Source organism: Corvus hawaiiensis, chromosome 5, assembly GCF_020740725.1.
Source record: "Corvus hawaiiensis isolate bCorHaw1 chromosome 5, bCorHaw1.pri.cur, whole genome shotgun sequence".
In the NCBI taxonomy this organism is placed as follows: domain Eukaryota; kingdom Metazoa; phylum Chordata; class Aves; order Passeriformes; family Corvidae; genus Corvus; species Corvus hawaiiensis.
This window is the reverse complement of record NC_063217.1, coordinates 71127311-71250288: the sequence shown is the minus strand read 5'-3', so window position 1 is coordinate 71250288 and position 122978 is coordinate 71127311. Positions and strand designations below refer to the sequence as shown.

Below are 122978 nucleotides of genomic sequence, written 5' to 3'. Positions count from 1 at the left end.
GCTTGTATAAAGCATCTGGTACTCTGTTAAGGTCTGATTTCCAGCTCTCAATGCATTATTGAAATGCCCTGTATAAAATATTCTGGCAGTTTCTGAAGCCTGAAGATGCTAAGGTGCATGATTTTTTGCTGGAGCACATCTGTCTTCACAGCTCACCATCAATACCAAACCCAAGAGATCTTGTACCCTCAGTGCAGTGAATCTGCAGAAGTGCAGGTCTCTGGCAGAAATGGATAATGAAAGCTCTTCTCTGCCTCTGCTATTTTTCCACATTAAGCAGAGAGTGACTTCTACAAATCAGCAGTTTCCTAAGGAAATGTTATGCCAGTGCCCTGTTTTCAATACCCCTCTCTGTTGGGAAAAGCATGACAAACTGTGACTATTTACAAAATTTGCTGTTGGGAGATTTATGAGTTTATCCAACACTTAACTAAAACCTTTTTCAGTTCTACTCAGTAGAGATCCATAAAATAGAATATCCATTTAGCTTTATCAAGTTCTATCAAGTATATTACATGGAGGAAACTAAATTACATATCTTCATAAAGCCAGATGACAAAAGTGAGTCAACAGCTGAATTTGGCTTCATGCAGAAATGCATCAGTTCACTCTATTTTCCAGCTCCGTAGATTTTTTTTCTCCTCATCTGTGCATAATAGTGGTGCCATTAAAATGATAGATAAGATGACAAAACTTTAAATCTCCTGTACATCCAGTCAGAATTCCCACATGGCATACGACCATTAGCACCCCATGAGTCATCAGTTGACACTTCTGCAGCTTTCTGAGCATTTTGTTGATTTAACAACAGTGATCCCAGAAAAGGGGGAACTCTCACTGACTTGCTGTGTTGAACCTGGACGAATACTTACACTTTTGTTTCCATTTTCATTGCCCCAAAAATGACAAAATTCAGTCTTTTGAAAGGCTCCCTCACGGGTCAAGGAGATGGATAAAGAACGTCTTTGTTGCTAATTCCAGTTTTGGTGGGAGATAGAGAGAGTTGAGCTCAGAAAACACCAGTCAGTCATTCTTAGGCAGACACAGAAAAAACGTAAGTGCTGCAAACCTACAGTGAAGCTGCTTAAACGTTTAATGTCTGGTTTGGGGCGTGCCCAGAAGTGCACCAATCCTATGGGAGCTCAGTCAGCTCTCCCAAATGGAACTTGCAACAAAAGCTTTAGTAACATCCTGTTCTGAAGTTGGCAGTGCATCTCTAAAGCAGGTGTGACTACAGCTATTAAAAGTTCTGTTAACTATGCACCATGTTATCAGTAAAATGGTAACAGGTTCTCAGTGCAAAAGGCTCTGTTAGGTTCTGTTTTCCAGATACTAAACCAAACCAGTAAACCAATACATTTCTGAATAATTGGCAGCTCAGGATAGATGTTGTTTCTCCCTGTTCTCTTCCACGAGTTTCAATGACACACCTTCTGTTACTGTAACACTTGCTAGAAAAATGATGAGGAAAAAGAGAAGCTTACACAGTCTGGGACTGAAAGCAATTTTTCAGGCCAGCCATGGTGTTTTGCGAGGTTTTCATTATGTGAGCATCAAATGAGACTCAAAGGCAGTCAAAAATTGTTCTGAAATGGCCATAAAGTCTTGATTTCTTCCCTTCACTCAGTTCTCAAGAAACTTGCCCACATTGCAGCTTTTAGTGGTTGTGACTTGACACCATTTAACCCTAATCACAGCTCTCTCCCTATAACCCCTTTGCCACACACTGCTTTCTCCAGGACTGACAGCACGTTTATGGAATCAAAACCATCCCTCCTCATCTGTCCCAGTTCTCTGTGCAAGCCAGCAACAAATGAACACACTGCTCCTAGGAGCAAAGAGACATCAGGGAAGGAATGAAAATATCACCAGGTCAGTGTTTCCCAGGATAACTTCAGAGCAACATAATATCCCAAAGACCCTAACCGCTGTGATCTAAGGCCAAAATCAAATTGTGCTTCCAGAATTTAGAGAGGACTAATCCTTTGCTCTATATTGCTCTGTTCATTCCACTTCTCTGTAATAGTGGACTGAGCACTGACAGTGTAGGAAATTACATTCTTTTTATAGACAAAACCCCATAATCTTGAAAGAAATTTTAGGGGAAAGAAGAGTGCAGTTAAGCACATTCAGAAGTCCTTTTATGGACGAAGGCCAGTTTTGAACTTGCAGAAAAGGTTTAGACTTTACCAGAGAAGCAAAAAACAAAACTTCTGACCAGAAAATTGGCAAGGTCACTTCTTTTCCAACTTGCCTCTTGAACCGCTGCTGTGAAAGCCTGTTACACTTGCACTCAGAGAATGCTGAGATTACAGCTCCCACAGAAAAAATGTCCAGATCTTTTCAGATGGAAAAAATGTAACCATTACAGACAGACTCTGCAGAAGTTGTCAATTGATTGCAAATGCACTCAACCGTGGAGTCCTCAGAGCCCCTCTGGTAGAGTGCTCTAACCAAAGCTCAAACTTTAATCCCATATCTTTAATGCATGTTGCAGCCTGACTGCTATTTCCAATATGGGACTCTCTAACAAGTGCCTTAAAGCCTAAACTGCATCCAAGTCTTCCAATGGAGCTCTTGTGTGCTTAAATCCACAAGGACTACAAGACAGTGTAAGGACAGGTTTTGTGAAAGCTTCTCCATCGTTTCAATCAACATAGACAAGATTCTCAGTAATTTCATGTAACTGATCCAAGCCCATGCATGCCCTCCCTGTGTCACTGGCCCAAGACACTCGGGCAGGCAGCCCCTTCCTGCCTCTTGCTTGCCAGGGGCACAGGACTGCCAAGAATGTATCAGCCATTATTGGAATAGATCCTTTGAAAAGATTGGTTTCCCACCACTGGGAACAGAAATGACCTTCAAAACGTCTACCAAGAGATATCAGGGCAGTCCCAGTCTGCAGAGCCTTGTTGGTGAAACACATCTGTTGAAGTGGTCATATCATACAGCAAGCCCCACTGCTCCCGGGAGCAGGTTTTGTACTGCAACACAATATTTTATAGAGCAGAACATTGCAGCTGGAGGGCAATCACTGTCAGAACAACACTGGACTTTCAGTCCAGCAGAGAAAGATTGGGCTCTACAACACAATCATGCCTCTGTCTTTTCTAACCACTATTTCAAACTGAAAACATAGACTGTATGTTCAAAACAGTGGTTACAGAGTGAAAAAAAACCCACCAACTTTGATGTGGTGAAGCATAAGCTCAACTGTATTACACCAACCTGCTGCAATGACAACTGTAACGTTACCAATACCATAAAAAATATCCTAAAGCCAATCCAGCCAATGCTGAACTAAGACATTTCTGTCTACAGAAGCCCCACATCTATGAGTTTAATGTTTGCATTTTAAAAATAAGAAGTCCCTTGCCTCAGGATGCTTGAAAAGCTTCGTGCTATTGACTATTTGACCTTTCCCTTGCTGTTACTGGCAAAGCTGACTTGACCAAGTTGAGGAAGGGACTTCAAAACCCGAACTGTCCAATTGTCAGGCCTTCAAAAGTAAATTTGTCCTGAGCAAGCAGCCTGTGCAGAAAGAAGGGAATGCATCTGGAGAGGAACAGTGGCAACTTTTAGCACGTGTGGACAAACATAAACATGGCTGTTCCCACTGGTGGTCATAAGTAAAATTCAGTCTGTTCATTTATACCTGGTGTGGTTGTTACAGGCCAGCCCATTCGATGCTGGGCAGGTTCAGGGTCCTGCACTGAGAGCTGTGGGCACCCTGAAATGTACAAACAAGAAGAAAGACAGACCCACTTCTGTTGGTGTCAGATCCTTGCTGTCCATCAGTCTGGCACTGCTGCAGGTAAGCACAACCCGGAGTGCAGTGAGGTGGGACAGCTCTCCTCATCCACTGTTTCCAAGACTAGGGACTGGCAGAAGTCTGCTTAAAACAAAACTCCTTGAGCACATAGCCTTACACACCACTGCAAATGTTTACTAGAAAGGTCTTATTCACCTACACACACACACAAATCCTGTGCAAATGAATAAAGAGGGGGAGAAACAGATGCATGTTCCAAGTTTTCCTTGATTTTCACTGATTTTTTTGTTTTTCGAAAATGTTTAGGTGAGTCTTCAACTCAAACAGGTTGAAAAACACTGCCCCATCTTCTCCCCTCCCCAAGGCAGGGCCAGCCATATCTACAACACTCCTGCCAGACTGTTCTCCACTGAATGGCTTAAGCTCATCTCAGCTGAGGTCAAACTCACCAAGGTCAGTCCCAAGAGGCCATTAATTAACAGCCTCCTAACTAATGGCAGTACTTTCTTGTGTAGAGAAAGTCTTACAGGAGTATTTTGCAGGCAGGCATGGAGAAGACAAACTAACCTGCTGGTAATGGGGGGGTGTGGGGGGGTGGGGAATAAAACCTGGCCCCCGGGTTGGGGATGGGCAATTTAATCCAGTAACTGGCTGCCAGCAGCCAGCCGAGACAGTCACAAAATCCATCCCAAACAGGGCTTGCTGCTGGCTCCCAGAAAAAGCAGCTGGGAACAGCATGAGCTACATTCTGCATCTGGTTTTAAACTTACCCATGGACCTCTGCATGAACTTGTTACCTTCTAAGTGTAATTTGTAGTCATGGTCTCCACAGTGCTGCCTAACAGCAAGTTCTGTAACTTAATCACGTCATGACACATTCTTCCTTTCATTTTGTTTCTAAACTTCCTACCTAGCAATATTGCTGGGGTCCCCTGGTTCTTCTAGTCTGAGAACAGTAAATAATGATGAATCCTCCTGGTCATTAATCAGTTCACAGTCTTCTCTCACCCCTCCTTTCCAGTCTTCCCTTATTTTCAGTCTCTAGGCAGCATATACAGCTTATAGGCCACCATAACATCAAGGCTCTACCTGCATACAACTGAAGCAAAGTGTGACAAGTGATCTTTTGTTTAAATGCAGTGTTAACTCGAGCCATGCCTGCTGTGAGGGCTGCTTGGATCCTCATCTGCAACACAAGAGCCGGATAAGACAGATGAGACAAACATCCAAATAAATACAGATGATGATACGTCAGCCTGGAGTGAAGGTGGGACAATAGGTGCTGAGCCAAGGCAAAACACAACATAAACAGGTTAAATAATTAGGCAATCATTTTAACTGGGTTTTGTTTCCTCTAGCCAGGGGATGCCTTTGATGGATCACAGTATATTTTTAGTCACTGTAAATGGCATTAAGAGGTGGTTGCTGTTATGCCCTTAAGGTTAACAGATGCTTTATACCCAGCTGCATGGGAGAATCACTATGTATGCTCCTCATGAAGCAGCAAGTCAGATTACCTACAGATAACAGCATCTACAAAATGTTTTAACATCTAAACATAAAGCAGGAAAGAAAAGGGGAGGGGGTATAGGAAAAAAACCCCAAAACAAACTAAAAAACTGCAGCCTCATTCTTCCCTTCACAGGTCATGTCAGCTACGTCTGTATCATTGCTAAGGAAAATTTTGGCTGTGTCACTAAAGAGCAACCTGAGAGACCATTTCAAGTGAGGCCCATACGTGGGACTGCCCATGCTGCAAGCAGAGCCGCTGAGAGGGTGAACATGATAAAGTGCAAGCAGTGACAAAGCACTGCCTGACTGAATGTATTTGTTATGAGCAGTGAATGGCCATGGTGTAAAGTCAGTTCTCTTGCTAAGCTGCCACTGCTAAAACACATCAAAAATGAATGGGCCTTTTTTTTTTTTTTCTTATTTTATCATTCATAATCACTCTGTGGTGCCAGCACAGTCAGGATCTATAAACTTCATTTCTTCCAGTTGCCCTTATCACCAGAAGATTGTTTTCTGAAAGTAAACATAAAATGGCAGAAGGGTGAGCAGAGATAAATAGGTAAAGTAGTTAACGAAGCTTTAGGCGCATCCACAGAGTAACTTCCCTGATTTAATATTTCTGCATACAAAGACAAAACAATCAGTGTGAAAGAACAGAACATGTGATGAATACTTGGCAACTGATACAGAGCAAGACTTCCAATGACATTTTCACTGGATTTCAGAGATACTACCCTGCCTTTTAAGCCTCATATATGCAGTCTGTAGCCTCTTACTATTCAAGGAGGCTTTGAGAACAAGAAGGGTAACAGGAAAGTACCTTTACTGTAAAGCATGTGGAAATAATCACCTACACGAGTTGGCTTTTATCCATTGTTCCTTCCTTCAGGTTCCCTCACTGTCATGACATTTCATAGATGCATGTAAGAATGACCAAGACTCAGACCTTTTGTTCTACCATTCTGCTACCTATGAAAATCAAGGCTAGAAGTAGCCAAAAAGTTAAAGCTATCAGATTATTCTGTGGATGAAAATCTATCTGCATATGCTCTAGAGATCCAGGAGGATTTATGAGCCCATTTCCCACACATATCAATAGAAAATTACTTTGGCCATTTTTTCTTGTGGTAGCAGACCAGATTAGTTTGTATCTTAAAACATCCTTCCCCTCTCCTGCTCTAAGAGTTTGTCATGGCATCCTACAAATGCCACCTCTGTTGCCACAACTGTTTGAAAGTAAAATAAAAAATTTCAAAACATCATTTTTCCTGTCCTTTCCACTCCACGAGTTTTTCCTGCTAATTACAGTTACTTTATTAAATATCAGATCCTCCACAGCCTTTCAGTTTCTTTGGAGAGTGAAGGCCAATTATGCTGGTGCTTGAATAATATGAAGCAACACCCCAGGCTTACTAAGCCATGGCAGTAATTCAGGGACTGCAGGTCAGAAATCTCTGTACATCAAATAATACTGCACAGCAAAACCTGTTCCACTAAACTCCCCATTTGTAAATGCGTGAGCTGAACAAAAACGTATTTTCTCATTTCCCATAACTGTGACTAGGAAGAGTGGATGTTGTCTATGCTCAGACTGCAGCAGCTAAATGCTTAACATTAATAAAAATGTCATGTGTATAAACCCAGCTTCTATTTCCAATGAAGTATTTTGTTCACTGTTCTCTCATTTCATAGAGGGCACAAGATTACATTAAAATATTCTGAAAATATAACAAAAAATTCCGTTGTCTGACTCATGCTTTAGGTCAAGGAAATCTGATAAAGCAATCTGGAAAAGGGACAAAAAAAAAAAATTAAGGAAGTGATTCAAGAGAGAATGGGAGAATTTGAGCACAACCACGGCCTGCATGAGATTACTTGGAACAACAGCACCATCCCCTGCCCACACGGCAAATGGCACAGGCCTGGAGAAAATGACACTCCTGTCCCATTCAGGAAACAGGAATTCAACTCACTCCATCAACACCCAGAGGAACTGGAGCTAAACTACAGGCACTAGAAAAGGAAACAAGGCTTTCCACTTAACTCTTTTTGGTAAATAGAGCAACACTTCTTGAAGGCACAGCTAGAAAAAGCCTTGTGTGGTTTATCTGCAGCTACTCCATGAGGTTTCAATGTTTCTGCAGATGCTTTGTTGAACAGGGGCAAAATAAGCACATGATAAAAGCTTTTCTGAGACAAAGAGATGAAGCCTTTTCATTTTCAAGTCAGAAATGCAATGTCAAGATGAACTACAGATACTGGACAGGTGAGTTACAGAATTTACAGAATTCTGTTACCTACAAAGTGCTGTTTAATCACACTCCACGTACCTATTCCAGGCAAGCTATCAAGTGGCATTTCCAGAAGACACCAGAAATACCCACAGAACACAAAAGCTGTGACCCACCACTCCTCACTGTAATGACTCACCAGTTCTCCAACTCCTAGATATATTCTACACTAAACCAAAAAGAAGAGTTATTGCTTAGGCTTTTCATGCATAACCTTGCTTTGTTCATAAATTACTGCTTCCAGCATGAATTTGAGTAATTGGATGCCCAGAGCAATTCCAACTGTCAGGGAGTTGAAATGGGAAAAAGAAACAATATGAATAGCATTTACCATGAATCTAAATCAAGCAAAATCATAACTTTATATGCTTCAATATCAAAATTGAGAGAAATCATGTAAAGAAGCTAGTAATCTTTTTTTCCCCCCATCAGTACAATGCTGCAAAGACAAATTCATTATGATGAAGACTATCATACTTCTATTAGTAAAATAGGAACCCCTAAAACACTTTCCTGTGGGGGGAAGAGAAACAAAGCAAGAGGGACCGTAGCTCTTCAGTGAAAACCAACAATATTGTACTTACTGAAGGTTGCTTTAAAACATATTCTTCACAGGTAAAGAGGGCTGATTTTAGTGCTCATGCTCAGATCTTTGCAGACTGACTTTGCAAAGAGATTGATAGGATTTCTAAGCACTTCTGAATTGAAAATGAACAGAACACAAACTTTCATGACTCAAAATCAGAAGGAGGAGAGAAAAAACCAAACACACTAATGATTAACTACTGCCACAGATGAAGTTATTAAATTCATTGGCAGCTGCAATTTAAAGCTCTCTTAGGAATGCACTGTACTGAAGATTCCGAATTTTGTATTTCTAAAGGGATGTCACACAGTAAATACTAGAAATATTGCAATTCTATGAACTTCTTAAAGTAAGAAAGGTTCTCAGACTTTGTTTTCTCTGTTCAATTACTTCAGTAGGGAAATTCAAACTCTTCTGCCCATTTGCATCTTAAAACTTTCTGTAGATGACTGATACTATACTGACCCCTAACAACTCCTGGTCAGAGTCATTACTTACAAATTCTGGCACTAATTTAGATCATTCCATTTCAGTCATAAACATCAGGCTTGTGACAAGGGTCAGACTCTACTGGAATAGCTTCACATGTCAACCAAAAATCTACCAAAGAACTGAAAACAGATCATGAAAATCAGATGGTACTTTCCTAAGAATTCTAAAGAAACTGAAGGAAGCTGAAAAATTAAATATAGTGTCTAATCTCTAAAGCAGTAGAAAGCAGTGCCTTAAAGATTTTTGTGCATGATTTTGCCTTGGCAAATATTAAATCGCTTATAAAGATAAAAACCAAAACCAGAAAAAGCCCCCGAAACCTCCTGTTATCCCAAGATATTTCCAGGCCAGTGGTCATGCCAAGTTTGCAGTGTATGCAGCTGGCCATGTCATTCCAGGACGAGTAGCTGTAAATGAACAGTCCTTGCTAACACATTTATAAAAGCTCCACAAAAAGCAGAACTGACAAACCATTTCAAGAAAAGGAAGAAAACAAAATATGAACACAATACAGTTTTTTCTTCTGCATATTTTACACTGAAAACAAAACACTCAGCAGCTAGAGATCATGACAGTACTAATTCAGAATTATAATGAAAAAATTAAAATGTCACATTTATTCAATATGAAAGTTTTAAAGCTCCTAATAACCTGTGAAGAATCAGTTCCAGGAGGACTATTAAAATGTGCAGTTTCTGCAGCTGATGTATGTGACTGACTGATAAGCCAAGTTCAGAACCATGGTGTTCAGACCTTACAAGGCATGGAAGAGAAGCCTCTTTATTCTCCTTCACACACATCAATTTAATTTTCAGAGCTAGTCATAAATACTGAATTAAAGCAGAGAATTTAAGGCAGCCCATGAAACAGGCTGGTGCTTCTCTCACCCTGTGCTCTGCTCCCTCCTAACCTGAGGGGAGGGATGCTGCAACCATCTTCTTTTCTCCCAAGATCCCTGAAGAACAGATCCCTGTCTTTCCATCTCTTCTTCACCTGCTTCCACCTCAGACACCCTTGACTGGCCCTAGAGTGCAGCATGTCTCTGCTCTACTTTGGCCCTGCACAGCAACTCTCCTTCCTTCCTTGCCCCAGGCTTTAGAGGGGAAGAAAAAGACAAAGCAGCACAAAATGAAAATGCAATGCCCAGCAAGCACCAATACTTTGGTTTTCCAACTATACTGAACAGCAGCATCACCACAACACCCATATCCTAGGCTAGACATGAAGATGGAGAGCTGCAAAACACCATAGATACTTAAACACTTCAATAATGGGAGGAAATACAGACCAGCAGTCAGAGGCAGTGGAATCATATCAAAGGGAAAATCGATTAAAACCCATTGAATTAGATTAAAAACCATGTACAACTGTGATGAGAGGGGAAAAAATTTATTGGTCCTTTAGATTTCCAATGATTGCTTGTAATATGTTCAGCAAGTTCATTAAAATATTACATACAAAGGATTTGTTTGCTTGCCATGTTAGAACTAGCTTAACATTCAGTGGAAATGTAAGGAATAAAAGCAAAAAAGGATAATCTTCAATTTATTGTGAAATACATGATTATATTTTCCTATTTCAGCAAAACACCTGTAAAGAACTGGGTTCTGTGCTCAGCACCCACCTTCCACGAAGGTGACTCTCTCAGACCACAGAAGGCACTTGAAATTCCTGGAATTTGGGATGTCACAAGAGGAGGGATAACAACGCGCTCATTTTTACTAAGTGCAATCCTAGTATAAATTCAAGCAGCCACAAAGCATTAAAGCATAAGACCTCAGGCAGACATGCTAATGAAGGGCTGCAAAGCTGGAGTACAACAAACGCTGTGTGTCCCTTCCCCATCAGTCATCGTCTCCGCCACAGAGGAGCAGCAGCGCTTTCCTGTAGTCCCCAGACGTGTCTTTCTGTTAACACAGCAGAGCAGCAAAGTGAGTCACCAGAGCAGCTGCCAAGGAGGGCCCCAGCACATTACTCGTTCATCCCACCCACAGGAAATCCACTCGGATGACTTGCCACTCAGGAATGATGCAAGGAAATTCTCTGCCTCTTCTATGAGAGTTATATTTACACAGACAGACTGCCAGAGACAAAAAACCTCCAAAAGCTTTACTAGAAAACAGAGCTGCCCATTGCACATTTGATGCATTTGTCTGCAAGGGGAAAGTCCAAAGGAGAAGCCCAAAGCAACACCAAAAGCAACACCCTATAAATGAGCAAAGTGCACCTGCCACTGCCTAGAAAGGTGCCGGCCCTGCTCCCTGTAATCAGCGGGAAGCTTTGATACAAAATCCATAGATCAGTTGTACGGGCCTGACAGGCAGTGCCAAAAAGTACCTCCACCCAGCCTAGTTAAGGGAGCATAATGTCAGGAATGACAATAGAAAATCATAAAAAGTAGCATTTCAAAATAAAACAAGAAAAAAAAAAATCCAAGGAAAAAAAAAGCCTTTTGGCTTAACTTTGCAGCAACAGCTGTCTCTGGATTCCTTGCTGGCTCCTTCCCATCCACTCAAAAGAAATTATGACTCAGACTGGTTCCACAGTGAAATTCTTTCCACTTGGAAATGCTGCAAAGGGTTCCTCACCATAACCCAAGATCTAAATTTCAACCTCATGATAATTCAGACTCCCAACCCCAGTTTTATTACTCTGGAGCCTGCACCCTCTCTGAAGCACCGGACAATAAGGAACCCAGAAAAGAACAAGGAAATGATGCAGTAGCTTAAAATGGTGTATGAGTAATTGTAATTTCAGAAAACCACATCATCTCCCCTGGTGAACACTGGAAGGAAACCTTGAGCTTTGCTTAGGAAGTGTCCCCCACTTAAACAATGCAATGTCAAAACTGAAGACAAGCCACTATCCATCTCAGAGCACAGTGTCACATCCACTCTCTCCCAAAAAAATAAGCAGTGAAAACAGTGACATCTGTCACCCCTGTGTTCCCTGAGAACAGAACAGTATTTTACCTGAATCATTTGATACAACGATTTAGCAAAATTCTTTCTGAATTCTCGTCTAATATCCAACAGATCAATTTCACTTCTTGAAACCATGACTCTGATCAGGGTGTCATCATCAGTACCAGCCCCCTAAAAACGAAAGATCAAATCACATTAAAATATGAGCTTATTCTGGACAGATGCTACAACAAAACATGAAATACAAACAACCATGGTAGAACATGAAAGCAACAAGTGGCAGCTCAAACCACTCCTGCATTACAGTTCAGCTCCAAACCAGAATATTCAGGACAGTATCACAAGACATTCACACTGAAACGTGGAGAACAGAGGGCTGACCATGCCTACTATCAGGTGCCATATGCTCAGACCTCTTATTTCCCATTTCATCTCAGGCTTCAACTGTGAATGCCCATATAAATTTAAAACAATCCAGTTCCAAGCTTACCCAGCAGTATAGCTGCTCATCACCACAATCAGAATCACATGTAAATCCCCCTTGAAGTGTACTCTGAGGCTGCAGAACTGTAGTCAGTTCTGGAACTGGGTACCTCAATCCTAGCAGTGACCAGTACAAAGGAATATCATACAGCAAGACACAGGCAGAGCAACTCATTCCATGAACTCTCCAGCTGTTTATTATGAGGGCAAACTTCACAAACCTTTTCCAACCACACAAACATGCCCCACTCTGTCATCTTTAGTGCTTGAAACATTTCATGTTCCTGAGCAGACCAAGGCCCTGACCCCTGTGCCCAGACAAGGCAGACTCCACACAAGCTGAAGCCATACAAACTTTCACGTGCTGACCTGCGGATGCACCTCAGGGAAGGACTTGGCAGAGCCCCCACGATCATCTTCAGCCTAACGTCCAGGGTCACTCAATCCTTCTGGGTGCAATATTCTTGGATTACACCTAAAAATGCCCTAAAGCTGCTCAAAAGTTATGCCATGAGTCCGGTGGTTTCTGAGGGATAAAAGCCAAGCTCTGCTCCACCTAATCATGAAAGCAAACTCTGCTCAGTGCAGAACCTTGTCATGCCAAACTGATAAATTAGAAGTACAAACTCCTCTGTCAAAATAATAATTGACAAAAAGCTTTCTTATCTGAAGTGTTTAATGATTTTTTATTTATATTCTAAAAAAAAAATTTGGGGATCTCACCAGCAGACATTGGTCAGGCTCCTCATAATAGAAGTGTATAAGAATCTAAAGCCTACAGGAGAATTGCATTCTTAAAAACATAAGAATTAATAAATAAGAAAAAAGTAATCCTCCTCAGGCAGCTCAACCTACTGGTACAATATTTTGTTTTTTCACCTTAGCCTTATTCTACATTGTTATCTATAAAAGCAGTAAAGAACTTTTAAAAATTAAGCTATCATTTTGTGTTTCATCTCTAATTCTCAAGCTGTCACCTTGGAAGCTTTAGAATGCTGGCAACAAACATACTTCAGGGCTTTCCAGCAAGGGAAGGGAGGAACTCTTCAGGGAAGCTGATAACTTGCTTGAAAACAACAGACTACCTACCTCTGGTTTAATTAATATTACCCACTCGGAGTTAAAAACTACAGTTTTGCCTGCTTATCTGTTCCCATCCAAGAGAAGGTGAAGCCAACAGAAACACAGATGCACTGCATAATGCAATTCCCTTGCACAATTTTTTGCAGCTGTTAAAGCCTTTCCTTTTCTCTGCTGAGTTTCTTTCGCTTCTCAAAACAGGATGGATAGTAACCAAAATGTGTTTCAAAGCTACCTAATGCCCTTGGTCTGTGAATACTCACACCCAAATCAAACAGCACTAAAATTTGCACACTTTACAGTTCTTTCCTTCCTCAGTACATCCAGCACCTAAAGACACTGGAGTCTATGCGGCTGAAAGTGCTCAGTAGATCTTGCCAGACATGTTCCAGTGTAGCAACATCAAGTCAAAAAATAGCTGATGAGACTAAAAGACCTGTGTTCTGACAAACCTACAGAGAACTCCAAGGAAACCTTATGAATTGTTTACATCCTCTCCCAGACCTTTGTTCCCTGAACCTTTTGCAGATACTTAGTGATACAGTAACCTGTGAGCATTTACAGTGGCAGAAGAAACTAAGAATAAGCTAATGGAGAGGAATTGTAGCTGGAGGAGATGGAAACTGACACAAGGAAAACAATTACATACCTTCATGGAATAATACAGGGTCTCAGCAAAATAGGCAGGCACACTACGGATGCATTTCACTGAAAAAAGGCAAATGATTGAATTATTGACCGCTATTAAATACAGGGCAATCTTTGATTGCCAAGACAAGGTGTGTGTCACTGGGTCATTCTCTCCAGGGCTGTCACCTGGTCTGTTCCTCTGCTACAACTCTGTGGGTTCTGGGATTTAGAACAAACCATTTACTTTGAATAGCAGAAAGACTTTATTAGTCGAACTCTAAAACAGTCCTGGATGAACGGCCAGGAATACAGGTGAAGGCAGAGTTCGGTCTCACCTCTGGCAGAGGTGCACATGACCCAACAGAAGCAGTTCACCACCTCTTCTCTAGATATAAAAATAGATCCCAGGTGATTACCTTCCTAAAGGAACCCTGTTTTCATGCCAGTGTCTGTGACAACTGCAATTTAAGGAGGCCTGAGAGTAAGCAAAGGCAGCCAGTTCTAGATGTTAAGCCTTAATTACCCACTGCCAGAAGCAGCTTCTCCAAATCACCAGAGGTTTCCCGGTCAATGGTCTCTTCAATCTGGAAGCCAGAAATGGTCATGTACTTGTCAAACACTGCAAAACAAAGTGTACTTGGTCAGTGAACAGCCCACATTCCTGCCAGTCCCCCCCTCAGTTCAGGACAATGCCACCTGTGTGTCATTATCCACAGTTCAGGTGCTACTGGCCACTCACTGTCCTATTCTGAGCACCAATTTCCCATCAGATGCCCACTGTTCAACCCCTCCCTGCACCTGGAAGCAACAGCCCCATGCATTATTCCCAGTGGCCTAAACAGCTTGGTAAAAGAGACTTATGGATGGGCAAAGAGCAGGGGGAAAAGGGATTGTCTCTCTATTAGCAGCTCAAAGTATGCACCTGAAAATGGGCTGAGGTTTTCCAGGCTGGATTTCAGGCAGAAGCTTTTAGGCCCTCATTAACCACACTACCTACCCCTTCTCAAGTGGGAAACACTGCGGGTTCCCAAGATGGTGATGAACTTTTCTTCATCTGTTCCCCATTTCAGCTCCCCAGCTCTGAACAAAACCTGTTATGAATTCAAGAGATGAAAACATCAGCATTTGTTTTGCATCCTGTTGAAAAGCTCTGCTTGTCTCACTCTAAGGAGCATTAAATTTACTAACAAGCTATAGCTGGAGGGAAAAAACCAAAATAAAATTGCCAAGTACTGAACTCATCTTAGAAATAAACGAAAAAAATCTGAAATTGAGTGTGACGGCATTTCCATGAGTAATGCATCTTTGGGCCCTGAAACTGACTGTGCGTAGTCCTTTTCATAAGCCTGGAGTTTTCTGAAGCTGTGATAATACAGCAAATAAAATCTATTCACAATACTGCCTTTTCTGCCCTTTTTTCCCTTCCCTTTTCCAAATCAGAGTAGCAAAACTTTGTTACATGACAGCTCTACAACAGCACAACCACGTCAGCTTGGCCCAGGAGGAAGTTTTCCAGGGAGGAGGGGAAGATGGATCTAGAAGCTCTCAGAAGCAGGATTTGTGGGCTGATAAATTCTTAGTTGTTTGAAACCAGATTTTAATCACTGTTTTAGCACATTCACAGCTTTTTCAGGCAAGTCTGTCCTTGATGCAGACAAAGACCTGGGTGCATTTTCAGCACCAGGAAAGCAAAGTACTTCAAAAAGTTGGAATGAGCAAGAGAAGGGAGAAAATGAGAAGGAAAAAGAAATTTGGAAAACGAAACAAGTTCTTTTTCCTGCCGGTCAGAAAACTTGGCCTTTTTCCAAATTGTGTGCTAAACACTCTAAGGAGAAAGGTTGTACGTATTGTAGTATATATGCTCTTTTTAATATTAATGGTACAGAGTAAAAGAAGGTGCAGAGGAAAAAGCTATCAAGGAACTCACTGCAAGGATATTTAGTACAAATAATATATGCTAAGCCCTCCAAATGAATAGCAGCACTCTCCATCCAGTAGCAAATGAGAAGTCCCAGTACAACATTTAGAAATACCAGCAAAGAATTTATTTAGAGATACTAGAAGTTGTAAATAGCACTTTATGCCAGCTTTAAGTTTTTACCTGCCCTGCCACTGGGCAATACATAAAATATACCTCAACTGCACAACTTTAAAAAAATGATATTCACAAAATCTTTTCCAAAAAGTTTCCAAAAGAATGCCTTCAGGCATTCTCAGAAAAGTCTCACAATTGCTTTGAATTAATATTTAGTAATCATATACACAAAAAATTTTAAAATCACCACTGAGCAAAAAGTTTGCCTTCTAATGTATCAAGTCCTTTCCAGAATATCGTATGACTCGAGAAAAACGTTAGGAAGCCAAAAATCCTCCTACATTTGCCCAGTCATGTACCTCAGTTCTGACCATCTGTACCAGGCAAGAGCAATTAGAAAATGACTGAATCTGTTGAATGGAAAGTCCATTGACTCAAGGTCCCAGCTCAAGCTAAATATATGCAGCAAACCACAGACTATTTAGAAAACCAGGACCTTTTCAACAGCTGGGTTTGGTGCCTCCTCAATTTAGCTGCTCATTTAAACACAATTAAAGGGGCCAAAAGGAATCAATCTACCTACCAGGGTCTGTACTTCATGGGTTTCCTCAATTACACAGGCCCAGCTAAAAGCAAGACCGAAAATTTCATGGAACAGTCTAGTTCATGATTCAAATGTTTGCCCCTCTAATTTTCCAGCTGGAATTGTCCCAGGAAATTAACTTCAACAGTAGAACAACAATACTTTCTAAATTTAAGTGACAAAGGATAGGCCTGTGCCAGTAAAATATATTCTGCCAGTCTGTCTCTCCATCTTGCTGTGCTATCAGGAGAATGTTTCCTTGATCTGATATTCCATGTTTACTCCATGTCACCTTGAACAATCCCTGTATTTCTTTAATCTCAACAGACAATTTATGAGAGAAACATCTTATGCAGAGTTATCTGAAATAACTAAGAAGAAACATGTATTAAATGAGTGGTAATCAAACTGCTGAAATTCTGACCATCATTACAACAAAGCAAATGGCACCCAGCAAGAGACTGGCAAGGACGCCAATTAACTGCTGGCATTCCCTTCCACTCAGAGCACAGGTCTAGGGAACAGTCATGGACAAGAGATTAAATTCAGAGAGAAGTCAGATATTAAGGAATGACCTGTTAACATCTGCATTTTCCAGCAGTGGGTCCCTCAGCACCACCAAGCCTCAGCAATAACACTCTCTCTCACTGTTTCATTCAGGCCCCTCAGTAAATAATAAACAAAACAAGACACACTTTACACAGAAATGTCCAAGTGCCAAAAACTTTGATCTCAGTGTTTCAAGTTTTGGCAATTCTTTTGTCCAGAACATACAAAAGTACATGAAAACATATTAAAAACCACAGAGAACCTGAACTATCACTCTTCCACATTTCAATTCTAGCTGTATACCATCTTTGTGACATAACTTGTAGAAATGGCCCAAACCCCAAGTCGTTCACCCACCTGAGCATCCTGCTCAACAAGAGCCTCATCAACTCCAACATCAGGATCTCTGTTTGCCTAAAAAGAAATTCAGAAGTTGTTAAACTGAAGAATTGGAAGGTAAGTCCAAAAATACTTGTGTTATACTGAGCCTGTAAGTTACTGTGAGAAGTCACCCCCTAATGCATCTTCTCCAAAACCACCTTGTTTTTCCCTTTTGCTTGCACGTGTCTGTATGAAATAAGTGTTCTCTTCCCATTTTGCCATCAAAACCCCATGCAACAGCACCTGCTGCACCCACAGGCATCACAGAAGTTTTTTGCTTCAGTGGTATGGAAATGACTCAGAAGAGAGCCCAAGGCTCACCCTGCACATCAGCAGAAGTGACTCAGCTCCAGAGCCAATCCTGCCCAGCACCGGGCCCCATCCAGAAGCCAGCTTAGTAAGCAGAAAGTGTTAAGTGCACCTAGAAGTGAGGATCATCACACAACAGGACACTGACCTGCAGGAGCACCACCAGCAGCCTCTGGAAGTGGCCTGATGTCTCTCCTGTGATCTTATCCTCCAGGTTAGCTTCATACTCTGCAAAAGAGGAATGCCCACTCACCACCTTACAGGCTCCCTCGCTATTTGATGGGAAAGCAAGGAAAAGCAAACACTTCACTTGACTCACAATTTGTAAAATCATCTACCAGAAACATCTGTAACACTCAGGACATATTCTGCTCTCACTTATAACCTAACACTACTGTAAGAGAGATGAAAATACAGCACCTCACACCATGTCAGGGGCAGATTACTCAAAATATTTTTAAGTACAAGGTGACATGCATAGATTTAGCTCCTTAAGGACCTAAGGAGGATACAGACATGAAGTCATGCTAAAATATGGCAGTCTCAACTGTACAGAAACCATGAGCCCAGACATGTCTACTACTTATACATTTTGCCCTTGGAGACTCTGGTTTTGGGCTCAAAATTTGTTAAGACATGAGACTTTCTTGTGTGGCAGGAATCTGCATAGAAGTCAAAGACATTTGTTGAATAAAACACTGCTCTAAAAAACAACCCCACAATCACAGGGTAAAAGCACCAACTCCTGTAGACAGCCAAAAGCTGCACCTGCTTTAACACAAGTGCACTTAAACAGAACATAGAGCAAAAGGCAAAAAAAATAATCAGGTCTGGGTTTTTTATGTGATACTAGTTTTCTTGTTTCCAGTTACTAAAAATTGCCTTTCAGTCAAAGGAATGAAAATAATGGGTGGAAGAAAGAAATGCATTTGAAAGAATTCTTACTGTAAAGCACAGAACACCGTAACCTGCAGTCATAACCCTGAAATAAAAACTATTTAAGTTTCCAATGCAAATACTAGTTCCTTTCAATATGAAATCTTGCAACACAGCAGAAAAAACTCCCTCTTATTGGACACATCCATCAGTTCAGAGACAGACCTTACCTGAAAGATGAGCTAAAATCATATTAAGGGAACTGAACAGAGACCCTTATTTTATATAAAAAATTACCTTGCAGATAAACCTGTTTAATATTCTGCACTTCCGCAGGTGTTCTGGAGGCAAGAATTTCAGTCAACACTTTCTCATTGGTTCCTGCTCCCTGCAGGGGTGCAAGTATGAATCAGTTGATGGAATAACAAAAGGAAAACAAGAATTCTCTTTGATAATCAAAACCAAGCATAAACTTATACATTTGGACCAAACAAAAAATATTTTCTTCTTTCTGGTATACTGTGGGGGTTTTGATGAGAATTTCTTCCAGTTCTGTCTTGATTGTTTTCAAAACCAACTCAACAATTTATAAAAGCCCAGTGCTGCAGGCTTCAGATGGGCCCTTCCATGCCCAAGCACAGCCAGGTGTGCCTCAGTTCTTTGCTATTACAGCCAATGACATCAAGAGAAGTGAATGAAGAGAGGAAGTTTCCATCTTAGCTCTAATTCATAGTGTCTGTCACCAGCCAGGACACAGATAAACATAGAGCCACCCAGCACAGATCTGCACCCTGCTGTGAACTGTGCTGTTAAACAAACCCCATCTTCCACTGCAAACACACTTCACAGAATTGCTAACCCAGACAGTTTCAGGAATTCTGCTGCTCTTAACAGCAGGCACAATAGCCACTCTTTCACTTTCACAAGGATAAAACTTAAAAAGCCAAGCCAATATCTTGCTTCCACAAGTCTGAGCCTACTTTGTTTGCAGGAATAATCCATTGCTCTTTACACATACAAAGGAGTTGTTTCACAAATGCAACACTGAAATGCAATACTGAGCATTTTTTACTTTTATTTACAACTTTTCCTGTAAGGAAAACATTGAATACTAAACTCATACAAAGATATGCAACTGCACACAGAGCTATCCAGAATACAAGTCTGCCAGGTTACAGGCAATCATTTCCAAAATACAGATGGTTTAATGAACATCCCTACTCAACAAGGGAGGCAGGCACAGTTAAACTCACTCTGATCCAAGTAGCAGCAGTGAAAATTGATAGGACAGCCTTCAGCACAGAGTTAGTGCTCTTAGCTGAGTTATCTTGCACTGAAGTCCCTGCTATCACATCTGCTTTACTGTTATCCCCTTAGCTGAAGTGCAGCCAGTATTGACATACTGTGCAGACACATTTTCTGAAATTCTATGGTCTTGGGTTTAATACCTTTTTTAAGTGACTAAAACAAAACCACCCTTGTTTCACTATCTCTCCCTCCTACACCCATCTGTTCTGTCATTTCCCTGTCAGTCCTTGACTCCTAAATCAATAAGAGGAGCTTGGGAATACAATTTTTTTTATTCATCGACAAGGCCTTTATCAGTTTCTTTGTCAGGTACCATCTCCCCTTCCCCCAATGCACATAAAGACATTACAGAAAACCTCCAGGAACGAAGTTTCTGTTGTCTGAGGGACTATTTGCTGGGTCACAGGTGCATGAGCACTTGCTGGCACAGTTGACTAAAGCCTACATATTAACCAGCTGCTCATCCAGGATCTTGGGAGTTTACACAGAAGTGTCATTCCATAAAGCACTACCTCACACTAGTCAAGTTCAATGTCCTCTACTTCAATCAATACTGTAAATAATCCAGGGACATCCAATTCCTGAAATTCCACGGGCTGATGATATCAGACAGGTGTGACAGAGGGGGGGAAAAAAAGAGCACATGGAAGAAACATTTCTACACATCCACATTGTAAATTGTTTGTTTACCTGGCCTGCCCAGAAAGGCACTAAATGCATTCACTAAAGAGAAATGTTAGAAGGGTAACACTGACAGGGCCATCAATTATTCCCTCTGCGTTGCTGAAGGCAGATTTTAGAACACATTCCATGCTACGAACAATACCAGCTCAATTTTGGTGGACACCAGTTTACATGAGCTTGTCAATTTTGGACTTGCACTGCAATCCATCGGGGCACAACACTCTGTATCTTAAACAGGAGTCAAGAAGAAACAAAGAGCACCAGACTTCCATTAAATCCTCTGAACTAATTTTCATACATCTGTGTAGCTATAACACCTAGGCTGCTCACAGCACAAAAATCCAGAACCCACTGGAGTTCAGCACTGCACTTGGAACAGCAAAAAGAATGTGAAAGCAAATGCACATCTACTCGTATTTAACCCACGAGGAACAATTCTTATGCTGTGTAGGTTTCTAAACTGCCTCTGAATTAATAGGATGAAAAAGAAATCAGGCAAAACCATGGAATTGGCAGATGTTAGCACAACTTTGCTCATTTTTATTTTAAAGCCTACTTCTATTAGCATTCCCCTTGGCAACCAAAGTTCATTCCTAGGGGAAAAAAAAAATTAACCAAAGAGCAGCAATCATTTAATGGAACACATGAATTCTCCCCTCCTCTTACCTTGATAGCATGCTTCAGTGCATGAGCATCAAAAATATACGCTGGTCTCATCAGAGACACCATCAAGGTTTCAAATTTGCCAGTAAGTTCTGATTTCAGGTCATCCACAAGATCCTAGTGCAGAACAAACACTGCTGTAATCAACAAGGACTAACCATTTTACAGGGATGCACATGAGTCTGCAAGCTGAAAGACCCCAGAGACACAGCAAAAAAACCAAGGGCTGCCTCTCTTTGTTTTAATTGGTACCTCAGCTGAAACAAATAAGGCAGAAGAAAAGGATAAACAGGCATTTGGAAAACCTGACACTCATTGTGACTTTTTTTTTAGGATAAGGTAGAGGAGAGTGGAAGACAAAAGCAAAAGTAGATCTTCTTGCAAGGAATGTTTTACAGGGAACATAGTGAATGTGCCTCGTAGTTTTGAGTAATCATTGTAAGCCAGAACGAGCTCATTTCCAGAAGTATTTTTTTTTTCTTCTTCTTACCCTGCCAAATAAGGTTTTAAAGGCAGAAGCAATTTCTTGACGCTGAGCATTGTTTCTGGTGGTGAGGATATTCAGCACAGTTTCTTCATCAGTCCCTGAAGTTAGAAAGAACAAGGAGTTACAAACACACTCTGACAAACAGACTGCAGTGGCCCAAACGCAAAAGGCAGTGAAAGATGCTTTGACAACAACAGCCTACTGGCAAACAGCAGAAGCATTTAAAATAACAAATGTTACCATAACCCAAGCTGAGCCACCAAGTTTGGTGCAGAAACATTACTGGAGGACTTAACATGTTGTTTGTTCTCCATCAGTGCTCTGACCCAGACTCTGCTCCAAGCACCAGCTATAACATTTAGTCACAGTCTGTATTCCACAGAAAGGCCTTGCCTTTGGGCTCACCAACAAACTACCAACTCCCAGCAAAACTCAGTCCAGCAATCCCAAACACTCCAGAGGGCAACAGCATGGAACTATTATCCATTTGATAGACAATAGCTTGCAAGGTAAGTCCTCCCAGCACAGCATCTTCCCAGCCCTACTGAATTTGCCCACAGGCTGAGGTGTATCACACATCCCTCCTTCCCTTCCTTCTGCTCCCTTCCACAGGTGGCTTCAGAGAAAGCAGCAAATCAGGGTTTGTTCTCCCAGGGAAGTTCTGGGGCAGAAAGCTACAGTGTGAGTTTACAGAACACTTCTTAGTCTGCACTCACACTGTGTGCTCGTATTCCTTGTCCCAGTAACTGCACTGTGCTCACACACTTCCAGGCCAAGGGGGCTGTAGTGGATTTTCCACGCAGAGTTCCTATCATGCTGCTGTAATTCTCCACAGCTGTCCCTGTAAATCCACAGTTGAGCTGCTGTGCTGTAAAACTTCTGTGCCCCCAGAACAGAGTGTGGAGCATCCATTTCTTAATGGGGAATGTGAAAACCCCCTTTTTTTTTCTCTTATGCTAACCCAAAAATAAACATCCTTGAGAGCTGCGCAGTCACAACCAGGACACGCCCAGACCAGTGCGGTCCTGGGGCTGTCTGTCATTCCATGCCTTGTAGACACACGCCCTACTCTCATTTACTAAAACAAAAAAAATAGATCAGAAAGGATGTTTGCAAAGGAGGGGGAGCCCTTTCTTTCCTGTAAAATAAAAATTATCCTTACCCAGTCCCTTCATGGCCTTACGAAGGGCTTCTGCATCAGCTCTGGCATCAAAAGGAGCGAAGGCTGTCACAGTGCCTCTCGTGTACTGGAGGAGGGAAAAAGCCATTAAATAGAATATTGCACTTTTCAGTTCTCCATAGAGGAGCTCAGGCTAAATTTGAATTCACAATCCAAAAGCTGAGAACATTTTTCTTGCAATTGTCTGGCTAAAGAGCAGTCTGTGGGTGTTTAAACACAGCTCACTCCAGAGGTACCACTATGTTTTTCTTTAGCAGTGCACCAGCTGAATTTGGGTATATTTATGTAACAGTTCTGCAAACTACTGTTATCTTCAACACTGGAACCTGAATGCAGGGAAATGACTTAAGAATTTATCATTTGCTAAAGTAATTTGAAAAATTGCACAAATCATGTATGCCAGACAAATGGCACAAAGACACACTTGGAAGTAAAAACTACTTCCCCTCAAGAAAACCCTACTGGAACTTTCAAGAAGTATCACACTGATTTTTTCCACCACCTTGCAAATGGTGAACTGAACTCTGCAATGGCTTTCAATTTTTCATCGTGCTGCTTTTTTCACACAAGCAACTCCTTATACAAAAGTGATTCAGCCACATTAGCTTACAGCTAAAAAAAAAAAAAAAACAAACCACACTTCAAACATAAGGATAAAAGATCAGCTTGTCCAACCACAAAAATAATTCCACTAGGTTTCCATGGAACATGGCTCTTGAGGGAACTTCTCTTTGGATCAAACACAACACTACATTCATCATCATGATGGAAAAGTTTTGCCTTTGTTTAAACAGGATAGTTCAAGAACTTATATGTGTTCAGCACAGCAGTTAATTCATAAACTACAGAAGTTGCCAAAAGGAGAAACAGCTGGGTTTGGGGAACAGGAAGGTGTTTCCAACAGCTGAAGAGGGGAAATTTCCTGTAAGCACTGCTGTAAAAATATAGCAATCAGTACAGGCAGGGCATTTTTCCACTCTCAAGAAAGAGAATGACAGCAAGTGCCAAGACACCTACTGAGACTGGCACCAGTCGACTCCAGAGGCAGCACAGCCATCTGGCCTTCCCCAGAGTTTGGAATTTCAGCTTTGGTCTCCAGTCAATGCACTCAGAGACAGGTCAGCCAGAAGGGCAGGGAGAGAAGAGCAGTAACCAGAAACTGCTCTGGGGCACCCGTGTGCTCCTGCCAGCAGAGACTCCCCACGCCTCCCACTGCAGCAGCAGCAGCCAAGAGTCAGGCTCATTTCTCAAATATTCTGACAGATCAGAACACAAAGTATCACGATGTTTAATGGCAACAACAAATTTCTCTTTGGGGGATGATTTCCAATAGCCAGCATAACTCAGAGGTGTGACAATCCCACTGGAACACTCCGCTTTTCTCATTATAAGCAAGTTGTTTAGGTAGTACTTCAAATGTATTTATTGTCATCTTCCTAGCTAATTCCAAAAGCTACCACGAAAAAAATCTCAAGGATTTGGGACTCACTTCTATAAACTGAACTTAATTTGGTAAAATGGATAAAGACTGAAAAACCTTTCCCCCCTCCTCCTCCCTTACTACCACTCCAACCAGAGTGCAGTTATTTATTTCCATATCATCTCAACATAATTAACATTACAGAAGTACCACAATTCTCCTTTGGAAATGACCAATGTCAACAACTCTAAGAGGAAGCCAATATTGATCTTAAAGCTTTCTTTTGCTTTGCTTGTTATAAGCAAGTGGAATTCTCCTTCACAATTCCTAAGTCTTGTGACAACAGCCCAACATTCCTGTGTGGCTGTTACAAAGTATGTGTGAACACTAAATGCCAGATGAAATCTCTCTCTGCATCACCCTTCTCATTTTTGTTAACTGACAGGAATCCTTCATCACTCTTTTCCAAAGCACCGCATAGAAAGCCTGAACATGCACTAAGCTTGCTGAACAGTTCCTGAAAGATCTTCTGGTGCAGCTGAAGTCAAAAAGACTTTTCTTGATGTCTGAGCACTGTTTGCATTCCCGTGTGGCACACAGCACTCAGTGGATTTTGGCTCCCCACCTGCCACAGCCACCCTCCATCAGAACCCAAGCAGCACCTGCCTTTAAGAGCCACGTGTAGCCAGATGTGGCACTCCCAATAGCTGGCCCAGTACTGGGAAAGGGTCAAGCCATCCCCTAACTTCCACATCAGAACCCTACTCAACCTGACTGCTTTTTAGAGCACTGCAGTATGGCTTGACAATTGGGGTACAGCAGGGAATACTCAGACACATCATGTTTAACAACCACAAATCCATCTAAAACACTCCACTATCCACAAGTGCCCTTTTAGTAATTCCAGTTCAGATTTCTCATTTGTGAAATCAATGGTCAAGGGCAGAAAGTTCTGCAGGAGTAAGATACTCAGTCCATGGAGGGAAGAGCTGTCTCCTCCTTCCCAAACACGGCACATTTTGGCCACAAAGAGAGGGCAGCGCGTCTTCTGAACCACTATCACAGCTTGAACCAAACCTGCTGTCACAGCAAATCTGAAACAGGAGCTATGAACCAGACAAACTTCATTATCTACTCACCTCTATAAAAAGATATCTTATCTTTAGTATCACTAGAAACATTTCTTGCCGTTTAAGTAAGCAGATACACTATAACACTACAGCCTCCTAAGTCCTTTTTTCTTTGAATACTAAGCTTCCCATCCAGTAGCACCCAAAACACATCAATGAAAAAGACAAATAGTCTTTGATATAAATCCTTTTGTAATCTGGAGTGATCCTTTACTCAATTGCCACACCTTATCCTGAGCAGTAAAATATAAAGAGAAGTACAACACACAAAATCTCAACACAAAGTGTATCACAAGATTGTAACACCCCAAACCTACACACATTTTTTTTTCTACGTTCTCCAATGCAGCGATTGTTGTTAAGAGGTCATGTGTAGTGCAAATGAAATTTGTGATTACACACTAGAAATAAACAGCAGCTTTCATTTTCTCCAGACACATCCCAATGAGACCAATGAAGCTTCTAGAAACACAAAAATAGCATGAAAAGGAAAGGCAGAGGGGTAAAAAAAAAAAAAAAAAAGACAAAAAAAAGACTTCAATGTAAGAGATAATACTGTTTTAGAATTTAGAATTTATTCCCCTTCTAATGAGGAAATTCACAGTTGCTGGTATTTTTGACCAATTCTATGCTAGCAAAGGTTTCCAGAAGAAGATAAAACCTCATCAGGTAAAATGTTTCTAACCAGCACCTCAAAGTGATCATCTCCCAAGAGACAATTTAGCTTCACAAATTAATACAGCCACATATCCTGGCAACAGTAACAATAGCCACTTAACAAGGTTCCTTTTCATTTTCCTCACCAAGCACACAAAACATTTTCCACCCACAAGGCCCTGTGTTTAGCCACTGTTAAATACAAAGCATTCCTATCAGCAAAAAACAGACCATACTTGAACTGATTGAGACTCCTTCCCGGCTACCATGGCTCTGTACCACGTACAGCAACTTCTTGTCAGTCAGTTTCACAGATGAAGAGCCACCCCTGTTCTCTGCAGCAACAGAAGTAGTGTCTCAAAAATTTGCTGCTGGAAAACCCAGTATTTAGTGCAGAGCAGGTGCTATGAGACTTTTTCTTTAAGCAACCACTTGTTGACAAGATGACACAGGAAAACTGTAGCATGGTAAGATTGGAAATGGAGAATATTTACCAGTAAAGAGAGAAGGTATGCTATTTCCAGCAGACAGAAGAGAGCCCAGAAGGTCATGTGCTAGAATAAATGATAGACTGCTGTAAGACGTCTTACATAAGAACCATCTTGCAGATAAACACAACACAGTGTTCACTGCTGACCTGAAAGCCTTCACGGCCATTGAAGGCCACACAAAGATGCCAGTTCAAACTGTGCTCTAAAACCAACATGACACACGAAATATGCAATTATTTCCTGCCACTCTCACCAAAATTTCAAGGGCAGTACAATGCTAATGACATTGAGTAGACAGATACCGGCAAAGAGTTGATGCAAATGCAGAACTACAAAGACATGTCTGCAAAACACCTCTCTAAGTTTGACAGCGCTTCAGATTGTCTGCCTAAACAGGAGGAGTAAGCTCAGGTCAGCAGACTATATTCACATCTGCCCCACTAAATTTAAACTCTTGAGAAAAACCATAATTACACAACATCTGTGGTGAACTCTGAGTCAGTACACCACGGAGATATCAAAGATAGGGAGGAGGGATGGAAAAGAAAAAAAAAAGGAAGAGAGGGGGTGGGAGAGAAGGAGAAGAGCAAGCAGCAGCCACACAGGAACCAACACCCATCCTCACAAGTAACCTCAACAGAGCCAGAGGGGGCTGCTTAGCCCAATTCTGAAGGTGTTTGTACTCTGGAATGTGAGACAATCCTCTGGAGCACTATGGAGCTGGCAATACTACTGCTGTGCTCCGAGCCACACGTGCACATTGGCAGAACAGGAACTCCAGATATAGCACAGAGTGGCCACACCTTCACCAGCAGCAACAATCCTTTCCTGGCAGGTTACAACTGGACACACAAAATACTCCAAAGTTTTATTCAGGGAAAAAAATTGGGAGTAGCAGACCAAAACAGATCAGTCCACAGCACTTGCTGCTTTCTCTCCAGATTTCTGAACCAGCAAACACAGGGCAGCAGTTCCCAGCCTGTTCATTGAGCAGAAAGAGATGGTGCCCTGTGGATCTCTGCAGTAACAAAGACCACTACACACACAGCTGGGAGAGAAAGGGCAGCTTGTTAGGGCAGCAGTGCTCCCTCAAAGAAAGCAGATAAACACAGGCAGGGAGAGACCAGCCTGTGCAGCACACCACAGCATGCTGTAGTTTTCCTACAAAAATCAATGAACCTTTCTTTTCTGGACAGGGAACACACAAAATTCCTCAAGCCTTTGGGCAAAGGAAAAAAAAATATCTTCACAGAACTGGGCAAGGACAGGTACTTCAGTGACCAAGACTCCAACTATAACTTGCCTTCTTCAAAGGTTTTATTCTTCAGTGATGTACCTAGGCTAAATTGGACTCCAGTGCACTGTGCTGTGCCTTGGTGAACTCTGAAGCTTTAGTTGCACACAAGAAGCTTCTGTCAATTTCATGGGCATTTTCACCCTTACCGCCACTTCGTGATGCAACATTTAGAACAGATGCTTGTCATGAGAAGTAGAGTTTCTTCTTCAGCTTTGCTTTAATTTTTATAAAATGAGTTACAGGCTACAAAGCTTTAACACTCCCAATCTTTCATGGCTGCCTAACTGCACAGGCAAGGAATACTACTACTTACATGGAAAGCAGCCCTCTGAATGTGGAAATTGGAGAACAAGGCCTACCTAATAAAAACCCTCATTGTTTCCATTACTTCAATCTACCACCATTCACCACTGTTAAAAAACCATCCCCAAGTGTCACCTTAGGCAGTAGAAAATTTACTACCTGAAGCCAAGAGTAACTGGTTTGCACTAGTGAAGAATGAAATATTCCTGTTAAGAAGTTAATTAAAGTTTGTCTCTATAGAAGAGACAAGAATATTGTAAATTTCCATGCTTTTACTAAAATGAAGTTACCCTTAAACCTGTAAGCAATGGTACATATTCTGTAATGAAAGTCTTAGTGTCCAAGAATATCCCTCTGGCTAGGTGCCCTGCCCTGGCATGGGTAAGGGTTCCTGTTCTCCTAACATGCATCCTACAACCCAGGCCTGATGTTTAAAGAAGGGATTTTCCTTTGTCCCTCAAAGGAAAAACCCAAAACAAAACACAACTTCAAGAGTTTAGAGAAATACTATTAAAACCCTTTTTTCTTTAGAAGAAGTGCCCTTTCTTTATTTTAAAACTATATCCACACATAATATGAGTAAATATTCACAAGGGTATTAAAACACTACTAATCACTCCACTCATTAAGCGCAATTACACTCTGACCTTTGTGAAAGCCCTAATAGACCTTGATTGCTTTCACTTCCTACAGCGGTACAAACCCCATAAATAAGCCATTAAACTCCTATTTTACTTTTCAGAGGGTAAGCATTTGATGCAACTACAGAAACAAATGCTGGAGTCCTCCCCATTTTCCTTGCCTTCATCCAGGTTCAAACCGCAGCAACCAAAGGGCTGCAAAGGAAAAATCACCGAACGAAGAACTGCACGACAGCTCCACGGCTCCCAGAAAAATCCATGTTCGCTATGGGAAAACTGGGAACGGGCCCCGAGCCTCCAGTACGCACTGCCACGGTGCTGGTTTTTTTTTCTCCTTCCTTTCAGTGGAAGGAGTCTCCACCCATGCACAATATAAACACAGGGCACCGAAAACTTGGCCAAATTAGTAGAAACTGGGGAAAAAAAAAAGTTGTGCCTGACGCGCCCCTCACATGATCCCCGTCCCCCTCCCGAACGCGTCCGCCCGGGCTTGGGAAGGGGTTGGTTTAAGGGAGCCCCAAAAGAAATTGGTGAGAAGTAAAAGTAAGGAGAGGAATAATACGAGGCTGTCCCGGGAGCGGCCGGGCAGGGGCCGCGTCCGCCCGAGGCCACCGCTCTCCTCACCTTCGCCATCTCTGGGATCCGCCGGGTGGGGCCGAGTCCGAGTCTGCAAAGAGAGATGCGACAGTGAGGGACAGCGAGGGACAGCGAGGAGCAGGAAGCGGCAGAGCCCGCCCGCGCCCCTCACCTCCCGCCGCGCTGCCCTGAGGCACCAGGAGCACCGAGCGAGGCACCGAGAGAGGCAGGAGCGAGGAGGAAGGAGGTCCCGCTGCGGCGCCGCCGGCTCTTGCCTCACCCAGGGGCCGGGCCAGCCCCACCCCAGGCGGGCGGCGAGGCTCGGCCGCCTCCCGGGGCCGCCTGCAGGCCGGGCACTGCCGGCTGCGTCCCGGCTGTCTCCTCCGTGCCTGCGAGGATGCCCTGGAAGGGTGGCATTGGTGCTTCTTAGCAATCGTAAACCTTTTAAAAGAAAAACTACATTTGCCGAATAGACAGCCTCCAGCAGGTGCTCAAGTCCTCTCCCCATGAAGTCTATATAAAATCAGTTCCCGTGTATCTGGAGGGGATCCTATCCCAGCGCTAAAGGGCAAGTCTGAACTGAATTCGGTAAAAAGCAGGCATTTTATTAGCTGACCTAGGTTGGCTTCCAAGTAAGCCAGGTGAGCACAACAAGCACAGCGCTGAACAGAATGTAAGGGCTATAAGTTCTGGACTATCAGAAATTACAAGCATTTCAGGCAATGACACTTCTCACTTCACATCTTCCAGAAGGACCATTTCCCTGCCCCAGGAATAGAGAAGACATATCTAGTTTGGGAGAGCAAGGAGGATGCAGTCTGCATGGCTCCTCAAGGAGCTGCTCCATCTAAGCTGCAGACAGACTCACTCCCTCAGCCACACAGCCTTGAATCAGACAAAAGGAGGAAAAGTAATTGCAATGTGAATGGAATTCACTGTCTCCGCCAAAATAAAACATGAACATAATCCCGCTGTGTAAGCATTTTAACATGAAACAGTCACTTCTGTCTGAAAGTAAGTTGCCTTTACTTCACAAACAGCAAGAGAAACATAGATCATGATGTAAATTTAAATATTTGGTCCAGCATTTCTTGTTGCCCCAGCAGTGCACATACAGTTCAGCAAAAACATGGGATCCACCCATCTGGCTTCCTCTGCAGGACTGAGGACCAAACGATTTGCCAAAATGTCCTTATTTACTTATTAAAGCCTCATTTGAATCTAATCCATTGAAGCGGCATTCCACATATGCCCAAAGATGCATGAAGGGAATAGAGAGCTGCTCAGCATGCATGTGGAAAAGCACATATGGATGAGATTTAGAATAATAATATTAAAGAAAACATTACAGATCACAAAATAGTTTTCTTAAAAAAGAGCAGTTGATATTCAAATATCACTTATTTGAACATTACTTTAAGCACAATCTTGCTTAGACACATCCACCCCTTTCTGCAAAATTAAGTCTTTTTCTCCTTACACATCATATCCAGGGCAGACACACGCCACATTGGATCATGTTTCAAGCTTTACCATGTAGAGAGTGCAGACATAAGGAAATGCAGTGGGAGCCAAAGCCACCCTGTTTAACACACTCCAAGATTCTGTCGATCATAATGAGGCACATGAACACAGCAGTAAAAGCTCATTTAATGCCAAATGGAAGTCAAACCTCAACAGTGAATCAGATGTGTGATAAATAAAAAACTATTCGGTGATGTGGAAATTTTAAAAAAGCTGTATCAGTATCATGTGAACAATTAATGAGACTCTAGAAACCAGTAAATCTGTAATCGTCATCACTTTGAAATATGTTAATAGACTATCTGCTACAGTAAATACACAAAGGTCAGTAAGTTACTTGTCCTGACATCTAAAAAATATCTATTAAACTTCACAAATAAAACAAACCCTTGTGTAATTTGGGAAAAGGTGTCTGTTTGTCCAACAAATTATTTAGCAATTAGCATGGGACTGCCTGGAATGCATCTGCACTACCTCCCTCTCCTTGCTCCAGCAAGCCCATCCCAGCTCCCAGCACTGCAATCCAAGGTTTGAATCCTGGGCTCCCTGCAATGGTGAGTATAGTTTAAACCAGGCACAGTGACACACAATTTCTGCTATCCTAAAGAATCTGTTCCAAGCGTGTCATGCATATAGTAGCACAATTAGAGGCAAGAGGGGAAAGCTTGGCTTTTTACTTTCCAATTTAGGAGAATGGATTTTTCTGGATTATAGGATTTTTGTTTCCTATGCCTTATTTAGTATCCTTACGACTGCATAGCAACTCTTAAGGAAATGATCCAACAGATGTATGGAATTCCATTTTCCCCTTTAAACTTTTTGTTGGGGGCTGTGGATTTGGAATCAAATTAGCACATGCTTTTTGTTCTGCAGTGTCTCTGTGAACACTTTGCTTCTCATTTCCAGTGGTAGAAGTCTATTCTATTCAAAACCAAAATATTTGGAATGGTTTTCCACTCTTCTACCTTCAACCAGCTCATTATTCTCTAACAAACATGAGGTAACATTCAGTCAATGGGAGGCAACCTCTGGATTTCTAATCAGTGAAGGAAAAGGAAAAGAATCTTGGGAATGAGAACACAGAATATTTTCCTGCTCTGGAAGGGGTCTGAAATGCATGATCCAGATGAATTGCAAAGGCAGGAAAAGGTTAAACAGAGAAGGATCTTCTTGCCAACAAATGACATTGAGGGTTAAACCTACTCCAATCAATCAAAAATGTTATCAATGTGTGTTTAAGCAAGGGAATATTTACATAACTTCATAAAGCAAAGAGGCCTGGGGGAGCAGGGGGAAATGTTAGAGTAAAACCATGGGAAAGACTCACCAGACCATGTGGCAAGAGCACATGTTTGAAAAGGAAATAAATCTGATTATCACCGAATTTCAGCCTTTGCATCAATTTGAACGCAAAGGGAAGAGGCAGGAGCAGCTCTGTTAGCAAATCCAGGATGGACCTGAAGACATGAACATATACCTGGAGAGAAGTGCATTTTGCACTGACTGCCTTCAGGAGAAACAATTCAAGTAAGGCTAAAACAGTTGGAGATGGTGACTCACAAGCACCAGATGCAGGATCTTCATGGTCACCACGAGCAAGTATTTCACCTGACAGCAGCTCTAACAGTCAATAGTGCTCACTCAAGTCACAAATAAGTCTCCTAGATTTAGTATAATTCTTTTTCTCATTTTTTTAAAAATGAAGACAAATTTTCACGCAAGTTAAACTACATGAGGTCATAGCAATCTTTTCACCTTCCAAGCCCCTCCGTGCCCTTTGCATCTTCAGTCACTACTAAAATCATACCAGGATGTAACAGTCTGCTTCCCAGGGCTGCTGCTGGCACAGTGCACTTCCAATTCTTCCTTAACACAGAGCTGCAAACACCTGGAATGAAAAACAGCAATAAAGTATCAGAAAAAGAGTGGCAGTGCCTTAATTTAGCTCTGGCACACATTGCAACTTTGGAAGCAGGGCCCTGTCAGTTCCCAATCCACTTCAAGGCACAAGTCTTGTCCACATAGAGTGAAATTCTGGGGTTGTAGCTGCACAGGAAGGCCAAGAGGGCATTCAGGAATCATCAGATATGTGAAATAATTAGCTTGATATGGGGTTTCTAACAAGGGCCTGGAAAATGTTTTCAAAGTCTGGTTGCAGCACTAAAACATATCTGTGTGTTTTTCCAGAAACAATGGGAAAAGTCTGGGGGATGAAGAGTTAGCACAAAAGCAGTTAATTTCAGAAGCACAGCCCCTTGCAGCTGCCTTGAGGAGTTTTTAAAAAATAAATAAATAGGAAGATGGATGGTTTGCTGTATCAAGGCAGCCTTCCAGCAGGTCCTTACCTCCTGCCCAAAAGCATCATGCCTCATTTTGCTACCAATGCTATTCATGAGCTGTTATCTGACCCTACATAACTACCTTTAAATGCATCACAGAAGAGAATAAAAGAGCAAGGCCCTCCTTGAAGCCAAGTTTACTCTGCTATGTATCCAGCAGCTGCTGAAAATGGAAAGGTCCTTCAATTTATCAAACAGAGTTGGAGCACAGGAATCACATTAGAGCACTTCTCACATGAGATAGAAGGGCCGAGGCCTGTTATTGTCCTAGTTAAAATATATCCTCCTAAAAGTAAAATCCCATTGCAAAATATTTTAAAAGCCTATTGTAGAGGCACTGAAGGGCAATAGGCTTACCAAGGGAGATTTTCAAGCTTGGGAAATTTCATGGAGCAGACCATTTCCTTATGGAATTATAATGAAAGATCAACCCTTAATGCTTTTCCACACTTTAATGTCTCTTTGGAAGTGAAACAGTCCAAACTCCTTGATGAACCACAGTCAGAAGCAAAGGTGAGGGCAGGAAAAATAGAGCAGTTTCAAGTTCATGCTTTAACATTGACAGAGAAGAAATCTGTTTTGTTCCAGACTCGGTGCCAGAGGATAGAAATTTCTCAGTGCCTCATTTCCCTGAGCTCCTACACGAGGATAGCTCAGCACAAATGGCCAGAGCTTTGTGCTGCACTCCATCACCTTGTGGGTGGAAGATGTGAGGTGAGGCAAACACTAAGCAGTAACACCATTAAAGTCAGGGACAATACAGGCAGGGAAAAAACTTCAGAGTTTAACACTGACAGAAAGTTTATAAAATTCCTTCTCTGCTGCGTGTGCTGGCATCAGGGGGCTGATGAAAGACAGGCTAAGAGTACAAAGTAGAAGATTTTGTTCTTTCTTAAAGCACTTTGAGAGTTGCTTTGGAGACTAAATGTTGTCTTGTATTCCAGCAAAGACAACTTCCTGTAAGTGATTCACTACTTCTAATCCACAACCCATTATAGAGCAGCACTCTGTCAGATTCTTGATTTCTCTGGGGACACCAGTACAATGTGAAAAGGTTAATGGGAGGTACAGGCATTCATACCAATCACAGCAGCAGGCAGCTGAATTCATCTTACTGGAAAACTATGTTATTTTCATTTACTCAGAGGAGGTGCAGGTTTCTTTGAGATTGTCTTCAGAGTAAGACACATCGCAAGGATGCCATGAAGGCTATAATCTCGATTCAAGCAAAGATAAATCACTTGAGCCACATTCTAGTCCTTGTCTCAGGCCCCTGATGCTACTCTTGGTTACTAGAACAGCTCTGCAGCACTATACTAAGGCAGGGCTTGATTTCCAGGCTAATTCTTCCTGAGGAAAACAATTTCTACCCCTAATGACTAGGGATATGGACTCCTCCTCTGGGGAAAGGAGAGGGAAAAGGGGTCAGGTGCTCAGGCTATATTCCTGCAATTCAGATGTTCTGCACTACAGCTTACCTTGAGCATATCACTTGGCTTTGTACTCTACACTTCCACGCAGAGATGGTGTATGAGGGCACAGCCCATCAATAATAGCAAACACTTGTCTTGTCCCCCATCCAGGAACTTGAAGCACTGTGTGAAGAACTTAAGAGCCATTGCAAACCTTTGGGACAGCACTAAGTAACCACCCAGAGCAACCAATGCAAGTTCAGAAAGGTATTTCCCTTAACCATTAGGCCATTAGTTCTACTTAGGAGAGAGGAGCAGAGAGAAAAATAATTGAGTTCTGTTAGCTTAATGGAAATTCAAAACATCTGAGGCAAGAAAATAAAAATCATCCATAAGTGGTTGTTTCCCTCTTTGTAGAAGAGGAGAAATAAGAAGTGTAGCTGAAATGAATTGGAATAAGATCACTAAAAAAGTGTGGGCTTTGCATTTACTGTTTCCTAAAACACTTCTAAGTGAGGTCCTGTAACAAGATCTCTTTCTCACCAAGGGGCCTCCCATTAGAACCCACACAAGAGTCCTGGGATACAGGAACAGCATCATCTTCATTTTCAAATGGAGAATAAAGGCAAGCTCAGGCTCAGTGGTGTCCCCAAGGTCACTGCTGGGGACTGATAACTGAGCCCAGGTTTCAAGTCACAAGCTACTGAGTTTGCACTGCTTTTGTTCTTCCTCACTCTACTTTGCCAAAAGCCCTGTGTCACTGAGAACTGCCTCCTTGGTTTACCTATTGACTCATGAAGAAGAAAAGAATCCATAAATTATTCTGAAGGTGACAGGATAAGAAGCACCCTCCCACCTCCATGTGGCTGTTCTCACCTGACACAGCACATGCCTTGGCTCCCATAAGGAACAGCAAAACCAGGCTCACAAAAATCTGGTTAGATTATGAGGAAGTAAGCCTGGAGACAACACCAAAGCCTACATCAACTTCTTTTCAGCCTTTCATTAAGCTTCTAAAACATGTTGATCTCAACCTTCCAAACGACTTTATCAAAACCCTGACTAACAGACTGCTTTGATTGCATACTGCATGGAACCACATCATACCCAGATAACCCAACAGTTTTATCAGGAGGCACTTGTGTCCTACAGAGCTTTAATGATTTGTCTGGAACTTAATTCCATTCTTTGTCCATAACTTTCCATATAATCCACCACACTGGATGTTTAGTAGTCTAAAACACAAGAAATATTTTTAGCACTTAGCTCAAGACCTCTAAAGCCATTTTCCTGGTTTCCACACACATTCTCATACCTGAACTAGGACAAATCTGCCTAAACTGCCAGCACATAAGTAAAGTGTGTTTTAATTGCTCATTGCAGACACACACCCAGACACAGACACTCTAGAGTAAAATGCTCCATTTCTTAATTTTTAAACTTTAAAGGGTGAGCAGGCCACTCAAAGGTTTATGCATGAACAAAGCCATGCAAACATGAGGCTTTGGGCATCATTGTGGATAGGACAAAATTCCATAAACTTTCTCTTGCTTACTGTCATACACAATCAAACAGATACACAATATTCTGAGTTGGAAAGGACCCACAAAGATCAAGGCTGGAGGGCCTACCACTGTCTAAACTGCAACCTTTGTCTTGAGGAAATATTCAAACACAGTTTTAAATAGCATTTCTTAGCATTCTACTTTTCCCACCCTGATCATTGCCAGGCACAAGAGGGTTTTTTCCTCCATGGATTACTGGCCCTACTGTTAAAAGATAGGACACTGCCAGTAGTTTAAACTTCTCACCTCCATCAGATTTTTGAAGAGTTGGCTATATGACAGAATATTTTTATTCTTCCTAACCTAGCTGTTTGCCTGGGAATAAACTATAACTTCAGGAGAAATGTCCACGGTATTGTTCCTCTAAAAAACCTCTGTGCCTCTGCATCTTCCATTTGGTGGAGTTTTTGTCCACATTTTCAAGATTAAAACAATTAATATAGCACACCAACAGTTTCCAGTGGTGGCAATGACAGCAGAGCTGTAGGTAAACCAGAGCCAGGTTAGGGTCCAGGAACACAGGAACAAGTGACATCCTGATGCAAACTGCACTTCTGTTTACTGAAAGGTGTTCCCCCTCCCCAGTAATAACTTTCATGTAGTTATTATTCAGGTGTTCACAAAGGAAAACCTGGTTTTCTTGACCCTATCGACAGCATTTTTAATGCTAATTTTTTCAGATTAGAGGATGAATTCAAAGTCAGGGGCTGTGAGTCCTTTTCAAGATTCACTATTAGGCTACTATGAAACCTCAAGCCTCTTTTTCCAGGAGTGATATGGTTAGAACAGAATTTATTCTTCATAAAAGTGCCTTGATGCAAATCCCTACCCAAGAACTAATAGTAAGCACTAAACCCTAAACTATAGATCAGAATTGGTTTTGCTGGGTTCATGTAACTCCTGCCACGTATCCTGATCCCTCACCAGACCAAAAACCAGAGTGGTTTTTTGGCATTTAGATGTTACTGGATAATCCCATTTGCAGGGGGAACCACAGACTGCCTGATGTTAAATTTCATTCCCTGCCTCCTCCTTGTATATCCTGAGCTCCTCATTTTGTTGTATCTATTTCCAGTCAGTGGTCTGACTGACTTTTCTGAGCTTTCTGCAACACCACTTGCTTGACCATATCCCAGGTAAACAAACTCCTAAAAATAAAATTGCTATTCCATTCCAGGTCTGGAGACCATTGGTCAGAACAGCCAACACCCAAATGCAAGCATGGAGTTAAGAAGGAATGAGATATCACAACTGAGCCAGTCAAATCATCTTCCTGGAAGGAGAAAAGAGAAATATCCAGAACTCAATATCCCCTTGGATGGGTGAAACTGAGGTTAGAGAACGTTAAAGTTTAGTCACACAACTTGTCCAAACAGGGCAAATCTTGCTCCTGTCTAACTGCACAACTCCTAGCTCTGGACTGGTAAGAGGGAGGAAAAGGGGAGAAATTCCTGCCCTGATCCTTCCAACACCTTTAAAGCCCTAAGGCACTACAGTGGCAGGACTTGCAGCACCTGTGAGCTGCAGGAAAAGGTGGTGCCATCCCATCTGTGCCATGGCACTCGGCAAATCAGCACGTTTAACTTGGCATCCAAACTACCAAACAGCAGCAGATGCATTTTATTCTGTTAATGGCTAACCTGTTTCCTTCCTGGTGTTCTATTATTTGCTGAAGACAGCTGCAGACACAAATTGCCTTTTTGCCTTCAGCCAAAATCAGTAAATATTTATGGCTAATGAGGACTTTTCTCTCGGGGTTGTGAGCGTTCACCTGGCTGAACAAGAGGCAACGCCATAGATCCCAGGAACAGGGAGCAGCTGCTGCGCCTCTAACCAGAGGGGGAAACCAGGAAACACCAACTTCACAGCAACCCCAGCCTCCACCTGCACCAGGATGTATATCCCAGCATAGCAGGGATATAGAGAACTGCTGTACAGCAGCTTAATATCAACTCACCACAAGTTATCCTGCTGAGTGCAGTGGCAGAGAAAGATGAATGCCTGCTTTTTGTCAGGCCCCCAGCCTCAGCCACTGGAGGAATTTTAGCTAAACCACGTTACACCACGCTCAGTAGCAAATTTTCCAAAAATAGCCATAGTAGTAGTCAAAGGGGAAGTGAAAAGACGAATAATGTAAACGCTGACTTGCTGAAATCCCTTCCTATAGTTCCAGTAGTCCCAGGGATTTTGAAAGCAGGATGAACCTTACGGAAAGCGGGCCATCTAGTGGCACTGCTCGGGGATTGCGGCACAGGGAGAGGCCTCCACAGACGCTCCTCCATCAGGACTGTGACGAATCAGAGGAACAAAAATAACTGCGCATGAGAGTCCTCCAAAATCCTGACACGGGATACAATTTTACCACAGGATCTCACGCAACGATTTCCCTCTCTAAATAACTAAAACAACTAATACCACCACGTGATCAGACAGGTGTTCCACCTGATGGGTTTCTCTTTTCTAACACTCTTGTTCTTTGCTTCCCTTTCTCTCTCAAAACCAGTCAAAAATTATGCATTATGCATCCTGCTGCACCTGAATTACGGATTCACACTTGAAAAAAATGATGGTTTTGCCATTTTCTTTAATAAGTTAAAGGGGAGAGCTCTAGTACTGGGGAAAAGAGAAAGGTTTGTTTACCTACACATCCTAATATTTGATCCCAGAATAGTTTTGCTTACTAAGCAGCTCCCCCACCAAGCTCTGCTTTCTGCAGCATCACACTGTGAGCAGGTTTCTGTAAGTAAAATTTTCCATAGTAATAGATAATCACATGCCAAGAGTTTGTCTTTAACACAGGAAAGCTCAGTGCTGAGCTGGAAATGAATCCAGTACAGATGCAGTAGGACCAATAGGGGAAAAAAATTAAAAGGTCCTGGTTTGGGTTTTTTAAGATTTTTTTTTTTTTCCCCATCAAACCTTATGAAGCCTTTGCACTTGATTTTGGGTTATGTGTTACACATTAAGGAAATAGTTCATGCCCCAAAAACTGCATATTAATCCTACAGTTGTAAGGAGAAAATAGTAAAGCCTGTCAATTACTCAGTAGAGACTGCAACCAAAACCATCACAATTCATAAAAGCATTTCATGCCCTCCTCTGTACTAGCACTGAATAACACTTCATTGCTTTTTAGTGTTCAAATAATTCCCCTCAAAGGAAAGCTGAAAGGGGAAAGATTTGACAACAGTGAGATGTCTCTACAGTCAAGGCAGATTTTGGTCAAGCAAACTGGTTTTTTTAAAATTTGATATTCATAAATGACATCAAGCAAATAGCTTTCAAATGGTGAATGAGAAATCCAGCCATGCCTTTACTATGCTCAAAGGACCAGACTAAAGTGGAAGTACCAGATTAAAAAAAAAAAAAAAAGGGGTTTTAATTTAATTTCTGTTTAAATTAATATTGCACAGTTCCACAACTATGCATTTCTTTTAAAAGTTAAATTATTTCTACAGAAGCTCCCAGGTGATACTTGGTTTCTCAGAGCTGCAGGCTGAGACAAGCAAGCAGATGAGTTGGTTACACCTCTTCTCACATCAGAGGTCAGCCCTGTCACAAGCATTTGTTGATGCTTGATGTCTTTTATTCCTAAAATGTTGTCACCTTTGTATTTTCCATTGAGCCTGCTGTTACTTACGGAACTGGTGGCAGAAACAGGAATTTGAAAAGGAAACTTGTTTGGGGGCTTAGGGCTACAAGTAAAGGCCACCAACTTGCCATCACAAAGGGACCTTTGTGGGTTCATTGAGCAAGTTTCCTCACGGCACTCCCAGTAACCAGCCACCCACAGGGCAAAATAAACTCATTTTCCATAAGCAGATTCACCTGCCTTCCATGCCACAACAGGACAAGAGAGATAAGTGCTCTTTTCCCTGAGCTGAAGGGCAAATTGCAAGCTTTATTAGCTGGCACTGTAACACCCTTTCTAGCAGTTTGGGGTTCTAACCTGCACTAAAGTGGCAGGTAAGAGTACATGCAGGAGTAGCTTTGAGTCCATTTGTATTCAGCTCCAGGAACCCAAAATTTTGGCTTCAGCCACCAAGGGCCTTGAGGCAGGTTTTGAGAGGCACATAAACTCCCCACAGGTGGTCCCCACCAGAGGCTTGCATTGTATCCCTGCTCAGGACCACTTCATGCCTCTGTTTCCCCACCCGAGGAATTAGGGTGACATGGCTTTGCCAAAAACCAGCAGCCAGGAGAGGACAAGCAGTGCACAGGCAGGCCAGGTGCAGCACATGTCCCTCCCAGGTTTTTTGAGCCATGGACAAGTTGATTGAATTCAGTCAAGTTTGAATGAGTTATGTGAATACAGGGCTGGGATAGAACAGCAATGAATCATTTTTTCCTCCATGCTTATTCTTTACACAATAAAGTATTGCAGACCTCTAATTCCTCTGCTAAACATCCATAATTTTCTGACAGCTGACGAGTCTTCAGGGGTTTCATAAGTGAATCAGGGCAACAGACACAGACAAGTCCATTAAAGCAGGCTTCACTAAAGCAGAGTTGTAAAATTTATAGACTTCTATTTTAACACAGAAGTGGTTTACACCACTTCAAGTACTGGCAACTTACCATGTCACTCTTAACAAAATCATTTCATTAGGGGCTTATGAAAAGACCACAAAGATATACTGTCTATTTTTCACGATTTTAAAGTGAAAGAGGGCACATCACCCCAAGAAAAGGTACACCTCCATCCAGCAAAAGAGTGCTAAGCTGTGTTCACAGGACAGAGAAAAACCCCTATGGAGACACCAAAACCCCTATGGAAGTGCTGGGGAGATTTGACAAAGCAGGAGAGGCCTCATCAAGTACTGCTTTGTAAAATCTCACTATTTTTCTAGGAACTATTCGGCTGAAGAAGACGAAAAAAAGCCCCTCATGCACATTTCCCTTCCCTCTCTAAGGAGGGCCATACTCTGCTCTTTCCTACGCAACAACCCAAGCGTAGCAGAACACATAAACATGTCACCTGCTGCTCCTGGATCTCCTCTGCCCTGGGCCCCTCCATCCTTACCTGCTTCTCTTCACAGACACCCACCAAGTTGCTCCAGAAGGCATCACTACTGCCCAGGTCAGCAGCCAAGACCTGGGATATCGCTTCCCAGCCCTCCCCCCTCTCCAGAAAACCCACAGCTCCCTCTGCCAGTGCTCTTAACCTCTCTGTTTCCACCCTCACCTGCAAGTAAACGAGCCGGATCCCCTCTCTATAGGCCACACCTGTGTTTTGTTCTGCTCCTCCTCCACCTCCAGCCCATCCTCACTCCCCACAGGGCTCCCTCTGGCCGTCAGAATCTCCCAGGGCTCACAGAAGCAGCCCTAGGCTATCCCAAAGAGCCAGCGCCACTGCCATAACGTGAAGATCTGAGAGTTTTCGGGAGGGTTTTCTCAATTTCAGGACGGGAATATCAAGTTTACATGCCACGTCTGATGTTACCTGGCATTCACGTCGTGTAGAAAGGACTGCTTTGAGTACATCAATCACTCCAAAGGAAAACAACTGAGGGAAAGTATACACCAGTGGTCCTTTCTCCAAGCAGAGTAGTTAAACTTGTCTGCAGCAATCAATCAAGGCTCCAGCAAAACCTGTTCTACCAAAGACAGGTGATCTTTTCGAAAGAACAGATTCCTCTGAAAACTTCATTAACATGCGTGAAGACGGAGAGTTGCCTCTTGACTGTCAAATCCTTAATGCAGCATACATTTTAATAAGCCAGCACACACCACTTCCCAGGTGTTAAATAGGTGTGAGTGTGCGCTGGTGATTGCAGCAGACTTGCAGTGAATTCAGCTTTTAAAGATATTAAATCTTACTGGGAAAGCAGAAGGACCATTTCCTACCACAGAGATTAAGTAAAGCCTTGTGTACAAAGGCTGGAATGAAAATTAATTTTTCTCTATCAACTGCTTTCTTCAGCAAGCAGGGACTTGTCCTTTAGCCATTTTTGCAGAGTGCTGTTTCTGTCAACACAGAATCAGAAAAAGTACAAAATTAAATTCTAAAAAAAGCACCCATAAAGACAGAACTAATAAACTAAGCAGACTGAGGATGTACATTTTATCCCTGATCATTAAAAAAAATGATCCAGGAGATGTAAAATATCATTTTAAGACCATTGCTATTGACATGATCTGTTCTGAAGATGTTTATTTTTCTGAAATCAAAAACAGGATATGCATTTTCAGAGAGAAGTCACCTGAAGCACATGCTGCTGAATTTCACTGGAAGTCACACTGAAAACATGTAACATTCGGATTTGTGAGGCTTTCCATAAACAATTCCTCCAATAATTATCTAGATTTCTCACGGAACTGATGAATACTCCAATTTTTGTAACTACATTAAGTAATATATTCCCCATTCTCTAAATTTTCAGCCATTACCATGTGGTAAAATACCAAAGTAGTAGTAGTAGTAATAATAGTAATAATTTTATTCTGCAAGTCCAAACCAGATGGACCATCATCTTCCATACTGAAAGCTTTGTCAGCTGAGATGTGCCCATACACCTGAATAGAAAACCTGTTTGACTGAAGTCCCCTCAAGGCACCTCAAAACAGATCTTAAATGACTGTCAGAATTTTGACAGCCCTTCACAGAGGTGGATTTTCAAAGTGAAATTTGAGACAGGTAGCAACATTTGAAAGAAAGCAGAACAATAGAGAGGTTCTCAGGAATGCCAAAAAATTAAAGGTACTGAGCAGGTCCTGCACAGCTGTGGCTGTGAGTGGAGCTCTGCTACCTGTCACTGTGAAAATACACCAGATTAATCATCAGAAAAAGAAACAGATTGCTGTGTTTGGTTTAGAGTATTTGTAAATACCCAAATTAGGACATTTCTGGAATAATGCTTCAATCCTCACTGGGAACTATTCTGGTCCACTGAGCCTTTGTGTCTTTTAATCTACAGATGGCAAAAGAGGTGACAGCTTGGTTAGTGCCTCTTCATAAGAGCACAGCATTATTCCCTCTAGTGCACGGTCTAATTTTCAACATACAGAGATGGAGGTTTGTGTGTCTTCTCTGGGAGATAATTTCTTGTGTTAACACACCTTGTTGTCAAGTACTATGTCCTGCTTTTATTGTTACTAATCCCTATCTGTACTCTCTTATGCCCAGTTACAGATCATGCTAAATAAATCATCTTTTTCCTCAGAGTTAATATCTCTCAAGTATTTGCAGATGATTTAGTTACCCTATAGCTGCCAGCTAACAAAAGCATACATATTTAGCTGTTTCATGCTTTCCTTCTGGATTTCCCAAAAGCTTTTCGCGGCTCTTATCGGAATTCCCTCTGGTGTTGCCGACAATGGACCAGTAATGAGGTGTCCCAGCACCTCAGCTCTGAACAGAAGGGACACCTTGCCCCCTCCCAGGACAGGATACCTGTGCCTGTGCACTTCAGCAACCCGCAGGGCTCAGGAATAATTTACTACTAATGATTCCATCTTGTATTTCTCTCACCCTGCAGCTTGTTTATATCTTCCCAGGATGATTCATCTGGCTAATCTTTTAGAGCCTTTGGCTTACTTCTGCCTCTCATCACTGATTAAACAAAATGATATACACCTTCTGTTGAGAGGCTGGACACTGGGAATTTAGAAACTTCCTAGAAGATCTCTGGATAGTGGACAGGCTCTTTGCACAAGGGGTAGCCTGCCCTCCTTCCTGAGCAAAAGGATCAATCAAAGGATTGGCAGCAACCATCTCTGGGAAAACAAAGCACCTATAACACCAGCACAGAAGAGCTGGATGGATATCCATCCACCTTCCTGCCCTGTGACCATACCAGCAGAGGAGAAAGTGCTGCCTCCACAGCTGTGCCCTAAAACACTTATCAAGAAATGGAAAATTGTTTGAATGCAGCAGATGTTTGATACCACTTGGGTATGTGATGCCAAACAACTCCCCTGCTTGTCCTTCCAAATTACACTGCAGATGACAGCACTGAAACACGGAGCTTACTTAGAAGGAGCACTTGTCTTGGGAGTCTGGCGTATTTATTCCTACACTGCAAGTATTTGTGAAATGAGAACATTTGAGATGCAGTACTCGTACCAGAACAAGACAAAGCAAAGAGATTATAATCCTCCAACCTCCAAATGTTTCACTGAATAGCCCCTACAAACTTTTCTGCTGCAGTGTTGGTGTAAAATGCTTATATGTCAGAGAAAAAAGGTAACTCAGCCTGTGCTCTGTCAGTCATGCTTGTAAAGAGTCATTTCAAAAATCAGATTCTCTCTGCTCCATGCAATACAATAAGCATGAAGGGCTTCTGCAAATCAAGTTATTAGAAGTGCCCCAAACATTCCCAAGATTTTAAACACTTCAGGGCTACTTATCTGTGAAGTCACCTGGATCTAAAGGTAATCTCTTGGTGCTCATACAGAATATGCGTCACAGTTTTATGGCTATTTATATTAATTGGGCAAAACCATTAGTCACCTCCTTCCTAATCACTGATGTGAGGCCGAAATCATTCCCAACACTTTCACAGAGGAAGAACAAGAAAACCATATAGATGAGAGTGCACAACAATTTCAAAAGCTTGCAATAAAAAGCCGTAGTGAGACAGCTGGAAGAAGGGCCAGAGCAGTGCCAACCCCTCTGGAGGAGGGCCTCTCCTACTTGATTTTAACCTTACCCCTGCACCATTAGCAGATTCTTCCCCCATGCCAAGTCACCCAGCAGTGAGCAGAAGAGAGCTCAGATGACTGCAGCAAGAGCTGGAGAGCTGGAACATCCTATGCTCCCTCTAACAGTGCCCTCGTGCTCACAGCACGCTGCCTTCTAACGGAGCAAGGCACAGCAGGAGTGAAGAAGGCAGACCGTGTATTGAGAGGCACTTGTTGAATTAGCAGCAACCTGCCCTGTAAAAATACACCCTCCAGCAACACTGGAAGCCTGGCAGCATGCAGCCACACTGCCCCAACAGCTGCCATCTAAATGTGGCCTAAAGAAGAACCCCTAAACGCCACGCTTTTAAACAAGAAAGTATTAAAATAACAACTTCTTGCCGAGCTCACTGCACAGCTTTTAGCACTTATTCTTAGCATCTTCACAAGTCCATCTTCTGAGGACAAACCCGTGTCTGTCTGTCTTCTGCCATGGTGCAGAAACTCAACAGAGTGAGCACAGGTCAGAACTTGTGCTTGCTTAAGCTCACTCTCTGAAAGACACCCTGGTTCCAGAGAGCTATCAAAAAAACCTGCTGTGAAAGGTCTGAAGCCAAAGGTCTGCCTCAAGCACGAATTTCCTAAAGGCCCAGCGGTCGAGCTGCTTCCTCTGTGCCACCCCTGATGCCCAGCACAGGATGGGGGCAGTCAGCACGAGGGTGCTCTATGCTCCGGGGCTCCACATGGATACCAGCCCCAAACAGTACCTGGGGAGCAGCAGCTGCTCTGCTGGGGCCAAAGTGGTCCCTGGGGGACATCAGAGATGGGGAAAGGTCAGCCATGGGCTGTTGCCAGGTCTGTTCCCACCCCACAGGGAGTGAAGCTTACTTAACATTTTAGCTATATGATTGAATAACTCCTGTGGAGTAAAAGAAGGAAAACTGAGTTAGATGTGGTTAAAGTTGGGGGGGCGGGGGAGGAGGGTGGAAATAGTTCTTTTAAAAGGTGCGTGTCTTCTGCACTGGAAAACGCTACATTTAAAAATTCTCCGATCGGGTCAAATTCAGATCTCTACATGCCAAAGGAAAGCCAACATAATCTCCTTCGCAAAGAGAGCCTGAGGGGAGTTTTATAATACTTTCTTACACAGCAAAAGGTGCACGGTGAGAGCACCTTCAAATTTCCCCTGAATTTTACATGGCAAGCGTAGCTACTCTAGAGAGAGCGGGGAACCGGAGGGCGGTCGGGGGCAGGGGATGCCGGTGGAGCAGCACCCGGCCCGCGCCTTCCCGGGGGACGCGGAGAGGCGGAGGCGGCCCCGGGGGCGGCCCCCAGCCCTCCCCGCGTGTCGCGGACTCACCTGGGGGCGGCCCGAGGCGGCGGCGGCGGGCGGCTCCCAGCTCCCGGCTCCCGGCACTCAGCCCAGGGCTGCCGGGGCGGCGGGAGGCGGCGCGGGGCTGCTCCCGCCGAGCCCCGCAGCTGCCGGAGCAGCAGGCACAGCAAGAGCAGCAGCAGCAGGAGCAGGAGCAGGAAGAGCGCCAGGTAGAGAAGCAGGTTGAGCTCCCACTCCATGCCGCCCGCGGCGCAGCTCGGCTCCCCGCGGACCGCTCGGTGCCGGTGCCGGTGGCGGCCGAGCCTCCTCCCCTGCGGCAGGAGAGGGGCACGGGCGCGGAGGGGCCGCGGAGCCCGTCCTGCCTTCACCCCCCGCCTCTGCGGCACCTCCCGCCGGGGCAGCCCCGCGGCAGGGGGGCACCGGGGCACGGGGCGATGCGTGCAGGGGGCACCGGGGCTGCACCGCGCCCGTGCTCCGAGCTGGGGCGTGTTGTCCCTGCTCCTTAGGCACAGGTCCCCTGTCACAGAAACGATGTTCCTAGACCACCTGTCACCAGCAGGAGAAGCTCTTGGGGTGGCTGACTTCGAGTCTGAGCCTCCCATCCAGACTGAAATGCCCACATGTGCACCCATCCTCCCTGCGTCCCCACTCCGCATTTCACACACCCCTCCGTCAGCACAGGCCAAACACCTCCGAACTCCAGCGGTACCAGAAAATGTCCCTCTCCTTGAAGACGTTTGAGAATGACCCCCTTGGCCCGAAGCACAAACACTTATCAGGTATTGCCACGGCAGTAGGAAAGTTACAACGATTTCTGGCCGCTTGACTCAGATTTTGGTGAACGATACGATTGTGATGGACACACCATGAATTCTGCTTTTCATGGTACCATCTGTCCACTTGCCTGCATGATTTGTCTTGACTCAAGTCATATTCCCAAAGCTTCCCAAAGCTTATGGATCTATAAGCCAGAGAAGTGAAATTTCACAGAGGGAACATTAGCACTGCTGCATATACTGCACAAATTTTGTGAGGGCCAGAGAAAGTGTATTACTTACTGAACAAATATATCGCAAAAAAAGGCACATAAATCCTACTTCATCGAGCCTCCCAAATTCTTAGCATAAGTATAGCATCACCCCAAGTCTGAGCTAAGGAGACAAATACGCATTGAGTTATCATTTTACACCAAATCCTCTATCCTTATTGGACCTCTGAATAATACTTTACAATAAAGCTCAATATAACAATCTGAGGCAATTTGGGGGAAATGATCATTCACCTTTTCCTGAAGTAACAAAACATCATTTGGACAACTTCATCAATACTGTAGCAAATATTACCTGGTGTAAAAAGGCAAGGCTAGCATCCATCATTCTCCAGTGGTCACACATCCCATCCTGGCTCTGTGTTCTCTGGCACAATAGTTGGCACTTTCCCATTTTGCTTTTATTATTACTATGAGGAATTCAACTACTCACTACAGAGTTTTCTTGTAAGCATTTCTTTGCAGGGAATTAAGAATTGGGATCTTTAGGAAATCTGGAGAGATTAAGACTTGCATGTGGTGCACAGAGAATGCTTCTTCATGTGAGACAGTCTGCTCTTGTGCATGAGACACTGGTGAGTGGCTATTCTACACAACAGGAGGCACTTCTCAACCACACTTTCATCTTTTAACAACACCTGTGTTCTAAGATACAACTGTAAAAGTGAAATTTCATTTAAAATCAGTTGAATCAGCAAAAAGATGCATCTCCTGTTTTAAAAAGAGCATTTTAGTATCAAGATTTTGGGAGAAGTTGTCCATGCAGAACAACAAAAATACTTGATTGAGAAAGATTATGACTTTCAGCATTTCAAGGCAGTCAAGATTAATTTCTGGTCTGTAACAGATACTTGGAAGCTGAATAAGCAGGAGAAATAATTGGAAAAAAGCCATTTTGATTTAATGGTTTAACATGATTATCTGATTATCCCCTAATTTTATTAAATGGGCTGTCATCTCTTATGGATCAGATGTGACCTATCAGCTTGTCAGTACTCTGGATTTCCTCTGTGTTGTTGGGGTATCGATATGTGGTATCGGCAAACATTTTCCATCACCTTTCCAACAGGAAAAAAAACCAGCTTCCAAACAGAAATTCACTTCATTTTCACACTCCTGAGTTCTTGTATCAAGCCAGTATTTAACCTGTTTGTCAAGTAGTATTTAAGATCAGGATAAGAGAATGTGCGTTTTTTGGCAACAATTTTGGTTAATTTTTGCCGATTCTCCATGAAAGGAAACTATAGTTTTTACTTTAACATGGACATTTGTTGCTTCTTAAGAGAATTTGAAGATGCTTCTAAAAGGTTGGAGAATCTTAAACAACACTAAAATCTGCACTCGGACATTGGTTTTGTATGTTCAGAGCCTTCTAGCGGTAATGATTCTGGCTTAGCATGACACTTAAGTCAGCAACTGGTTTCACTTGAATCCATAGAAATCATGGACACAGTTTGCCTGGAGACATGGAAATTGCAGGGTGTGGAGACAAAAAAAGAAGGGGTGTCATTTCTTCTCCTCTGACTTTGTTGCTTGCCTGGCATTCAGCCTTACAAACACTTCTCACTTTCCCAAAAGGATTGCTGAGAGCTGGGAAGTGCTGAATGCAGCACTGTCTAGAGGATCAGAATTTCTGGCAGGACCCTTTGGTGCAAAAAACTTCTTTCATGAGAGCAGTAAACCCCAGGAGATGATGTGAAGGCTTTGTGGAGGTGGAAACAGCAAGAATATTTTGGGGTTTACTGTGAAATCTAGTCTGTGGAAGATGATCAAGGAGGCATCCAGCAAGCAGATGAAGATGTTACTGCCAACTTGCCTTAAGCTGGTGTTTGGATGATTTGCTGGCAGTTCTGGGTCCCTTTTTTTGAACAAAATTACTTGAGCATATATACCAGGCAATCACTTTTCTAAATGTTAGCCTTGGAAGCTGTGTCACATTCCTTCTAATTCGTAAGGAAAAAAGGTACTTATCTGTGCTTCAGATAAAGAGCTTGTTTGAGTGCTTCCCTGGATCCTGGCCAGAATATCCCGTGCCTCATCACAGCAGGAGGTAGTGTTCATGCCTCACTTCTGCCAGCAGCATTGCTTGCAAGGATTGCCCATCCTCCCACCCCCCGGTGGAACAGTTAATCATAAAAACAAATTATAAATTACATGTAATTTATACAGGCTCTATGCAGAGCCTTTCTTCCCAAATAATCTTATAAACCGGAATACTGCATGTTGTGCATGGATGTGTAAATGAGCAGGACTTGCAGCTAAGCAGCAAAGGCACATTGCAGTTAAGGCTGCCATGAAAAGATAAGGTCAATTTCTTATTTATTTTGATTAGGCCATAAAACGTGGTTGCTGGCAGCTTGCTGTCAAGATGCTGAGATTCTGATGCAGTTTGGTTTTCTTCTCCAGTCCTCAAATGAGATTTTCCCTCAAGGCTTGGTTCAGTAAGATAATCCAATTCAAGCATTTCAGCCCACAGAGCATTCAGCTCAAATGAAGAAACGCTTCCATGTGGGCACAGTAGATCATCAGGATCTTCTTTCTAAAAATTTCTGCTTCAGCCTAAGTGCCCGTGATTTATTCACTCATTTATTCACTCTGCAGGGTATGACACTCACTCCTTCCAAACACCCGGAGTATTTCCATTATTTCATTACAGTTGTAACTCTGCCCTTCACTGTACAGAAATGCAGAAATTCCTCAGCTTCTATTTCCTTAACCATTTATACTGACCTTATTTTCTATGTACCCTCCTCCTACAGATTGCCAGTGCTGTGGGTTTATGCATCCTTAATTTGTCCGTTAAATTTTTTACCCTTCCAGCACATGTGCAAGCGTTTGTGTGAAGATGACATGGGTCCAAGGACAAAGCTGATTTCCAGGTCCAATACATGACTTGTTTCCCCTGGAATTACACCCAGCTCCTCCTGAAGTTCACCATCACTCCTCTATTTTGGAAAGGGTATTTTGCCAACAGCCTGATGGATTGAGGCACATAACAGTTCACTGGGAGAGCTGGAACAGGAATTTTTCCCACTCTACCTCAAGCAGAAATTTCAACATATGCTCAAGTTTGTAATTGATGAAGAGTAACACAGTTTGGAAGGCTCCCACACACAATAAAAACCTTTCCTAATTTGCTGATAGTAAATTGAAGAGTTAGAGAATTTAACCCCAAGTCTTCACTAATGAATATTGTCACCAAATTCACACAACAAAAAAGTAAAATCAGACAGAATTTCCACATAAAGATTGCCAGTAAAACTCCAAGGACTATTTGCTTATTTTTATCCTTGGAGAAAGAGTGTCCTCCTATAATCTCATCAATATTGTTGTACGCCAAATATTTGTGACGATATTCATTTATTCTAAACTGAAAATATAAAACCAGCCTGGGAAAATCAGACAGCACTTGTCCTCACTAGCACAAACTTGGGAGTTTAAGAAACATGACTTACATCATAGTTTGCACTAGAACTGCAGTGTGTTTACAAGGTTTGAACAGACAGCATAACTGAGATATTTCAACACTTGTTTGGAAAATGTCAGTGTCTGGGGTTTAATGTCGGTGGGAAGACAATCGATTTTCTCGTTTTAGCTCAAACTGAGCATAAAAGCCACTTGGAAAGGCCTTTTTACTTACGGGCAATGTTTCAGAACACCAGGGAGGGATGTTGTTCTGCCAGACTGGATGTCTTGGCTGCATTTTTGCCCGCAGCACTGATCGCCTTGTTCGTGCTACCAGCTCGGCTGTTTCCTGGGGGCTGCAGGGCATCCGCACCTTGAGGGCTGGGCACCACAATAAAGTTAACTACTCGAAATGTCAGGCATGCATGTTTTTTTGTTCGTTTTAAATTCCAGATGGCTTTCCCGACGACTGGCACTCCGGCATCAGCCCTCGCAGCCTCTGTCCCTTATGTGCCGCCTCACGGCTGAGGTGCACACCCTGCAGTGGTGCGGCTTCTCCTCGGGTGCTGTGTGCAGTTTTGGGCACCACAATATGGAAAAGACACTAAGCTATTGGAGAGCGCGAGGATGGTGAAGGGTCTGGAGGGGAAGCCGTGTGGGGAGCGGCTGAGGGCACTTGGTGTGTCCAGCTGGAGGAGACTGAGGGGAGACCTCGGCATCCTCAGGGCAGGGGAGCCGAGGGGCAGGTGCCGATCTCTGCACTCTGGTGACCAGGGACAGGACTCGAGGAAACAGCATGAAGCTGAGACGGGGCAGGTTTGGGTCGGATAGCAGGAACAGAGTTTTCCAAACGCTGTTTGGGCCCTGGAACACGCTCACCATGGAAGCGGCCGCCCCGAGGGGACACGCCCGAGGGCGGGAGCGCGGCGCGTGCGGGCTGGGCACGCGCGGCGCGCGGCGATGACGCGCGCGCTCCCCGTCCCCGCGCGCTGCCCCCTCACGGCGCGGCCATGAAGGCGACGCCGCTCTCCAACTGCGAGCGGCGCTTCCTCCTGCGCGCCATCCAGGAGAAGAAGGTGCGGCGCCGGCATCCCCCCTCCCTGCCCCTTTCCCTTTCCCGATCCCCTTCCCCGCCGTCCGGGGAGCGCGGCTGTCCCCGGGTCCGCCCCTCCCCGTCCCATCGCATGCCGGGCATGGCGCACTGACCCGCTCCATGTGTGTGTCCTTGTCTGCGTGTTCCCGCAGCGCCTGGACGGGAGGCAATGCTACGACTATCGGAACATCCGCGTCTCCTTCGGCGCCGACCGCGGCTGCTGCATCGTGGAGCTGGGCAGGACCAGGTGAGCGCGGGGGCTCGCTCGGCCGCGGGCCCCGGGTTGAATAAAACCTGAGGTTCCCAAACCTGCAGAGATCACTGTAAACAGATTGTAACCTTTCAAACCTTAAAGTCGTAGTAATTCAAGGGTAGGAGCAAAGAGGAGACGATGGAAAGGAAGGAAGTGGGAAAGGGATGGGTTTTCCGTGATGATTTTAATTACAAATAATTTATAAAATGCAAAATTATTCCCAAGTTTTCATCCCTTTATTCACTGACCTCGCATTTTGCATTCTTCCACTAACCAAACGACCCTTTATTCGCTGTGGAAAAGTGAAATACATGCACTTATAAAAATATTTCATCACAGTTTCTCACATGTTCCGAGTCAGTTTTTAGGCTTAAAAGACAGGAGTGTGTTCTAATTCCTACATTTGGTTCTTTCAATGTTGACCAGAGTTTAAATGTGTATGACAGGCATTGAACAAGAGACTGTCGGGAGTGAGAATTACAAACGAAAACCCTAAACACACGCTTTTTTTCCCACATGTGTGTTTCGTCTCTAGATTCTTCCTGATGCGTTCTGTGACTTGGTGCTTTATTTACCTTGGCAGGGTTCTTGCACAGGTCTCCTGTGAACTCGTTGCCCCCAAGCCCAATCGGCCCACGGAAGGTGTGCTCTTCTTTAATCTGGAGCTCTCACCCATGGCTGCACCTGGGCTGGAGCCTGGCAGGTAAAGTAGCTGTCTTAAAAGGACTAAACAAGGATGGCACAAAAGCGACGGTAACCATGTTAAGTTCGGGTTGATTTCGTTCCAACAGACAATCGGAGTTATTGGTGTCACTGAACAGACTATTGGAGCGATGCTTCAGAGATTCCAAATGCATTGACACTGAATCTCTCTGCGTTGTTGCTGGTGAAAAGGTAGGAAAACCTCCTAGTTCCTGGTAAAAGATTCGTGTAGTCCAATTTTAACTTGGTCTGTTTCTTGTGTTGGAAAGAAGTGCTGATTTTAGGTTAAAGATCCACACATCTGCCTTGACGGGTATTTTTAACTTGCATGACTACGTAGGCTTTCTGAAGTACCCGGGACCCTGCAGAATGATGCTTAAATTGTGCTGAAGCGCTACATATTTTGTCATAATTAAATCTGGCACAGTGGGTGTCTTGGAATATGCCGAGATCTCTCATCTTCTTAAGCAAAGACCTAAAGAATATATGCTGCTTCTTTTTATGGCTCAAAAAAAAATGAACTAGTTTTGAAAAAAAATTAACTTCTGTAGAATCAAGCAGTTTTGTATTTTTTGTATTTTTCTCAGGTTTGGCAAGTTCGGCTGGACATGCACCTGTTAAACCATGATGGCAACATCACTGATGCTGCCAGCATAGCAGGGATTGTAGCTCTGTGTCATTTTCGCAGACCAGATGTGTCTGTGCAAGGAGAGGAAGTAACTGTGGTGAGTTGGTTTGGTTTTTTTTTAATTTCCTTAAATTTCTTTGTCATTTTGAAATTGAGTTTCATAAATAACTGTATTCTGGGCCAATTCCTTTCCAAGTACACTCCTGAGGAACGTGATCCTGTCCCCTTGAGTATCCACCACATGCCCATTTGTGTCAGTTTTGCCTTCTTCCATCAAGGGTAAGATTTCGAGGTCTTATGTACTCATATAAGGGGTATAAGTCTTGTATACCCATAGTTACTAATATGCAAACCAACTCCTTTGTTTAATTAAGGGTAGTAAGTTGCCTCGAATTTCTACTGTTGCCTATATTTCAAAACTTGATTCTAGGACCTATTTATTGGTGGATCCAACTGAACGTGAGGAGCGGGTGATGGATGGGCTCCTTGTAATTGCCATGAATAAACACCATGAAATTTGTACCATCCAGTCCAGTGGAGTGGTTATGCTGGTGCAGGATCAGGTAAACCTTTGCCTTGACCAGTCCTTCTGTGGTATATAAACTGGTTCCTGTGCTGCAGTCTTGATATGGAAATATCCATGGCATTTGGAAGCTAAGAAACCAATTAACTGTCTGATTTTATCGGAAAAGATGGTGTAGTTTTAGTCCTAGTAGAAGAGCATAGTACTGTGTACCATGCTGCAGAAGGGATGTAGAAAATGCATAGTTTTTGGTATTTTTATTTTTTCCCTGTGATTTGGCTGAGAAAGCCTGCAAATTATTTCCACTTGTACTCTGAGGGAGAGCTAGAGGCTTGTATTAAGCTTTTGCATAACTCTAAGTGAATCCAGTCCCTCATAGTAAGGTGCCATACTTCGAGAGATTCCCGTGATTTAAAGGTTTGTGATTCTTATGATGCTCTACAGTTTCAGTTAAAAACTTCTTGCTTTCCTGGTTGTAAACTGTTTTTTGTATGTGTAACAAACAGATTCTGAGATGCAGTAAAATAACAGCTGTTAAGGTCGCAGAAATAACAGAACTGATTCAGAAAGCCTTGGAAAATGACCAAAAAGCCAGGTGAGTGCTTTGGGAGGGGACGGAAATGGGTGCTTTTAAGAAATGTAGTAAAAACTAATGTCAGCTTGTGGTTTCAACAGCAAATTGTCTTCACTTGTATTTGTTTTGAATAGCAAGCATTTAAATTTGAACTCGAAAAGAGAAACCATTTTTGGGTTATTCTGAAATAGTGTCTGTCACTGAATGACCAGGAAAGAAGGCGGGAAGTTCGGCTTCGCAGAATCGATACCCAACCAAAGGATCACTGCCTTCAAAATGGAGAGTGCTGCTGTGGACACCAATGACGTGGAAGAGCAAGCTGGAGAAATCATTGCTAAAGCTGACCCTCCTGCTGAAGTGTATCTTTTCCCGGGTATTACTCAGGAGAAAACCAGGCTAAACATACATCTAGGATTCCTCATACTTTAGGTAGCCATATATCCTTCCGAGGAAACATCATCATTATCATACTGGTTTTGGTTCTCTGTGCTTTTAATTCCTTGCCTGGTTTGCTCAGAATACGAAGAATTTTACCAGCAAACACCAAGATTTTTCTTAACTCCTGCAGTTTTGCCAATCCAGTATTGCACACTCCTGGGACAGCCCAAATTGGGGAAGGAATAGAGAGCTCCTGGGGGGACCTTGAAGAATCTGAGAAGGAAGAAGCAGCAGAAGAGGAAGGTGACAGTGAGGCAGCTGCTTTTGAATGTGAGAAAGTGGAAACTGAGGATACAAGTACAAGGAGGGAAACTAAGAATGGTAAGTATTTGTTTTTCTTAATATTAGATCTTGTTACATCACTTCAATAACAGTTTAGAATTAGAATGTGAAAGGTCCTGAGGAAGTAAAACGATTGTAGCCACTTTGCACATTTGCTAATTCACTTGACCTGGTAATTATCTTAAAAACTTGATTTCTGTAGTATAGGGAGGGCTACAAATGAATCAGAAACCCCCCGGAATGTTTCTTTTAAAATACTGTGGTTATTAATTACAGGAGTCATTTGTACAAAACTGATCACTGTTTTGGGGATGGTGGGGTTTGTGTGTTTTTTAGATGAACCCATTGTACTGTCTGACAGCGAGGAGGAAGAAGTTGTCATTCTGGAACCACAGGAGCTACCAAGGAAGACAAGGTAACCAGCAAGTGGAATTAGGGGGGGAAAGGAGTTTGTAAGGAGTATTTCCAGGAAGGACAGGATATTGGCAAGGCCAGGAAAGGTTTCAGTTGATCAAAGGGAGTACAGATATAGCTGAGACCAAGGAAGTTTAAATCTAGGCTAAATCTCTGGCCTTCTGTCCTGGGAGGCCAGAGCCTGGCTCGTCTGCAGCTGTCTGAAATGGTTATGGGTATTTGACTCATTCTAGTCCTTCCAAAGGGAGTGAGAACATAAAAGTGGATCTCAATCAGTGGCTCCTTAGAGCTGCTGCAGAGATTCAATGTGCTGCACTAGAGCTGATGTTGAGTTCTCGCTCCAAGAAGCGAGATCTGCTGTATCCCTGCACGAGCCATGGAAACGCTTGGCACCAAGTGCAGTGGGAGGTTGCCAAGTTATGGATAATCAGTCTGTGTTCTTATGAAATAGTAAAGCTATTCAGTAAGTTTTTCTGATACAACTGTTGTTTACTGACAGAACACAGACCAGCTCCAAACAAGAAAATTCAAGTAAGAAAGCATTTAACAAAAGGAGAAGAAAGAAGAGAACATCTCGTTAAAGCAGTCATCCCTCCTGCAGGAATGCTGTATCATACGGATTTTGGTGTATTATTACTGAGCTTATTTTTGTAGATAATTTTATTTCTTCCCCTTCCAATATCTGGTTCTGCTTTTATATATATGTTAAAACTATTGTACACAGATTTAAATAAAAAATGGTGCCTGTAACTGAAATCCCAGCAGAACTGCAGAGAAACTCACCTAGTTCAGCTTTCTTTACAGGGGAAAATCAAATGTGCTGTGATTAAAACCATCTTGCCCCTGTTACTCCACACCTAACCTTGTACTCAAACTGCTTCGTGCAAAAATCACCAGAAATGCATGGACTTCACAAACTAGCACAGAACTTCAGTGGGGTTTCTTAAAAAGTTTAATTAAATATTACATGCAACAGACAGGAATGCTTCTTGAACTATATGCAAAGAGTTATGCTCTGAATTTAGGATCAGGCAAAACAAAGAGACAAGGAGGATTCCAAAATACCTGATCTGGGCGCTTTGTTTGCAAACAAGTGACACTGGAAACACACACATATTTACAGAGTGAAGCAGGGCTATTTTACAGGTGACCTCAGTGTTACATGAGCTGTGAACAGGAGAGAAGTTACTGTTGCAGATTTTACGTTCCCCAAACCAGGTTAAGAACTTAATGTAAGAAAAAAACCCCATATATAATCAAATTGCTCCCAGCCAGGCAAAGCTTGAATCAAGTTGTGCTCTTTCAGAAAGGGACCAACACACAAAACCTCTTTTCTCCAGGAGCTAAACCAGTGCATTTTCTTAGTGTCAAGTTCTTCCAACCCAAAGTCACTGTCCTGAGTACAAAAATGGGTGAAGATGCAGCTCCTTCTTAATTCTGTAGTACCACAAGACTGTAAACTTCTTCAGAAAATAGAACAGTATTTTTTTTGTACTGCTCTTTCCCTCTTCCCACATAACATCTCATCCCTACATTCTTTAGAGCCTTTAGTTGGAAAAGCCTAGGAGTTAACCTGGATAGGCTTAACAGTAGTACAGTACAACCTGGGATATTTTGTTCAAAGCTTAGAAGGAAAAGCTGGAATTGTCCCATATTAACTTCGGAAAATGAGAAGGTGGAAAAAGACAGTACTTATGAGCACAAGCAAGAGCTGCCCTGAGAAAGGAGGAACTTGTCATGCTGGGCAGAAATGCCACCTCCTGACTGAAGATTTTTTGTTAGGCTGCAGAGGAAGTCATATTGATAATGGTGAATATAAAGCTCAGGGAGCGTGGAAGAATTTTTCTCTGTGCTATGGGAACAGTAAGGGAACAACCTCCATTGAAACTTGAGCACAGCTCTTTGATTAAGCACCAAGTTAATACTAAAACCCACTGAAGTCCTTTCACCTAAGTATTGCTACTTTTTTTCCTGGAGAAAATAATTAATAAGCTTGCTTTAAATTACCCTCTAATGTTCATATTTCTCAGTGGTCTTGGAATACACCACAGAAAGGAAGGGGAAGGCAGAACCCAGTTTCCCAGGAAGAGCACTGTGGCCTGTTATCTTCAAGTAATCGCTGCCCGTCAGCACTGCCAGTTACCCTTCCAAGGTCAGAAACGGTGAAAAACACATTCCTCCTTGTATAAACTCCATCTCCTGCAAGGTTAAAGTGTTTCCAACCCCAAGCACCAGACATGATACACTGCACAGGCTGTCCCAAGTTCATTTTAACATTTCAGTGGCAGCCTACTGAAATTAATCTAAATAAAGGCTGTTGGCCAATGAAATATGGTTCCTCATTAGCCATCAGACAATGCATAAAAGTCCAAGTGCATCCTAAGAAGCTCAGATTGGCCAAAAAGGCCACTTCTGCTGCATATTTTGACCAGATTTTTGATCACCAATCGGCTCCATTGGTTTTGTAATTGAGGTGGTTCAGGGAAGGCTCCGGCAGCAGCACGAGGGTGGGGGCGCTGTAGTAACTTTGTAGTTGCTGCGGTGAAACAGAGTTGTGTCTTAGTAACACCTGCTTCTCAGCCTGACAGATGAGGATTTTAAAGAAATTATTTCAAATAGCCCACACCCTAAGAGCTGTTGGACATGTGTGAGCTTACACTGCTGGGTGCCCAGATAACCAGAGACAGCCTTGACTCAACTTCAAGTCGGAGGCACAGGTTTCACAGGGCAGCCCTTGCCAAAAGGCTTTAGAAATGAAGGCCAGTTGAAGATGGCAGTACTGCACCTCAGTGATTTTAAGCCATTGGCAAAACCACTAACATCATCAGATAAAAAACTGTTTATTAGCCAACCTGGAAATGGCTTAATTCAGCCCACTTCCGTGCACTCGCTGCTTTACACACAAACAACAGCAGGTACAGGGCAGCATCACTCCATTTGCACAGGCTGAAGGTAAACATTCACTTGATCTAATGCTGATTAAATGCCAGTTTGCTCATGTAACAGTTCCACAACTAAGGAAAAATATGGCACATTTTTGTTGTGTGCCACAAGCTCCTCCCAAGCATGAGGGGTGTACAGAATTCATGCTGCTCTGCACACAGCCCATCCCTGCCAGAAGACATTCCGTGCCCTTGAGGGCAGAGCAGCAGTTCACCCCCCTGAAGTTTAATCCCTCCACCACCCCTAAAGAGGTATGAGGCAAGCAGACTGAGGACTCATTTTCTCAGTAGGCATCAATGGACTTTTGGGACAGCCAACACATCAGTGGGAACTCTCCATGGGTTTTAGATTAGTAGCAGTTTTACACTTGGACTAGAAAATACCGACAGCAAGACCATTTTCTGCGTAGCGGAAGCGTGAGGTATGAACTGGTGCAGGAGTTTCAACTGTGCAGTTCCTGCAGCAGAGCATTCAGCCTTTCCCTGATGAAGAGCTGGCACTACATTATATAGCAATTGGGGCATGTCCTAAAGAGCCTCATGAGTCGGTTCCAGCAAGGAGTTCTCATGGCCATAGCTTCTTCCAGTTTTGTAGCCATTAAGGCACGTTTTGGATCTATGCTAAGTCTCAGTTTAAACTTAGACAGTATAAAAATGCTACTGGATACTCTGTGGAGTCCAAGTATTTCTTACCCAGAAGGAGAAAAAGCCCTACTATAATAATGCACTGCTAATATTAACGTTTAGTCTATAATTAGATAAGCAGTCTCAGACTTCATGTGGCCTGCATGGTTAATTCTGTGCCTGAAGAGAACATTTTGATAAAAACACAGCTAAAACTCTTAACAAGATTGCATGTACAAAAGATTTACATTAAAACCACATGAAACTAAACTTCATAATTGAAGTCATCAAAGTCTGTATTCATATTCTGAGTGATCATATCTAGAATCCTAAACCATGTTTAAAACTGTACATCATTTCCTGGTAATATACATCTGTTAAAAAGATCAGTCTCTTGATTATTACAATAAGTTTAGTGTGTCTGGTGGGTCAATGAGCGATACTCCGTGGTACCTAGAGAGGGAAAAAGAGAGGCAGGATGTCATCTTGCTCAAGTGCTCCCTGCCACGAAGAGCAGCATAACTCACTGCAGCAAAACACATTTCCCACCAGGCAGGAAACATCCTGGGGCTTGTGGGCTGCCATGCCCCACACAGATTTTTAGGGGCATTAGGTATCACCAACTGTAGGAATGTCAAGACAATTCCTCCAGTTTCTACCCGACAGTTCAGACAGCAACAGAACACCAAGTAATTGCTTTACAAACCACCGTGAAGAAACCCAGGGAGTCTTGTCCCCATTTCACTGAGGAGGTGGATTTGGTTAGTTAAGTCTGCCTGAAGACTCAAAAGATACACCCACACCCCACCAGGCAGTTACCTGTATGGACAACTCAGATGTTAGCATCTCCACAGATACTCACTTGGTACTCTTGTACTTTTCCCGTATGGACTGTTGTGTGTGCTGGGCTGCTCTGAGGTAGGTGTTGTGTAGGTCTATGAGGCAAGGCTTGATGTCTTCAAGGGTGTAGCCAGTTACTTTGCACAAGGATTCAGGCTGAGGGGAAAAAAGAAAGGGAGAGGGACATTTGAATGTTGCTGTCTGTTTATGCTGACAACCAGCGGTGGAGTTTTTAGCTTACTGTTGGAAACATATTACCCACCCATCCCATTTTTCAAATACCTCGGGGAGCAACCCCTAATTAACAGGCTAGAAGCACAGAGGGGCTGCAATTCCTGCAGCCCAGACCCAGCATTCAGGACTGTGTATGAGTACACTGAACACACAGGGAGGCCTGTGAAGGCTCACACCAGAGTGCTACATACCCAGGTTTGTCCAGTGAGTGTGTAGTCTGCCAGATGGAATGCTGCAGCAGCAATAACTGATGGCAAGTATTTCAGGTAAGGATCAGCATCAATTAGGCTCAGCTCTCCCAGGTACTGCAAGGGAAACGAGACATGGAATAATCTTCTACAAAAGTTAACAGTTGCATTAGAACCCCAACTTAAGCTTCCAATCCTGCCATCAGTTGGAAGGACAGCTTTTATTAGTGTACACTTAGTTTCTCTTTAAGCATCTCCTGCTGTCAAACAGCATTCCACCACATGCTTTACCAGCACATTTTATGTTTAGGGACATGTAAGAGCTAAAGGAAAGAGTGTGGTCAGGTCTGACCTTTGCACAGTGAGACAAAGGCTTCTGTTTAGGACCTCTGGTACCTACCATACAGATAGGATCTATTATAACTTAAGATGAAATGTTATCTGTGCTCTGCTCTAGAAATTAGCCTCTGGATTTAGAACTTGCTGCTTGTTGAGGGGAAAACCAAAACAAAAGTCCTTTTTTGCCAAAGTGTGTGGGAGGGTAGGTGTGGCAGCTGTAGCTAAGAGAAAGGGAAGCCCCTATCTAGCAGTGTAACAACCCCGAATTTACAGTTCATTATCTCTGCCTGCTCTGACTAAGGATGCATGCTTTAGCCAGGCAGAAGTGCCAGCCTCTGATAAGAATAGAGTATGTCAAGCAGAAAGTGGCAATAGGAGTATTAATTTCCAGCAGTGGGGCACTACTTCTGGAGAAGCACAATTCAAAAGGTGTATATATGTTATACATATATATATATATATGTGTGTGTGTGTGTGTGTGTGCAATAAATCTCTGCAATAGAACTCTCTAATTACATGGGCTGAGCTAATAATTCTTACATACCATTGACAGGCTCTCCACTTTAGCATCTGTCTGCTGGTGTAGGAAGTACTGGGTGAGGAACTGGTTGATTGTTGGAGCCGCCAAGTCAAATGACAAAACCTTCAGAATTAAGTGCTCCATCCTTAGGACCTGCTTCTTCGTGTAGGTGTCATCTGTGATGTAGACAAACTCAGCTACTTCAGGAGGGTAGATCTCTTCAAATTTTCTGCCAGGAGAAAGGTTTATGAGTAAATAATTGAGTACTAGAAAAGCAGATAACCACCAACACTTAATGAAACACTCATTTAAATTCTGATTTTGGAAGGAGCTGGGCACTGGTGCCAAACAAGTTTGCTGCAGTTGGTTCAGTAGCTCTTGAATCAGCAGAATTTGAATTTAGAGAGCTATAACAGCATGATAATTTAGGACTAAGGAATTTGGGACTTGGAGTTACTGAAACCCCAGAATAAGCCACTAACGTAGTAACTGGGGCAAGCACAACTTTCTTTTCACATGCCTTATGCATATTCCCTCAAATACTCTTTAGATGCCAGCTGCTGCATCTGGAAATAGCGGATCCTCACTTTAGGGGCAATCTACAAAGATAAGTGCCAAGCTTTTAGGTGGGTAACTCCTGATTTTTATCCCAGTATGAAGCCCTCCTGAGTCAGTCCTGCTCTAGGCAACAGAACAGCAACAGCCACAAGATTTTCATCTGTATGAAACCAGCGGGTAGAACTTGAAATGAAGCAATTTCACTTACGATGCGAGCAGCATAGCTGCAGTACCCACAAGCTGAAGTTTTCCTCTCAAAACAGACATGGAAGAAAGAAACCTATCAATGTAATTTACAGCTAAGTGCAGAGTTTCATTCTGTAATTTGTATTCTTCTCCAACTTCCACCAGCCAGTCCACAAGAATAGCCCGCATGTTGTTTGTGATATCAGGTTGCTTCTTCATGTAACCTATTTTAGGCTTGCATTTCACCTGTAGGTTTAAATGACAGATAAAGTTGAGTTTGGATCACATGCTGGTAGAAAAGCAACTGTTTAAACTCCATTTATCACAGCTTAACAAATCAGAAGTAAACACTGGTGAATTTAGGATCAGTAAGTTCTATTTCTGTAATCTTGCTTTCCAGCTTGCACATGGCACAATCAACTTTATCACAATAAACCAGTCCTGTGCTCTTATTTCTCCCTTTCTAGCAAGCTCTAATTTAGTCACTGTCATGGTAACTCATGTTCAGATGCATTTCTCCACCCCAAACTCTTCCCCCATGAGCCCATGCAAATAAGAAGAGAGAAAGCAGCTCACCTCCATTTCCCTCAGGTACGTATGGATTTCGCTGATATAATCTGGCACGTTATTAACGTTTGGTGCTTTCTCTTCTGTTTCTGAGGTTATTGAAATATCCATAATACTTGGAGAATCTAAGCAGAGCATAACAGCCATGTTAAAATGGGCACCATCACACCACTCCCTCACAGCACAGGGAACCTTGTGCAGGCTCAGTCAGCTGGACTAGGAGTTGAGGAGGCTCTACAGAAGCCAAATGTTACAGCAACAGGGAAGTTTCCCCTTCCCCCTTTCTCTTCTTCCCGCCAAGAATAAAGGGATGGAAAACTCTCTTGCAATTATGTAGTGCTCAGTAGACCCTGTGTTACCTTGTTACATAGATGTGGGTCCCATAAGCTTAGACTGTGGTTTAAAGCAAGGCTGGAATGCCAGAATTTTTTGTAGATCCTGCAGAAGTGGATCACAGTAAAATCACCCCTCAGACATTTACATGCATTGCAGAAGATGGATCTGGCAGTTCTCATTTTTCACATATTGGGAAGAGCTCAAAACACTTGCAACCACTACAGAGTATAACCCGGGAGAAAAACCTATTACATCTTGGGATCTGCCTGGGTAAAGTCCCCTTCTAACTCTGTAATGGTAGCAAAGGGCGAGGCTTTATGGGTTGCTGTTGTCTGTAATCTGGCTTCTCTCATGAGGTACTGATAGTTAAAGTTATAAAGAATAAAACTGCCTAAAAGAGCAGGGGATAAGAACACAGCAGCTCAGCTGGATTGAAGAGCTGTTGTATCCTGGTGGTAGGCTCAAAGGAACCAAACCAGCCCGTGTCCCAAACCACAGCCCTCCAGCTGCCTCTGGAAATCTGAAATTCCCTGGGTGAATTCCTCCACGCTTCCCGGGGGCAGGGCCCTGCGGGGGGAGCAGGTGGGACGCGGCCTACATGGCGCTCAGGGCCGGGCAGCGCTGCCCGGGTGTCACGTACCGAAGCTCAGCTCCATGGCGTTGCCCAGGGGGGCCAGGGGCCGCCGCTCCCCCAGGGCACACACGGCCGCACGCAGCCCCAGCGCCGCCTCCTCCTTCTGCCCCGCCGGGACGCCCCGCTGCCGCCGCGGCTCCCGCTGCCCCTCGGGCTCGTCCACATGGATGGAGAAGGGCTGATGCTGCTGCAGCCCCGCCGCCGCTCCATGGCCCTCGCAGCCGCCCCGCGCCGCCTGTGGGGAGAGCGGCCGTCAGCGCCCGGCCCCTGACAGCTCCCGCCGCGCCGAACCAGCGCTGCCCCTTCCACATCCCCCCGCGTCCCGCCGCTCCCCCCTCACCTGCAGCGGGATCCCGGCGCGGTGCTGCGCCCCCCGCAGCAGCCCCAGCGCCACGCGGGTGCCGGCGGCGGGCAGCGCCGCCGCGGCTTTGCCGGCCGCCGGCGGGGGCACGTTCTCCTGGTTCTCCTGCTCCGCCAGCATGGCTGCAGGAGGAGCGGGGGGCACAGCGGAGGGGACAGCGGGGCGACCGCGGGGCCGGAGCGGCGGGGCCGGGGACGGGCGCGCCTGGAGCCGCCCGCGCCGTTCAAGTAGCCCGCGACTCTTGAACCGCCCAATGGGCGCGCGCTGCGTCACGGCCGCGCCGGATGGGGCGGGCGCGGCCCGGACGGGCGGACGGAGGGACGGACAGACAGACAGACACGGGCGGACACGGAGGGCGGGGAACTTATGGGGAGGGAAGGCGGCTGCCTGGGACACCAGGCCCCGCGCCCGCCCAAGGGAGGGAGAGAAGCGCCTCAGGCCTTCCCGCCGGGAAACGTGTGTGGGAAGCGTGCTGGAGCTTGCCCAGCCGGGCTCGTGAACGCGTCCCGGCAGGAGCGGCTGAGGGAGAGGGGGGAGTTACTCGGGAGAAAAGCTGGCTCGGCGGGGAGACCTCATCACTCTCTACGGCTCTCTAAAAGGAGGGTGTAGTGAGGTGCCCGCAGTGAGGGGACAAGAGGAAATGGCCTCCAGCTGAGACGGGAGATTCAGATTATCAAGGAATCACAGACCACAAAGCTAATCTTGTTCCAACCATCCTGCCATGGGCAGGGACACCTTCCACTAGACCAGGTTGCTTGGAGCCCCATCCAACCTGACCTTTAACAGTTCTAGGGATGGGGCATTCACAGCTTCTTCGGGCAACCTGTGCCAGGGCCTCACCACCCTCAGATTAGACAATTAGGAAAAAAATTGTCACTGTTAGGGTGGAAGAAGTTGCCCAGGGAGGTGGTGGAGTCACCATCCCGGGAGGGGTTTAAGAGGTGTCTGGATCTGGTGCTGGGGGATGTGGTTTAGGGGTTACGGTGATGACAAGTTGATGGTGGAACTTGATGATCTCAAAGGTCTCTTCCACCCTGGCGGATGGTTCTATGCCACTTCAGTGGAGTTGGTCTTTTTTCCTTGTGAACAGATCTCTGTCTCCCCAAGCTGCTTCATCTCTTTTAAATAAAACCAAGTGAGAAGGTAGGTGGAGTTTTGAAATGAAGCACAAGGACGCTAGGGAAGCATGGAGGAAGTTTAATGCCATCCATCCCTAAACAAGAGTTTAAATGCAGCTGTCTTCAGTCTAAATTTTAGAGTTCTTCTCCCTCTCTTCATACACCAGCTACATCAAGTCTGGTGACATTCTCATACCACATTCTCAACACAACAGGCAAAACTAAGTTAGGTACAGCTTAAACACACAGACGTCTCCCAAATCCATCCAAGTCTCTGGAAACCAGTTTCTTCATCCATTCTTGCAGCTGGGGGACAGGCTACTCCATGTAATCTTAAACAGTAGTGAAAACATTTTTGCCAAAAGGATATTTGGTATTTACATCTGATTGTTCTTGAGCTATTATATTAACACTGTACATAAAACCTCTGCACACAGTTAACATACACAACAGTTTATATGAAGTTTACTACTGTATCCAATATGGTAATAAATATGAATAAAACCTAAGAGCTGACAGTACAACAAAAGACTAAAAGTGTTTTTCTTAAAAAGTGTTTTGGACTTGATACTGAAATGCCTTGGTTAAAACCAGAAAAATTACTCTGCTTTTTCCTTGTCAGGCAGCATCAAAAAAAGCAATCAATCCATCTTGATCACAGCCATCCAGAATTTCCAGAAGGAGAGGAACTTTGGTTTTCACATTGGTGCCTTTAAATTTAAATTTATCTATGAAGAGATCTGTGATCATACCTGCAAAGGTAAAATACCAAAAATTATAATTTGCCTTATTTTCAGTAGGAGGTATCTACTTTTAGCTCATGATTATGTACCAACTATTCCAGTTGTTAGAAGACTTTTTTAACCTCATGTTTTAAACAATGGTTTAATTGTAAACAAATCCAAACCATTTAACTTTTATACATTTTTAAATGCCATCCTGAATTTGAACACTATCTTTAACCATGTCCATAAAGACAAGAATCATCTAAATATAAGCAGCTGTCTATTTCAGCCATGTCTCTGGACATGAAGCCCCATTTAAATAAAGCTGAATTATCAACAAACCATAAAGTCTCTCAAGATGTGCAGGTTGTCTCTTGTATTCCTCCAGCAGCTGATCTGCCTCTTCCAAAATGCTGCGGTATTTTGGGAGCAGGAAGTCCACGTTCCCTTCATGAACTTGTAATTCCTCAAAGACAGTTTAAAATGGTAAGAACTAACAGCAGGTAGGTCTCATAAGAGCAGGTAAGTGAGAAGAAATTAAGCTTAGATATGTCAGAAGGAAGTACTTCAAAGGGAAGACAATCCCCTTCTAAACTATAAGAGTTATTTTCAGAGTGCCTCATTTTCTAGTCTTCTAATGAAATGCCAGATGTCACTTGTCACTTCATAGACTGGATTCTCAAAATCCTGTGAATCCTGTGTATTACAGCTTTCAGCTCTGAGCCAGAACAGGATCACACTGTACAGACTCAAGCCCTTGACCATACTTAGTCTAAAAATGAAGGTAAATTCCTAAAAAAGTGTAGCACACGCTGAAGTCTGAAGGTAAAAGTAAACTCTGAAAGTATCACTCAATTTGTGACAGCAAGAAGTTTTGAAGGCCTCTTCTAAAATGCCAGCAGACCAATGTGGGATGGTCGATAGTAGAGATCTTTTTATCCTCCACAGAAAGACACTTCTGTTCTAGACAAGAGGTAATTATGTTGTGCACTGTGAGTCTGCTGGGATAACAGCTTTCATCAATCATTAGATTATTTTACTCCCGATCAATAAGTTATCATCCAAAAACTGAGTGACAAAATAATTTGTTGAAGATTTGCTCTCTAAAAAAAGCCTAAAACAAGCAAAATGTACAACACCATTATTATTGCACAAACACAGTATGCATTAAGAATAAATTCTCTAATAGTGTTTACATCCCTGGTTTGCCAAACCAAGCCCAAGTAAAAACCTTTTAGTGATAATAAAGATTCACACCGTTCTCCTTAGTAGCCAGCTTTTCTACTATCTAAATAATTCTGACAAGTATTTGCTGACCCCAAAAGGACAAGAGATAACTGGTTGTCCATTTTCACCTCCCCTCCCATTAAATAAAAAATACCAACTTGATGATGGTGAGTTTTTAACAGCAAAATTCTGGTTGTTGGCAAAGAAGTCCAAGAACTGAGGCAAGCTGCCTAACTGGTACCTCCCAAAGACTGCTGAGGAGGGTATTAAGCAAAAGATGGAAAAGCAGATGATTCAGAAATTATGAGAGAATGGTATTAAGTTCCAAAGCAAAGGAGTTGCATCTGGCCTGGATGATCTAAAAAACTATACATGTTAGTGGAAAGAGAGACAGAAGGAGCTGTAAAATAACAGCGGGCTAGAAGAGAACATTAGATGATAAAGCTGGCTGCCCTTCTGCTCTCCAATTTAAGCATCTTCAGTAATCCCACATGTTATTCACTAGTTATATAGCAAAAAAGAATTTTCCTTCAAGAAATCTGTCTCCTGGACACTTAAAACACATGCTTTAATTTCATTTAAGGGAACAGAAAGGGAACAGATCCCCACACAACACACACCTGACTCGAGCCATGGTTTGGTACCTGACAGCATAATCCCCCATAAAAATCAAACCCCAGGAGTCCAGATACTTACTCTCAAAGCATCTATTAAGTGAACCTTCTTGGCCAGCAGCTGCTGATACTCTAATTTAGGGTGGATAAGCTTTAATGTGTGCCTCACAGATTCTTCATTTACATCTAGCAGGGAGTAAAAAAGAATCCCAACAAGCAAATGAGTACTACATACTCCATTTATGGGAATATCAAATGAACTGAAGAACAACAAAATAGAGAAGAAATTTTTACCATATGATATCTTGAGATTAATCTTCCTTTTAGTAGCCTCTTTGGAAAGCACATCTTTGAGGATAGATATTGTAGAGATGTTGTCAGATTTAAAATATCCCTCACCTTTTCTATAAAGGAAGAAAAATTTTAAATGAACAAACTTAAACACATATGCATGCATTAAGTTTAGTAATTGTATTTTACCTGTAGGTAGTTTCAAGCTGTGTTCCCAGGAAGGTGTTCTGAAAATAAAAGGTGATGCACTCTCCAGCAGGAGTCTTTTCAGGCACCTCAGGCAAGCAAAACACAATCCAGGAGTGAATTTCAGCAAAACTGAACTGGCCTTTGAGCATCAGTGTATTCATGGGCCTGTGACATTGTGAAATTAAAAGAAGAAAAAAAGATAGTTAAGAAGGAGGGACACTGTCCATGTAAAAAGCTTAGTTCCACATGGTGGTTTCCTTTTAATCAGCAGCCTGTAAAAAGCCAGGTCTCTCCCTAAGTACAGATACATATTGCAGATTACAGCTATTTTTCTGTACTGCAAGATGCAAAGCTACATGCTCATTCAAGTTTTACCTCCCACTAGGCATGTCAGATCTGGAAAAAAAAACAAGTTGGAAGTTTTTGATATCCTGTTGCAAGTTGTTAAACCCGAAATTTAGGACAAAGGTGAGTAACTGACAACAGCAAATATGGCTAAGACAGATCCTCAAAAGCCTCCCGTGCTGTAAACCTCAGATATCGCATTTTTATCAAGAACAAGGCACAGTGGAGCTCATTTGCATACTGAAGCTGTTGGTATCATCCCTTCAGTCTTTCAGTTTTGGTTGGAACAAGCATATCCTTGGAGACAATACAAGATATTAGCTGAGGGTGGGCAAAAATCCACTAGAAATTGTGTAAAATACTAAATTCCTATAACACAGAGATAAAGGTAAAAAAAGTCTTGGCTCAGTTTTGGGGCCAAATTAGCTGTGAGAAAAAAGTTAGAGGAAAAGGGTGCAGCACAGAATGAGGCTGAAACTGAAAAGACACAGTTACCTCCACAGGAGAGTTTCCTTTCTACCACACCCTCAGCTCTACACATGGGGCCGGACTATAATCCAGGGCAGTAAAATGAAAAATAACCCTAAAACAAGAATAAAGAATGGCAAAGAACCTATTTAATCCGTAATTTCTATTAAGAAACCCACAAAATGGAACTACAGGCTCAAAAGTGTAGTTTAGGGCTTAGAAATTCCATACTGAAGTTTACAGAGCAAATGCTTCAGCTGGACTGTGTCATTTTTTCCAAGCAAAAAAAGGCATTGATTTTTCTTTGCAAATACCTGTCCTGGTCAATAGAATGAGTTCTCTGGTGGAGTGAAAGTGGCTTAATTTGATATTGATGAACTTGACAGGTTTTTGGTTGAATTCTGGGAGTTACATACGCCTGGAGTGTCCCGTACTGTCCTTCAATCGAGCGAACCTGCAGAGAAAAGAAGGACCCACAGAAAAGAAGAAAAAGAAAAATATTATTTTATCACCGTTTGGAAATTTGGTGAATATTCAAAGTATGTTAAAGAAATACTGTAGCACTTCAAGAATATTTAGAGTATTATATTTACTTGGTAGTGTCAATATAAATAAAGGAGATGAGTCTTAAGATGAAGCAGTGTCCAATGAAGTGCTGCTGGATTAGATGAATCAAATACTAATAAAATAACACCCACTAACTAATTTTATGATATTCTAAAATAAAAAGCCTCAAAATTGAGAGTTTTACATAAACATGTATCAGATTAGCAGGCTGCAGTAAAAAAGAGAAAACCTCATGCCTGTGTGCACATTGAGGATTTTCTAGTCAGGATTTCCTTCATTACTTTCCCTGCTGGTTGCCATAAAATGTGTGAATTTGGTGGATCCTTAAAAATAAACTCCAAAACACCAACATGCCTTTAGTGTAATAAGCATGGAATGACACGATTTTCTTCCTCTCCAAAATACAAATTGAGTCTATATTCCCTTGTTAGTTCCCAATGTAACTTCCTTCAAACACTTCAAAGGATAAACAGTGCCAGAGCTTTCTCTCCCACACCTCCCTCTGCTTTAAGTTCCACACATTGCTTTCAGTATTTTCCCAATCTGTGATGTCCCCACTGCTTTCATCTTAGGGACACTCAAAAGGACCCCGGGCTCCCCTCTGACATATTTTTAGAAGCCTTTAGAAACTCTAGGACAAATAAAAAAGGAACACAAGCCCCAGGTTAGAAGGTTCTCAGGAAAGAACCAGAAGTAAAGACTGGACTGATCCAGGTAGAGAACTCTCCATTCCAGAGCAGGAATAACCATTAATTTATTGTGGAAGATATTTTTGAGCATTTTACCTTAAGTTCAAGTCTTGTTGTATTTGCTTGGCATCTGTAAGTTGCAAGAAGAAAGTTGCTATTTGGCTGTAAACAGGAAAAAAAAACCAAACAAACAGGAAAATAATACAAAATAGGCCTGTGGATTCACAAAATTTCTACTGGTCTGTTTTAACTGTAGACATGTTACAGTAAAGTTTTTGCTATGCATGTACAGCTATTTACAAGGGTTAAATACAAAAAAGCAATCCTTTGTTCCTCTGAATGTTCCAATTAGTTTTAATTATGGTAGAGTTTAAAAAAATTAAATCTCTCTATAAGGAGAATACAACCAAAGCCTCTTACACTCTTTAGTATCTCCATGAAGATTACATAGATACCTACTTCTCATCTGAAAAATGCATGTCAGCCTGCCCCACTCATCTGCAAAATTAGTTCAACATTCAAAAACTAAAGCAGGATCAGTAAGAAAATACACCAGAAAAAGTGTTAAATTAATCATCATAAATGGCAAGAAACCTAAAATAAAAAGCTGATTTCTGGGAGCTCCAGGGCAGAACAACGATGTGGAAATTCAGTTCTTAAAACTAAAATAAAGGACTGTTAGAAGGAAAAAGATTTTACAGAAGATTTTCATAAACTGCAAGGTAGTTTCTGGATTTTCCCCCCAGGCCCTCAGTGTCAATAGTAATTCCATAGCTATTCAAGTCTGCAGTTATTATATACTAAAAAAAGCATACAAACATTTGACTTCCCACACAGCAGAATTGTCACATTCTAAAGATGTTTTTAGAAATTAACTAAGTAACACTCTTCACCTAAATTGCTTGGAAGTAAATGTACGTGATCCTATGATACACAGAGAAGAGAGCAATACTGAATGTGTCTCTCACAATCCTCCTCAGGAACAAAAAAAAAAGGAAGAGAGCTGATATTTTTGCACATACTTAGGTTTTCCTTACATCAGGATGTGCTACTAACTCCTAATTCTGCAGTATCTCTAATGCAGCTGTGCTCTCCACAATTACCAGATGAGTAGTTTAACTGAATATTAAACTACTCATCTACTAAATGTCCTCCAAGTTCTACTTTTACTACACAGTACTCAGTGTCTTCACCATGTAATCTCTACAAACATCATCTCTGTTTCACTCACCTCAGAATCACAGCTGCTAAAACTAACGACGGCAGAATTTTTATCCACATCCAGCAAGTCTAGTGGGGCATCACTCTGCAGCACACAGGAGGAAGGAAAAATAAAGAGCTTACGTTTCTGAGTAGCTCCAAGTGCATTTATCCTCTAACTGTCATCAATGTTTTTAATAAGGGAGAGGCAAGAAGATTGCTTCATCTGAGAGGCAAAAGCCTAACAGACATGCAGCTTACTACTTAATCCTGGAGTAACATGATGATCTTTCTCTTATTCCCTTACAGAGTCCTGAACTCCTGGGGGGCTGGCTTACCACAACTTCAGTGTAAAATCTGTAACTATCTTTCAGACATGAAAGGTAGATTAAACAATTTCATTATTCCCCATTTAGCTATAGAAACATCAGATATTATAGAGTGGCAAATTAGCTGTAGCTTAGCATTGCTCTGTAACATCCTTAATAAAAAAAGGATTTTTATTAAGAAGTGAAAAATAAAATCCTACAGTAGTTCTTTCCCATTTGTTGTAGCCAGCTCGCCTCATAAATTCCTCCTTGTCACATTTTTCTCCTCATGCATTTCCCAAAAGAAGGTAATTCAGTACCGCTACTCTTTCTGACTACCGAAGATGACGTTAATTTCAGCTGATACAGTAGGAGGAATAATTAACCAAGGTTGCTGTGATGGGCAGGAATATTTCTCCCCAGCTGCACACAAATCAGATGCTGTTCCACACTGAAAGTGCACAGGTGGCCCATAAGACTCTGAAATTAATTTTCCACTACAGAGTACTTACCTGGCAAGTGAGAATGTGCACCTCATTTAATTGGTGTTTAAATAAGGACATGCAAAAGCAAACACAAAGTTACAAAGAAATCTTCTGTTACAGCAGGCACTGTGGTTTATTTTGGTAATGTAACATTGCTCTGCTCAGTAAAAGTTTGTTGTATTTGTTCCCTAACAAGCATTTACAGCAGTTAGTTCAATACTGCAACATTGAACACTTCAGCTCCCGCTTGCAACAATTCAGACTTTCAAAAAACCAAGTACTTAAGGTGCTATAACTTGGCTTTTTGAACTAGAAAGTGTCTGAGTGTTTTATTTATGCATCAAGAAAGCCAACAAGAACAAAGCCCCACTGACCTGCACCAGGACATTATCTATGGCTGTCTGCACCTCCAAGATGAGGCTGTAGCTGGCATCATCCTTGTTCAACGTGAACTTGTCATTCACACTGAATGCAGGTACTGAGGAAACTGCAGTGCTGGACTGAGAGGACTGCTGGTATTTCTCCCGTTCCTGAAGTACTTTTATCTGCAGTTGTTCCAATTCATTCCTAGAAAAGGGAAACCACTCTAACGTCTTTAAAAAAGGCAACTATAAAAGCTACCCTAGAAATTAGGTAAACTTGCAAGACAATCATGTTTATCTCCTGTCCTCAATTTTCCAGCCAGAAGTGACTGATGACTCCCCTTCCACATACTTTGCAAAGATAAAATATAAACTCTATCACATGGACATGTAGATTTTACATGCTCCTTGCCTAAAAAGCTTTCCTGAGACACAGGAAAGGACAATCTTTTTCCTTCAAGAATGCAATGCATTTTGAATAATTTGATAGTGACTTCTTTCCTGCCATCATTTAGAAGCTATAGAGCAGCACAGAAGAAAGGAATCTTGCTGATACTGAGGCAGAAAGTATTAAAGATACCATCATGTGAAGGCAAGATAGGAAAAGACCGTGAAAGGAGGCTGCTATTCATTTCTGCTTTGAAAAGGTTTGATTCTACTTCTAGATATATTAATGACAAAGAAAATCCAGTGAGATAGGAAGGAGAGATGACATTTCAACTTTTAACATTTAAATTCTTCCATTTAAATTTCTTTCTAGTGGAATTACCTTAAGGATGAAATCTTGCTCTGCATTTCTTGACTTAATTTTAGTTCTTCCCCTGATCCACCTTCTCTATGGACAGGTTCTGTAGTCAGTCCTGTCAGCCAGCCTAAACCAATATATGAAGTTTATATTCCTTATAAGCTAAAAAGAAAAGTCTACACTCAGCTGTTGTATGCATGGAGGGATGTTTTTTCCACACACTGGGTAGAGAGAATTGAGCCTAATTTAATCCTTTTTAGTAGGATTAATCCTAGACTCTGAGCATAATTTTCTATGGGTTTCATTCTTAAACTGGAAAACATTAGTTATTCTTTTTCATTAAGTACTTTGAGCAATAAATCCCTCTACGACAGTTTTTAACTGAGCACTTTGATTTTTTCTCACCTCTCTTTTTCTGACAAAACCTTGCATTATTGGCAGTACTATAGCTGGAAACAAAACAAAAGCTGTGCAATGTGTTTATAGCAAACTGTATGCTGCTCAGTGAGCTTAGAGATTGAATGCTGCTGCTTGAAAAAAGTTATACTTTTGCTTACTAAATTACATTCATTTATAAAAGTAAATATTAGTTGATTACATTCTGATACCTCAGGCATGATATGCAGACATGCCAAAATCAGTCTAGTGCACATCCTACCAGAATTCACCTTTGAAAGCTCACAGGGGAACACAGGCTTTCACTTTTTCCCTTTCTTCTATGATCCATGGATCTTTACAACGTTCTCACTAAAAGCCACAAAGGACTTAGGCTGCAACAGTACTGTGGCCAATCACACCAAAACAATTCATATGAGGTCAGGTGTAACAGTCTTTTGATCACCCAAAAATGTTTAAAAGAGCTACTTGGAACACCATTATTTCTCAGTAACTGACTGAGGATTGTATCTTGCCAAATGACATGATTTTCATTACAAGAAGTTTTAACAGGTTAAATTTTAGAACTGAAAGTAACTAAAGAGAGAGAATTAGCAATATTTTAGCTCCCAGCAGCTGACATATGCAGCATGTTTATCATGGCCTCTGTTACAATCAGGCCAATACCTCAAGTCTCACAGAGGAGCTGCTGAGATGCCACACATGGGGGAGCTTTATTTTCTACTGAAAGCAAAACCAACCCCATTTAAAGCCCTGTGAAGCTGAAAAGGAACAAGATTTTGTAAAAGACATGAAAACAAAAGAAAAACATGCTTGTCTATCAACATTTTTAATATATATTAAAAAATCATAAATAAATCTTTCAGACATAACATACTCAGTATTTCATCACAGTGAGGCAGCAGTTTACACCAAAGTATAGCCAGTCACTGTGCTACACATGATGAATATCTTAAAACATAAAATCCCCACAGTTTAAGAAACATTTTCTTTAAGAGTAAATATTAAATCAGAAGAGACCTTTTCAACAAAACCTTGTTCTGGTTCCGATCGGAACACAAAATTTTAAGAGATGTGAGCTGCACTAACAACATAACCTGCTTCATTTTATCACCTCACCACACATGGCATTTATTGTGTCAGTGATATGAAGCTTACCTGAGTATGTTGCTGCTAAAATTTCATCATAGCCATCTTTTCCCACACAGCCACCCTGGATTGATGCAATGCTCTCTGATAAAGCCTTCAAATAAACACATTCAAGCAGAGGGAAATATCACTGCACTCATTTTAGAAGTTTTTAGAAGATTCTACTCCACATAACGAACACATTATGAAATTGAAAGCAAAACACTGATAGACAATGTTTTTCCAGCAGGAATTAGCACTCTGACTGAAATGAAATGATCACTCTGGATCCAATTACTATTTTAAGCAATTCATAACCAAAGTAATTATGCTCAGTGAAGTCTTGAAGCTTCCATTTATTAATCTGTAAATTACACACTGTACACAACACTCTCCATTTTTTCACTGAGAGAGCAGCTCTGTATTAGGTTACACCCAGCAGTCAACTGAGCCAAAATTTTAGCACACACTCTCTACATTATCTTGATTTTTGCTCAAATCAGCACTACTTCACTTTCTGGCTCTTACATTGCTACCATACTGATTTCAAGTTCATACTGTCAATGTTACAAACCTCTTAAATTAAAAACAAACCACATATTTTAGCAGTAATGATCATGAGAGTTTTTAAATACAGATTATTGTTTTTAATTAATGTCTTCTTCCAGCAGAGTATGAAAGATGTAGACTTACATAATCATGTCGAAGGACAGGATCATCCGCACTCTCAAAGTTATAGATCTCTATCACTCCATCATCTCGTCCAACGAGTAATTCCTTAACTCCATCTCCCAGAATGTCAAAACTATCAATACACAGAATACCTAACAAAGAAGAAAACAAAGCCATTTGCTTCATCTTTATTAGTTTATGACACAATAATACAGAGGTCATGCTCAGTTACATGGAAAGAGACTCCTGGCCAGCTTTTAAGGTGTTAATAATGAGATTTCTGGATGAGTCCTCAAGAGAGCTGAAGTCCCTCCCCTGTGCTTCAGGTTCAACGTTAACTTTTATGGCTCCATATTTCACAGAAAGACTACGGACATATGAGGAAGCATTTAAAGAAAATAATGTGGTGATAACTCTTATAATTAAATAAAAATATATTTATACATTCCATCCATGATCTTCTCTTTTACAAAGAAGTATGGGCTCACAGATGCTGCAGAAGCAGCACACCAAGGGTAAAACTGGGTAAGTTTTCATCAGTTAGACCTTATTGTGGAGACATATTCCACCTTCAGCCAAAACCCCTTATTGTGACTCTTTAGAGCCCTTGAAACCATTGAACAATCTGATAAATCTGGCAGGTAAATTTGCCCAATATGCACACACTTAGAAAAATGATAAACATTTCAATCAATCATATTTGAATCAACACTGTTTTACAGATGCCACTCTAAAAATAGTGTAAAAACAAAAGTATGCTAAAATACTGGAAATAATACGAACACAAGACCCAAAGCAAGACAAACTGATTAAAAGTATTTGTCAGAAAATCAGAAGAGTGAAAGAGACCTTAGTCACATTAGTATCATATACTGGCATAATCACAATATGCCTCCAAAGTTAGCTATGAACAAGATTTCCTGATTATCCTACTTGTAACAAATCCTCAGGTATGCTGGGTAACTAAAGAGGGAGAGATTGAGACACATACCTCCTCTCTTCTTTTCATTTCCAATTTCCCACTTTGGTATTGCCTTGGTACCAGTAATCTGGGTGAGACCTAGCTTCCCATCAGAAGTTCCATACACAATTTCTTCCCCAGAATCACCTAAACACAGAAACTGAACTTAGAATCAATAAAGTCATGTACACTGATTTTAAAATGTTGTGTATTTACAGTCTACAGTCAATGGGAAAAGAAAGCACTAAATCAGTGATGTGCAACAGAACTGTCAGGCTTTGAACCCAAAAACAAATCCATGAAAGCTGCACCCATCCCGATCATTTCCTCATGGCTATCACTATTCTGTGTATGGCTGCACCCCTGCACTGAAGTTCTGCCTAAAAACCACTCAAAAGCCAATACTTTCTATTTCAGCAAAGTTGGGCTATTCATTGGCCTTTACAGAAGAAAAACAGAGAAATCCTTTCAGAACACACACCCACTATGGAATGTTGTGCCAAAATTTCAGCAATTAAGAACTACTTTTCCAAACCAGCTCTGGATGTTTGTCACACAGTCTAACTGAAACTAAATTAAGCGCCAGATTAACACCCTAAAGCGATTTCTGTGAGGTTAGAGCAGATTAGCAAGAAGGATAATCAAACTATTTTAAGCTTGAACCTTCCAGTCTTAGTTTATACCAGCTCTATTCAATATTCTCAGCCACCCACGTATTCCAGTTATGGAAAGCCATGTGTAAGAGAAACACAAACCCAAAACCTGGACATGGCCTCCAAAAGTCCAACATGTATTTACACAGTGAGACCCCTCATATCTCACTGCTGTTGTAAGAGGCCTTCAACTGAACGTGAATATAATTCAGAACTGCCTAAAACAGTCATATCTATGTGTCTATATTTAATGCAATGTAGAAAAATTACTTCACATAGTTTCCTGCTGAATTTATAACATCAGCTTAAAAATCAAGACAAAATAATTAACAGAGACAAGCTATAAACCTTAAAAATGTAATAAAATAACATTATTTAGTTATGTGTGTATTCAAAATCTTGTTACCCCCATTTCCATTGCTCAGAGCAAGAACAGTAGGTGGTCCAGGAACTTCTACTTCATAGAGCAAATCAGATCCCTGAAGACGAAGAGAACAATCTTGAATGAATTTGTTTAAAAAAACCAAAAAAACCACAACCAAAACAACAAAAAAAGAACAACCTCAAAACACCAGCCACAAACCAAACCAAAGCCTCACAATGACAAAATTATTATGGATCATACTAACAGGTAAGATTTACTTATTCAAACCCTTATGGGAGAACCACTTCTAAGCCAAAAACAGGGTGAAGTTTGTAGAAATAAAACATAGGACTCTTGAAACGTGTTGTTATCATTAAAAATGATCCAGGAACTCACCTGGCAATTTAATTTGTTAAACCACTTAGCATCACTCAGACTTGTCGCAAGAGTAATTTATGAGAGCCAGAATTCCCAAAGTGATAAAAACTTACGGAAATTAAATGTGTATATGAGCACTTTTAGTTAGAAGGGACCAATTTGTCATCTGATGTAGGAACCCAGAGTGCAGAGAATATTTCTCTGCACTCTTGGTTCCTACAATCTACTTCCACCTATGAATTCCAAAGCCTGTTTATAGTGGTTTCATTAATCCTTATTTTTTTGCAAGTTTATGATAATGATTTTCCTTTAAAAAAACAGAAGACAAAGAAAGGGAATGCACCAGCAGCAACACTGCCAAGTAAGGCACAATACACTGATCCTTATGATGTTTAAGCCATGCTGATATGCTGATTCCCTTAATGAGTCCAATTCCATAGCACAATACATAAAACATAAAGAAGGAAGCATTTTAACCTGTAACACCCTGAGGACTCTGTCCTGACACGCAAGCACTGGTGTGATGCAGTTCACTTTGTCTACAGGGAGGCAGAGAACATCATTGATTTTATCTCCTGATAGGAAGTAGTGCTGGTCCTTGCAGTCACAGTAATGGTTATAGATGTAGCTTGCACAGAGGAAGAGATCTGCTCCCGAAATGTACCTGAGGAAAAGAAAACACTTTCCTGTAGCATTTTGATGCAGCAACAGTCTTTTATGCTTTTATGCCTTACTATGCTTGCAGCTCCAAGGTATTATGGGGCCCTGCAAGCTATTCCAGCTTTAAAAGCTCCTTATAAATATTAACATTTACTACATGGTTTCTGTAGCTCTCATATTTCTACTTTGTCTTCAGGTAAATTCCTAAGAATATCTTTATAGAAATTTCATTACTGTATTTTTTATTATATTAACTTTTCTCAAGCTGATTTGTCTGGCAGCATCTTACAACACAATCCAAAAAAGATTTTGCTCCAGGAGGTATCACTGTGGCAACAACCCCAGCTCTGCTCACTTGGATTTTGCACTGCTGTGAGTGCCTCCAGACCCTGCCCAATTCCCCCTACACTTCCAAAATTTCTCCATGATATTCCAAATTCCTGCTACAGGTCGCAGCACAAGCTGAAGCTGGACTGGCACTTAGTGTCACCTACACAGTATGCTTAAAATCATTTCATAAAATCATAAACTAACAGTCTGCTACAGCTCTCAAAAAAATGCAAAATATCATACTTACATAGCTTTGATGCTTTCAGTAAGGTTAGTTTCAAATGAAAGAAACTGCTTCCCTCTTTTTGTGAAACCTCTGACTTCTGATCCTATAGCCACAAAAATTTTCTCTTGTGGTGTGTTAAGAGCTCCTCCCAGCTCCAGTCTTGAGATTTTTTGTCCTGGCAGTGTCTTGAACACTGGCTGTAAACAGAAAAGCAATTTTCATCATCACAGTAGATTTTTTTGTCCTGGCAGTGTCTTGAACACTGGCTGTAAACAGAAAAGCAATTTTCATCATCACAGTATCATATTTATGGTAATTTTTTAACATAAAGGATAAGAAATTTACTTTACAATTTCTGGCAAAACTAAGATGCAATGGGTTGTACACAGACAAAAATAATCCGTACATTTATCTTCAGAATCACAGACCAGTCAAGCATTTGATAAGTAAATAAATATTAAAAGCTTTAAAATATAATAAATTAAGACTTCATTACTTCAGTATTATTTATTCCTCCATGGGAAAAATTCAGTACTACTTTCAGCTGTTTTGTCTGTGGTTTGTTTTGTATTTTAAAGAACAACACACACACTCCCTCTCTCTTACACATCACATTCTTATTCCAGAAGTCTACACAGATTTATTTGTATTGCTACAGGATCCTTATGAGCTAACCATGAACCTCCTGAAGGGGAAAAGAAAAGCCATGAAAGAAAATAATAATTTTTTTATTGAGCCGGGCATAAAAAGCAATCAGTTTGTCCAAATCCCTAAGGTGATTTAATGAATCTCTGCAGGTGTTCATCCTGTTACAGTAACTGTGTATGTGTACAGGCTTAAGCCCAACTTAACTGAAGTGCAAAGGATGTGGAAATTACTTTTTTCCTGATGATCCACAACAGTGTCTCACTCTGTAACTGTGGAAGACGCTGTGTATGACCAGGCATGAGATCAGCATGGCCTCACCACAGTTACGTATCAGTGCACAGCTCTACCTAGACACCTTCCACAGGTGTCCACAGGTATCTTATTTACCATGTCGATAAAAAAGGGACTTTCAAAGCTCACTGGGAAGAATATTTCAAAAATAAAATTTTAAATGGAACATTTCCACTTACCACAGCTTCCCCCTTTTTTATGCCAAAACACGTAACGACCCCATCCTGATCTCCAACAACCACCTTCAAAAGTACAATACATTGTTATTTTTTATTACACACACAGCTGTGTTTTTCAATAATGCTTTTCCTGTATTCACAGAATCACGGAATGGTTTGGATTGGAAGGGACCTTAAAGATCACTCAGTTCCAACCCCCTGCCATGGGCAGGGACATCTTCCACTAGACCAGGTTGCTCAGAGCCCTGTGCAGCCTTCAACACTGCCATGGATGAGGCATCCACAACATCTCTAGGCAACCTGCGCCAGGGCCTCACCACCCTCACAGGGAACAGTTTCTTCCTAATATCTAATCTAAACCTACGCTCTGTCAGTTTGAAACCATTGCCCCTTGTCCTGTCACTACACGATATTGTAAGTAGTCCCTCCATTATAAAATTATTTATATTTTTATATATTTAAGGACTCAAAATTCTAGACTACTTAATTACATATGGGATTGTAGTTCAGAAATCTGTATAAAGTGCTATAGATAGGATACTGAACAGCAATTCAAGTAAAGGCATTTACAATCCCTTTCCTATTTCTACTTGTGAACACTGGCAACCATGAGGTGAAGGAGTATTTGGGAAGAGTTGTATTTTCATACTGAGACTTTATTACCGAAGGAAAAAAAATGCATTGTTATTTTTATTAAGTTTCTCTAACTAGGTTTCCTTAATTTGAACTTATATTAAGAAAAACTTAAATATTTCATAGAATCATCAAGGTTGGAAGCGACCTTTAAGAGCATCATGTCCAACCATCAAGTCGTTATTATTACTGTAACCCCTAAACCACATCACCCAGCACCACATCCAGACACCTCTTAAACACCTCCAGGGATGGTGAGTGACTCCACCACCTCCCTGGGCAGCCTATTCCAATGCTTGAACATCCTAACAGTAAAATATTTTTTCTAATATCTAGTCTGATTCTCCTGTTTCAGCTTCAGGCCATTTCCTCTAGTCCTAAAGTGTTAATAAAACCAAAATAAGAGAAATATGGAAGAACTCCCTTGTGGTTTCAGCAATGCTGTAAACTACAAAAATTCTTTCCTGGTTCTGAAAGCTTTCCAATCACAAATTCAGATCTATTTTTCTATTTTTTTCCAAAAAAAGCTTTTCCAAAGGCCCAAAATAGGCTTGCATAGTTTTTCTCTATGACATCCTATAGCCAAGGAAACTCTGGAGATGATTAGCAATAGGATGAGGCATAGGACAGGAGAGGCAGCGAAGCCTTGCGCGGGAGCCCGCGGCACCAGGCGGTACCTTCTGCGTGGCCTTCTTCCCGGAGGCGGGCAGCAGCCTCATCGTCTTCTGCGCCGTGACTCCCACCTGCGGAAGAGACGCTCCTGAGCAGGGCCCGGAGCACCGGGACGCGCCTCGGGCCGCTCGCAGGCCCCGCCGCGCCGCCGCCCCTCGGTCCCGGGCGGGCCGTGCCGCCTCGCCCCGGTGCCGGGGCGCTGTCGGGGGGCTGCCGGGGCACTGCCGGGCCCACCTGCAGGTAATCCACGCGTGCCAGGCTCGGCTCCATCGCTCCCGCGGGACGCGCGTCCCTCCCGCGGGCACGGCGCGACCGCCGCCCGTCACCGCGGCAACCTCCGCGCGGAGCCGGCCTCCCATTGGCTGGGCTGGCGGCCGGGGGGCGGGACCGCGGGCAGGCGGGCGCCGCGATTGGCCAGAATGCGCCGGGGGCGGGGCGAGGGGCGGGCAGAGCCGGGAGCGCCCCGGAGCGGCGGCGGCGGCTCGGCCGGGAACGTTCCTGAGGGATATCCCGGGCTCGGTGCCGAACCACCGGGACGCATCCATACAGTAGGAATGCTTTATTTAACAACGAAGCCAAAAATAGCAGCCCTGCACGGAGTCTGAGTTAAAAAAAAAAAAAAATCCTTACTTTTCCCAGAGTAAATACCCTGAATTAAGGAAGGGTCGGTGCGGGTACGTGTATACACAGACAAGTTAAACAGTGCTGCTGCCATTAGATTCGCACTTACCTGGTTCTCAGCAACTCCTTGTGGTCATAACCATGAGTTCTGGGCTTACACGCGTTACTAGCACCACTAATAAAGAACAAAGATTTCACGTAATCCTCCACTCATCTCTAGTTGGTTTATTGTAGTATGAAAAATCCTATTTTGTACCTGGACACTGCAAGGAACAGAGTATTACGCTGTATCTGTTAATTTTTTGTCTTGCAAATTTAGTGCAAAGAATTCTCCATATGTAGTCATAAACCTGTTAAAATATCAGCAATCAATACCATTATACCTTTTTAATGCATAAATGCAAAAAAAAAAAAAATGTTATGATCGTTCTTGCTTTTAGACAATTGAAATGAAGAGAGCAATCTTTTTGTGGTGAGTTAATAAAAGTTCCTAAGACTAAATTCCAGAGAAGCTGTACATAAAGTTATTTAGTGCTAAAAATCTACAATACATTATTTTCAAGTATAAGATACTGAAATATTATTGCCAATAAATAGTTGTGCTGTAGTCGAAGCCACGGTTCCTTTGTTGAATCATTCACACCTCAGCATATTAGGATTTAGTTTCTCACTGAGTTTATGTATTAAAATTGCCAACTCTTCTGTTGCTTGGGACTTATCCTCCAACAGTTCGTAGCGAAGACTGGAGATGTCCTGTTTGATTTCCTTTAATTCACCTGTATTAATAATGGAAAGAAACACTTGTTAGCAAAGTTTAACATTCAGTCAATACTCTTCTGTTAAGTCACATCAGTGCCTATTTCAGGTTATCATCCCAAAATGTTCATGAGAGCAGGTACAGGATGGGTCAGGAGGATTTACCTCTTCTTCATTCTCAAAGAGACGTGTCTCCATCCCTAAATAGTACCAAAGGAATTTTAACAGTCCATTGAGGTCTCACATTGTGCTCCACATGTATACAGAACATCAAAGGTTCACAAAGGGTTGTACAAAGGTTAATGAATTAATCACACCAACATTGCTGAACAGCTGGTAAATATTAGTATCTCCTTTTTAGAGAGAAAAGGAAAAGAGATTTTTTTCTGAAGAGATGTGCCAAAATCACAAAGGAAAAGTGTGGCAGAGCTGGCAGTAAAACTCACAGCTTCTGAGTCTCTCTCCTCTTCCTTACCAACATCCTTGGAATTAGAAAAAGTCAACCAATTTAACATTATGTTACAATTTGACACAAATACAAAAAACACATTTAAACAAAGACAGCTGTCAAGTCCAGGCTTGTAATAAGCAGCACCATGTTTTCCATTGTAGGATCTTCAGTTCAAGAGCAAAAGCTTTTTAAAATGTTCAAGTACATTTCTTCCAGCAAGTGTGAGGGATGTGAATTCTTACACAGTATCTGGAAATTATTTGTCATGTATGAAATACAAGAGTATGAAGAAGCACCTAAGTTCTCTAGTGATGCAGGACAGGGAAAAATCCCTAGACTTTTGTAAAAGCAGTTGTAGTACATAGGAATGCCAATGTTTTCTATTTAGGGTATAGCAGACTTCAAAAATTGTGTCTTCAGAGGCTGGGTCTGTACTTTGGGTACCAATGAGATGCTCAGGACACAGAGCACTGGTTTGGCTGTGCAGCTGAAGAATAAAAATCAAGGGTTACCTGCCCTGCTCAAAGTGGACTGTCCTCTATAGAATCTGGTGCCAAAGCCGGAACCATGATGTCAGCAAACCCTGATTCTTCTGCACTGTCTTGCTAATTTGAACACATCTCTGCCAACACCAAAGCGGCATCAGGGACCTGGAAAGGGCTGGCACTGCTGGTGACAGAACAGTCTTTTCATCAGTCACTAGGTAGATGATTTCCTACATCACAGAGCAGGAGCAGGAGGAAGCAGTGGGAATTCAGGAGAGCAGAACACTGAGAGGATTCACTTTTAGGAGCCTTTCTGCTTTTGTCACTGACAATCACAGCTCTGTACAGACACACAGGATGGGGAAGTGTCAGGATAATAGTCAGTGCACAATGCTGCCTTTTGAAGGCACAGAAGGGGATTTAATTTAATCTTTTTTGCTCCCTGCTTCTTGCTGCAGAGAGTTATAGGTAAGCAGAGAGCAACTAAGGAGAAAAACAGAAGCTTTATTGCCTTAGCTGAGAGCTGAGCAGCCCTTTTAGGCCCCTCACATCACACATGCACACAGCTGCCTGATGCTGCCGTGACAATAAAACATCTGACCTCAGGCTGTCCATCACCGCATCACTCTATTGCTTGATAACATTCTATCTAGAGTTCTTGTCTGGGGATCTGCCCAGAGCACAACAGTTTCCCTGCTGGACTGCAGGCCTGTGTTTCATTCCTGGAAGGCTGGAGGAAGGAGGACAACATTTGCCTTAATCTCATCCCAGTGGTGAGTTAGGGTTTGCTCCTGGAGCATGCACCTCTCTCTCACAGGTGCCAGGGAGCTCAGATCCATTGTTTCTTAAAAGGTCTCCCACTAAAATAGTGGTTACATTTGCCATTTTTTATCACCATGCAGCTGACTGTGGAGCTTTGTTTTATGATGGGCAGCTTCACAGGTGATTATTCCTCATAGCTTTATGAAGGAAGGCAAGATAAGTAGTTCATGGTGTGAAGTGGTAAATTGTGTGTAATTGTGTGTTCAGATGAATGAAACAGAGAGAAAGATCCTGCAGCTTTGATTAGGACTCTGGAAGTGTCAATACAGTTAGTGGCTCCTTCACAGATTTCCTCTGTGCATTATGTCTGTGCTCTCATTTTCTATCTGTAAAATGGGGCCGATAATATTTCTCAGTTCTACTTCTTTAGTCCTACTTTTCCATTTTTTTGATGACATGGGCATACTTCCATTACTGTCTGAGCCTCAGTGCATGTGCAATAGAAATAATCCCTCTTTTCACTCAAAACCCCTGTGCATCACTGTAATACTGGTTCCTAATACAATGAATTTTTTCCTAATGAAAAAAATTGTCTCTGAATATTGCAGACAGTCTTTCTTCTTACCTTCATTGACTTCATCATTTTCTTTGTCCACTTGTGCTTTCAGAACATAACGTTTTATCAGCCTCTTCATTATTTGCTGCCAGATTAAAACAGTTATATAATCAGATGCGATTATATAATTAAACACCGTTCATTTTTCTTTCTTAGCTCTCTCTGTCACATCTGCCTAAGAGAAAGAATGAACAGCCCCAGATGAAGCGGTTGCCTCACGTGGGCTTTTCTGGGGGCATGCTGAGAAAGGAAGGGAAGCAGCCAACCTAGTTAGCTTTCACGTCCTCTCCCCAGAAACCAATTTCAGATGTTTGCTCCTCATGCTTTCCCAACTGGGACATCAAAGACCAATTTTAAGTACTGTATGAACTAGTTTTGAAATGCTTCAAATAATGGGGCTTGAGCACAGTAACTGTCTTTCAAGGAGCATCCTAGAGTTTGATTTCTACAGCAGGTTTTCTTTATCTGGTGAAGGCAAAATGGACTTGAAACACAAAATTCTGCTAGAACCTTGTCACAGTTCTATTACTCAGGACAGTGATCCCTGTATGTAGTTACCTGATAGCGTGTTGGCTGATTGAGAATGCTGTTAAAACTGTGGGATTCAAAAACTCTGGAGTTCGACTGAGTGAAAAGGTTTAACTAGGAAGAAACAAGACAAAATTAAAATAAATTATGGAATTCACAGTTAGAATTCAGCTCCATTATTCTTTTTCTTTAGACATATTGGGGGTGTTTCCATCTTTTACTATATCAGAATATTATTTTTTAAAAACTGAGATTGCCTTGAATTATATGTTGGTTTTGTTTTGGTTTTTTTAAATGCTGGTAATTTTAGCCATCCTGTTCTGAGGAAATAGTGATAACTTGGAGGCAGGGATGAGTGGCCAGAGCAAAAAGAGACCCTCTAACCTGGCTTTAACAAAGAGCTGTTGTGGATCTGCACCCTTGAGCACACTTTTTACTACAAATACATGCTCAAATCAGCTCTGCTTAGTTGAAAGGAGTTTGCCAAAGAACCATTTTCAGGAATAGCAGTACAATTTTTAAAATGGTCATTGTTCAACTGATCACAAAGCCATCTGATACCAGATAATTTAAGGGTTTTGTAGAAGTGGGCTAGAAACAGAAGAGAAAAAGAAAAGCCACCTTGGCATTGTGACCAATGCAGAAGGTTTGTTACTTCCAGATCAGGGACCTCCCTCTTCTCTCAGATACACTGGTGGGGGTGAAGTAAAAAAAGTGCATCTATAGATTCAGCCCACTAATGTGAACCTGTCATTAATTTTGTGTGGCCAATTAGAAGTCACCAAATCACTTTCTGTTCATTTATAGCAAAACAAACACAAATTATTTTCAAAGTACTGCTTTCAGTCTTGGCAATACAAAGGGCCTTGAGCCTAACTTACAAAAAAAGCCACATGTATCCTCTTTAATCTGTCTATGCCCCAGTTTGCCATCAGTAAAACGAGGGGAATTGTTACCTAATTCTCACAAGGGCATTGAGACACTGCATTCCATTCATATTTGTAAAGAACATTTAGATACCCAAATTTAGAATGTCATGGAAATGCTGAAGATTGCTAATCTGGCCTTCTTCCAGTTGGCTTCAGCTTGGAACAAGCTTTGACAGCAGGAAGTGAATTATCACACAGACCACACTTTTCCTTTCACTAGAACAGGAAAAGGAGGAAGTTTTCCCTCCTTAACCCTCCCCCTTTTTTTTACCCTGAGCTAAAACTTTTTCTGATGAAGGCTTAAAGCATCTTGATTCAATATTCAAGTAACTCCTTGTGGGAAGTGTTTGCATCTTTGAATACTCATCAATTTTTTGTTTTAATTATGTTTTCCCAGGCATTGGATTTTGTGCTCTAATAAAATTTATAGTGATTTTTTGTTTTATGCAGTATGTTTAGGCAGTCTGAAATAGAGATCTATTAATATAAATGATTAATTACTGTACTATCATCAGAAACTTGGATTATAGGCTAAAACTAAAAAGAAACACGACTGCTGGAATGGACACACAATTCGTCACTGCAATGAAAAGATCTCAGAACCTACCCTAGATTTGGAGTTGCCCATTCCCATTTCAATGTCTTTCTGTAGCCGTCTCCTCCTGCACTTCGAAAAGTTAATGATCCTCATGATGAAATAGAAAAAAGATTTGGGGCTTGGTACAAGACTGAAGGGTGGAGGTAATGTTTTTCCATCATCAAAATAAGACAGCCAAAGTTTAGAACGAGCAAACTTCCACTCTACATCACTGTCATCCTGCGTTAGGAAATAAAAACAGATTATGTTCTTGGTTTCTATGAAATGCAAAGCTTCTTTCAAATGAAACTTCTTTTAAATATCTTTCTGGTTTTACATAAAATATTATTTTCTTGCTAGTAAGACTTCCAGCAGCTCTGCAAAAATGCAGCCATTTTACTTAGTCTATTTCAACCAAATTTCAGTTGTCTCTTTATGGCAACATTTCATTGAGAATACTTAGTTCAAGCACATGAAGCATTTAAACAAGCATAATTTTTGCACTGAGTGAAAGCCAACATATAAACTCCTTGCTATTTAAAGTGGAGCTTTCAGGGGTTTTTCAAGTCTTGTTTTTCTTATTAAAGTGGTCACATGAGTTTGGTACTTGCACAAGTATTGAAGTACTAGACTCAAGGCAAAAAATGGCTTAAAATGGTAGTGCTCACAGCTTTTTACATAACCAGGACAAGTAACTCTGATTTATAATGGACTATAGAAAATACAAACTTCATAGTCATGAAGAAATTGTGTTAAATACTGACAAACTTATTTTGTCCTAATACATTCTTGCTGAAGTATTCCAAGGCTGGATTATAACTAGCTTTCTCCTGCCGAATTCCCTAACATTCCCCAGAACTCATGGAAAAGACTGGGAATGACATATCCATTTGTGCACTATGTCTTAGATAATCCTTCTTCCTGTTTGTGTGGGTATGTGCCTGCATCTGTATGAATGCAGTACTCTTTGAACCCATGGTCTGGAAAGCTGGCACTATAAATACACTTTTACTTTCATTTCAGCAACCGGAGATTTATTTTTGAAGCGCAGGTATCTTCATTACTCCACATTTTCTGATTTTTTTTTTTTTTTAATTGAAGGTGGATACCAAATATAATGTGTACATGGCACAAGATAAACTACTTTAGAACCCGTGAGGTTCTGCAAGTTTGGCTGAGTTGTTAGATAAAGTCAGCCCTATTTTATACATTTTGTGATATCCTTTACTGTGGTAATCTCTTCTTTGTACTTCTGCATATCACTGAAATAATTCATATTAACTCTACCCTTTTTTCAGCATAACAGAAGAGAACAACTTGAGAACAGAGCCCACCTCAATTTCTTGATATGAACTGTTGATCATGGCAATCAGCATGTTGAGCAGAACCACCACCATTGTTACGTTGTATATGCCATAAAGAACATAACCAATGTTCTCGATGAACTTATGATCGTATTTGAGGACAACAGAGGTTACTTCAGACAAGCCAAATATTGACCAAAATAAGGTCTTGAAACTTTCTTCCACTCTACAGGGAAAAAAAAAAGAGGAAGGCATTGTTACTAACTACACAAATAAATATATAAGTTGTGTTTACAATGACTGATAAACAATCTCAATAAATTTTCCTGTGAATCAGGTTTGTAGAGCACTGATCAAAACAGCAAATATGCAAGGAAGCTTTTTTCACAGCAGTTTCCATTTCTCCCCTGTGCTCTACCTATCCATCAGAGCTAACAGAACAACAGGAACTAGAAAGGTGTTTTACATCAAGTAATATTCTCTTACAGTTGGTTGCCCACAAGTCTGCGTGATTGAAATATATACAGGTGAAGTTATGTTAGGCTGAAATGAAAGCTTCCATTATACAAACAGGGAACAATTGGTCCTTTGTGTTCTGCTTTCTAAGGTCTTCAGTTTTATTTTAATGCCAAGAGAGAGTACACAGCATCTCACAGACTTTGGTACCTTAGTGAAAAACCTGAACGTTTCATATTGGCTTTTTACTTACACTGAAACTTCATACTTACGTTGTAAAGGCTGGGTTTAGTTTAGCTCCAAGGTAGTAGGAGTACAGTATGAACATTCCAATCATAAATGCAAGAAATACCATAATAAAAAGGACCATAAACTTGAAGATGTCCTTAACAGTCCTTCCAAGTGAGATCTGCAAGGGCCCAAAACTCTCATTTGCAGGCAGGATATATGCGATCCGAGAAAAGCTGAGAACAACAGCAATTGCATAAAGGCCTTCAGATATTATCTGGGGATCAGATGGGAGCCATTTATCTCTAGCTGGAAGATACGAAATACAGGGGTTACTCATTTATCACAACGTTGAAGAATAAACCTTGATAGGATTTTTCCACTAACATGTCTGAATTTAGTTGAGACAAATATTTGAAGAGTCTAATAGTTGCTGCTCTATTCCTATTTAATTTGAGTCACAAATGATGAATATGAGTTGCATTACCTTCTGTTAGAAGAAAAGTGACTTGAAGAAACATGACATTTTCTTCTGCAGTTTGCATTTTAACCTGAACTAGAGAGTAATTCCTTATTGCTTTTCTTAACATGCCTGTATTAGCTATCTTAACAAGCACCGTGCTAAAGCTGGAAAATTTATTCCTATTTGGTGTTTTATTGATGGGAAGTTAAGTGTTGCCTGATGAACAATTTCATTTATTAGTTACACCAAGCTTTTGCTTTTTGCAGGATATAACCTAGTTCCCATAGTGATGATAAAGATTTTTGCCAATTACCTTGAAAGAAATAGGATTGTGGGTTTTACACACAATGTGCACAGAAGCAATACATAAATTACTATGTGAATTCATGCACCATCTTAGCAGAGCAACACTGAATTAAAGTGTGTTTCATATCAAAATCCCATGTGTTTCTAAATGTGTATTTACACATGCACAAGTTCAGATTGGTTATATTGCAATTAAGGTAAGTAACAAAACCAAGTCTGCTGTTAAAAGATATTGAAGCCCATAAAACACATCCTAAAATACACTGTCAGCAGCATTTTCTTGTGTTGCAAATACAGACACACACCTTTATTGACAATCTCTGCACTGCAATTAGTATTTAGTACTTTTATTCTACTTAAGCAGACCTTCACAGGGCCACCATCCTTCCCTCAGGAGGAAATGCTGATAGATGTTGAGGAATATGAATAACTATCAAACAACTGAACAACAACAACAAAAAAAATCACATCAACATTTTATCTGTTATGCAATTAGCCAAGAATAAAATATAACTTCCAAATGTTTAAAATCAAGGGGGTCAAATTTAACTCTAGGGTAAAGAGAGGCTTCTAAATGCATCCTTCAAGCTTTCCTATGTTCAAACTGTTTTGTAGATAAACTAAGCTCACCATAAGTAAAATATTCAATTTCTGGAGGAAGTGTGACCTCAGAGAGGTCATTCTCCTCAATGTAGTTGTCCACATACTGTTGTGCTTTTGTGGCCTGAAGGAATGCCAGGAGCCTGGCTGTGAAAGCTGCAATGAAAATGGACAGCATCCCAAAATCCAGAACATTCCACAACTGCAAGATGTATTCCCTGGGTCCTTCCAGCCACAGCTCTTTGCATTCTGACCACATCATACCTGCAACAAGAAATGAAAAAGCACAGCAATGTTTGCCAAACAGTTTTCATTTAAATTCCCTGCATTCTCCCGTTTCATGGAAGTGGTTGATACCAGTGGAGCAGAGATTCACTTATTTGCAGTATCACAGCATCATCGTCCCCTTGACTAAGGTTATACTCTCTTGGTTTCAACAGGGTTGATGGAATAGCAAGGTATTAATTGAGATTAATTAATGTAAATTTAGTTCAGACATCACGAGAGAGGGTGGCGTAGAGCCTTGACTTCACAGTGAAAGTATTGTGGCCTAACAACAAGACTTCTGTAATTCCAAAGGAGGAAAAATAAAGTGTGGGGAAAAAATGTCCTCTTACTTTCTTACCATTTACATTCCTAAACCACTTCTGAATCAGAGGGTTTAATTTTTCCACAGGAACACAACTACCCAACAACACAGATGACCAAATATAAATGGTACAATTATACTACTGTTTTTCCACTTTGCAGAATAAGATGCTTTTCAGCATGCAAAGTGGAATTTGGCTAGGTGTAATTCGGTTTTCTTACTCAAACTTCTCCTCAGAAATTAATTTATGTGGATTCAATCCAGATCACAGCCTCACCATAACCTGGAGATGTAGTTGTTGTGAATCAAGACTTTTTCCTTGATTCAAAGAAGTTTCTTAGGGAAAATAAAACCCCAACAAATAACAACATCACAACCCCACAACTTTCTGTCCTTTTTTCCCTGGCTGTGTAATTCAGAGGGGCTGCTGCTGCCATCCCAACCACAGTCAGAGTAGCCACACACTGGATTGGAAGATCCCAGTCCCTGCCTTCTGCCAAATAAAGAGGCTCCTCCCCATGAGTATAAGCTGGGACTCCCAGAGGGCAGCTCATCTTCCTACCCTGACACAGTTTAAGATAAAGCAGTGCTTAAACCAGGAGATACAAATGATTAAAAATCTGTTCTAATGCCCTGTTTATTAGGTTTATCAGGGTTTATTAGTTGCTGGACACAGCAGCTGGATCAAAGGCTTGGGACCTGGGCTTCTCTCTCCCCTTTCAGAATTTCTATTTGCAGGAAAGAAGGTGACAGTAACATGAAGAGGCAATATACCTACCAAGAACCCACACCATGATCAGCATTTCTGTCCAGGTGAACTGGGTGGTCTTCACCCTAAAGATCTGCTTGGGGTAATCAGTGACAGTGACATTCGGCAGTGTCGTTATGCCCTCAAATCTGTCTGAAGCATTGAACACAAGCAGGCCTAGGAAAATAATGAAGGAGGCTGCATGTGCCACAAATTTCATAAATGGGCTTCGAAGAATTCTTCCAAGCTGCAAAGGCAGAATGAAAGCAGTCACTCAGTTTTCTCAAAGAAACACCAGGCATTCTAGAAGCATAAATGGGCACTCAAAGCTCAGTACAGCCAGAAACCTTATTCCTAAAGGATATTCTTCCAAGAGCACTCAACTGTGATGCTTTGCCATGTCATACAAAAGCCTCCACAGGGAGCCTCACGGAGTATGCTGTCCTGTTAGTGAGTGCTCATGTTATTCCATAAACTCTAGATGGCAATGTTTGAGGGGAAACACTCCAAGGAATTGCAAATGAACTATGGCAGTGACCAGAAAGAGTTTGTAAAGCAAGCCCAGGGAAAGATAAATTATTAAAATCTCCAACTAGCAAAACATTTTCCCTACCAACAGGAGTGTACTATTAGCTTGTCTGTGACTACAGCTCTAGGAAAAATTGTTTTCTTATCTCTGGCTACTATATTCCATCCACAGGACATGTTCAGAGCTCTAAGTGCCAAATAAGTACCTATGTCTATTAAAAATAATGACTGTTCCACAAAATGGACTAGGAAAAATAAGATCAGAAATACTAGTGATTTTTAAATAAATCCAGCAGGTTTAATTCACATCTGCACCTGGTAAAAGAACAAAACAACAGCAGCAGGGGCAGTCTGTCTGCACCAGAAGAGAGGACCAGCAGCTTCCAGAAGACCATATGAGATTTCTTATTCCAAGGAATTGTTTTCCTTGAAATTTGGGTCAGCTACTAAGAACTAAGCAGACCAGCTCACATTAAACTGCATTTACTACCTGGGCAAACAATCTCAGGTTTGCCTTCCCTTCCTGCTCCTGACCTTTAGAAAGCATTTTGTAATTGCAGTATCCAACAACTGACCTGAATGTATAGCACTTTTATTTGATATGAGCACTGAGGAAAAACATCAGATGTTTCTGCTACTGGGAATTAGAGCTCAAACACAAATGTCACTTTTCCATATTAGACACCAGTTAAAAATATATTAATATGTTCCTATTATATGGAACTGTGAGGAATATATTTACTAAAGATATTAATGGAAAGTGACATTTCAGAGGATGAGAGTAACAGTTACACTATTTTCATAAAGCTTTATCTTTAAAGTAAATAAACATTTAACCCAGAGGAAAGACCAGGTTCCCTTCAAATGTGTAGGAAATGAGAAAAACCTTATCCTCTCTGAGATGAACTAAAATAATGAAATATAAAAACCCCTCACATTTCCTTGCTTTACACTCGTTAAGGAAATAAAATTGAAATACCACATTCAGCACAAGAGTAAATGTACTTAAATTTTTTTAAAATGCTAATGCAACAAAGAAATCTTCCTTCATCTGATTTACCAAAGATCTATCAATACACCTGATTTGCAAACAATTCACTTGCTACAGACTATCAGGATTTCAAAGACACTGCTGTTCCTTTCCTTGTGAGATCATCAGGAAAGGTAAAAGCACCCTTACACTTTCACGTATTTTTAAGAAGGTAAGGGTTTACAGCTATGCTCTTTTACAAATATACCCCACTACATGGTTGGAATGATGCATTTAATTTAATTTCTGTTCTGTGGTTCAGCTGGCAAACAGACCTCCTAGGGCTGGGATAACAAATACTTTACTTAAAATTAAGTTCCGCATCAGTAAAGTTAACAGATGTTCTGCTAATGGTTTATATGGGAACAGCATGAGACCTGAAGATGCCACCAGAGGAGACTCAATAAAGAATCTGAGTGGTGACTTTCAAAAAATCCATGTTACTAATACAAATAAATTGCACAGCAGAGACTGTGAGGTGAGCACAACCTAGGGAAATTTCAAAAAGAAAAAAACTCTCAGAGAAGGTTATTTTTCTTTCCTTCAGCTTAATGCTAATTTATATTCATACTTCATCATCGTGGTCCCCTCTTTACAGTGCAAATAAAAAAAACCCCCATAGCATCTTTTGGCCCAAGATTAGAGATTGCTAAAAATATCATTAATTAGTTACAATTTGGAAGCAGCAGAAATTGCATGTTGACCACCAGAAAAGGAAAAGCAGCTCCCAGAACAGCACAAGACACATAATTTATAAAATTCAGTACCCTGCTACATGGTGCAATCCAATAACCAATGGCTAGAAAGGGAAGGCCCAATGCCACAACCAGCACAACCAGACACTTGATAGCAATGGTCTGCTCCCGTAATCCTGAGAGATTTTCATACCAGATTGTCAGTAGCTGTTGCTGACAGTTTGGATGGGCCACAAACTGCAAAGAAAAAAGAAAGAAAACCAAGACATGCTGTCATTAATAAGAAAAGTTGTATAACTGCTACATACACAATTGTGATCACCTTAGGGTCTAAAGTAACACTAGATGTTTAAGAACCATGGTTTTTTCTCATTTCCTTTAAAACAAAGGTTAATAAATAAAGAAGAAACTGCCACATCACAAGAGCATGTGGGACACCAGTTAAGTGCAAGGATGAAGAGTCTGGTTTTCACAGCAGTTTGAAGAAATCTGGTAATACACTTGTCAGTAACTAGTGAATCAGAATAAAGAAGGCTAGGTGTTTCACAAAAATGGATTTGAAAATAAATCTGATAACTGATAATTTGGGTTGGTTTAAGAGAGAGATGTGATATCAGTTGGTTATGCTCTGGAGAAAAGAATAAAAATACTGTAAACCTTGGATACCCATTTTATTATCCCTTGTACTCTGCAGAGATCATTATGTACTACATATACTGTGGTTTGCCAGGGCTTTCTTGCAAAACTCTATTAATATTCCAAATCTCATTAAAAAGTGCATAGAGTAGTACAGCAGGACAGACTTCTTAAATAAAATCAAATCATTGGCAATGAAAACAGGGAACCTTAAGCCTCTCAAGAAGAGCAACCTGAAACTGCTGCATGAAATTTAGAAAGGGAGAAAATCTTCATACTTTAATCTACTTTGCTGTAAAATTAAAGTCCCTAAGCATTTTGGTGTGTGATGCATTAACAGTTAGTTCACATATTAATGCAGTTTGTACATAAAGTGGAGTGGCCAAGAGAAATAAATAAAGAGGTTGTAAAAAAGTCTTTTAAGAACTTAATGTTGACTCAAACTGCTTCTGTTCTTTTTATTAGGCTGTCATCTTTGAAGCTTATGCACCATAAAAACTGCCAGCCTGGCCCATTTGAGAAGAGGAGATTGGGTTTTTGTGTGTTTGTGCATTCTGACATATGCCCCCAGCCTCTTCTTTTGCTAAGATAAATTTCATTGTCAACTCAGGACATCAAAGGGACAAATCCCACAGCAGATTAACTGTGGACAAAGGCAGGAAAGTAAATAATTATTTCAAATTACAAAGACATTTTTAAAATCAGGCTTAAAACTGTAGGGAAGAGGAGAGAAGAAACACCCGCATCATTCCTTCTGTTACCACAGGGAATGGGAAGAAACAGTAAAGGAACTTTAAGGAAGTTTACCCAGGGCTGGGAATCAGCCCACGGGCCCTGTGGCACCTCATCCAGAGCTCTGTGCTGGTTTATTCCCCATGTCTATCAACATTTTGATCTGACACTAAGAGGAAATCTGCTATAATTTAAAAAAAAAAAAAAAAAAGGGAAGATTTAGTGAATAAGATGCCCAGGGTTATGGGCAAGTTCTTCTCTGGCAGTGAGTCTAAAGGCTCTTGAGAGGATCTCAGCAACATATTTAACTGCTGGCAACTGCACAATGTGCACCACTTCCAAGCCCTTGGAGCAAGTTGTGTCACTTCTCATCCATAAAAGCTCTGAAATTCATCCCTCCTCTCTCAGTCTTTACTGAAATACTTCAACTTATGATTGTGTTGGTTTTATTTTCAGCAACTTTAACATATTGCCCACCCCTGCTGGGTGTGTGTCTGCATTACCTGTATTTGCCTGCAGCTTCATCTCCCCTAAGGACAGTAAGTTCACATCACATTTTACCTACTGCTCACATCATCCTACAACCTTGTTCTTCCTGCAATTCTCCTCTCATTCTGTTTTCCATGCAGCTTCTTACTTCTCATTACATATGTTGAATTTATTATCACACGTATCTAATACTTTCAGCTCCAGTCCTAACTCAAGCAAACAAAAATGCATGAGAACAGTATCTGGTCACTAAAAGAAAAAACATGTCAATTTTAATGTAGCTGCTTTTCCAAGCATAATTGACAGTAACACTTCTGATGTTTTCAGTTTCATGACTGTGAACCAAGTCATCAGTATGTAAATATTTTTCTGTATGACTCAGAGTGATTATGTTATTTATTTCTTCCATCATAATGGCTGGGTTTAGATGGAGCAAGAACAGATCCTGGCACACTCTGATACACAAGCACAAAACATACAAAGAGAATTTTGCATCTTCTTTCTTATCTATCTATTCAAAACTTCAGGGTTTGAAAATTAACTCCTGTGATTTTATTCCAGCTCTTATTGATTTCACTTGGAAATTCCATCCTGATTTTTGTCTCAGCAAGAACTGCACATTAGTTGGCCCAATGTTGGCTCTTCTCTGGAATTTTGTTGGCAATCTAAAAGTCAGAGTTGAGACACAAAACTAAAAGCACTACTACAGCAGCAACTCAGCATACAGAGCAAGACTAATTCCTTCTTTATGTTTTGGTTTTTTTCCTTAGTTCCCTTAGTCTTTCACTATTGGGGCTGCAGTTTCAGTCTGAACCTCAGCTTCAAAAGCACATCATGCTTAAAAGATGGGCTCCACTTCGGTGCAGTACCCAGGGCATTAAGTGCAAGACTTTCTTTACTAATAGAATTAAAAACTCCCTTTCCCTAGCAGTGAAGTTCTGAACACATTTGGTACTTGTCATATGTTTTTTCCTGCCTCTCCTTCCTCTGGAAAGGGCATACAGCTCATTAACTATTTCATGGACCTGCAGCTCTGTTTGACTGCACTGACTACACAGGGAACTGACCTTGATGGACCTGACCTGGAAGCACAGCTAGGAATATGGAAAGCTAAGGAAATAGGCCACATCCTTGTCTGCTTCCTATAGTTAGAGCGTTGAAATAACCCTATGTGGAGTTCCCACATCTGAATCTGTTCCAGTCAGGATATCACTAGAATCTGTCACAGGTCTGACAGAGCAAATCCCAGCATCGAAGGACCACCATGGCAGAAACATTTCCATCCTTGCCATGCCCTGTGTAATGGCCACTTACAGGGAAATGCACATGTATGAATATGGTAACAACTCTGCACCATCTATTTCCTCCCAACAAGATCATTACTCTTGTAGGTTCTGAACTGTGTCTGTCATGAACTGGAGCCAGCACTCTGAGTTTCTCTCTTGCAAGAGAAGAGAAGAAGTTTGCTATGAGGAATTCTCTCTTCTTTTTTTGCGCTATTTAGATTTCTGTTATTCTTAACAGATCTGTGTGGCCCTTTGCTCAGCAGTGAATTTCACCAGTGACAACAAACTCATAAAAGAAAACCACAGCCTTCAGCATGAAAGCTGAGTCATGAGTCTCAACAAAGTTTTGGTACACATTAAACTGCAATAGCATAAAGAATGTATATGATATTTAGACACTACAGCATGCTTATGCACTTCGATTTCTTCCCCCTGTTCCATTCTTTTTAATTAATTTAACGCCTGTATATATTTACCTTGATTTTTTTGTAATTAATATGCATTTATCTGTTGTAGACCAGTTCTCTACTGGAAATGATGATTTGCTGCTTAGGATCTGTGTTTACAATTTTTGTGATCAATCTTTTGGGGCCATCATAAACACCAGCAATCCTCAGTTGTTCTGGCAGGGTGCTTACAATTCGTTTTATATGGCAGATTGGCTCAAGAGGTGGCCACAGAACACAGGGTTATTTATTCTGAGAGACACAAGGCTTCTTGTGGAGATGATGAAACTACAATGGTTGTAAGGAATGGAAGTGATACTAATCACGTAAATAGGTAGCTGTAAGTAATACATAGGCACTGCTGTATTTCCTGGCTCCTTTCACAACAGGACACAGTATTAACTATTTTGTGTGCTAGGCTAGTGTGGGATCTTGAAGAGAACAACACAGCAATACAATAAAAACTGCAACTAAAGAATATGTATTTATGTCAAATATGTGATGCACAGCTCTGTTTTTCAACGCTTAACATTAATTCACAAAATACAAACTAATTCGAGAGAGGCATCCACTGAAAATACTTGCCAAAACACCAATAAACACAGCTACAAAGATGAAGAACTGAAATGAATTGATCAAGCAGCCACAGGTATATTCCACACATTTCCAGGGCTGAGTTATAAAATATTTTTTAAAGGAACAACCACAGTAAATCATGTGGAATTTCTCACTATGACACACAGTTGCAGATGAGCTACTTATGGGTTGAAACCAACACTTTCACCAACACAGCCTTCTCTTTGGATTAGGTATTATGACATTGGCTGACAGGGAGACGCAGCCCGAGTGTCACTGAGTGAAAATCTGGCTCCACTGAAATACCTTTTGGGTTAATCAGGAGAAGGATCTGACCAACTGTGCAAAGCCTTCTAGCACATCTGATTTATGTCATTAAAATCTCCTGCCACTTCTCAGCAGTGGGAAGTAGATTAAACTAAACTCCTTCATAGTCCCCTTCTGCCTTGCGAGAAAGTCTTGATTACTCACACCATGTCTCAGTTGTGCATCTGACCACAGGTTCACAACACCTGCAGAAGGAGGAGGTGGCACTGCCCTCCCACCACAGCGTCTGAGAGCTGTGAGGAGTTACCTTTTTGACTTCATACTTAATGGCCAGCTTCACACGGCTCAGTGACGCTCGGTGTCTCTGCGCTTCCACCGGCTCCGCATTCAAATCCCCGTTCAGAATGGCCTCCACTTCTTCTGAGTCCCGGCACAGATCCAGGACACCAACCACGAAGTCCTTGCACTGCATGGACAGCTTGCGATAGTCATTCTGGAACAGAAGGGGTACAGAAAATGGCCCGTGAAAAACGTGCTTGAGGGTCAATGGTGAGGGAAAAAGGACCCGTATAAGTTGCTAAAAATGAAGTGTTTAATTTTTACTGTGTTAAATTAGGAGCGTATCAGACATTACAGAATTCTTGTACAGCGGAATCGTTCATTCTCTGACACAAGGTGAACACCTAACAGCAGCTGTTTAACAGAGCATGGGAACATGACATAGTAGTGGGATGAAAACAACCTGGATGGGCAACAAGGGGCAGCTGAAAATATAAGAATTGCACAAACAAAGCAGGACCAGCACTATCAAAAAGTAACCTCACTCTTGTAAAAACTTTGCAGATAACTAATGAAATAATTGCCTCCCAGGCTACAAATATATTTCAGCTCTTTCTACACTGCTAAAGTGGCTAATTACTCATTACTCTGATGTATACCAAATACATTTCCCTCTTTTTCCTTTTCTACCCTCTGCTTCCCACTTATCCTTGGAACTTCTCACACCCAACAATTGGTACAGTGGGTTACCAATGTAACTGCAGGACAAATTTGGACACCAACGTTGTGTGCAAAAATACCCCAAATTTCCCGTAAGTTAACACAGGAACCAGCTTCTTGAAAGGCCAGTTCAAAGATATCAGGCTCCTGGGTCATCTCTAAGAGACCTTTCCACTGATAACACTGCTGAACTAACAGAGACACACTTCTGAAAACCTGGATCCTTTTATGTAAGAGCTCTGTCCACCTTTCCCTTCCTGCCCTTCGTTTCCATCTGTATCTCTCAGAAACCATTCTGTTTATGACTATTACTTTTATCTCCTTCATGTTTGCTCTCACTCCATCAAGCTTTCCCTTCCATTATTGCTGAAATCAACAGCTCTGCTGGTGTTACCTTCTGAAAGCACACAAAGCAACCACTTGGTTTTTTGTTATTAAAAACATCTCCTTCCTCCAAGTCAGACTCTTTTCAGAACTAGTCTTGACTCTTTCTAGCTTTCCTCAGCCTCCTTCAACCCTTCAACACTCAACACAGTTTATGTCCTATCTTTGAGGTGCTACCTTTAAACATCTCAGTTGCTCAATATACGTCAACATCAAATATTTGCAACTCTGTAATCTCCTTCCTCCTCTGACAAAACATTTGTGGCTACATTTCAGAATTTTTAGCTAACTTTGTAAAGTATGAATGTCTGAAATTTTGCTTGTACTTTTGTTTATACTTGTAAATGTCTCCCACCACCTCTGTGACATTACCTATAAACTCTTACCTCGATCTCTGCTTCAGCAGATACCTTGGTCTTCAGTTTTGTATCCATGTCCTCTCAGACAGATTTCTAGATCTGAGATTTCATATCTGAGATGTGGCCTCTGATTTCCTCACATGAGGCTATAGCTGGAGGAGGAAACTTGACTGAATCTGCCAATTTTACCTTCAGTGCCCATCTAGAAACAGCACAGCCACCATTTTCAATTACTCCACAGCTTTTCTACACTTTTTTCCCTCCTCACCAGGCCACCAAAACATTAAATTGAGCCCTCTGACTCTCCATTTTTGTGTGGTTTACTGTTCATTTACAGACACTGCCTTTTCAAAATCACTTTTTGAGGTTACAGATTTTCCCTCAGAGATGCCTGTCTTCTCAAAAATGCTTCCTTACTGCCTCTGCTCTCATAATTTTCTCATTTAATATCTTTTTTTTTTTTTTCTGAAAGCCTCACTTCTTCCTCCTTTCCTAAGTAATTTTACCTCCTTGTACTGGTAGTTTTGCTAAATTTTCAACTTAGCATCTATATAATGGGACAGAGAAACTAATGTGCTCTCAGTAGTTTCAAACTATTTTGGGAAATGATGGGAAAAGAGGCTGCATCGGGTAAGTGCAAGAATCAGCCATCAATCCCATAGGTCAGATTCAGATATGAATCAAAATGAAATAGTACTGGAGACAAATAAATACTACTAGAAGTTGTGTTATTACACAAGACTAACATCCCAGATACAGACTTGGAAACAATCAGTCCCAATCATAGACCTTAAACAGGATCCTGTTACTTCCTTTGGTCATAGAGGACAAATTAATTCAGTTGTCAGTGAACCAACAGGATGTAAGGTTACTTTAGATTTGTTTTTGGTAACCAAGAACAGGACAGAAGAGCCAATTATAAAAGTAATACTGGGATGCATGGTTAAATTCAGTGAAGGGATAAGCAAGCTTATGTATGACCAAGATTTAGGACTTTGAAAAAAGGCAAAGTCTCATTAAAAAGTTAATCAAGGGAGTGAAATATACTTGCAAGCATGGAGGTCTGAATGCAGATAAAGCTTTTAAGCGAAATGTGATTAGATCTCAGACACTACAAAAATAAAAATCTTGCAAAGGAAGACTCCAGGATGGTGGCTAGAATAGCAGCAGTCAAAAAAAACCCCAAAACAAAACAACAAAACAACAAAGAGGAACAGTCTTTCATGACAGCCTAGTCAAGAAAGAGCTTCATCACAGAGGCCAAAACTGTAAGTATAAACTGCTAGAATTCAGGTTATGGAGAATATTAAGCAAAACACAGAGGTAAGACAATGTAAAAAGAAGATGGGGATTTTATTCACTGAAAACAAAGGAGTGACTGAAGACAATCTAATAAAGCTAAAAACAATACCATGCCTTCAGTTTACTCAAGTCCTATGTTGTTGTTTCCACAACAGAATTCTTACATATCGGTGAGAGCTCGAACACTCTTCCTCAAGATCCCATTTCAAGCAAGAGTTGCTTGCACACTTCACTACAGCTAAAGGAAGTATTTACTAAAGGAGATGGCTGAGCAAAAACCATGCTAATCATCAGGCACAGCTTAACATTAATTCAACAGGAATAAGACTGATCATCAACTTTTCACTAACAATTTAAAGTAGCTGTAAATATGCTATTCAAAGTGCATAGGAGGATACACTTACTGCAGTGACTTCAGTAATAACACAGCGTAACTAAAAGAGAAACTACATTCTTTCTCCCCTGAATTTGCAGGCACTTTTAACTTTAACAAGAAAAAAAGGGAAGTATTTGTTTTACTATTATTCATATCTAACCTACAGTCAAAAGTAGTATCTTATTAAGGTTTAATAAAGTTTAGTTTAGATGGTTTTGTATTATTCAAGTGGTTTATGACATAACACAACCCAAATTTTGTCCTTTTATTAATGAACATGGGCTGTCCAGTTGCAGGGAGAGGCTTCAATTACAAGTGTTTTCTCACTCTTTTGCTAATTGTAAGGAAATAGAAGAAGAAACAGTGGATTTCTAATAGGAAATAACAAGAGTTATTTCCACGCATTGCATGTTTCCCTACTACACAGGAGTTACCCAGATTTCGTCTAATTACAGTAGAATAACAGTAAGAACATGAATAACATGTTTCTTCATTGGTAGATACACCACTTGCTTATAAAAGTTATGCTTATTGCTAGGTAAGATTAATGATATAATGGATGAGGTTTTATTCTGTCAAATTTAAGGATTAAATACAGCCTACATTACTCACAGATGCTGTTATGAGAACGGAAAACCAGTATGTGCATTCTTAAAATCCCACTCTGGCTTTGAATCTTACAGCAGGAAAACTTGTCAGATTTCCCTCTCCAGGTCTTTATTTACCTACGTATTAGCAAATCAAATTTATCCCAGTCTATTTGATTGCTTTACAGAATTAAACAGACAAACACTACCCGATTCTCAAACAACCTTCTACCTCTAGGGTGTTGTGTGAATATCAGAAATCTCAATCCGTGGTCCCAGTCATCCAAATCACCTCTGCTCACTCCTGAGAATATACAAATGAAGCCACCAGATCACCACTAACAGTTGCACAAACATCTTTGTAACATCAAAAAAATATCAGCCTACACCCCGCGTTTCCCAGGTTCGGCAGCTGACTCCAACACATACAGGGCAACCAATGATGACCGGAATTGCAAAGCTGTGTCTCACAAGCAGTTTCGGAGGACTCTGGCACACATCAACAGCTGGATCTCAGCCTGCCCAACTGTGTGTGTTCTGTTCTCACTCATAATGTCAAGCACTGCCTTGTGAATTCATCTAGAATCTTTACAAAGAACGTACTGGTCTGTGTGCAAAGAACGAAGCACATGAACAGAAAACCTTTGGCTGATTTCACACAGGATTTGTAAAGGAACCACTGCAAAGGAAATTTATACTGAGCAGTCACATGCAGTCCAACAAAATGCAGGGATCTGTGTTCTGCTACAGGAGCCACACTCCTGTAAGCAGTTCACGAGTGCTCCCAAATGCATAAGTAGTTCACACTCGTAATACTGGATTAGAAATTTATCTGGAGTATTACCTGGTAGATGGCCACTTTGAAATCACATACATGGTGAGTGTGCACATGTAACTGTATATGCAAATCAAGCACATAATTGCACTAATGATTATGGATCTGGGCCCTCTCCTTTCAAAAGCTGAGCCTAAACCTAGATTAAGCTTGAACATTCTTTGTTAGTTCAGCTGAGATAACACTATGTAAATTTACTTGGAACACTGACAGATTCCGCTTTTAGATGCACGTCCACATCTTCCGTTGGTTTAGTAGGAGCTTTCAGCAAAACTGGGAACAGGGATTTATCCTATAGAAAGCAAGAACACAACCTTTTTGATCCTTACCAGTGCAATTTCAGCTGGGAGAACTGAGCTTGATTACACAGGCCAGTATTTAGTTGAAAGCTGGTGTAAAGAGATAATCACGGGGCTTTTTAGCTACCTTGTCCTCTCTCTTCCTATGGTGACTCCAAAGGAAAGTTCCATCGGCTGTTCTGACTGCCAGAAATCCTCCCTTCCCTAGGCAGTTACAGCCCTAAAGTTCTCAGGGAGGAGGGTGAATATCAATTAACTTTAGGAACCCAGAGTAGCCGCAGTGGGTCAGGATCTGCTAAAAATAGGAGAACAGGAAAACACAAAAATTGGGAATATTTGTATTGCAAAGTATTTTGTGGTGCTACTGGACAGGAAAAGATAATTCTCCAACTCTTGTAATGGTCACTTATTTACACTAAGATACAGTTCCAGTTTTTACAATTTGGTAGCAGTCTTGGCTGAGATCAAACTGAAATTTCTGATGTCATCTGAAGTCCTGCAGGCAATCCCTGGAATTAGGAGACTAGGGGGACTAGAATTACAAGTAAAGTAAGAGAAATACTGTACTCCCTGCCCTGGCCATGAGAGAATTGAATAGAAGAATACAAGAGGATGAAAAGATCAAAAAGGAGTAAAAGTGTCAAGAAGAAATAAATGAAATAGATGAAGAAGAGTAAAAGAACAAACAGCAGGTTGAAACAAGGATTTCACAAGTGGAAGTAAGGAAGCTTGAAGATGAAAGGAGTACAGTGAAATGGTCTTTAGGGCTCCAGTTTCTTCATCTATTTTTATTAATTTTCAGTACTTTTTTTGGCTATGTGTCTTGCATCTTCCAAGAAAAATCAAGGTTCTGTGATTTCTTTGAATCCTTTCTCCTTACTTCTAAAAGAAAAATAAACCAAAACCCTAAAAATCATTAACCAAGTTTTTAACTAGCGTAATTAACCAGGTTTTCTTGAGGAACTGACTGTAATGAATGAATGTCCTAAGTCACATTCCCACATTTCTAATTTGCTTGTGCAAACCCTGGTTTGTGCATTAGAATTTCTTAGTGTAAATGATAAGCGAGAGGTGCAGACTGGACTTTGTATATGCAATGGACATTAAGATCAATTTAACAAGCATTTACCAGGAAACTTGGCCCTCAGGTGTTTTTAAACAGGTTCAACCTATGTTCTTTCTCTGTGGGAAAACCATACAGAACAGTATATTCTGTAGGAGTGCTCTGCATCCTGGAAGCAGAGCATGCACAGGAAACATTGTGGGCCTTAATATTCCACGGATACTGAGAACAAATCATGATTTAAACAGATTTGTCCATTTTTTTTGTTGTGAGACAGATGAAGTATTTTCCCCATTTTTCTTCACCCTGAAACAATTCTGCTCAGTGCTGTGCTACAGACTGAATTTCAGTGGAATACTTGAACATTTCCAGTGATGATCCTAGAGGAGAGTGCAGCAGAAGTCTGCAGGAATGCAAATGCTGGATTAGAACCCTTCTCCTCTGGGATGTGACAAAGCACACAAGTTATCAGCCAAACACATTCAGATGACACATCTATAGGAAAGAAAGCACTGAAAAGACAGTTATGGACGGGAGGGAGTCCAGGAAAACACTCAGCTCTCCTACCAGGCTTGATAGAAACAGAAGGAAAAAAAAGAGATGGGACATCAATGAGGAGAGTAATTATTTCACTGGAATGGTTTGACATTGATGACAAGCTGGAATTTCCATGCCAGCAAGGAGTCAGGAACAATTTTTACTGTAGGTGCCAAAACTGAATCATCTGATATACCTGGCAAGGTTAGTAGCAATGTAAGTGCTATCCAATAATACTGAAATCTGTTAAAACAGTGAATTTCTCAGGGTTTTAGGCATCCCAAAATAGCAGGGAATTACCATTTTAAAAACTGAAATAATTTTTTTAAGTTCTGGTTTGAAATGAGAAGCCCAATCAAAGAACTTCACCTCTTCTTCTCCAAAATTTCAAGCTACATTTTTTTCCGATGCAATTTGTATGCATGGTATTAGTACCTGTGAGATGGGAGTCTCCCATGGATTTCTATTTCCACTGTAATTTTTCTATGCAGTTCTAATCATCTACATCCTTGCCTAACAAAAACACAAAGCAGCTTGCCCTAATTTAGCTTTTGGTGGCAGGGTACCTTTTCATCCGAGGAAAAAGAAAAATCTGACATTTTTCCCTGAATAAATTCATCGAGGAAGTATTCAATTAATTTGCCGGATTATACAATACACAGCATGGTATGAGCGAGTTCCTTCAGCAAAGAAAGGAGAGGAAAGGTTTAAGCTGACTTTTACACTTCATTAATGTGTGTTATAATATATTAATCCTCCTCACCACCAAAACGTTCTTTTTAAATTATATTTTAACCCACTCAGCCATATCTGGAGCTATTCTTTCTCAGGAGTCTAAAAAGATTTCTTCCTCTTCTGTTAAATTTCACTTTATTAACTTCTCCCTGTATTTTTCCATGTTGTTGCATATTCTGAGTACTCCACAGGGTAAACACTGCTTGCTGTTGTTTGGAGAGGTTAATACATTTTTGTCTCTCTCAGACTATTTTTGAAGATATGAACAAGCAAGTGGTACCCAACACTGGCCTTGCAGAACCCCAATAAATTTGCTGTTACACGCAGAGGCAATGCTGTGAATATCACTACTCACTGAGAACAATCTGTCATTCCCCAAGCCGAGCTTTTCTCTTTACAAGCAGTCTACTGGGGTTTGATTTTTTGTGGGGTTTGGCTGCAGGGGGAGAAGGGTGGACAAGAGGAAAGGCAGCTGTTATGGTCCTTTTCAAGGTATCCAACAGAACCGAAAACTCATTAAAAAAAGCAGTGGGCAACAGTTAACTAAGCCATTAATTGTCTGATGGAGAAGCTGAAATATATCAAGAAGTCAGGGCACTGACATACGAAACCAGATACAGCTGAAAACCAGGTAAGAGGACCAACATCTGTAATAAGTTTAACAGCTGGTTTTGACCACGTGACATTCCTAAAAGGTGTGTCAAAAAAAATCTACTTTGGGTATTCTTAACAATTTGGAGATGTCGGTCAAATTAGTACAAATTAAAAAGAGGGAATAAGGTCAGTGCTGCAGTACCTCAAGAACAGCAAAATGTTTCTGCTTTTTGCACTCGTATTACTCAGCACTTGTAACTAAGAACAATCCTTGTGTGCTGCAGCAACCAGAATTGTTTTCCATCTGCTGAAAGGTTATCAGAATGCACACTTTTTCCAGTTGCCAATTTTTTCTGAACACAGCAGGTCCAAAAGCAATTTCATTCTATTAAAAATTCCTTTTAAAGGCTTATGTATCAAGAATAAAAGAGACAATAAGATGAGAGTATTTGTAATTGAAAAAGTAAAGGCACAGGGAATCATTTCAGCATCTAAGGACAACATGAAGTAGCAGCAACTTTAAAACAATAACAAAGACAGAGAACCACAAAAACACCATTACCTTGAATTCTTTTTCAATGTTGGCCAACTTGGCAAGTTCATTGCTGAGTTCTAGAGCAGTGAGCACTGGATCTTCACTGGACAGGGACAGATAAGCTGGACTGGCCAGTCCTTTGTACGCGTTTATTCTTGACCTAGAGTGACTGAAAGAATCATGTTTTTGCTTCTCTGTACAGTCATTACATTTGCAGAAATAATCATGAGGTCTTTCTATCCTTGCTCCTTTCATCAACAGCATGTGCACGACTTCGTATTTTTGGCAGTGGGCAGCTAAAATTATCGGAGTGATGTCTGGAGAAAAGCGGGTACCGTCTTCGTCATAGGAATAAAAATCATCATCCTGGAGCTCCTGCTCACAAGGGCTCAGAGTCAGTCGCTTATTTACTGAAAACCCAGGATGATTCAAAATTGCTTCCACTATCCTAATGTAACCCTTGCTGATTGCAAGCAGCAGGGCATCTCCAATCCGTGCCAAGTTCTCTTTTTTTAACAGAAGTTCTGTCACTTCCAAATGTTCGTTCCCTACAGCAAGCTGCAAGGCGTTTTGGCCCATGTAGTCGACGCAGTTGACATTCAGTGTCTTTGACTCCTCCAGCATTTTGCGCACCACAGGGATGTTCCCGTACTCGGCAGCATCCAGGAATCGCTCCTCCTCGGCCGTCAGGCTCGTGCCCCTGTTGTTGAACATGAAGGCAGGGCCCCTAATGGCCTGTCGCCTTCCCTTCTCCCTCATCATGGTCATACGCCTCAGAGATGGACTCTCTTCGATGTACCTAAGGAGAAAACAAGGAAAAGGTAACATATTTTCACTATGGTGGTAATTTGTAACTTCCAATGCTGTGGCTAAACCAACTTATTTTGTCCCTTGTCCTTTGCCCCTCTACTGACAAGCAGCATCCTGTATTGGGATCACTCTTGCTTGTCTGCAATCTAAAGGCACTCACAGGCCCAGTGCCTCGGGCCATTGCTGTTCTCTTAGCATGGTCAAGATTTATTAACATTTTTTCAATCTTTTTTAAGACACCAGTCCTCTTTAGAAATCCCTGCCAGCTCACTTAGCTCATATATAAAATGAAAACATATCTGCTATTCTACTTTCAGTAGTAATTAATTATTATCCACCACAGGCATTCAAGCTGATGCTATAAGTAAGGCAATACTTAATGCTTACCATGTTGTAGATCACATAAGAGTGAGGTGAAAGCACATTTTCTTCAGGATGTCTTGCCAAGCAACACATGGTGAAGCCTGAACTCACAGCTTCTCGTGTTACTACTAAAAATGTTAAACCTGGAAGCTTCTACTCACAAGTCACTTGGGTCAAATCATAAATTTTTGAAAAACGATAGTACATGCACATTCAGCAGACTTTCTGCAACTAAACTGCTCACATGTTCCAGACACCAGGAGTCACCCAGTATAGACTGGGATCAGCTCTCACTTCAGTGGACTCCTGCAATGCTGTGGGTTATGTTGGGCCTGTTTCTACATCTACCATTTCAGGAGCTGAGAGGGTCTGTGTATACATTCTTGTACCACAATCAAAAAAATGGGAAAGTCAGAGTTAATGAATGAAAATTTGGATAACAGGCTGCACTAGAAAGAGGAATCCTGGGTGTAGGAAAGTGAGATGATTTAAAGGAGACTGAGAACCAGGGAACCTGTGAACTCTCCACAGAAACCAGTTGCAAAAGCAGAAAGAAGAAGAAAAGAGAAGGGTAACAGGTGAAAAGAATGGGTGAGCAAGCTAATTTGGCAAACACAGAAACTGGAATTATGAACCAGTGAACGTACTAGCTAAGAGAACAGGCAGATTGGATGCTGAGCTGGATCTAGCAAGGTAAGGAAACTAGAGAGGGGTGAGAAGGTTCAGAGCAGCGAGACTGGATAGAAATTGCAAAAAAAACGGAGCTAGGATGAGAGGTGGAGGAACAGACACTGCCTAGCTGGGGAAAACAACAGCAGGAGACAACTGCCTGACAAAGTCTGAAATAACAGAATGGATGGGATCAGGCTGAAGTGTTCACAGCTGGTGGAAGAACAGAAGCATTTATGCCTGCCAGAGCAGAGGCCAAAAGCCTGAAAAGGTACTCGCGGTACCCTAACCTTCCTTCAGCATCATCTGAAAATAAACACGAACCCAATCTCCCTCTCCTTTTCTAGTCCAGCTCGATATTGAGAAAGGCTGCTATCAGTTAATCCAGTAGCTCAAAGGATAGAGATCACTTGAGATGATTTGATGGGCATGGAGACACCAAGTGCTGCTGATAAACAGTATGACTTAATGGAGGGTGTGCTTTGAATACATATAACACACTATATATATATATATATATATATATATATATATATATATATATACTACATAGAGATAAAGAGGTCTTTTAAGTTCCAAATTTGTTTCTTAGGCCCTACGTGCTTCTGGTCCTCATCTTTCGAAAAAGAACAGTTGGCTCCCATCTTACAGGAGCATTGTGAAAACTAATTTTTTTCACTTTGCTGAAAAACTCAGACACAGGAGTAAAAGGCTAGACAGAAAAACTGAAGAGGAAATTAATCTTTCTACCCTCAGTGCGTTAAAAGAGATGTGAGTCCATGTAGTGAATGCCAAGGGCAAACCAAAATATTAAACAGCCCTTTTTAAGCAAACCCTGTGAGTCTGCAAAAAGGACAGAACCAAGGCAAAAATGCCACATGCACTTCTGGGCATGGAAAGGCTCTGCATTAAAGTGGACACAGTAGCACCTGCATGGGCACCTTCAAAAGCTAAATATCCAAACTGGTGCAGGTTCAAATCCACAGACAGAGAAACAGCCTCCTAAGTGCCTGTGAGGGTTGTTTTCTGTGCGTGTGATGTTGCAACAATGAGCTTTGCTATATTACCACCGCACAAAATACAACCGCTGCCATCACCGGATGCAGCACTGTCAGCCCTAAGAGTTTTCACTGGGCATAACTAATTCCATTCAGGTTGTAAGGATATGCCTGCCCTTCCAGCTATCTGCATCAGTTGTAATAAATTCAGCAAAATGTAAAATCTTAATCACTTTATCACAGCAACAAACATCCTGAAACCCAGTTCAAGCCCTGAGCATTTCAGTTAACACAAATGGGCAGCTCAGTTGCACATCAAGTGAAGAGACTGTGATACTCATTAGCAAGGGCAGGTCTCTCCTGGGATGAAGCATTTCATCTTTTTACCTTTTTATCTGTGGCTGGCATTTCTGGAATACCTGAAATAGCCTGAGTGGCACTGCAGTATAAGGAATGCTAACTACTATTTACTTTTTGAAAGATGTGGCAAAACTGCTTTGGCAAACATGACATGATCAATTCTTCCTTTTTTCGTTTCTGCACCGCTTTCTTTAAACCTATAAAAAAGGCTGCATAACAGAGAGGATTTGTAACTCTGTTAAACACAGAATTGATTTAATGTCTTAAACCTCAGGCATATTTCCCACTTAGGAGTACTCAGAAATAAAGATTTGAGCCAAGAGTGCACATTGTGAACAGCCACAGTGAGCTGCTATCTTATTCCCCAACAAAATTGGAAGTAAAACCAGATACACTGTCTTCTCATAGTTTCTTTTTAAACAAGACCTTACTGCCTTCTATGCTGTTACACTTCCATTCTTCCTCCACATCCAAAACTACACACGTACAGAAATGTAGTGTTTACTGTAATGTTAGGAAGAAAAAACTATAGCTATTAAAAATGTAACAAAGACAAAACAAATTGACTCATGCTGACTTCTTGCTTTAAGAAGACTCTAAACTGCCACTTTGAATCTCATTTATCTTTTATGAATTACACAATACATTTGTCCTTATATATTCCATTTAACTTTTCAGCATATTTTGAAAGGTGACATTTATTTTCATTTTATCCATCTTCCATTCAAAACCCACTATCTGGGTGATCACTGAGGTGATTCATCTGACTTCTGTAGAGAGACACGTATCCTTTCAAAAGTGTCCTTTCAAGAGTGTCTTCGTAATAAGGAAGATATCCTTAACTGCAAACCTTGTGACAGAAATGATGTATCTGAAGTGACTGCAATACCTTCTCAAAATAAAGATGCACGATGCTTGGTATTTTAATGACTAAAATATTGTCAAGACATCCCCAAATAAATGAAAAGCAAAAAATCTTGTGCAGCACCAGAGGGCCATAAGGCTGTTGTGTTCATCCACATCTCTCCCCTCTTTTCTTCCACTTTTCCCTCAGCAAATTCAAAGACCTTGAAGCCAGCATAGCTCTGGTCAGACTAGTGCATGCAAGAAGAATCAGGTACAGGGTCTCCTATTCCATTTTCTGCTTTCCTTTTCTTACATCTAATATTTGTAGCTATCCCAAAGTATTAATAAAATAGTTAGAATTTTAGTTTTGGGTGTTCGACCATTTTCGGCATATTTTATATGTATTATGTGCTGTCTGAAATAACCAAACCAGCAAAATCTCAAGTTGCATCTCTCAACATCATTGGACTGGCTTAAAAATATTATTAAAATAGAACTAAGTGTGGATTAATTGCTTGTGTTCTATTTCCAAAGCCTCTGAAGCTCAGATACTCAACCCTGTCTCTGTAAGGTGCTGACAACCTACATTAAAAGACGGAAGGAGAGGTGGAAATCATGAGGCTCCTTTTCCCAACTGTTCCAAATAGTTGAAAGAACACACACAAAAAAATATCTGTAGAATGCATGGCAAAAATCCTCACAAAAGCACCAAGTAGGAAAAATGCCCAATTATTCTGTATTAATTTGTCAGTAGAGATAAAGAAGGATGGAATGGGAGATCAGTCATGTTAACTGAAGCACACCTGTCCCACCACATCTGGACATGTTTCACTTGGCCCTGAGCCTGCTTCAGTTAAGCAGCTGTTTTGAGGAACTGAAAAACTTCACTGGAAAGAAGGAAGAACTTCAGGAACTGCACGCCAACCTTCAGAATCATCTGTTCATCAGCTCTGCTTCGCAGCAGAACTCCCACATCAATGAGGCCAAGGCTCCCAGAGGAGCACATCCACTTTCAACACCTTTACCCAGTGATAAGTATCACAAGCTCTCAGAGCAATGCTATGTGCACCCTGAACAATTAACTGGTTCATTACATACCTGGTAAATAATACATAAAAATCTATCCTACATTATAACATGTTTATGCTTATCTTAGATATTTTCATCTAAAATGTATGACCTTCGTATGGGAAATAAAAAATAAAAAATTCTGCTGAGCAATCAATGCTCATTTATCTCTTGTTTTCTGCACATATCGCATTTACTATGACCTTACATTGCATCATATCCTTGCCGGGTCAGAGATATTCCTACAAGGAATGTACAAGGCAAGACATTTGAGCAGCACAGCAACTGCAAAGGGCTGGAGAAAGCACAGCAATCCCTCTGCTTCTACCATGGGCTGTTTCAATTACAGATTTCTACTCTGTCACTCTACCTCTCCCTTTTCATGTTCAATCTAGAACTGCAGCAGAAAAGAAGCGTGGGACAAAGAGTTGACCCGAGAATTCCTTTTTTCCTTATCCAGCTCATTATCTACAGCAATCCAAAAGATTTATAATCTTGTTTCTAAGTCTACTTTTTAACACTGCACACGACATAAGCAATTTTAAAGAAAAGGAGAAACAGAGTTTTCATTCTGGGCCTTCCCAGATCCATAGAGCAATTTGTGCTGAAGAACAGGCTGTTACTCTCCCTGAACTATTACATGCAATAAAAGATGGCATCAACAATTTACAAGCAGTTTACCCCCTGCTAAACTACAGTACATTAGTGATCCTGATTCCATTCTAGCCCTGAAAAGGAAATGCAGTCCAGTGGTAATAGACAGATCTGATAAGTACATCATGCCAACAGGGTTTAAAAGCAGCAACATTGGAGTCAGCCGAGCAGGAGATGCAGATTGTGCCTCTTATTCTGCCAAAAGTCACCTCTGAGGTCCCAGTTTTAAAATTAAAGACTGGTAATTGCCTTACAAAAGTAAGTGCTCAGACATGCACATACATTAGAGCAGCATTGTAGCTAATGACTCCTGATATCTCTCAAACTAAATGATTTCAAAGATTTTATTTGTTACTGTCACAGAAAAAGACAGCTCTTGCATGTGAGGAAGCAGCTCCTGGCTCTGAGCAGGGCCACAAGAAATGTTGGAGGGGCAACCCCCCAGCCCCACTGCCTCTCCCAAAGGAAGGCTTTCCCATCCCTCCAAGCTCTGCTACAGCCATGCGTCAGAATGGGCCACTGGTAAGTTTGTTTCTTCACCACTAAAAGCAGTGTCTCCTGTATGTATGTTTGCTCATGTTCCGAAAAATTCGGGAGTCCCTGCACCAAATCTGAAATGGATTAAATGAGAGCTTCCTTTTCCCTTCTGCGAGCTACTGCCTGGGCTTTCCAGAAGAGGGAGGCTGAAGAGCAGAACATAAATGAGGCCAGCTGCAAGATCTGACTGAGGTCTATACTCTCCCACTGGTCTGAAACAACATAATCCATCATCTAAAACGCCCTCATGTCATCTCACAGAAGTTCTGGCTCCAAACTGGAAAGATTTAGTCCAAAAAAATAGAAAAGAAATTACAATGAGCTATCAGGAGGAGGTGTACACACACTTAGGGGATGAAACAAATTCCTGCCCCATAAACTACGCAAATCTTTTTTGACAATTACTCTTCACTAACTTCTCAAAGAAAAATACCAACCATCTGAATTCCTGTGGGAAAAAAAAAGGACTATATATTGATGGCAGGAGGGCATCTACACACACACAGAACAAGGCAAGTATCTCACCAGGAAAGAAACAAGTTAACAGGTTAACTTGCACCAACAAAGAATTTTAAAGCTCCTTTGAAACTTAGTGCTTTCTTTGTGTTCTGTCACTCCAGCCAGAAAACTACGCTGTGATTTTCAGAGAGACTCAGGAAGTCAGGTATCTGATGCCTGCTACATTTAATTTACAGGTTTTGTCCACCTTTTTCCCACTGGGGCATATAGTACCCTGTGAAACAAGTATTACATCCAGTCTGCAATCTTAGTAGGAATCTGAGGTTAATTACTTTTTTTCCAGCAATATTTGGCACAGGAGGGAGCAAGCTGTACACTGACAGGCACCTTACGCAGGCTACTGCTTTCAGAGATTTCAAAACCCAACAGTGTCTGCTTCTTTTGTGCAAACTACTTCACATCTTCCTGCCTCTTTCGCCTCACACCTTGTGCTGAATATTTAGACTACAAATCCTTCCAGCCAAGGGTTCTCACTCTGCCTGCTAAAGCCTGACCTATGTCAATCTGAGTGCATCAGGAGCAAGCTGATACTCATCTTTACTTCACTAACATGCACAATGATTTTAGGCATTAGCACCAAACACACCATGTTACTCTGGGAGAAAAATCCCACTGCTATGCCAAGGGTGACCACAGGCACATAACAGGAAATATACAGGTCTGGGTGTTTTGCCTCTATGCCCCAATAGTTCAATACAGTCCTACAACATTAATCCATGTCAGCCCTTTTGTCACTCCATTGGGCTCACAGACTCCCAGGAGAAGGGCCACAAGAATTATTCTACCAGGGAGCAATTCCAAGGGACAGAGCTCACTCCAGGCTCAAACACCTATAGCTGTGTAAACTGAACTCCAGTTTGATCCTCCCATGGTACAATATCCATGTCTTAAACACAGGAATATGCCAACCTTTCTAGGACACTTGGGATCCAGGAGCTGAGGACTCACAGCTTCAACTCTGAGCCAGCTTCAACTGTCTAAAAATAACATGTCCAAGTCTCTTTTTATGGCAGATAAAGACAGGCACCTCCAAAAAAGAAGATAAATGACTATGCTTCCTTTCCCACTGCTATTTCCTCTCCCTTTCCATCATCTACATGGGAGTCTAGACAAGCAGCTCAAGCACAACTAACTTTCTGACAGCTGAAGACACGTGAAAGACTGATTCACTCAAAGTGCAGATTGCTAGGCACAGGGTATTTCTGAAGAATTTCTGCACAGGGATGGTAAACCCCGGTTTTATTTGTGGTTGTCCCATTCTAAGCACTACCCTAATTATTTCTGTATTTTACAGTTGTCTCTGGGGTGATTTTAATTAAGGCTTCTACAAATGCTGAATATCTTATCTTAAAACTCAGTGTTTGTTATCTGGTAATTAAAATATTTAATTAAGAACTAAACGTTGTCCTGAAAACATAAAATAGTCAAGCAATCCTCTGAGGTTAAGTCTACCTAAACTGCAGTGTGTTATAAAAATTAGTGAATAATTCATGGACAACCTACATTTTGCAAGTCAGGGAAAGAAAGTTAACATCCCTACTAGTAAAATTGAATGCATTTATCTTGCAGTAAGTCTAACCATAGTCAGCATCTCTTTATATACCTAAATAGACAGATAGATGTTTATGATTGCATCTTTGAAAATAAACTAAAATTTTGGAAGAGCACATCCAAACGGGATAAGGTGCATCTCCAGAACTACGGCTTTTCTGCACAGGTGTCCTAGATTTCTGTGGGGAATCTGGTTTTATCCCAGCACAGATTAAAAAAATATATAGGGATAAAGGGGATACTTTAGCAATGGGTTCTCTAAACCTTAGTTGAGCCAATAATTGGGCAATTTCTCGGCAGCTACGCTTGTATCCAGGGGGAAAAAAAAGAGGGGGAAAAAAAAAAAGAAGGGATGGAATCCCCTCCGCCCCGGCATACACCTGTCCCCGCCCGACGCTGAAGAGGCAAAGCCGCGGGGCTGGGGAGGGGGGCCGAGGGCAGGCAGGGGCCGGACGATGCGCGCAGAGCGCTTTGTGCCAAGTGCCCGCGGCCGGACGGCGCGGAGCGGCCGCTCTGTCTCCTGCCCGCGCCGCGCGGGGCCGCCCGGGACGGCGCCGGCCGCGCCCCCGGCCCCAAAACTCGCCGGGAGCCGCATCCCTGCTCCGGGGAAGTTGCCGGACGGCCCCCTCCAAACACCACCCCGGGCCCCACTTACATGGTGCTGGCAAAAGGAGGGGGCGGGTAGTATCCGTAGGGCTCCCGGAGGGTTTTGACAGCCCTCTGCGGCGGCGGAGGGGGCTCCGGCCCCCCATTGACACCTCTCCAGCCGCGGCGCCGGCGCTGCTGCTCCTCTTCCTCTGCCCCCTCCTCCTCCTCCTCCTCCTGCTGCGGGGGGAAGGTCACTCTCCCCTGCTCCTTGCTCTTCCTGATCTTGCTCGACATGGTCAGGGTCCCTCCAGGCGGCCGCGGTGGCGGCGGCTGCTCCCTCTCCCGGCCGGCCTCGTCCGGCAGCGTGTGCGGAGGGGAAGGAGGCAGGAGGAGGAGGTGGAAGACACAAGCCCTGCCCGGCGGGGGACAGAGCACCTGGAGAGGACAAACCCCTCACCACAAAACCACGGCCACCCCGTCGCCCGTCGGGAAGGCGGCGCGATGCGCAGCCCGCCAGCAGGAGCCTGGAAGTGCCGGGGAGGCGAGCAAGAGACAGGGCTCCCGGCGGCGGCTCTGCCCTCCTCCTCCTCCTCTGCCTGTCATCATCCCTTGCTAGGACGGCATCGTCACGGAGGCAGCGGGGCCACGGAGAGCCCACCCGCCTCCCGCAGCGGGCGCTCCGGAGAGGAGGGGACGCTCCCGTCCCACCTCCGCCCCTCACGGCCCGGGGGGGGGAGCGTGAGGGGGAGGCGGGCGCTCTGCCACAGGAGCGCTACAGATGTCCCTCAGCCGCCCGCGGCCGCCGCTGGGCTGAGGTAAATCCTGTTCCCGCCAAGCCGGGCGTGAGGGGAGCCCTCAGGAGGTTCCCGCCGAGCCGGCACCCAGCCCTGGGGGAGCCCGGGATGGTTGGCCCCGGTAACAACGGGAGGTGGTGGGCTGCCAGCAGCAAGGTAATTCTCGGCAGAATGGCTCAAAATCGGCCAGCAGCCCGGCCAAATCCGCACAAAGCTCGGCAGGTACTCTGAGAAATATCCAGCCCCACACTGGAAACAGTTGAAGTTGAGATTTTCAGGTAAAAAAGAGGCACTTCTGACTGACTTACCGAGCGAGCCAAGGTTCCCCGAAGTGTTCCAGATGTCTCTGCCTTAGGCTTGACTACTTTAATTCTGCGTGGTGCCAAGCTGAAAAACAGTGGGAGGATGCTGAGACGCCCATGGCATGTAATCAGGACTAATTATGCTCTACAGATCCCAGTCACAAAGATTCCTGCGGTACAGAGATGTATTACCTCTTCCAGTATTATGAGGTGGTTTTTTTTTTTTTTGTGCATTATTTCACAGGGAATATTATTCTATGATAGAAGTGCAACCCCTTTAAAATCAAGGCAGAGCCTGTGTGCTTTTGTATGCAGAACATACAGAACAGTAGGTACATATAGAGTACATGCATCAGTTTATATATATAAAAGATATTACTTTGTCTACATGCTGCTGAGATGCCGTTTTTCTCTCGCTTTAAACATTTTGGAGTAGCATGTGGCTATCAGTATAAATTTGCACAAGCCTGCATTCCAAATCTGTATTCAGGTGCTGCTGAAATTAAAATTTATGTAAGCTTTCCAATTACTACAGAGAAAGTGGTCTTTCAAGCCACATATCACCACTAAGATGAAATTCTCATTTGTGAGCATCATCAAGTAGTCTCAGTGTAAAACACTTCTTAGCTCACGCTGTTTTCAGTGTCGTCCATGGTTTTGCCATTGTTGTTTTCCGTATGTACAAAGTTTGTCCTCGTGAAGCACAGGAAAAGCCAACCAAGAGTTTCACAGAGATAATTTACTCTGCTACAGCTTGGAAGGAAGAATTAGGCTTTGTTTTTGTCAGTTTAATTAACTTGCATCTTGAACTGTTTAGGGAAGTGGTTTTTTATGTCTTTCATCACATGCAAAAGCCCTTTGAGCTTCAGTGGCATTACGTGCACAATAGAGCAAATTTTGCTCTCTAAGAAACTGATATATTGTGTAGCTACTGTAACTCTGAAGTGCTTGGGGTTATTAATTTAAGACAGTCTAGGTGTCTAACCTAATTATACATCTGTATCAGTATTACAAATTTTAGAGCACAGCCATGCAGCAGCCTGTCTGCATCAACTTTGTTTTCTTGTAGGGGTCCTTTGACTCAAAAAATGGTAGTGCCCATATTGCATTCCTTTTATTAAAAAAGGTCCTCTGTTATTACAGGGGGATACAGGAATGGACTTTCAATTGCCTTGAGTATTTCCCTGGAGAACAAAACATAAAAGTACAGCTGAAAGTCAATGAGAAATGCTCTCGCCTCACAAATGTATGCTCAGAGCAAGGCTTTTGCACATCAAGGTTTGTTGGTTTGGGGTATTTTTTTTCAGAAATAGATAGGAAATGGTTTTAATATTAGTTCTTTGTTTTGGGGAAGTCCCATTCTTGCTTTCTCCATTGTACCTCCCATCACTAATTTGAATTATGTATTCTGTGGGCTGTGTTTTTCATAATTTGAGTATTGTGTAGTAGAGATTGGTTTGCTGTTCCTATAATGAAAGGTAATGTCCACTATTTTGTTATCCAGGTCACTGATAATACCTTGGAATTCATCCTTGGAAGGATGATTTGGAAGTCATCCTTGCAGAAGCCTTCCTGATATGTCTCTCCCTTTCAAGGGGTAAGATGATAACTCCATGAGTAATCTTAATACTGAAGGACAAGGGTGATGTAAAAAAGAGTTTACCAAATCCTTTTCTCTGTCTCACCATACTGCTACAAAGCCACCAAGCTGTAATACATAGTTCCTAATATGTATTTAGGTTAAGTGTAATATTCCCCTTTGTTTCTTTCCATGAGATCCAACCTAAAACCGACCAGCATGGCAACAAAAGAATCCATTGCAAATCTCAAACGTACTTTGTATAGTTATAGTGTTAGAAAGAATCCATATTTCTAATTGGAATGTGTAGGGTAATAATCTTGGTCACAGTAAAACGGTTTATAGAAAATTTACAGTAGTTTGAAGTGTCAGGCTGCTACCATTGGAACAGGGATGTGAGAATCTTCGTATGATTAAACTTCAGCCATCACTGCCTTACCTGACAGAAAGAATTTAATAATCATTGCTGTGCTTTGGTGGTATGGTTGAGGCTCTGAAGTGCCAGATTCAGACAAATAAAATGCATGAAGCTGCACTTTTGAAACAGCAGAACAAGTGAGAAGTCTAAGAGTAGTGAAATTCTACCTACAAAATCCTGGTCAGGGCTGAATGTACCAGAAAACTGATTTCTGTTCGTGGCTCATGTTTTTGAAAACATTTATAATGTCATTAATGCCAGTGTTCTAAATGCTTACTCTTAAAAATATTTCATGTTATCACAGTATCAGATAGATGTCAACATAGCCAAGTTGCAGAAAGTGAGGGAGAAAGAATGAGTAGATTGGAAATACCAGGCAGAGCAAGGCAGGCAAGCTTGGGCTGGCTGTTGGTTGAGCCAGGTAAAGACTTTACAGCCAAAGGCTGCCAACCCAGTACGTTTTGTGAATGCTGACTTGAATTTACAGGGTTTGGAAGTGATGTCATTTTAATCTAGAAAAATGCTTCCTGGAAGTTGCTTAGACAGGAGTGAAATAATGAAAGGAATACTACTCTGAGGACAGAGCAGGAGCAGAAAAGCCCCAAAGATTTACAGCAAACAGGGAAATATAACAGGTATGGTATTATATTGCTAAAGGTGCTACATTATTCATAATTTTCTTCTAGAACATGGATTTAATGCCATAACTATTTCATGTTTGATTTGGAATAACAATCAAAATACAGTCCCTCATTCTTTTCACCAGACTGACTTGATCAAGACAGGGTGGAAATTGGAGTGGGACAGGGCTTTGTTTATACGGATCAATTACCCTCTGGCAGAATTTTTGTGTCCTCCTCAAAATTATGAGAAATACACAATTCAGATATCAAAATTCCCCTCGGCAGTGTTCTTCAACTGGAAGGGAGTGATCAAGAAATGTCTTTTCTAAATTGTAACGAAGTGTCTCTTAAGAGCCCACAGCAATATATTTCCTTGAAATATTGTCAGAAACACAAGTTTTGTATTTCTCTCTCCCATTCTTTTTCAGCTTCTTTAAGCTGAATGAATGAAGTAAAGGTCTGAAATCTGAAAACAGATAGCACAGCTAGCATTTATTATAATAAAATATCAGGAAATATATTTAGGTTCTTAGACTAAACCACCACAGCAGTAAGACCTTGCAGATCTATGCAGCACCTAAATGAGTAGATATGCACCTAAGTAAGAATGGGAAAAGTGATGGGGGAAAAGATCATTTAGGGAATTATGCCCTGGGGTTATCCCTTACCAGAACTTCTCTGACAGGTGCATTAGCACTGTTAATCTGAAAATAAATCTAACCTGTTTGTTGAAAATTGGATTGTAGCCACTAAGACCTCCTTGTTGAAACCAAGCGGTTTAGATTGAAAAAACTTCTAGTAACAATTTCTCTTGTGGAACAACTTTGTATGTTACATGCTGAATTATTATTTTCTGGCTTTATTAAAAGAAAAAGGAAGAGTACCTTCCCTCAAGAGACAAAACTGGTTTTTATTTGCTTGAAGTGATGGGTGAAGAGAAGCAAAAAGACACTCATGGTGATGCTAGAAATAGAATCCAGGTCGTGCAGTACATTGAACCCTTCTCTAACGTGTGTGTACTACTTTCACAAAAATTGGGAAGTTGGTGGGAATAGCAACAGTGTAACGAAAGCAAAATTGGCCTTCTTTGCCTCATACTGGGAATTTGCCTACTTGCCAAGAACCCAGCGTTTTCAAGGACATTTAGCTCCTACATCAAGGACTTCTATGAAAGTCTAAACAGGTTAAATCAGCATGAAGAAAAAAGGAGTGATGTGATGTCACTGATCTGTAAGCAAATCTCAGCCTCAGAACTAATATTATGGTTTAAGGCTTTTTACATGAGATGAAAAGACACATTCCTGAGATTTGAGCCTGTAATTTCAGGCACCCTGTGCAGCCATTCAGGCCCATGTGAAGTGAGTGGTTATAAAATGCTGTCAAATCACCTACTGCAAACCAGTCCCTCAGAGCTGTGCGTTGCATATTGGTCTACTTTATAATAATAGAAGGCTACTGAAGTGCCAATGGTACCATTAGATAGACACTGGCTACATTTTCAAAGAGAAAATGGACAAACACTCTTTCTTTTTGGCATTAAGTGGCAACTATATGTACATTTACGTATTTGCACCTAATAGTTCCTTTTTTCCTAAGGCAAACCAGGTAAGTCTTAGACAAATCCAATCCACTTTTGAACAAATCCACAGGATCCTGAGACCGTGCCAATTAAGTTTTATTCCTCTCTTTTCAGTCCTACTAGTAGAAATTAGAGATTAGCAGATATGCCCCTAGGAAAGGGAATACAGAATCAATTCCCTTATCTCTGCATTGCCCTGGGGACTGTATGTATCTTACAACCTCTAAAAAGTTTATGTTCCTAAGATTTGCCTATCATTTATGTATAAGGGCTGGATTTTTTCCCTTAGATTGGTTTCCCTGTCCCTGTGTCAGCCAATACTCCTAGAAAATGTAAACATGAACCTTAGCCTACAGCTGAGTGCTGGGAACCATGTGATAAGTAAATTTATCATCACAAGCCAACATCTTTAACAAATAATTTTTCTTTTTGACAGTGATTCAAATATGGGTGTGTGAGTGCAATGTGCCTGTCTGTCCCCTTGCTGGTTGATAGCAAAAGTTATTGCATGGATATTTCCAGTGTTTCAACTAATGAGGCTGCAGGTTGCAATGGATGTATGGAGTACAGAGTAGCTCTTATTTTAGAAAGTTATCAATGATTTCCATCCTGTGCAAGTAATTAAGTCTGAGTATTTTTGGACACAGTTTGATCTTTCTCTAATTGGGGGATTTGAGTCACTGTGGGGATCAGAACAGGGGAAGCAGGACATAAAAATAATAGCAAGAGGCAAAAAGGTCAAGCAATGAATTAAAACAGTTCACGGTGAGTTTTAAATCTAGAAACAAGGGGCTTTTTCATGCTGTTTTGTGAATTGTAATATATTTTAATTTGTAGACACATTCTCACCTGTGACACCTTAGCAGAAAGAACTTTAAACAGCAGCTCACTGGTATGAAAGACAAATCTGAGCGACAGGCATGGCTCCCTGAGGAGGAAAAAATCCTTCATCCTGGTTTGCACTATTCCAAGCTCCCTTGTCCAGGGTGCCTGGGAGTTTTGACTGAAAGATTGCCTGATTCTGTCATAGTTCAGAGCCTACTTTCCTTAAATCTCATCAGAACCCTTGGATAAATACCATCTGGTCCTAACCACCTGCCATACCTCAGAGCATTAAACTTGTCTGGTTGGAAGAGGAGTAAATACCCCAGTGCACAGTATTGATTGAAAATGTAATCTCTCCTTCCACGGGCTGCTGTGGAATAGGTGATAACGCTCCACCAGAGGTGCTCACTGTTTGAGTGACAGCAACTCAGGGGGTCATCCCAAAACCCTGCTTTCCATCCTGCATCAGAGGGATGGACAGCTACGAAGGGGGAGGAGATCAAAGGAAGATCCTGCTGAGAACTGTAGCTATGCTACAGTGGGAGCACCTCCTGTGCAGCTCCAGAGTAATTTGGGGCCAAGTGAAAAAATGCCTCATTATCTGGTACAGCAAAAATCATGTTTCCAGCTCTACCAAATAATTCTTACCCTTGAGATGCTGTTCAGTGCAGAGTGAAGGGCTGAGCACTTTGAATATCATCATTCCCAGGGGAGCGGGAGATGATACTGGCAACTGGTGGGTTAGTCTTAAGCCTCCTGGTAATAAACTTCTTATGAAGAGGCCACATCTCAACTCTGAACCAAGATGCAGAGACATTCATTAGGAATTAATCAGAAT

General features: G+C 41.7%; 5 protein-coding genes across 7 annotated transcripts; 1 reads left to right on the top strand and 4 right to left on the bottom strand.

Moving 5' to 3' along the window:
* Positions 1-10026: 10026 nt before the first annotated feature.
* On the bottom strand, positions 10027-29629 carry ANXA5 (annexin A5). Of its 2 annotated transcripts, XM_048304164.1 has the most exons (14): positions 29513-29629; positions 29389-29431; positions 26527-26586; positions 22808-22892; positions 21649-21743; positions 21162-21275; positions 18801-18891; positions 17776-17855; positions 17295-17351; positions 14768-14861; positions 14294-14389; positions 13790-13848; positions 11626-11748; positions 10027-10560 (listed from the first exon to the last, which is right to left on the bottom strand). In XM_048304164.1, the coding sequence occupies exons 2-14, from the start codon at positions 29395-29397 to the stop codon at positions 10498-10500; spliced, it is 1026 nt and encodes a 341-aa protein (XP_048160121.1). In that variant the 5' UTR covers positions 29398-29431; positions 29513-29629; the 3' UTR covers positions 10027-10497. The 2 variants fall into 2 exon arrangements, with proteins under 2 accessions (XP_048160121.1, XP_048160122.1); XM_048304165.1 differs by lacking the exon at positions 26527-26586 and having other exon boundaries at positions 29513-29627.
* Positions 29630-51553: 21924 nt separating this feature from the next.
* Positions 51554-56251, top strand: EXOSC9 (exosome component 9). The gene is made up of 12 exons (XM_048304162.1): positions 51554-51664; positions 51834-51928; positions 52518-52637; positions 52726-52828; positions 53224-53361; positions 53461-53543; positions 53695-53827; positions 54294-54382; positions 54574-54720; positions 54930-55120; positions 55418-55496; positions 55995-56251. Exons 1-12 carry the CDS (start codon positions 51599-51601, stop codon positions 56074-56076), a joined length of 1326 nt encoding a protein of 441 aa, XP_048160119.1. The 5' UTR covers positions 51554-51598; the 3' UTR covers positions 56077-56251.
* Positions 56252-56424: 173 nt separating this feature from the next.
* On the bottom strand, positions 56425-64012 carry CCNA2 (cyclin A2). The gene is made up of 8 exons (XM_048304163.1): positions 63804-64012; positions 63470-63698; positions 62503-62618; positions 61949-62172; positions 61207-61411; positions 60327-60440; positions 59924-60057; positions 56425-59514 (listed from the first exon to the last, which is right to left on the bottom strand). The coding sequence occupies exons 1-8, from the start codon at positions 63942-63944 to the stop codon at positions 59463-59465; spliced, it is 1215 nt and encodes a 404-aa protein (XP_048160120.1). The 5' UTR covers positions 63945-64012; the 3' UTR covers positions 56425-59462.
* A 993-nt stretch (positions 64013-65005) lies between these two features.
* BBS7 (Bardet-Biedl syndrome 7) lies at positions 65006-81690 on the bottom strand. Its single transcript, XM_048304135.1, has 19 exons — positions 81583-81690; positions 81354-81419; positions 80044-80106; positions 78947-79122; positions 78187-78373; positions 77374-77446; positions 76345-76461; positions 75375-75505; positions 74712-74796; positions 73182-73284; positions 72425-72617; positions 71289-71363; positions 70154-70219; positions 69116-69255; positions 67989-68153; positions 67803-67912; positions 67591-67694; positions 66010-66133; positions 65006-65694 (listed from the first exon to the last, which is right to left on the bottom strand). The coding sequence occupies exons 1-19, from the start codon at positions 81616-81618 to the stop codon at positions 65561-65563; spliced, it is 2148 nt and encodes a 715-aa protein (XP_048160092.1). The 5' UTR covers positions 81619-81690; the 3' UTR covers positions 65006-65560.
* A 489-nt stretch (positions 81691-82179) lies between these two features.
* On the bottom strand, positions 82180-117203 carry TRPC3 (transient receptor potential cation channel subfamily C member 3). Of its 2 annotated transcripts, none has more exons than XM_048304134.1 (12): positions 117123-117203; positions 107085-107856; positions 98760-98945; positions 94093-94257; positions 91798-92014; positions 90461-90694; positions 89106-89370; positions 88408-88603; positions 87104-87313; positions 85598-85681; positions 85049-85124; positions 82180-82745 (listed from the first exon to the last, which is right to left on the bottom strand). In XM_048304134.1, exons 2-12 carry the CDS (start codon positions 107823-107825, stop codon positions 82603-82605), a joined length of 2517 nt encoding a protein of 838 aa, XP_048160091.1. In that variant the 5' UTR covers positions 107826-107856; positions 117123-117203; the 3' UTR covers positions 82180-82602. The 2 variants fall into 2 exon arrangements, with proteins under 2 accessions (XP_048160091.1, XP_048160090.1); XM_048304133.1 differs by lacking the exon at positions 117123-117203 and adding an exon at positions 116088-116705.
* Positions 117204-122978: the final 5775 nt, after the last annotated feature.

Coding starts and splice junctions, on each gene's coding strand:
- ANXA5 (XM_048304164.1), bottom strand. Junction 13,849..14,293: donor GAAGCTGCTTCTGGCAGTGG/GTAATTAAGGCT, acceptor GCCTTTTTTCAG/TGAAATGCATCCGTAGTGTG. Junction 11,749..13,789: donor CCCTGTATTATTCCATGAAG/GTATGTAATTGT, acceptor TTTCGTTTTTAG/GGGGCTGGTACTGATGATGA.
- EXOSC9 (XM_048304162.1), top strand. CDS start 51,599: ATGAAGGCGACGCCGCTCTCCAACTGCGAGCGGCGCTTCCTCCTGCGC. Junction 54,383..54,573: donor GAAAATGACCAAAAAGCCAG/GTGAGTGCTTTG, acceptor CTGAATGACCAG/GAAAGAAGGCGGGAAGTTCG. Junction 55,497..55,994: donor GAGCTACCAAGGAAGACAAG/GTAACCAGCAAG, acceptor GTTTACTGACAG/AACACAGACCAGCTCCAAAC.
- CCNA2 (XM_048304163.1), bottom strand. CDS start 63,944: ATGCTGGCGGAGCAGGAGAACCAGGAGAACGTGCCCCCGCCGGCGGCC. Junction 62,619..63,469: donor CGCCATGGAGCTGAGCTTCG/GTACGTGACACC, acceptor TGCTCTGCTTAG/ATTCTCCAAGTATTATGGAT. Junction 60,058..60,326: donor CACTCACTGGACAAACCTGG/GTATGTAGCACT, acceptor TTTTCCCCTCAG/CCTGAATCCTTGTGCAAAGT.
- BBS7 (XM_048304135.1), bottom strand. CDS start 81,618: ATGGAGCCGAGCCTGGCACGCGTGGATTACCTGCAG. Junction 70,220..71,288: donor TTAGCAGCTGTGATTCTGAG/GTGAGTGAAACA, acceptor TCCTGTTTACAG/CCAAATAGCAACTTTCTTCT. Junction 69,256..70,153: donor CAACAAGACTTGAACTTAAG/GTAAAATGCTCA, acceptor TTTTCTCTGCAG/GTTCGCTCGATTGAAGGACA.
- TRPC3 (XM_048304133.1), bottom strand. CDS start 116,314: ATGTCGAGCAAGATCAGGAAGAGCAAGGAGCAGGGGAGAGTGACCTTC. Junction 107,857..116,087: donor CCTCCTTTTGCCAGCACCAT/GTAAGTGGGGCC, acceptor TTTTCTCCTTAG/GTACATCGAAGAGAGTCCAT. Junction 87,314..88,407: donor GTTCATATCAAGAAATTGAG/GTGGGCTCTGTT, acceptor TTCCTAACGCAG/GATGACAGTGATGTAGAGTG.